The sequence below is a fragment of the Procambarus clarkii genome, chromosome 66, assembly GCF_040958095.1.
Source record: "Procambarus clarkii isolate CNS0578487 chromosome 66, FALCON_Pclarkii_2.0, whole genome shotgun sequence".
In the NCBI taxonomy this organism is placed as follows: domain Eukaryota; kingdom Metazoa; phylum Arthropoda; class Malacostraca; order Decapoda; family Cambaridae; genus Procambarus; species Procambarus clarkii.
This window is the reverse complement of record NC_091215.1, coordinates 10,087,168-10,231,346: the sequence shown is the minus strand read 5'-3', so window position 1 is coordinate 10,231,346 and position 144,179 is coordinate 10,087,168. Positions and strand designations below refer to the sequence as shown.

The window sequence follows — 144,179 nt, the reverse complement described above, 5'->3', positions numbered from 1 at the left end:
TATATTAAATATGACCGAAAAAGTAAGATTAATAATTCTAACACGAATTTTCTCAATCATTCGTACATTTCTTTTCACTGTTGGTGGTAATTCAAAAATCAATTCTCCACAATTCATTTTTATTTCTAGTCTGACGCGACACTTGAGCGCGTTTCGTAAAACTTATTACATTTTCAAAGACTTTAGTTACACATACACAACTGAATAGAACTTACACATCTCCGATATGTTTATATCTACATTTGAGTGAGGTGGATGGGGTGAGGTGGTATTTAATAGGGTATTAATTTTATCAACACAACACAGAACACGAAACAATGGGTATTGAATAGAAGTGATTGTAGAAAGCCTATTGGTCCATATTTCTTGATGCTTCTATATTGGAGCGGAGTCTTGAGGTGGGTAGAATATAGTTGTGCATTAATTGGCTGTTGATTGCTGGTGTTGACTTTTTAATGTGTAGTGCCTCGCAAACGTCAAGCCGTCTGCTATCGCTGTATCTATCGATGATTTCTGTGTTGTTTACTAGGATTTCTCTGGCGATGGTTGTTTGTGGGAAGAGATTATATGTTCCGTAATGGAGCCCTGTTGCTTATGCATTGTTAAACGCCTAGAAAGAGATGTTGTTGTCTTGCCTATATACTGGGTCAATCCCCAAGTGGGCATTTGAAGGCATAGACGACGTTGGTCTCTTTTAAAGCGTTCTGCTTTGTGTCTGGAGAGTTTCTCATGAATAGGCTGGCCGTTTTTCTGGTTTTATTGTAAATCGTCAGTTGTATCCTCTGATTTTTGTCTGTAGGGATAACGTTTCTATTAACAATATCTTTCAGGACCCTTTCCTCCGTTTTATGAGCTGTGGAAAAGAAGTTCCTGTAAAATGGTCTAATAGGGGGTATAGGTGTTGTGTTAGTTGTCTCTTCAGAGGTTGCATGGCGTTTCACTTTCCTTCTTATGATGTCTTCGACGAAACCATTGGAGAAGCCGTTGTTGACTAGGACCTGCCTTACCCTACAGAGTTCTTCGTCGACTTGCTTCCATTCTGAGCTGTGGCTGAGAGCACGGTCGACATATGCGTTAACAACACTCCTCTTGTATCTGTCTCGGCAGTCGCTGTTGGCATTTAGGCACATTCCTATGTTCGTTTCCTTAGTGTAGACTGCAGTGTGGAAACCTCCGCTCTTTTCCATGACTGTTACATCTAGAAAGGGCAGCTTCCCATCCTTTTCCATCTCGTAAGTGAAACGCAGCACGGAACTCTGCTCAAATGCCACCTTCAGCTCCTGCAGATGTCTGACATCAGGTACCTGTGTAAAAATGTCGTCAACATACCTGCAGTATATGGCCGGTTTCAAGTTCATTTCGACTAAGACTTTTTGCTCGATGGTACCCATGTAGAAGTTTGCAAACAGGACACCTAGGGGAGAACCCATGGCGACCCCATCTACTTGCTTATACATGTGCCCATCCGGGCTCAAGAAGGGTGCCTCTTTAGTACAAGCTTGGAGTAGTTTCCTCAGAATGTTTTCTGGTATGTCAAGAGGAGTGCAGGCCGGATCACGATACACTCTGTCGGCTATCATCCCGATTGTCTCGTCCACAGGTCAAGACTCCGTCAAGACTCCGCTCCAATATAGAAGCATCAAGAAATATGGACCAATAGGCTTTCTACAAATCACTTCCATTCAATACCCATTGTTTCGTGTTCTGTCTTGTGTTTAGGAATTTAATACCCTATTAATACCACCTCACCCCATCCACCTCACTCAAATGTAGATATAAACAAATCGAAGATGTGTAAGTTCTATTCAGTTGTGTATGTGTAAGCTAAAGTCTTTGGAAATGTAATAAGTTTGACGAAACGCGCTCAAGTGTCGCGTCAGACTAGAAATAAAAAAGGAATTTTGGAGAATTGATTTTTGAATATAATATATATATATATATATATATATATATATATATATATATATATATATATATATATATATATGGCACAACTCTCCTAAACACGAGAGTTAAGTATACAACTTTAGAACACTTTCCCACCAGGAGACTCGAACCCTAGCCAGCACAGAAGCCTTCCAGCAACTGGCATAACAGGTTCGCCTTAACCCTCTCCACCACCTGCTCAGACCCTTAAAAGAGATGGTAATTTCGGAGTATTTAAATACCCCAAAGATCAACACCTCCCAAGAGCACCAGAGCAAGTGAGGGGTCATTTAGACGTTAATTTCATCGAGTTCGAGTCTCCTGGTGGGAAAGTGTTCTAAAGTTGTATACTTAACTCTCGTGTTTAGGAGAGTTGTGCCTTAAGCAGAGACACTGTGTCTTCCCATATTAACAGGGACTTGATGAAATTAACGTCTAAATGACCCCTCTCTTGCTCTGGTGCTCTTGGGAGGTGTTGATCTTTGGGGTATTTAAATACTCCGAAATTACCATCTCTTTTAAGGGTCTGAGCAGGTGGTGGAGAGGGTTAAGGCGTACCTGTTATGCCAGTTGCTGGAAGGCTTCTGTGCTGGCTAGGGTTCGAGTCTCCTGGTGGGAAAGTGTTCTAAAGTTGTATACTTAACTCTCGTGTTTAGGAGAGATGTGCCTTAAGCAGAGACACTGTGTCTTCCCATATTAACAGGGACTTGATGAAATTAACGTCTAAATGACCCCTCACTTGCTCTGGTGCTCTTGGGAGGTGTTAATCTTTGGGGTATTTAAATACTCCGAAATTACCATCTCTTTTAAGGGTCTGAGCAGGTGGTGGAGAGGGTTAAGGCGTACCTGTTATGCCAGTTGCTGGAAGGCTTCTGTGCTGGCTAGGGTTCGAGTCTCCTGGTGGGAAAGTGTTCTAAAGTTGTATATATATATATATTATATATATATATATATATATATATATATATATATATATATATATATATATATATATATATATATATATTTATATATATATATATATATATATATATATATATATATATATATATATATATATATATATATGTCGTACCTAATAGCCAGAACGCACTTCTCAGCCTACTATGCAAGGCCCGATTTGCCTAATAAGCCAAGTTTTCATGAATTGTTTTTCGACTACCTAACCTACCTAACCTAACCTAACATAACTTTTTCGGCTACCTAACCAAACCTAACCTATAAAGATAGGTTAGGTTAGGTTAGGTAGGGTTGGTTAGGTTCGGTCATATATCTACGTTAATTTTAACTCCAATAAAAAAAAATGACCTCATACATAATGAAATGGGTAGCTTTATCATTTCATAAGAAAAAAATTAGAAAAAATATATTAATTCAGGAAAACTTGGCTTATTAGGCAAATCGGGCCTTGAATAGTAGGCCAAAAAGTGAGTTCTGGTTACTTGGTACGACATATATATATATATATTTATATATATATATATATATATATATGTCGTACCTAATAGCCAGAACGCACTTCTCAGCCTACTATTCAAGGCCCGATTTGCCTAATAAGCCAAGTTTTCATGAATTAATGTTTTTTCGTCTACCTAACCTACCTAACCTAACCTAACCTAGCTTTTTTTGGCTACCTAGCCTAACCTTACCTATAAATATAGGTTAGGTTAGGTTAGGTAGGGTTGGTTAGGTTCGGTCATATATCTACGCTAATTTTAACTCCAATAAAAAAAAATTGACCTCATACATAGAGAAAAAGGTTGCTTTATCATTTCATAAGAAAAAAATTATAGTAAATATATTAATTCAGGAAAACTTGGCTTATTAGGCAAATCGGGCCTTGAATAGTAGGCTGTGAAGTGAGTTCTGGCTATTAGGTACGACATATATATATATATATATATATATATATATATATATATATATATATATATATATATATATATAAAATATATATATATATATATATATATATATAATATGTATATATATATATATATATATATAATATATATATATATATATATATATATATATATATATATATATATATATATATATATATATATATCTGGCTAATGATTGGCCGAAGTGGGTTTCCAGGCTTGTGCGTCTTGACATTTCCATACGCATATCCAGGTTTATATTCCCCAATGATCTTTGGCAGGTGGAGTCCGGATTTCTTGGCGTTCACAGTTTCGATCAGTTTGTTGACCTTTGCTTTTAATTCGGCTGTAGTGTCCTTCGTTACCCTTTGGAACTTAGTTTGGTCAGAGAGTATGATGTTCATTTTCGCCAGATATTCGTCTTTTTTAAGAATGACATATATTGGCGACTTGTCACCTCTCCTGACAACTATCTCCTTGTTCTCACGAAGGCTTTTAGCTGCCGCTTTAAGCTCGGGGGACAGTATGGTGCTTCTGTAGTTGCCTCGATTCTTTCCTCCTTCTGCAATAAGTTCTGCTTGTAAGGTATCTTTGGTAGTGACCTTCTTTTGTGTCTCGAGGTCGAATATGTCGTCCAACAGAATTTCCAACTCTACTTTCCGGGCCATTTCACTCGGTCTGGACATAACATGACAGTTTATGCCCAGATTTAGGAGAGTGACTTGGTCCTCAGTGAGGTTAATTCCTGCAAGGTTCAGGAAGCCATCTCTTGGTCGTGGAATTGCCATAGGTCCTCCATATAATGTTGTTAGTTTCTTGATAATCCTTGTTTCAGTGCTGAGGTGATGTTGGTCTGTGAGGATGTCGAGGTGTTGTTCAATGCGGGTACGGATACTATGGTCGATGTTGCTATTTCTCCACTCGTTTGTAGCATGAAGTAGTTGCGTTTTGTTGTCTTTGATTTCATTCTCTGCCTTGTATATCTGATCACGAATCAGATCCTGGCGATATTTTATCGTGAAGGCTTGATTCCTTGCTGCTGGGTCGTGCACTTTAACATTAGTATATTTTGGTAGCAGTCTTTCCTGTAGACATATATTATTAAATATGACCGAAAAAGTAAGATTAATAATTCTAACACGAATTTTCTCAATCTTTCGTACATTACGCTTCACTGTTGGAGGTAAATCAAAAATCACTTCTCCAAAATTCATTTTTATTTCTAGTCTGACGCGACACGGGCGCGTTTCGTAAAACTTATTACATTTTCAAAGACTTCACAAATACACAACTGACTAGAACTTGCGTTTCCCTGATTTTATATCTACATTTGAGTGAGGTGGGAAGGGTGATGTGGCATTACATTTGAGTGAGGTGGGAAGGGTGATGTGGCATTAACACAAGACAGAACACTAGGGGATATTAATAGGGTATTAAAAGTATCAACACAAGACAGAACAGAAACAATGGGTATTGAATAGAAGTGTTTGTAGAAAGCCTATTGGTCCATATTTCTTGATGCTTCTATATTGGAGCGGAGTCTTGAGGTGGGTAGAATATAGTTGTGCAATAATTGGCTGTTGATTGCTGGTGTTGACTTCTTGATGTGTAGTGCCTCGCAAACGTCAAGCCGCCTGCTATCGCTGTATCTATCGACGATTTCTGTGTTGTTTACTAGGATTTCTCTGGCGATGGTTTGGTTATGGGAAGAGATTATATGTTCCTTAATGGAGCCCTGTTGTTTATGCATCGTTAAACGCCTAGAAAGAGATGTTGTTGTCTTGCCTATATACTGGGTTTTTTGGAGCTTACAGTCCCCAAGTGGGCATTTGAAGGCATAGACGACGTTAGTCTCTTTTAAAGCGTTATGTTTTGTGTCTGGAGAGTTTCTCATGAGTAGGCTGGCCGTTTTTCTGGTTTTATAGTAAATCGTCAGTTGTATCCTCTGATTTTTGTCTGTAGGGATAATGTTTCTATTAACAATATCTTTCAGGACCCTTTCCTCTGTTTTATGAGCTGTGGAAAAGAAGTTCCTGTAAAATAGTCTAATAGGGGGTATAGGTGTTGTGTTAGTTGTCTCTTCGGAGGTTGCATGGCTTTTCACTTTCCTTCTTATGATGTCTTCGATGAAACCATTGGAGAAGCCGTTATTGACTAGGACCTGCCTTACCCTACAGAGTTCTTCGTCGACTTGCTTCCATTCTGAGCTGTGGCTGAGAGCACGGTCGACGTATGCGTTAACAACACTCCTCTTGTACCTGTCAGGGCAATCGCTGTTGGCATTTAGGCACATTCCTATGTTTGTTTCCTTTGTGTAGACTGCAGTGTGGAAACCTCCGCCCTTTTCCATGACTGTTACATCTAGAAAAGGCAGCTTCCCATCCTTTTCCCTCTCGTAAGTGAAACGCAGCACGGAACTCTGCTCAAATGCCTCCTTCAGCTCCTGCAGATGTCTGACATCAGGTACCTGTGTAAAAATGTCGTCAACATACCTGCAGTATATGGCCGGTTTCAAGTTCATGTCGACTAAGACTTTTTGCTCGATGGTACCCATGTAGAAGTTTGCAAACAGGACACCTAGGGGAGAACCCATGGCGACCCCATCTACTTGCTTATACATGTGCCCATCCGGGCTCAAGAAGGGTGCCTCTTTAGTACAAGCTTGGAGTAGTTTCCTCAGAATACTTTCTGGCATGTCAAGAGGAGTACAGGCTGGATCACGATACACTCTGTCGGCTATCATTCCGATTGTCTCGTCCACAGGTACGTTGGTAAACAGCGATTCTACGTCCAACGAGGCTCTTATCCCTGTGGCCCGTGCGCCCCGCAGTAAGTCCACAAATTCCTTTGAAGACTTCAGGCTGAAGGCGCAAGGAACATAAGGAGTCAGCAGGCCGTTGAGTCGCTTCGCCAGTCTGTACGTGGGTGTGGGTATCTGGCTAATGATTGGCCGAAGTGGGTTTCCAGGCTTGTGCGTCTTGACATTTCCATACGCATATCCAGGTTTATGATCTTTGGCAGGTGGAGTCCGGATTTCTTGGCGTTCACAGTTTCGATCAGTTTGTTGAGCTTTGCTTTTAATTCGGCTGTAGTGTCCTTCGTTACCCTTTGGAACTTAGTTTGGTCAGAGAGTATGATGTTCATTTTCGCCAGATATTCGTCTTTTTTAAGAATGACATATATTGGCGACTTGTCACCTCTCCTGACAACTATCTCCTTGTTCTCACGAAGGCTTTTAGCTGCCGCTTTAAGCTCGGGGGACAGTATGGTGCTTCTGTAGTTGCCTCGATTCTTTCCTCCTTCTGCAATAAGTTCTGCTTGTAAGGTATCTTTGGTAGTGACCTTCTTTTGTGTCTCGAGGTCGAATATGTCGTCCAACAGAATTTCCAACTCTACTTTCCGGGCCATTTCACTCGGTCTGGACATAACATGACAGTTTATGCCCAGATTTAGGAGAGTGACTTGGTCCTCAGTGAGGTTAATTCCTGCAAGGTTCAGGAAGCCATCTCTTGGTCGTGGAATTGCCATAGGTCCTCCATATAATGTTGTTAGTTTCTTGATAATCCTTGTTTCAGTGCTGAGGTGATGTTGGTCTGTGAGGATGTCGAGGTGTTGTTCAATGCGGGTACGGATACTATGGTCGATGTTGCTATTTCTCCACTCGTTTGTAGCATGAAGTAGTTGCGTTTTGTTGTCTTTGATTTCATTCTCTGCCTTGTATATCTGATCACGAATCAGATCCTGGCGATATTTTATCGTGAAGGCTTGATTCCTTGCTGCTGGGTCGTGCACTTTAACATTAGTATATTTTGGTAGCAGTCTTTCCTGTAGACATATATTATTAAATATGACCGAAAAAGTAAGATTAATAATTCTAACACGAATTTTCTCAATCTTTCGTACATTACGCTTCACTGTTGGAGGTAAATATAAAATCACTTCTCCAAAATTCATTTTTATTTCTAGTCTGACGCTACACGGGCGCGTTTCGTAAAACTTATTACATTTTCAAAGACTTCACAAATACACAACTGATTAGAACTTGCGTTTCCCTGATTTTATATCTACATTTGAGTGAGGTGGGAAGGGTGATGTAGATATAAAATCAGGGAAACGCAAGTTCTAATCAGTTGTGTATTTGTGAAGTCTTTGAAAATGTAATAAGTTTTACGAAACGCGCCCGTGTCGCGTCAGACTAGAAATAAAAATGAATTTTGGAGAAGTGATTTTTGATTTACCTCCAACAGTGAAGCGTAATGTACGAAAGATTGAGAAAATTCGTGTTAGAATTATTAATCTTACTTTTTCGGTCATATTTAATAATATATGTCTACAGGAAAGACTGCTACCAAAATATACTAATGTTAAAGTGCACGACCCAGCAGCAAGGAATCAAGCCTTCACGATAAAATATCGCCAGGATCTGATTCGTGATCAGATATACAAGGCAGAGAATGAAATCAAAGACAACAAAACGCAACTACTTCATGCTACAAACGAGTGGAGAAATAGCAACATCGACCATAGTATCCGTACCCGCATTGAACAACACCTCGACATCCTCACAGGCCAACATCACCTCAGCACTGAAACAAGGATTATCAAGAAACTAACAACATTATATGGAGGACCTATGGCAATTCCACGACCAAGAGATGGCTTCCTGAACCTTGCAGGAATTAACCTCACTGAGGACCAAGTCACTCTCCTAAATCTGGGCATAAACTGTCATGTTATGTCCAGACCGAGTGAAATGGCCCGGAAAGTAGAGTTGGAAATTCTGTTGGACGACATATTCGACCTCGAGACACAAAAGAAGGTCACTACCAAAGATACCTTACAAGCAGAACTTATTGCAGAAGGAGGAAAGAATCGAGGCAACTACAGAAGCACCATACTGTCCCCCGAGCTTAAAGCGGCAGCTAAAAGCCTTCGTGAGAACAAGGAGATAGTTGTCAGGAGAGGTGACAAGTCGCCAATATATGTCATTCTTAAAAAAGACGAATATCTGGCGAAAATGAACATCATACTCTCTGACCAAACTAAGTTCCAAAGGGTAACGAAGGACACTACAGCCGAATTAAAAGCAAAGGTCAACAAACTGATCGAAACTGTGAACGCCAAGAAATCCGGACTCCACCTGCCAAAGATCATTGGGGAATATAAACCTGGATATGCGTATGGATATATATATATATATATATATATATAATATATATATTATATATTATAATATATATATTATATATGGCAAAGAAACTCAATGAACTCCTAACTCCATACACTCCAAGTAAGTTTAGTCTACAATCATCAGCAGATTTCCTAGAATTGATCAAATCTACCCAGCCCGATGGAATCATCGCTTCCCTGGACGTTGAATCCCTTTTTACCAACGTCCCAGTCGACACAACCATAGGAATGATACTGGACAGAGTATACAGAGACGAGAGCACCCCCAAATTAGACATACCTGAGCCACACTTGAAAAGTCTTCTCGAAGCATGTACAAAGGAAGCCCCTTTCATCAGTCCACAAGGAGACATGTATTTACAAATAGACGGAGTAGCAATGGGCTCCCCCTTAGGAGTTTTATTTGCTAATTTTTATATGGGAACCATCGAAGATAGGGTCTTCAGTAGCAGACAAAAACCAACTGTATACTGCCGTTATGTAGATGACATATTCGTAATAGTAAAAGACTCAGATGAACTAATTGACCTAAAAAGACACCTAGAGAGAGAGTCAGTACTCCGATTTACACATGAAAATAGTGAAAATAACAGTCTGCCATTCTTGGATGTACTAATAACAAAAACAGGAACCTCTTTAAGCACCAACGTATATACCAAGCCCACCAACATAGGATTATGCCTGAACGGTAGAAGTGAGTGCCCCCAAAGATACAAAGCCAGTGTTCTCAATGCTTATATTCGTCGAGCGCTTACCCACTGCTCTGAATGGAGCAACGTGAGTAGAGAGTTTGAAAGAATAACTCAGGTATTGGTGAACAACGGATATAGCAACGCGGAAATAAACGCTGCTATAAGAAGACACTTGGACCGTTGGTATAATTCAGAACCTAGAACAGAAACCACAACACCCCCAATAAAATTATATTACAAATCAACCATGCACAGTGAACATATAAAAGAGGAAAGAATAATGAAAGAAATAATCCGTAAAGGAGTAAAAAGCACTACTCCTAACCAAAACATAAACCTGATAATATTCTACAAAACCAAGAAGACTTCCGAACTCCTTATCAAAAACAGCCCGAAGCCGACAGAGAACCCTCTACAGCAGTCAAGCGTTGTATACATGTACACTTGCCCCCACGAAGGATGTAACCTTCAATGTAAGTACATAGGTATGACGTCGACCAAGCTGACGAGGCGTTTGACATGCCATCTTCAAACTGGTGCCCCTAGGAATCACTTGAGACAAGCCCATGACATTACTCTAACAAGAGAAATGTTGAACAAGAATACTTGCATAATAGACAAAACCCAAGATTCAAGAAGATTACAAATTCTTGAGGCAATTCACATAAGAATAGAGCGACCTACCATGAACACCCAAATCACGGAACTATTTACTCTACCCACCATGAGAGTAAGGACAAGACAAGAACATATCGATGCCAACACAGAAGACAATGTCCAACATAACAGGCCAATTACACTGGATTAATCTTTGTGTTTAGATAGGAGATGCCTCGTATGGGCCAATAAGCCTTCTGCAGCCCCTATGTTTATCCCTTATGTATCCCCCCATGTTTTCATCTTCATTGTATTATCACCTGACCTAATGCGGGTATAAAATCAACTAGTATTGTAAGATCTGTTCACTTGAGAATGAACCATGGAGGTTCGAAACGTCGTGCAAATTATACAAATAAGTGTAATACACTCTATAGTAAATCACTTCTTTTCTTCACCTTAAAAGTACGAAAATGAGTTTTGGAGAACTCCTATTTCAATTAAGCCCTGATGCTAAGAAAATAGTTAGAGGGATAGAAGCCCTAAACCAGAAAATAATATATATATATATATATATATATATATATATATATATATATATATATATATATATATATATATATAAATATAAGTTAAAATTAACGTACATATATGACCGAACCTAACTAACCCTACCTAACCTAACCTAACCTATCTTTATAGGTTAGGTTAGGTTAGGTAGCCGAAAAATTTAGGTTAGGTTAGGTTAGGTAGGTTAGGTAGTCGAAAAACAATTAATTCATGAAAACTTGGCTAATTAGGCAAATCGGCCCTTGCATAATAGGCTGAGAAGTGCGTTCTGGCTACTAGGTACGACATATATATATATATATATATATATATATATATATATATATATATATATATATATATATATATATATATATATATATATATATATATATATATATATATATATGTCGTACCTAGTAGCCAGAACGCACTTCTCAGCCTATTATGCAAGGGCCGATTTGCCTAATTAGCCAAGTTTTCATGAATTAATTGTTTTTCGACTACCTAACCTACCTAACCTAACCTAACCTAAATTTTTCGGCTACCTAACCTAACCTAACCTATAAAGATAGGTTAGGTTAGGTTAGGTAGGGTTAGTTAGGTTCGGTCATATATGTACGTTAATTTTAACTTATATTTATATATATATATATATATATATATATATATATATATGCAAACAAGCCTGAATGGTCCCCAGGACTATATACAACTGAAAACTCACACCCCAGAAGTGACTCGAACCCATACTCCCACAACTGGTATGTACAGGGACGCCTTAATCCGCTTGACCATCACGACCGGACATAAGGAAGTGATAGCCGAGGCTATTTGAACCACTTCCCCGCTGGCACTCGGATGGTAATCTTGGGCATAGCATTTTATCAAATCACCTCATTCTTTGGGGCACACGTGAGGAACACAAATGCAAACAAGCCTGAATGGTCCCCAGGACTATATACAACTGAAAACTCACACCCCAGAAGTGACTCGAACCCATACTCCCACAACTGGTATGTACAGGGACGCCTTAATCCGCTTGACCATCACGACCGGACATAAGGAAGTGATAGCCGAGGCTATTTGAACCACTTCACCGCCGGCACTCGGATGGTAATCTTGGGCATAGCATTTTATCAAATCACCTCATTCTTTGGGGCACACGTGAGGAACACAAATGCAAACAAGCCTGAATGGTCCCCAGGACTATATACAACTGAAAACTCACACCCCAGAAGTGACTCGAACCCATACTCCCACAACTGATATGTACAGGGACGCCTTAATCCGCTTGACCATCACGACCGGACATAAGGAAGTGATAGCCGAGGCTATTTGAACCACTTCCCCGCCGGCACTCGGATGGTAATCTTGGGCATAGCATTTTATCAAATCACCTCATTCTTTGGGGCACACGTGAGGAACACAAATGCAAACAAGCCTGAATGGTCCCCAGGACTATATACAACTGAAAACTCACACCCCAGAAGTGACTCGAACCCATACTCCCACAACTGGTATGTACAGGGACGCCTTAATCCGCTTGACCATCACGACCGGACATAAGGAAGTGATAGCCGAGGCTATTTGAACCACTTCCCCGCCGGCACTCGGATGGTAATCTTGGGCATAGCATTTTATCAAATCACCTCATTCTTTGGGGCACACGTGAGGAACACAAATGCAAACAAGCCTGAATGGTCCCCAGGACTATATACAACTGAAAACTCATACAGTTGTGGGAGTATGGGTTCGAGTCACTTCTGGGGTGTGAGTTTTCACTTGTATATAGTCCTGGGGACCATTCAGGCTTGTTTGCATTTGTGTTCCTCACGTGTGCCCCAAAGAATGAGGTGATTTGATAAAATGCTATGCCCAAGATTACCATCCGAGTGCCGGCGGGGAAGTGGTTCAAATAGCCTCGGCTATCACTTCCTTATGTCCGGTCGTGATGGTCAAGCGGATTAAGGCGTCCCTGTACATACCAGTTGTGGGAGTATGGGTTCGAGTCACTTCTGGGGTGTGAGTTTTCAGTTGTATATAGTCCTGGGGACCATTCAGGCTTGTTTGCATTTGTGTTCCTCACGTGTGCCCCAAAGAATGAGGTGATTTGATAAAATGCTATCCCCAAGATTACCATCCGAGTGCCGGCGGGGAAGTGGTTCAAATAGCCTCGGCTATCACTTCCTTATGTCCGGTCGTGATGGTCAAGCGGATTAAGGCGTCCCTGTACATACCAGTTGTGGGAGTATGGGTTCGAGTCACTTCTGGGGTGTGAGTTTTCAGTTATATATATATATATATATATATATATATATATATATATATATATATATATATATATATATATATATATATATGTCGTACCTAATAGCCAGAACTCACTTCTTGGCCTACTATGCAAGGCCCGATTTGGCTAATAAGCCAAGTTTTCATGAATTAATGTTTTTTTGACTACCTAACCTACCTAACCTAACCTAACCTAACTTTTTCCACTACCTAACTCAACCTAACCTATAAAGATAGGTTAGGTTAGGTTAGGTAGGGTTGGTTAGGTTCGGTCATATATCTACGTTAATTTATCTCTAATGAAAAAAAATTGACCTCATACATAATGAAATGGGTAGCTTTATCATTTCATAAGAAAAAAAATAGAGAAAATATATTAATTCAGGAAAACTTCGCTTATTAGGCAAATCGGGCCATGCATAGTAGGCTGAGAATTGCGTTCTGGCTACTAGGTACGACATATATATATATATATATATATATATATATATATATATATATATATATATATATATATATAATGTCGTACCTAGTAGCCAGAACGCACTTCTCAGCCTACTATGCAAGGCCCGATTTGCCTAATAAGCCAAGTTTTCATGAATTAATTGTTTTTCGACTACCTAACCTACCTAACCTAACCTAACCTAACTTTTTCTGCCAGCTAACCTAACCTAACCTATAAAGATAGGTTAGGTTAGGTTAGGTAGGGTTGGTTAGGTTCGGTCATATGTCTATGTTAATTTTAACTCCAATAAAAAAAAATGACCTCATACATAATGAAATGGGTAGCTTTATCATTTCATAAGAAACAAAATAGAGAAAATATATTAATTCAGGAAAACTTGGCTTATTAGGCAAATCGGGCCTTGCATAGTAGGCTGAGAATTGCGTTCTGGCTACTAGGTACGACATATATATATATATATATATATATATATATATATATATATATATATATATATATATATATATATATATATATATATATATATATATAACTGAAAACTCACACCCCAGAAGTGACTCGAACCCATACTCCCAGAAGCAACGCAACTGGTATGTACAAGACGCCTTAATCCACTTGACCATCACGACCGGACAAAATGAGGTGATAGCCGAGGCTATTTGAACCACCCCACCGCCGGCACTCGGATAGTAATCTTGGGCATAGCATTTTACCAAATCACCTCATTCTTTGGGGCACACGTGAGGAACACAAATGCGAACAAGCCTGAATGGTCCCCAGGACAATATGCAACTGAAAACTCACACCCCAGAAGTGACTCGAACCCATACTCCCAGAAGCAACACAACTGGTATGTACAAGACGCCTTAATCCACTTGACCATCACGACCGGACAAAATGAGGTGATAGCCGAGGCTATTTGAACCACCCCACCGCCGGCACTCGGATAGTAATCTTGGGCATAGCATTTTACCAAATCACCTCATTCTTTGGGGCACACGTGAGGAACACAAATGCGAACAAGCCTGAATGGTCCCCAGGACAATATGCAACTGAAAACTCACACCCCAGAAGTGACTCGAACCCATACTCCCAGAAGCAACGCAACTGGTATGTACAAGACGCCTTAATCCACTTGACCATCACGACCGGACAAAATGAGGTGATAGCCGAGGCTATTTGAACCACCCCACCGCCGGCACTCGGATAGTAATCTTGGGCATAGCATTTTACCAAATCACCTCATTCTTTGGGGCACACGTGAGGAACACAAATGCGAACAAGCCTGAATGGTCCCCAGGACAATATGCAACTGAAAACTCACACCCCAGAAGTGACTCGAACCCATACTCCCAGAAGCAACGCAACTGGTATGTACAAGACGCCTTAATCCACTTGACCATCACGACCGGACAAAATGAGGTGATAGCCGAGGCTATTTGAACCACCCCACCGCCGGCACTCGGATAGTAATCTTGGGCATAGCATTTTACCAAATCACCTCATTCTTTGGGGCACACGTGAGGAACACAAATGCGAACAAGCCTGAATGGTCCCCAGGACAATATGCAACTGAAAACTCACACCCCAGAAGTGACTCGAACCCATACTCCCAGAAGCAACGCAACTGGTATGTACAAGACGCCTTAATCCACTTGACCATCACGACCGGACAAAATGAGGTGATAGCCGAGGCTATTTGAACCACCCCACCGCCGGCACTCGGATAGTAATCTTGGGCATAGCATTTTACCAAATCACCTCATTCTTTGGGGCACACGTGAGGAACACAAATGCGAACAAGCCTGAATGGTCCCCAGGACAATATGCAACTGAAAACTCACACCCCAGAAGTGACTCGAACCCATACTCCCAGGAGCAACGCAACTGGTATGTACAAGACGCCTTAATCCACTTGACCATCAGGACCGGACAAAATGAGGTGATAGCCGAGGCTATTTGAACCACCCCACCGCCGGCACTCGGATAGTAATCTTGGGCATAGCATTTTACCAAATCACCTCATTCTTTGGGGCACACGTGAGGAACACAAATGCGAACAAGCCTGAATGGTCCCCAGGACAATATGCAACTGAAAACTCACACCCCAGAAGTGACTCGAACCCATACTCCCAGAAGCAACGCAACTGGTATGTACAAGACGCCTTAATCCACTTGACCATCACGACCGGACATAATGCCCAAGATTACTATCCGAGTGCCGGCGGTGGGGTGGTTCAAATAGCCTCGGCTATCACCTCATTATGTCCGGTCGTGTTGGTCAAGTGGATTAAGGCGTCTTGTACATACCAGTTGCGTTGCTCCTGGGAGTATGGGTTCGAGTCACTTCTGGGGTGTGAGTTTTCACGTTATGCTTCAAGGATACAAGGGTAAGAGTGTGGGGGATTGAAAATTGTCGTTAGTCTTCCATCTTCTGCTGAGGACGTATGGAATGGGTTGAGCTCTGTGCTTATTCCGATGGAGACATGTCAGTCTTCCTTCAGTTAATGTAACATTTTAAGTCCCCAAACCTAATGGTGCGTTTGTGAACTGAGTCCCTACTCTAGTATTATTATTATTATTTCTGATCCTATGTAAAGGCTTTTGCATAGAACAGCCAGTCTATCCAATCCTCCGTAGGTAATGGCTTTCAACTGAAAGTATTTTAAACTAAAAATTAAGTTCTTCTGTTAACAACACACACCGACTATTCCATTGAGAATTAGTAAGATAAAGATTAGTCACCTGCTGGATCGGGCACTAATGCAGGGATGAAAGAGTGGGGAAGGTGTGACAACTCAGCGATAAGGAGAGATAAGACAGATATGTCATTCATCGTTAGGTTGTTCCTCTGAATAAGTCGAATTGAGATGTGTAGAACCTTTAAAACTAAGGCAACTTGGAAGAAATACTTTTCCCAACTATGGTATGTTTTACATTGAATAAAGAAGCACACAACTCCCTCATTAATGAATATAACTTACATAAAGTGAAAAGCCACTGCATTAAGTTTGCATTGAATAAAAAAACATCAGCAATGTTTTACCTCACTACATTTCTCTCTTTTATATAAGTAAAATAACTGGATGAGATATGAAAATAGAAGTTGCATGTTGTGAGAGTTTTGTGTGGACTCGGAGATATGATCACCACATATAAGTTTCTCAATGAAATGATAAGCTAGGTAAGGACGGGTTATTTGACACAAGACATCCATGCAATAGTGGGATTAACTTTGATGGCATGAAACGTAATTGATGGTTTGTTCACGTGTCAATGAAAATTAAGACGAGCAAACATGTATCGGAGTGCTGTTTTAGTCAAGAAATGATACCAAAATTGTGTTTATTGACTAGTGAGAGGCAGAAAAAGAGACTATGAGTTATGTGCATTGATCACAAAGTTAAAAAAAATATTAGAATTTGTAGGTAGTGATAACATCTCCCCAAACTCTTTTGTTTTCCATCGTGGTGTGGTGCATATTTCACAAAGTCTTTCTTCCTAACTCACCCTTCTTAGTTCATGGACTAGTGGCACACCTTTGTTTAAACTAAATCTACACGCTCGATAAGAAATGTGAAAAACTATATCTGCACTCATTATGATAGATATGTTGAACTGCTTAAAGGAAGCTTATTTGCTAGGAAAAACTTGTAATAGTTTAAATGCCTGTGAAGTATTTACTTTGCTAACAGCGCGCTGCTTGGAATTTGTATGTGGGGAACATGGCTCACCTATGGGAAGAGCGAACGGGGACCTGTAAACCTAGTCGCGGGTGGAATACACTGGCATCTGTGCTTGTTCCACTGGAGTCCTGACAGTCTTCTTTCGGTTAATATAACGGATTGATGTCCATAGGGAATGGAAAGGATGGGGGAGGTAGAGGGATGGGGAGATGAAATTCAGGAAGAGGATGCGGGTGTAGAGAGAGAGGAGGTCTCTCTCTACACCCGCATCCTCTTCCTGAATTTTATCTCCCCATCCCTCTACCTCCCCCATCCTTTCCATTCCCTATGGACATCAATCCGTTATATTAACCGAAAGAAGACTGGTTAGAAGAAGGTTAATATAACGTTTTAAGTCTCCAACCCTAGAACCAGTTTGTGAACTGGTTCAGTACTCAACATAAGATCAGAAATAATACTAAAGGCTTTTTGCACAGAACAACGGGTCTGGGAAGGGTGGAGCGATGGTTGATGGTAAGGGCTGTGGAGGGGTGGGAGGGAAGTTGGGGTGGGGTGGATGGGGGGTGAGGGTATGATCACCTCCAATACCTTCCCCATCTCAGTACACCTCAAACCTCAAACCTCCACCCCAGATGTGTGTAATGGCGAACCACCCAGGGTTAGATCTAAAATTACATATATATTCATTCAGTAGTGGAAACACTTACCCGCAAGTCTCCCAGTGCTGCTGACTCCAGAAGTTGTGTTTCCCACCTTCAGTAAAAATGCCTACTGGCTTTACCTGCTTTACTGCTTTACTGACTGATGCTAAATGCTATTGAAATGCGGGCAATGGTTTCATTTGATAGGAGAAAATTGAAGACTGGTATACGATGAGGCTTGTTACTCTTATGTACTCTTACTCTTTCATTCTTATGTACCCACCTCACCCAATACCCACCTCACCAAAAACTTTTGTGTCACCACACCCAACACGAATATAAAAGCAAGATGTTAGGTTAAATATATAGACACCAACACATCACAGGGCGCAGTGTGGTCACAATGCGACCCAAACGTCTTGAGTCCAAACAAAATTTAAAGATCTATATCTTAGGCTATTGTCATTATTTGTTATGAATATAGAGGCACACATGTAAGCCCCCCCCCCCCCCACATATCCTCGGAGCGGGAAAATAAACAGACTTGAGTGCTAGGTGTAGGGGTTAGGGGATGGGGGGCCTACTGGAGCGTGGGTATGGTGTGCGGTATTGCCTCATTTAGCCCAGTTATGTGTCAAACTCCTTAGAGACGAGCCGTCCCCCGAAGGCTCGCTCCCCGCTCAAATTATATATAAAGGGTTTATGCCTTTAACTACTTATTGACCGATGAAAAACATACAAGACCACAGGCTGACATGTGCCCCTCTCCTACTTACCCACATACATATTGCATTAAAACACAACAGTAAATATTCACCCACGACATAATGTTTAAGTTCTACCTGTTGTGAGATAGGACAGACTATCCTTTCAAAACACAAGACCGATCAAACGGTCAGCCTGCCCAAACGCTACCTATACACCTCTGAGGGGCGTCAAGAGTTGGGAAAGAGGGGGGGGGGCAGGACTGGGAATGGTACCACCTTATGTTGTCATTCACCGCAGTTGCACCTCGACTTTCAAAGAGGAAGTCCGCCATGTCCCATGTGCTCATGTCAGCGATTTGATAAGACATGCTGTTTTATGCTGGGTTGGAATGTATGTATGTAGGACCATAAAAGTAGACTACCTAGATAGCTTGAAAGTGTAAACTTAATAATATTATTGGATTCGTGATAAAAATGTAGATGGACTGACCCAAAACTCTGCTTTATTTTAATTTTGTCTCTGTCCAACCTGTCATATTCCTTGAGAATTTAGTTGGTGGTCTGATATAAGTGGAATCCAGAACGATTCCTTACTCATGTTTCTAAAGGCAGTTCTTATGTTCGCTCAAACCTGGCATCTCCTGTTGATGATATCCTTTTGATGTGGACCTCTGGGGATAGGTTCCGTGTGATATCAACCACATATTATTATTATTATTATTATTATTATTATAGTTGTAAATGTCTTAGTGTATAATAAATGAATAAAATTTATATAAAAATTTGTTTACACCCTTTTACTACTACTAATATTATTCTGAATACATAGATATATGTAGGGTGTTTAGCAAAATTAAAATAACTCTACCTCTGGCTATAGTCATTTATTTGATACGAATACAGTGACATATAAATATATATACAAAGTGTTTACTATTTTTTGGCCTCATTTATGAAGGACTGGGTAAATGTGAAGTGGGGAATTTTCGACTTATTGATAACTTTCACCTGCATGGGAGGGGAGTGAGGGGGACGGGGAAGGTGACACACAACACCTACTTAATGGCAACACAGTCCACTCCGTGTGTCCAGTCCACACACACACACACACACACACACACACACACACACACACACACACACACACACACACACACACACACACACACACACACACAGATGTGTGTAGTGTGAGACGAGCAGATGAGAAAAGGTATGAAAATGATATAGCTAATAAAGCCAAGACCGAACCAAAGCTACTACACAGTCACATCAGGAGGAAGACAACAGTGAAGGAACAGGTGATGAAACTTAGGGTGGGCAAGGACAGGTACACAGAGAATGACAAAGAGGTGTGTGAAGAACTCAACAAAAGGTTCCAGGAGGTCTTTACAATAGAACAGGGAGAAGTCACGGCGCTAGGAGAGGTGGCAGCAAACCAGGTGACCATGGAAAGGTTCGAAATTACAAGATATGAGGTCAAGAAGCACCTATTGGACCTGGATGTGAGAAAAGCTGTTGGGCCGGACGGAATCTCACAATGGGTATTGAAAGAGTGTGCAGGAGCACTTTGCTTGCCACTCTCCATAGGGTATAGAAGGTCACTGGAAACGGGAGACCTACCAGAAATATGGAAGACTGCTAATATAGTACCAATATACAATAAAGGTGACAGACAAGAGGCAATGAACAACAGGCCAGTGTCCTTAACTTGTATACCATGCAAGGTGATGGAGAAGATTGTGAGAAAAAACTAGTAACACATCTGGAGAGAAGAGACTTCGTGACAACCCATCAACATGGTTTCAGGGAGGGTAAATCTTGCCTTACAGGCTTGATAGAATTCCACAATCAGGTGACAAAGATTAAGCAAGAAAGAGAAGAATGGGCGGACTGCATTTTTTTGGACTGTCGGAAAGCCTTCGACACAGTCTCCCATAAAAGGTTGATGCATAAGCTGGAGTAACTGGCAGGGTGCTCCAGTGGATAAGGGAGTACCTAAGCAATAGGAAGCAGAGAGTTACAGTGAGGAGTGAGACCTCAGAATGGCGTGAAGTCACCAGTGGAGTCCCACAGGGCTCTGTGCTTGGACCTATCCTGTTTCTGATATACGTAAATGATCTCCCAGAGGGTGTAGACTCATTCCTCTCAATGTTTGCTGACGACGAAAAAATTATGAGAAGGATTAAGACAGAGGAGGACAGCTTGAGGCTTCAAGAAGACCTGGACAAGCTGCAGGAATGGTCGAACAAATGGCTTTTAGAGTTAAGCCCAAGAAAATGTAATGTAATGAAAATAGGGGTAGGAAGCAGGAGACCAGATACAAGGTATCATTTGGGAGATGAAATACTTCAAGAGTCAGAGAGAGAGAAAGACCTGGGGGTTGATATCACGCCAGACCTGTTCCCTGAAGCTTATATCAAGAGGATAACATCAACAGCATATGCCAGGTTGGCTAACATAAGAACGGCCTTTAGAAACTTGTGTAAGGAATCTTTCAGAATATTATACACCACATATGTCAGACCAATCCTGGAGTATGCGGCTCCAGCATGGAGTGCATATCTAGTCAAGCATAAGACTAAACTGGAAAAGGTTCAAAGGTTTGCCACCAGACTAGTACCTGAGCTGAGAGGTATGAGCTACGAGGAGAGACTACGGGAATTAAACCTCACTTCGTTGGAAGACAGGAGAGTTAGGGGGGACATGATTACCACATTCAAGATTCTCAAGGGAATCGACAGGGTTGATAAAGACAGGCTATTTAACACAAGTGGCACACGCACTAGGGGACACAGGTGGAAACTGAGTGCCCAAATGAGCCACAGAGATATTAGAAAGAACTTTTTTAGTGTCAGAGTGGTTGACAAATGGAACCTTTGTGCCTGCAGAACCTTTCCACAGACTCATCATAGACTGTTTTGGTCCTTTACCCCGGACCAATTCTGGCAACGCCTATATACTAACTATCCTGTGTCCTACCACCAGATTCCCCATAGCAGTTCCAGTAAAGAACATTACGGCTGCTACTGTGGTGAAACAACTAATGAAGATCTTCACCCAGTATGGATTTCCAAGAGAGGTTCAAAGTGACTGTGGCACCAACTTCACCAGTGATCTCTTCAAGAAGACACTGGAAGAGTTCAACTTCACACAGGTACTGTCCAGCCCCTATCATCCTGCTTCACAGGGTTCTCTTGAACGTAGTCATCAGACTATTAAAGCACTGCTAAAGAAATTTTGCAATGAAACCTTGAAGGACTGGGATAAACAACTTGACCTCATTATGTGCATTTTCAGAAGTCTCCCCAATGAGTCTCTAGGAGTATCTCCTTATGAGATACGTACTACGGAGATACGTACTAAGTGCCGTACTCCTCTCAAAGCTTTCAAAGACTCTCTACGTTATGCCACCTTCAGTGACCCTCAGAATGTACCCCAGTTTTTTCAAAACTTAAAACACATTCTAGAGAGAGTACGTAAATTTGCTAATGACAATCTACTGAAAGCTCAGGAGAGGATGAAGACTCATTTTGACCAACGCAGCAAACTAAGGAAATTTAAACCAGGAGACTTCGTGTTGGCATATTTTCCTATCCCAGGTTCTCAATTGCAAAACAAGTTTTCAGGACCCTACCGTATCAAGGAGTGCAGAAACAACCACAACTACGTTCTTGAGACTCCAGATAGGCGGCGGAAAACCCAGTTGTGCCACGTCAACCTCCTGAAGCAGTATCAAGGTACTCCCCCCCACTGTGTTGGTATCATTATCCACCTTTAAAGGTCCATACCTCCACAGTGAGACCTTCCCTGCTTCTCCTCCCGAAAGCACTAACACTGAGTCAGTGCCTTCCAACTCGGAAATCCTTAATGATCTTCATACCTATTTGCAGGACAGTAATAGTGCTCCTCTTATCAGAATCTTCAAGGAACATCAGAAGTTGTTCAGCGATGATCCACAGGAGTGTAATGTGGTTCAGCACGACATCCAGCTACTCCCTGACACCTGGCCGATGCGTCAACCTTTCTACCGAATCAGCCCTAGCAAAAAGGAAGTTATGCGTGCTGAAGTACAGTACCTCCTGGATCATGGGCTGGCCACCCCTTGTGAGTCCCCTTGGGCCTCACCCTGCATCTTGGTGCCGAAACCGCACGGTTAAGTGAGGTTGTGTACCGACTACTGGAAATTGAATCTTGTGACTATCAAGGATGCTTATCCATTACCTAGAATAGATGACATCCTTGACGCCATTGGTAATGCTCGGTATCTATCAAAGCTTACTCAAGGGATACTACCAAGTATGTTTGCCTTCACCACTCCTTTTGGCCTTTACAGATACGAACGCCTTCCATTTGGACTATGTAATGCCCCGGCCACCTTCCAGCGAGCTGTCAACCGCGTCATCCAGGGCTTAGATAACACCTACGCCTACTTGGATGACATCGTTGTGGTAACCAACACCTGGAGCGAACATCTGCTCCAGCTGCAACGATTGTTTGCCAAGCTCCTGACAGCCAGCCTCTCCATCAACTTGGTCAAGTCCACCTTTGCTAAAGGTAAAGTGCGTTATCTTGGTCATGAGATAGCGAGTGGCAGCATAGCTATGTTAAACATTCATACCCAAACCATCCAGCATTACCCACAGCCTACCACCAGGAAGCAACTCCTGCGCTTCCTTGGTCTTGCCTCCTACTACCGTAGGTTTGTGAAGAATTTTATTACGGTGGCGACACCATTGATCACTTTAACCAGCCCCAAGCAACGGTATCATTGGACCATTCAGCAAACCATTGCTTTTGAACAACTTAAATTCATGCTCTGTTCTAATCCTATTCCCGCCTCGTCAGATATCACGAAGCCTTTCATCCTCCATGTCGACGCCAGTGGTACCGGCATCGGAGGTGTCCTGATGCAACAACGAGGCGAGGATGTTCTGCCTGTTAGCTACTACAGCTACAAGTTAAAACCACATCAGAAGAATTACAGCACTCTCGAAAAGGAGCTACTCTCCATCGTCCTGAACTTGCAGCACTCTGAATCATACCTGTAAGGTGCTCGGTCTACCACCATCTACTCAGACCACAATCCCCTACGCTTCTTGCAGCAAACCCAATTCACCAATCAACGACTTCTACGATGGGCTTCATATCTGCAGAATTTCAACCTGGAGATCTTCTACATCAAAGGTTCTGACAACATCATAGCAGACGCCCTCTCCAGTGTCTATGAGGTAGAGACAGCTCCACCTACCACTCTACCACCTGAAGACGTAACTTCACCCGTAAGCGCAGGCTTCGGGGGAGAGTTGTGACGATAATCTCTTTCAAGAGAGATTGAGCCTGCTCTTCTCTACATCAAGTTACGTATATTATACAACAATAAGATGTTACCTTCAAGATATGTCTACCAGTAGCACAAAACGTTTTGACCAGTAGGCAAACGTACCCAAGACTCCCCTCCTACACCACACTCCCTCCACGCCGGCTCGTCATCAACCAGCCAACTACCCTTCCCAGCCTGCCTGCTCCTGATTGGTGACTCGCCTACTGCACACCTGCACTTCTGCACCTCAGTGCCCTCTACCTGAGTCGATGTCTGGGCTTGAACCAGCCATTGAAGTCAGAATATCCTTGTGCAGTGAACTGATATACGCTGTGTATCAGGTGGATGTTTCTCAGCTAGCGCCATATTCTCAGCAACTGATTATTTTTCACTGTGTATTTATATTATTGTAGAGTAACTTCATCCCTGTTCTTCATTTATGTTATAAGTTTTTGACTTGTTAGTTTGCACTGTACATAGCCAAGGGAGTGTCGTTGTTTATAATTTGTTTTCCACATTAATTAAAGTTTCATTGTTCATACTATGTGTTTTGCGTGTCTTCCCTTACTTTACCACAGATAAACAGGCAAGCAGTCTTATCTTTTTTTTTGGTAAGTGTGACTAGGCATTGACACCAGCCATTGGAGGACTGCCGAACATCTACACTCCTACACTTTCCTGTCACAATATATATATATATATATATATATATATATATATATATATATATATATATATATATATAACTTTTTAGACACTCAACCCACCAGGAGACTCGAACACTGGCCAACAAGGTGGCAGTTGCATGCTGTATCCACTACGCTATACTTCAAATCCATAAGAGAGGTAGGAATTCTGGGGTATTTAACCAACCAGAAATTCCAATCCTCTCCCAGGCGATGAGATAGTGTGGGACCTCGGATGCTCTTTCATCGGTTCCTGTTATATGGGAAAACTCAGTGCCAAATGCTTAATGCACAGACTACCCTATTCCAGTAGCTGAAGTTTATAACTTTTTAGACACTCAACCCACCAGGAGACTCGAACACTGGCCAACAAGGTGGCAGTTGCATGCTGTATCCACTACGCTATACTTCAAAGCCATAAGAGAGGTAGGAATTCTGGGGTATTTAACCAACCAGAAATTCCAATCCTCTCCCAGGCGATGAGATAGTGTGGGACCTCGGATGCTCTTTCATCGGTTCCTGTTATATGGGAAAACTCAGTGCCAAATGCTTAATGCACAGACTACCCTATTCCAGTAGCTGAAGTTTATAACTTTTTAGACACACAACCCACCAGGAGACTCGAACACTGGCCAACAAGGTGGCAGTTGCATGCTGTATCCACTACGCTATACTTCAAAGCCATAAGAGAGGTAGGAATTCTGGGGTATTTAACCAACCAGAAATTCCAATCCTCTCCCAGGCGATGAGATAGTGTGGGACCTCGGATGCTCTTTCATCGGTTCCTGTTATACGTCTCTTATGGCTTTGAAGTATAGCGTAGTGGATACAGCATGCAACTGCCACCTTGTTGGCCAGTGTTCGAGTCTCCTGGTGGGTTGAGTGTCTAAAAAGTTATAAACTTCAGCTACTGGAATAGGGTAGTCTGTGCATTAAGCATTTGGCACTGAGTTTTCCCATATAACAGGAACCGATGAAAGAGCATCCGAGGTCCCACACTATCTCATCGCCTGGGAGAGGATTGAAATTTCTGGTTGGTTAAATACCCCAGAATTCCTACCTCTCTTATGGCTTTGAAGTATAGCGTAGTGGATACAGCATGCAACTGCCACCTTGTTGGCCAGTGTTCGAGTCTCCTGGTGGGTTGAGTGTCTAAAAAGTTATAAACTTCAGCTACTGGAATAGGGTAGTCTGTGCATATATATATATATATATATATATATATATATATATATATATATATATATATATATATATATATATATATATATATATACACACTCGCCCGCCCAGCACCCGCCGATGTCGCAGGTCACGACTGACAGCCAGGTTTCTCTCAGTAAAGAAGAGACATCAATCGACGACAGGTATGGCACATGCCAAGTGTTCGACAAAGTGTGGAGACTCAAGCTTAACAGAGATGTGTGCAAGCATGCTCACAACGGAACCGATTGTCCAGGTATGTGGCGCCCTCCCAAGGAGGGTATCAATCGAGGCCCCACTCCAGCAGTCAGGGAAAACACCTCCAACAGCTTCATTTCGACTGAGAATCTACTAAAAGCCATCAAAGCAACATCGGTTGGAACCTTGCAGCACATCCCCAAAGCTGCCCGGCCCCAGGCAGCAGCCAAACTATCCAGCCTCTTGAAAAAGGTCAATGACTCCCCCGAAACTATCCAAGCATGGCTCAACCTTCTCCTGTTTGGAAACATATGCCTAGCTGTCCCTGCAAGGAGAGACAAATCACTAGCTTCGTCGGTCATTATGGCTAACAATAGCTTTCCTAGAGAGGACAACCAGGCACCCCTCCCCAACCATGCCAAAAACACCCCTGGCAGGAAAGGTATCAACAGCAGAACCGAGGCATCCAAAATCAGAGCAACAGTCAGCAAGAAAATAGAAGGCAACACAATAGGGGCGATCAGAGTCATCACCAGTGAAGACACAGTTGCCACCAGGGATGCAGATACAGCACAAGCCCTGAGGGAAAAACACCCACCCAGAGCTCCTCGTGACGACAGTGTTCCCCTACTCGGTGTCACCAGAGCAGAACCCCTGTGTGTGCTCGAATCCATGGTGCATAAAGCAGCTTTATCCTTCCGGGATAAAGGGGCGCCGGTCGGCCGAGCCGACAGCACACTGGACTTGTGATCCTGTGGTCCTGGGTTCGATCCCAGGCACCGGCGAGATACAATGGGCGGAGTTTCTTTCACCCTATGCCCCTGTTACCTAGCAGTAAAATAGGTACCTGTGTGTTAGTCAGCTGTCACGGGCTGCTTCCTGGGGGTGGAGGCCTGGTCGAGGACCGGACCGCGGGGACATTAAAAAGCCCGAAATCATCTCAAGATAATCTCAACAAGATTCCCACCAGGATCAGCAGGTAGGTTCACAGGACTACGACCCAACCACATCAAACAAATGCTCAACCCTGCACTGGGAGACATTGCACAGGGCCTCCTGGTGGAACTAACTAGATTCGCCAACACATGTCTAGCTGGCAACATACCAGAGACCATACGGCCTCTCTTTTTTTGCGCTACTCTCTGTGTCCTGAGGAAAAAAGATGGAGGAATCAGACCGATAGCTCTGGGCAATTCACTCCGGCGTCTCGTCGCTAAGGCTGCTGCTAGAGCAGTTAGTCAGGCAGCAGCCGACATGCTGAAGCCAAAACAGCTTGGGTTTGGCATTCCCCAAGGGTGTGAGGCAGCGGCTCATGCAGCTAGAGCCTACATTGCCAACATTACGAATGAAAAAGCCCTGATAAAGCTGGACTTCAAAAATGCTTTCAATCTGGTTAGAAGGGATGCAGTACTCAGTGCAGTTCATCGCCTTTTCCCTTCCCTCTACCCGTTTGTAAACTCATGCTACAGCAAGAATGTAACTCTGCTTTTTGGGGAACATGAAATTGATTCACAAGAAGGTGTCCAACAGGGTGACCCCCCCTTGCTCCTTTTCTGTTCTGTCTAGTTATCAAGGAAGTCACCGATAACCTGTCCAGTGAGCTCAACATTTGGTTTTTGGATGATGGTACTCTAGCCGGCTCCCTAGCCTCACTCTTCGACGACATAAGAATAATTCAGGAGCAAGGAGAAAGCCTTGGCCTCACCCTGAACCCTTCCAAGTGCGAAATAACCTCCACCAACCAGGACATAATAGAGCAAATAAAGGTTGTTTTGCCTGACATTCATACAACCAACCCTGAAGACAGCGCACTCCTAGGTGCTCCTCTTGGAAGGAATGCCATCGACGGGGTCCTTGGTAAGAAGATCACTGACCTGAAGAGGATGAACGAGAGGATTGAGGACATCGATGCTCATGATGCACTTTACCTCATCACCAGATGCTTGTCCCTCCCCAAGCTGACCTACTTTCTAAGATATTCGCCATCTTTCAACAATATTAAATTAGAAGAGTACGACAGCTTGCTGAAATCAACACTAGAAAAAGCCCTCAATCTTTCCCCTCAGCGACTTATAGTGGAAACAGGCCTCCCTTCCTGTCAGACTCAGGGGCCTTGGCGTGCGCACAGCAACACAAATTGCTGTACCAGCGTTAATGTCCTCTTCAGTGGGGTCTGACAACTTGGTGAAGGAAATCCTACCTGAGCACCTAGTTCAACAGGCAGGAGAATATGATCCCAGCTTTATAGACTGCGCAACCAAATGGGTCTCTCTCGCAGGACCAGCACCCCAACCACCGCCTTCTGAAGCCCATAAGCAATCCAGCTGGGATTGCCCCATTGCCGACCAAGAAGCTGCGACTTTGCTAGAAGCTGCGTCAACACCACATGACACTGCCCGACTTGGAGCTGTCCCAGCAAACACAAATCATCTAGGCAACGTTCGCCTATCTCTTCCCATAGGTGTGGGAATGATTTGCATTGAGAATGGTGCAGGAGAGCCTTTGAGAAACTTTTAATCAAAAAATCCAAACACAAAGGTTTTATTTTAAATTGTTTTTCTACAACTATTTTGTTTCAAATGTAAAACAAATAGTTTTTACATGTTTAAATATAAAATTTATGGTGTTTTTTTGTAAAATTCATTAATAAATTGTGAATGATATATATTGGCTGAGTGAAACCTTTAAAATCCATTTAGTTATAATATGAACAGAAAAAAGTAGTTTTCCAAATTTTCTAAAAATCGCTCTTTTTAACACAATTTGACTCCTTATGCATACCACTAAACACTATATCATGTTTAAATATATAATTTATGTATTATTCCCTAAAATAATTTATATAAATTATAAAAGTTGCTGGAAAGTGGTGTGAAAGAATCTGAAAACTTTTTGTTGTCTTATATATTGGAATGTTCTTATTAACTATGTCTCAAGTTCACAGTTTATCAAACAAGAAGATTAACATTCGTCAACTCTTAAAATCTTATATGTTATCTTGTTGGTGCAAAATGGGTGAATCTTTAGGAACAGCTAGTATCTATATATGACAAATGGTGTTTTTCCTAACTCAAACAATGTAGGGTTTATTATTCTACACATATTTCTAATGACTCTTAGATGTTTACATTCTCTGAAGTATAATTGTGAAGGCTGTGTCCATCACTCTCAACACAGATTCTTAAACTCCTCTCTGCAGGTTCAACTATATAATTAGTTTCCATTCTGAATCTCCATGGACATTTGTATCCAAAATGAAACCAATGTGGTTTCCTTCAGCGCCTTCAGCCAGCACATTTGCTCATTCATTTCCACAGATTCCAACATGGTAGGGGATTTACAGAAATTTGTATATTCATATTGTTATATACTAAAAATATGAATGCAGTTCAATATGATAAGACAAATACATGAGTTTATGATAAATTCGTTTTCTGTGATATACCATTGATATGCTCTTTTTTTCTTTAAACGGCAGACTAAACTAAAGTGCTCACATCAACAGAGTTGATGTATAAATGGTCAACGCTCAACAGAGTTAGTATAAATGTATTAGTATAAATCTTACTTGTCTCATTGTTAATTCACATTCAATGTCAACTTGTGGTTTTGATGTGGCACGTTTGGCCAAATCATCCGCCACCTCGTTGAGCACTATTCCAACATGAGATGGAACAGTTCAATATGAGTTAGTTAGTTTAGTTCATTTATTATGCACCCCATACCCATCTTGTGGGCGGTAGTGGAAAGGGTTACAGAGGCACATAATGGGCTCAGGGACTGAACCCCACAATTCATTTAGCTAAGCAAGTTACAATCTTGATGAGCTAGTTACAAAATTCAATATAAGTCATCACATCAACAATGGGTTCGAGATCGACCTCAAGTACAGGTTCTAAATTAAGCAACTGACATATGTGGAGAGCTAGTATCAAAATTTATATGTTTGTCCTGCACACCGCCCCCCATCCAGTGGGCAGCGGTGGATAGGTTACAATCACTTAGTTGTTATCTACAGTTAGCAAACTGGGGATATTTGGCTAAAATTTCTGGTAGCAGATCATTTTGAATGATATATTGACACATCGCTGGAACATTGGTTATAGAATTGTCTCTAAATTCATGTATCTTTTCGCACTCCATCACATAGTGACGGAGGGTGTGCGAATAATTTTGTTGACACAGTTTACATTTGGTCAGGTCTACATCAGCAGATAATGAGAATTCCCAGAGATACTTGTAACCGAGTCTAAGCCGAGCAGTAGTAACATCTAGAAGTCTGCTGATTTTATTGGATGATCCATAGATGTGTGGCTCCTCTTGCATGATAGTATGATGATAGATGGAATTACTGGTGTCAATTTCACTTTGCCTCAGATCTACAAGATCTTGTTGAAGTTCTCGGTGTACTGCTGCTCTCAGATTGGTCATTGACAATCCAAGGTTACACTCAACGGCTCCTTTAAAGGCAGATTCTTTGGCTAACTTATCAGCTCTATCATGCATTCGGAGCCCAACATGAGATGGAGACCACATGAAATGGACTCTGTTACCATCCTTAATAATTTTGTTGTATTTGTGTCTAGCTTCCGACACAAGCATGTTACAGTTATGTCTTAAAGAGTTGAGAGCATTTAAGGATGATTAGGAGTCACTTACAATTAATGTATCAAGTTTTGAGACTTGTGCACATTTCAGTGCAAGGATCAAGGCAAATAGTTCAGCCTGAAGGGTAGAGGCCCAGTTGTTTATATGGACTCCCCACTCAAAGTATAGGCCATCGCCCATTGTCAGGACAACTGCACTTCCAGCTGCACCCGTGGTGCGGTGTAGGGAACCATCAGTGTATATAATTTGAGAGAGAGAATGCTCTGTGGACAGAGCATCAATATGGCTTAAGGCGTTGAGCTTTGCCTCAAGACGAAGCTTGGGCTGATCTCTAATTTGCTTCTTGGGTGGAAAGGGAGGGATTAAAACTGGAAAGGGTGTAACCTCCTACGGTGCAGGAAAGTGCCGTTGTTGTTTCTCTTGGTACAAATCATGAACCCCATATATTCTGAGTTGAGTTCCAGTTTTTGTTATCCATTTGGAACAATGCTGATCTTCAATAAAGAAATTCTGGAGGGCTTTTGTGCAAGGATTAGGATGAGTTAGCCTAAGCATTTTTATACCAATTTGACAGTTAATTTCAGTAACACGATCAAAAACGCTCAGAATATTAAGTTCCTTTCTCATATTAAGTATCTTTGTGGTACGAGGGCACCCAGGGATTATCCTCAAGGCTTCGTTCTGCAATTTTTCAAGCCCTCCAAACTTTCTTTCAGGCATCAAAACAAGCAGAGGTGCAGCATAATCCACTAAAGATCTGATGTATGCAAAATACATCATTTTGACAATTCTGACATTGGCACCATAGCCTGTAAGACAAATACATGAGTTTATGATAAATTCGTTTTCTGTGATATAACATTGATATGCTCTTTTTTTCTTTAAACGGCAGACTAAACTAAATCACATTATCAATGGGTTCGAGATCAACCAGAATTCCAGTTTCTAGGCAGGCGATGAGTACTCACAATAACCTTAAGTGTCAAAACAAAAATGTGTATACTCTTTTTACTCCTGACCTTAGTTCTTGAGCTATGTATTTCATTTTGGTACCAACGTGTTCGCAATAACATTCTCTAGAAGAACATCAGTAAAAACGGTCACAAAAAGTTATATGGATACCAGCACCAAATAAATACCTACGTAGATGACTCGCCGTGAGTGCCCAAGAGCAACAAAATGTTTTTACTCTTGGGATTGTTATCACTTTCACACTTGTCCTACAGCGATAATTTTAGTATCAATAGACTCGCAATGAAATTCCCAACACGGTGATATGAATATAAACGTAGAATAATGGTCGCTGCCCACCCGCAAGAGTGTGGGAAGTGGCGGAACTGTTACCCAGTATTGGTGACAAGACGACACATGGGCGATACAGTGCTTTGAAAGTTTATAATTATTTCACTGTCCTGACATTATTATTGTATGTACGTCATTCATTTTTGTGCCAATGTTTTCGCAATAGAATGTTCTATGAGCCCGTAGGTAAAAAAGAGCAACAAAGCGTAAGATAGAATAGCACCATATATAAAACAACGCTGGTACATATCAGTGAGCGTCAAACACACACGAAATGTGTGTGTTTGATGGTGGTCAAACGATGTTTGATGTGTTTGATCAGGTGATGTCCTGATCCACATAATTAAAGTATGAATTATGTTGAGAAAAAATAAGAAAAAAGGGAAAAAACAGGGGGGGGAGAAACATGGCAGAAAAAGAGTAAAAATACAATTTGGTCAACAAAACAGCATTGTTTAAAATAAAAGATATGGATTGACATTTTGGTGGTTAGGTAGGTTACATTGAGTTAATTAGGTAGTACTTAGTGTTTATCTGTTATAGATAGGAGCTGCCTGATATGGGCCAATAGGCCTTCTGCAGTTACCTTTGTTTTTATGTTTTTGCCCTGTAACCTAAATGGTTAGAGAGGCACATATATGGGCTTAGGGACTGAACCCCACACTACATTTAGCTAAGCTGATTACAATCTTGATGATATAGTTACAAAATTCAGTATAAGTCATCACATTATCAATGGGTTCGAGATCAACCAGAATTCCAGTTTCTAGGCAGGCGATGAGTACTCACAATAACCTTAAGCGTCAAAACAAAAATGTGTATACTCTTTTTACTCTCCTGACCTTAGTTCTCGAGCTATGTATTTCATTTTGGTACCAACGTGTTCGCAATAACATTCTCTAGAAGAACATCAGTAAAAACGGTCACAAAAAGTTATATGGATACCAGCACCAAATAAATACCTACGAAGATGACTCGCCGTGAGTGCCCAAGAGCAACAAAATGTTTTACTCTTGGGATTGTTATCACTTCCACACTTGTCCTACAGCGTTAATTTTGGTATCAATGTACTCGCAATGAAATTCCCAACACGGTGATATGAATATAAACGTAGAATAATGGTCGCGGCCCACCCGCAAGAGTGTGGGAAGTGGCGGAACTGTTACCCAGTATTGGTGACAGGACGACACATGGGCGATACAGTGCTTTGAAAGTTTATAATTATTTCACTGTCCTGACATTATTATTGTATGTACGTCATTCATTTTTGTGCCAATGTTTTCGCAATAGAATGTTCTATGAGTCCGTAGGTATAAAAGAGCAACAAAGCGTAAGATAGAATAGCACCATATATAAAACAACGCTGGAACATATCAGTGAGCGTCAAACACACACTAAATGTTTTTACTGTTGTTATGTTTGTTATGTTATCTGTTATAGATAGGAGCTGGCTAGTATGGGCCAATAGGCCTTCTGCAGTTACCTTTGTTCTTATGTTTTTGCCCTGTAACGCCCAAAATTCAGTATAAGTCGTCACATTTTCAATGGGTTCGAGATCAACCACAATTTCCTGAATGGATATAACAAAGGGGATATTAATAGGGTATTAAAATTGTCAACACAAGATAGAACACGAAACAATGGGTATAATTTGGATAAGTTTAGATTTTGGAAAGACTTGGGTAAATACTGGGTCAGTAACAGGGTTGTTGATTTGTGGAATTTTTCTTAACTTATAAATTTATCTTTATTTATCTTAAACTGGTTGGGAGAGGTACAGTTTTTAACATAATTGGGAAGGTCATTCCACATTCGAGGTCCCTTGATTTGTAAAGCATTTCTAGTTTGACTAAGTCGTACTCTTGGAATATCAAATAGGTATTTGTTTCTGGTGTGGTGCTCATGGGATCTGTTACAACCTTCTAGGAAGCTTTTAAGGTCAGGATTGACATTACAGTGCAGCGTTTTATATATATAAAATACACATGAGAGTATGTGCAGGGACTTAATATCTAACATATTCAGAGATTTGAGTAAGGGGTCCATATATACTGCCCGGTTGCCTGAAATGCTATGCCTACTATAGTGGCTTTAGGTATTGTATGCACTAGCTATATCTATAAATCCAACATTATGTTTGTAAATCAACTATGTATGTACTTTCCTGAATAAAATTGACTTTACTGTACACTTATATTCTCTGTGGATTTGTTATCCCCTATCGTTTGGGAGAAAAAAAATGACTAATACGTTCGGCGAATGACTTTGACTTCAACTTCACTTTGACTTTGTTCATGTCATCGTATTTTCCGTAATATATAAAGGTTATGACAATGCAATTATATTATTGTGTGCAAATAAGTTTGAAATTTCATGTACCCTAAAAATAGTAAAATAAAGAATAAGAATAATTAAATAAATGTTGTAGTAAATTGTCACACGTTCCTCATACACAAACGAACACACAGTTTGGAGCGTCAGTACAACAAGTCCGCCGCCATTTTAAAACATGGCTTCAAATGTAAGTAATGTTTTTCTCGTACTAACACTGTGTTATACAATAGATTAGGTCTTGAATTCACAAATTTAGTTGTTACATCTGACAGAGTATGTTAGACGGTGTAATGCTGGTCCATGTTGACGTATTTGTGGGCTTGGTTGGTTTAAATGTGATGGCACACAATATGAGCACCCCACAACTGCTGCATATTCTAGCTTTGGACTAACAAAAGTGGTGAACAATTTCTTTAGTATTTCGCCATCCATGTATTTAAAAGCAATTCTGAAGTTGGAATGCATGGCATCGGCTCCTCACACAATGTTCTTTATGTGGTCCTCAGGTGATAGTTTTCTATTTAGAACCACCCCTAGATCTCTTTCTTTATCAGAATTCCTTAAAGATTTCTCATATGGTGGTGGTTGTTATATGTAATGGTGGAGGTGTATGTGGAGGCGAGCCCTGGCTGTGCTAGTGTGTATGTGGAGGCGAGGCCGGGCAGTGCTGGTGTATGTGGAGGCAAGGCCGGGCAGTGCTGGTGTATGTGGAGGCGAGGCCTGGCAGTGCTGGTGTATGTGGAGGCGAGGCCGGGCAGTGCTGGTGTATGTGGAGGCGAGGCCTGGCAGTGCTGGTGTATGTGGAGGCGAGGCCTGGCAGTGCTGGTGTATGTGGAGGCGAGGCCTGGCAGTGCTGGTGTATGTGGAGGCGAGGCCTGGCAGTGCTGGTGTATGTGGAGGCGAGGCCTGGCAGTGCTGGTGTATGTGGAGGCGAGGCCTGGCTGTGCTAGTGTGTATGTGGAGGCGAGGCCTGGCAGTGCTGGTGTATGTGGAGGCGAGGCCTGGCTGTGCTAGTATGTATGTGGAGGCGAGGCCTGGCAGTGCTGGTGTATGTGGAGGCGAGGCCTGGCTGTGCTAGTGTGTATGTGGAGGCGAGGCCTGGCAGTGCTGGTGTATGTGGAGGCGAGGCCGGGCAGTGCTGGTGTATGTGGAGGCAAGGCCTGGCAGTGCTGGTGTATGTGGAGGCGAGGCCTGGCTGTGCTAGTGTGTATGTGGAGGCGAGGCCTGGCAGTGCTGGTGTATATGAAGGCGAGGCCTGGCAATGCTGGTGTATGTGGAGGCGAGGCCTGGCTGTGCTAGTGTGTATGTGGAGGCGAGGCCTGGCAGTGCTGGTGTATGTGGAGGCGAGGCCTGGCTGTGCTAGTGTGTATGTGGAGGCGAGGCCTGGCAGTGCTGGTGTATGTGGAGGCAAGGCCGGGCAGTGCTGGTGTATGTGGAGGCGAGGCCTGGCAGTGCTGGTGTATATGGAGGCGAGGCCTGACAGTGCTGGTGTATGTGGAGGCGAGGCCTGGCTGTGCTAGTGTGTATGTGGAGGCGAGGCCTGGCAGTGCTGGTGTATGTGGAGGCGAGGCCTGGCTGTGCTAGTGTGTATGTGGAGGCGAGGCCTGGCAGTGCTGGTGTATGTGGAGGCGAGGCCGGGCAGTGCTAGTGTATGTGGAGGCGAGGCCTGGCTGTGCTAGTGTGTATGTGGAGGCGAGGCCTGGCAGTGCTGGTGTATGTGGAGGCGAGGCCTGGCTGTGCTAGTGTATGTGGAGGCGAGGCCTGGCTGTGCTAGTGTGTATGTGGAGGCGAGGCCTGGCTGTGCTAGTGTGTATGTGGAGGCGAGGCATGTACAACACTCCCCAATAGGAAGAAAACCCACTGGGTTCTAGGCTAGGTTAGGCTTATCTGTAATAATTGAATTAAGCCTAGCAAAGCCTAGAACCTAGTTCAGTAATTTAAAAAATGTTGTAACTTGAAAAATGCCATTCAATACATTAAATAATTTAAATATTTTCAGGCAATCAACACAACCCTCTCATGTTTTTTTTTTTTTTTTTTGAGATATATACAAGAGTTGTTACATTCTTGTACAGCCACTAGTACACGTAGCGTTTCGGGCAAGTCCTTAATCCTATGGTCCCTGGAATACGACCCCCTGCCGCGAAGAATCGTTTTTTCATCCAAGTACACATTTTACTGTTGCGTTAAACAGAGGCTACAGTTAAGGAATTGCGCCCAGTAAATCCTCCCCGGCCAGGATACGAACCCATGACATAGCGCTCGCGGAACGCCAGGCGAGTGTCTTACCACTACACCACGGAGACTGCTGGCTAACCTAGCGAATGTTGGCTAACCCTCTCTCATGTTGGTCAATAATTTAATTATTTTTTTTATGGAGTAATCTTTGCTGTTGAAATGTAGTCTTTTTGAGACTACATTTCAAATGTATTGTGTGTGGAGGCGTGTATGTTAGGTATTACCTAACATACACAGTCTAATATATCTATCTGTGTGAAATAGATTAAAACCATTTATTTGATATTCAGCTAATAGTTCTGTATTTTCTACATTCATCCATGTTTTGGTAAGTGCAATAATATGTATTGTTTCATTGCAGATTAGAGATTCTAGATAGTTCTAGATTTCCGAAGTACTGAAACGCGCGCCATACAGGCTTGGTGGATCTAGGTGCAAGGTAAAATTATTTACATTTACTTGTTTTTTTTATTTATATGCATATATATATATATATATATATATATATATATATTATATATGTGTGTATATGTATTTGTATATATATAAATTTGTGTGTAAATCACGGAAATTAACATGTGGTGAAAAATGTGAGCGTCAGACCGCGAAAGAAGAATTGGAACAGGAATTTCCGTAAGTACTTTCATATTTAAATAATACATCTTGAATGATTTCTTCTGAAGATGTATTACTGAAATATGAAAGTACTTGAGGAAATTCCTGTTTCAATTCTTCCTCAGTGGTCTGACACTGTCATATGTAATTACCCAAGTTTTGAAAGTGAACAAATTGTTTACAATGGTTTATAATTTTATCAGTGTCAGACACAATTACATCTTACTCATAAATACTGTATTTTATCAAACCCTTATTAGAATAATAGATCTTGTAATAATTTAGCAAAAATAGTGGCATTTACTATTTTTAAAAGATTATTAAAAAATTTACCGATATGGTGCATTCGGAAGACAAACCAAATTTTTTTCACTTTTGACAATTGAGCACCTGCTACATCCAGATTCTAGGGAGGAAAGGAAGGACGATCTTACTGGATCCCATAGCCTCTCCGAGGCACAAACCAGGCTTGTACACAACCCTCCCCCTGCACCCGAGCTATGTCAACAGGCCGTTCTCCCTCTTCGCCCTTACATCATCACACACACAGATCACAATAACGTGATGCATCAAATGAACAAATCCACAAGGGCCGTGATGAGGATTCAAACCTGTGTCCGGGAGCATCCCAGACATTGCCTTAATTATCTGTAATCAACTGATTTTCAGAACTGCTCATTACAAAATACTCTTTAAAAAATTGCTTCTTACCAATAAGAGCATTTCAATATATCCATAATCATCTGTATCAAACCTTATTACAGGTAAAACCAGTAGGCAGTCTACTGTATTTTATCAAACCCTTATTAGAATAATAGATCTTGTAATAATTTTGCAAAAATAGTGGCATTTACTATTTTTAAAAGATTATTAAAAAAATTACCGATATGGTGCATTCGGAAGACAAACCAAATTTTTTCACTTTTGACAATTGAGCACCTGCTACATCCAGATTCTAGGGAGGAAAGGAAGGACGATCTTACTGGATCCCATAGCCTCTCCGAGGCACAAACCAGGCTTGTACACAACCCTCCCCCTGCACCCGAGCTATGTCAACAGGCCGTTCTCCCTCTTCGCCCTTACATCATCACACACACAGATCACAATAACGTGATGCATCAAATGAACAAATCCACAAGGGCCGTGATGAGGATTCAAACCTGTGTCCGGGAGCATCCCAGACATTGCCTTAATTATCTGTAATCAACTGATTTTCAGAACTGCTCATTACAAAATACTCTTTAAAAAATTGCTTCTTACCAATAAGAGCATTTCAATATATCCATAATCATCTGTATCAAACCTTATTACAGGTAAAACCAGTAGGCAGTCTACTGTATTTTATCAAACCCTTATTAGAATAATAGATCTTGTAATAATTTTGCAAAAATAGTGGCATTTACTATTTTTAAAAGATTATTAAAAAAATTACCGATATGGTGCATTCGGAAGACAAACCAAATTTTTTCACTTTTGACAATTGAGCACCTGCTACATCCAGATTCTAGGGAGGAAAGGAAGGACGATCTTACTGGATCCCATAGCCTCTCCGAGGCACAAACCAGGCTTGTACACAACCCTCCCCCTGCACCCGAGCTATGTCAACAGGCCGTTCTCCCTCTTCGCCCTTACATCATCACACACACAGATCACAATAACGTGATGCATCAAATGAACAAATCCACAAGGGCAGTGATGAGGATTTGAACCTGCGTCCGGGAGCATCCCAGACACTGCCTAAATCAACTGAGCTACAACAGGGTAAAAGGATCCAGGAAGTTCAGTAGAAGTTTGGTTTCAACCCTTTTACCCTGTCGTAGCTCAGTCGATTAAGGCAGTGTCTGGGATGCTTCCGTTCATTTGATGTATCACGTTATTGTGATCTGTGTGTGATGATGTAAGGGCGAAGAGGGAGAACGGCCTGTTGACATAGCTCGGGTGCAGGGGGGGGGGGGGGGTTGTGTAAAAGCTTGGTTTGTGCCTCGGAGAGGCTATGGGATCCAGTAAGTTCAGTAGAACTTCGGTTTCAACCCATTTACCCTGTTGTAGCTCAGTCGATTAAGGCAGTGTCTGGGATGCTCCCGGATGCAGGTTCGAATCCTCGTCACGGCCCTTGTGGATTTGTTCATTTGATGCATCACGTTATTGTGATCTGTGTGTGTAATTCTTCACCTGCTACAGCAACAGGAATGTGTGTGTGTGTATTTGTGTTGTTGAATATGACCGAAAGTGTAAGATTAATGATTCTAACACAAATCGTCTGATTATTTGTTTTTCTTCACTGTCGAGAGTAGTTAAAAAAATTTACTCGAGTTTATTTTCACACTTTATTTATGGTCCTTCAGTCCCTCTCCTTCCTGCTGCTGCTGTTTCTCGCATCTTTGCATCGCTTGTATGTTTGGGGGTTTGGCCTCTTGCTATATATTGATTCCATTTGTGTGTGTTTGGGTCTCAGGCCCTCTCGCAATTTCTGTTGAACAAACCCCTTTTCCTAGTTCTGCATCTCTCCTTTGGTACAAATTTTGTTGTGCTTTTATCATATATTTCACAAAACTTGACATACATTTCATTTACTTCATGTCCTATCAGCAAGTGTTTGTCAAATTCTTTAAGGAAAGTTTATCATCCTGATTGCAGATCTCTAGCGCTATTATGTCAACTTCTTGTGGATTCGCAATCATTATTTAATTTACCTTTAGGTGTTCTTTCACCAGCACAGCAACACTGTACCTCTCCCAACCAGTTTAAGATAAAAACTAAGTACTAACTAATTAACTCAATGTAACCTACCTTACCCCCAAAATGTCAACCCATGTCTTCTATTTTAAACAATGCTGTTTTGTTGACCAAATTGTATTTTTGTTTTTTTCTGCAATGTTTCCCCCCCCCCCCACCACTCTACCACCACATTGAGTTTAGTAGCTCTGTGCACGTCAGGTGCTGTTTAATATACAGACCTACTCCTCCATTTGACCTAGTTTCTCTATCACATCTATATAAATTGTAGTTGGGAATCCAGATTTTATTATCCATGTAATCTTTTTTATTTCTTTTTATATATCTAATTGATTTTTTCTAACAGTTAAACAGAAAATAGTTTAATGGTATTTATTTATTACATTAGAAAGTTATAAAATCTAATGTTGAGATTGAAAGACATACATTATACTCTATTGCCTTAAAATTTATGCATTATTGTAACAGGTACAAATGCTGTCCTAGTTGGGAGGTGCATATTGTAATGACACAGTGAGATATATTTACATATCAAGTATTGCTGATATGTTGAAGCATGTACTGAACAAGATTGGTGGAAACAGATACAAGGTTAAGATTGCTGTAGTCTAGTCTAATTCAATCATTTTTAGTAAGCTTTGAGAACATTTATGGTTGAAGTTGCCGGTGCCAGTGGACCACTTTGTGCTTTAGGCCTGGTGGAGCTTGGTCCACCAGGCTGTTGTTTGGAGTGGCCCGCAGATCCACATACAGTCTGCATATGATATATAGTCTGTTGATCAATTGAACTACAGTAGTTAGTTTTTATCATCCGAATGCACCAATATGTCTTCATTCTTCCCAGATGAAGGAACTAGGTAATATTCATCATCTGAATGCACCATCTGAAGCTTTTCCACACTCATGATACACGAGAGGTTTAAAAAACTTTTAAAACTTTTAAAACATTTTGACCTATGTATTTAAAAGCAATTCTAAAGTTAAAAAGTGTAGCATTGGCCCCTCGCAGAATGTTCTTAATATGATCCTCAGATTATAGTTTTCTATCTAAAACCACCCCTAGATCTCTTTCTTGATCAGAATTCTTTATAGATCTCTGTGGCTCGATCATAGAAACTGAGTAAATTCGTTACACTGGACCTTCCAGATCGAATACCATGCTGACAGTCTGATATATCATTCAGTGCGTCTGCATCTGAAATTGAGCAATACCGGATTTATTATTTGGTTTTATAAATTTTATACATATAATCTTAACTTATTTCAGAGACCACGAGTAATCTGGGCTTCGAACTCAACAGAAAAGCCTTCCGTAGACCTGCTTCTTTGCTACATAATAGACAAAATTTAGTAAGTATTGATTTATTATGTGTTTGTTTATTTATTTATTTTTTCTTTATATACAAGAAGGTACATTGGGGGAGAGTACAGTGACTTGAAGTTATACATTCTTGTAAAGCAACTAGCACTCATAGCGTTTCGGGCAGATCTAAGTATAGACCAAGGAACTTACCATCTTTTTTATTTCTGATGTTAACATTGTGTAACTGTAGATGAATTGCATTTGTTGATTTGCTCCCAAGTAAGATGTTGTAGGTCCTTTCTATGTTTAGTGTGAGTTTGTTGGTTGACATTAATAAGTAGACTTTTTTTTAATTTATTGTTTACATCATTATTTAATATGAGTGGGTTGGAGTCTGAGTAGATGAGGTTAGTGTCATCATTATCTCATATCTCAGTGATTTTGTCGTAATGGTCAAGTAGCTGTACTGTACAAGTAGAGGACATGAGAGATAGCTGTAAGAGGTATTTCAATATCTTCCTGCTCTAAATCCATGTTGGCCTGGATTGTGGAGGTCATTGGTCTCTATAAAATTAGTAACCTGACTCCTGATCACTCTCAAATAATTTTATTATGTGGGACGTTAGTGCAACTGGTCTATAATTCTTTGCCAATGCTTTACTACCTCCCTTGTGTAGAGGAGCTATGTCTGCTGCTTTAAGAGCCTCTGGTATCTCCCCCGTGTCCAAGCTCTTCCTCCACACTATACTGAGTGCCTGTGCTACTGGCACTTTGCATTTATTTATAAATATTGAATTCCATGAGTCTGGACCCGAGGCTGAATGCATGGGCACATTGTCAATTTCTCTTTCAAAATCTGTCACACTCGTGTTGATATCAGTTATATTTACAGGGGTTTGGATATCACCCATAAAGAAGTTGTCCGGATCCTCCACTTTCATGCTTTGTATCAGAGTGCTAAACATGTCCTCATACTGCTTTTTTAGGATTTCACTAATTTCTTTGTCATCCTCAGTATATGAACCTTCACTAGTACGAATAGGTCCAATACAATCCAGTGGTTTTTGCTTTTCCTTGTGTAGGATTTTTATTACCTAGAACATTTTCCCAGTGAACGTTTGTAAGTTCCCTGTTTTTTTTCTCCCAGTCTATCCTTTTATTATTAAAATTGAATATATTGAATAGCCCTTCTCGCTTGTTGTTTCTCTTGGACCTACTACCGTTATTGATGTTAGTTTGTTAGTGTCTGAGACAGTAATGTCTCTGATTAGCTCATCATTGTTCGTGAATATGAGGTCGAGTGTGTTCTCGTTCCCAGTCCGTTTTGTTATCTGCTGATTGAGCGAGAATTTGTCACAGAATCTCAGTAGTTCTCTGACCTGTGATTGGTTATTTCCATTTCCATTTTGGGTGTGTTGCTTTGGTAGTGATTCGTCCAGTTCTGGTAGTAGTGCGGTTGTTGTGTGGTGTAGTACTTGTGTGCTTGTTAATGACTTGTATTCCAGTCTTGTGGGTATCTCCTTTCCCCTACGGGCCAACTGCTTTGTTCTTACCTAGCATTTTGCTTTGTTTGGGTATGAATGTTTGTGTGCCGTATATTTTGCAAAATTTGCCATATATCTCATTATTTACTCCTCTGCCTAGCAACAAGTCTGTCTAATTATACTCATTAACTGTTTTTCAAAGTTTCCCATAGTGTCCTTTTTTGAAATCGAGTTCATGAACCGTTTCAATGTTCTTATTTTCTTCTAGATTATATCTTAAAGTATATTTAAATGTTATTGTTATTATTGTTATTAAATGTTATTGTGACATTGCATTGCAATTGAGCTATGTTGTTTACCATACCGTTCATTTCGTGAGTATAAGTATAGATGCCACACTTGTGACAGGTAAAACCATGCCTTTTTTGAAAAACAGCACCGTCTGTTGCACGTAAGAGCAACCCACACTATATTATGTTGCGATATTATTTCAATATTTCCAATTGCATTGATAATTTGAATTTGCATAGATTTCAATTTATTTTCATTTCGATTTAATAATTTTGTGTGACATTACATTGAAATTGAGCTGTGTTGTTTACCATACTGTTCATTTCATGAGTATAGTTTATTTTTTTATTTTTTTCATTTCATTTTTTTAGCTGTTCTTATTTTTCAGTGATGGGAATATCAGATCATTTGATGTTCCCAATTTTCTGATGGAAGCATCAGACCATTATAGAATGCATCGGATGAGGTAGTTTGGAATGGTGGGGAGGACGAGAGGGGGGGATGGTGGGGAAGACGAGGGGACAGAGGAGAGGGTAATGGTGGGGAGGACGAGGGGACTGGGGAGTTGGGGATGGTGGGGACAGGGGAATGCTGGGGAGGACAAAGGGACAGGTGAATGGGAGATGGTGGGGGAGGAAGAAGGGACAGGGGAGGGGAAAATGGTAAGGAGGACGATGGGACAGGGAAGTGGGAATAGTGGGGAGGATGTGGGGACGGGGAAGTGGGAAGGACGAGAGGACTGTGGAATGGGGAATGGCAAAGTGAATTATAATTATATATATTAATTAATTCTTATAAATTTCCAGAAGCCTGTATCAACACCCACACTAATGCAACTGAAAGAAATGTTGAGACAAGTATTGCTGATATGTTGAAGAACGCCCCAAACAAACTCGGTGGAAACAGATACAAGGTAAAGTTTGCCAATTTGCTGTAGTCTAATTCAATTTCTTTTTAGTAATCTTTGAGAACATTTATGCTATGAATAAGATAAAATAATGTAACTGATTTTGACTAAATATGTAGATATATTTAATTTTCTGAGCACTAATAATGAAAGAAAACCAAAATAAGAGGTGGCTACTATCTCTAATAATGGGCTGGAATAATGCAGGATATAATAATATATATATATAAATATATATATATATATATATATATATATATATATATATATATATATATATTTATATATATATTTTTTTATATAAATATATATATATGATATATAGATTCTATATAGAGTCTATTCTATTATTCTATTCTATTCTATTCTATAGTTTTATATAGATTCTTGTTTTAGTTTTTTTTTCTATAATATGGAAAGGGTTTTTAATTAATAAATTAAATATTATATAATAAAATAATGTATTATTGAAAACAATTAGTAACAAACAATATTTCATTACAGGGTGGTGAAGCAAGAAGACATGTGTATCACACAGCAGACTTGGATATGACGAATACTGAAAATGGTGGCGAGCCTGGTGCATGGCGTACCGCTGAATCTTCTCTAATGTCTATATAGAAGAATCTATATGTGTCTGTGTGTATATATATATATATATATATATATATATATGCGAACAAGCCTGAATGGTCCCCAGGACATATGCAACTGAAAACTCACACCCCAGAAGTGACTCGAACCCATACTCCCAGAAGCAACGCAACTGGTATGTACAAGACGCCTTAATCCACTTGACCATCACGACCGGACAAAATGAGGTGATAGCCGAGGCTATATGAACCACCCCACCGCCGGCTCTCGGATAGTTATCTTGGGCATAGCATTTTACCAAATCACCTCATTCTTTGGGGCACACGTGAGGAACACAAATGCGAACAAGCCTGAATGGTCCCCAGGACATATGCAACTGAAAACTCACACCCCAGAAGTGACTCGAACCCATACTCCCAGAAGCAACGCAACTGGTATGTAAAAGACGCCTTAATCCACTTGACCATCACGACCGGACATATATATATATATATATATATATATAACCTATATATATGTGTGTGTATATATATTATAATATATATATATATATATAGGAGGGGTACCACCTCTGGTGCAAATGTAGGGACCCATAGCCTCGGAGAAGAAAATAAAGAGCACTCAGAGAAGACCTTGTGGATCCTCACTGAACACTTTGATATTTTCTTCTCCTACCACCCCTATTCTTTTGTTAAGTGTGTATATTTATCTAACTTTATATATATATATATATATATATATATATATATATATATATATATATATATATATATATATAACCTATATATATATGTGTGTATATATATTATAATATATATATATATATATATATATATATATATATATATATATATATATATATATATATATATATATATAACCTATATATATATGTGTGTATATATATTATAATATATATATATATATATATATATATATATAGATATATATATATATATATATATATATATATATATATATATATATATATATATATATATATATATATATATATATATATATATATATATATATATAGGTTAGATAGGTTAGGTTTGGTAGGGTTGGTTAGTTATCATATATCTACGTATAACTAGCTAGTTTTAACTTTATATAATATTATTTATATATATATATATAAATATATTATATAAAAAGTTTGTGAGGAAGACCTCTGGTGCCAATGTGGGGACCCATAGCCTCGGAGAAGAAAATAAAAAGTATTCAGAGGAGACCTTGTGGTCACTCACTAAACACTAATATTATCTTCTACCACCCCCATTCTTTTGTATGTACTCATATATATTTGCTTTATTTGAACTTTGTTACAAAGAGGGAGTTACATATAGGTTACAAAGATAGTTATCATATATATATTATTTATATATATATTATTTATATATATATTATTTATATATATATATTATTTATATATATATATATTATTTATATATATATTATTTATAAATATATTATTTATATATAAATATATTATTGTTATATAAATATATTATTGTTATATAAATAAATTATTTATATATAAATATATTATTTATATATAAATATATATATATATATTTATATATATATATATATATATATATATATATATATATATATATATATATATATATATATATATATATATATATAGATATATATATATATATGCAATTGACGATCACAAAACACTGATCATTTTATGCAGAAAATCCACAGAGAAATATGAAATGAGATGAACGTTTCGGCTTTGTTAAAGCCTTTGTCAACACCAGACTGACTATTTAAAGCCGAAACGTTCACCTCATTTCATATTTCTCTGTGGATTTTCCGCATAAAATTATCAGTGTTTTGTGATCGTCAATTGCATATATATATATATATATATATATATATATATATATATATATATATATATATATATATATATATATATATATATATATATATATATAAATATTGGTGTATACTGGCAGCAGGTTTTCTTTCAAACATGTTTCATTGAATATGACCGCATATTCTGTATTTATTATTTTCTGGTTTAGGGCTTCTATCCCTCTAACTATTTTCTTAGCATCAGGGCTTAATTGAAATAGGAGTTCTAAAGAACTCCTATTTCAATTAAGCCCTGATGCTAAGAAAATAGTTAGAGGGATAGAAGCCCTAAACCAGAAAATAATAAATACAGAATATGCGGTCATATTCAATGAAACATATAAATATATATATATATATATATATATATATATATATATATATATATATATATATATATATATATATATATATATATATATATATATATATATATATATTGGTGTATACTGGCAGCAGGTTTTCTTTCAAACATGTTTCATTAAATATGACCGCATATTCTGTATTTATTATTTCCTATCCAGCTCAAGCAAACCATCAACAGTGAACTATTTAACCTGAAACAACAACATAAAACTCTTGTAGAAACAAAGACACTCCGTAAGTTAACATCCCTAAACGGTGGACAGCTAAAAATCCCTCGTCCTAAAGATGGCTACTTTAACCTGACTTCTTATGATCTTACCCAGGACCAACGAGACCTCTTAAATCTTGGTCTAAATTGTCAATTCTTATCTAAACCAAAGATGCATCAAAAACGCCTGGAAATCGAAATGCTTCTGGACGATTTCCATAAGCTAGAAGACAACAAAAAAGTCATCACCACTGACACACTTCAAGCTGAACTACTTGCAGAAGCAGGGAAAAAACGAGGAACATATTCATCTACAATCTTAACCCCACGACTCAAAGAAGCAGCGAAACAACTAAAAAATCTGAAAGACGTAACAATAAGAAAAGCCGACAAAACAGCAGCATATGTATTGATTCCTACCCATGAATACATGAACAAAATTAGCGACATCCTAAGTGACGACTCCAAATTTCAACGAATCACGAGGAACCCCGTAGAAGACCTTAAGCGGAAAGTAAACAAAACAATTACAGCAATCAACGCAAAGAAAGGTAGTGTGCATTTCAATAAACTTCAAGGCGACTATGGCTTAGGATATGCCTACGGCAATGTTAAGACGCATAAACCAGGTAACCCACTACGCCCTATAATCAGCCAAATACCAACCGCAACTTATCACCTGGCAAAGAAACTCAATGAACTCCTAACTCCATACACTCCAAGTAAGTTTAGTCTACAATCATCAGCAGATTTCCTAGAATTGATCAAATCTACCCAGCCCGATGGAATCATCGCTTCCCTGGACGTTGAATCCCTTTTTACCAACGTCCCAGTCGACACAACCATAGGAATGATACTGGACAGAGTATACAGAGACGAGAGCACCCCCAAATTAGACATACCTGAGCCACACTTGAAAAGTCTTCTCGAAGCATGTACAAAGGAAGCCCCTTTCATCAGTCCACAAGGAGACATGTATTTACAAATAGACGGAGTAGCAATGGGCTCCCCCTTAGGAGTTTTATTTGCTAATTTTTATATGGGAACCATCGAAGATAGGGTCTTCAGTAGCTATCACTTCCTTTTGACGGCCGTGATGGTCAAGCGGATTAAGGCGCCCTGTAGTTACCAGTTGCGTTGCTTCTGGGAGTATGGGTTCGAGTCACTTCTGGGGTGTGAGTTTTCATTCGCATATAGTCCTGGGGACCATTCAGGCTTGTTTGCATTTGTGTTCCTCACGTGTGCCCCAAAGAATGAGGTGATTTGGTGAAATGCTATGCCCAAGATTACCATCCGAGTTGCCGTCGGGGAAGTGGCTCAAATAGCCTCGGCTATCACTTCCTTTTGACGGCCGTGATGGTCAAGCGGATTAAGGCGCCCTGTAGTTACCAGTTGCGTTGCTTCTGGGAGTATGGGTTCGAGTCACTTCTGGGGTGTGAGTTTTCATTCGCATATAGTCCTGGGGACCATTCAGGCTTGTTTGCATTTGTGTTCCTCACGTGTGCCCCAAAGAATGAGGTGATTTGGTGAAATGCTATGCCCAAGATTACCATCCGAGTTGCCGTCGGGGAAGTGGCTCAAATAGCCTCGGCTATCACTTCCTTTTGACGGCCGTGATGGTCAAGCGGATTAAGGCGCCCTGTAGTTACCAGTTGCGTTGCTTCTGGGAGTATGGGTTCGAGTCACTTCTGGGGTGTGAGTTTTCATTCGCATATAGTCCTGGGGACCATTCAGGCTTGTTTGCATTTGTGTTCCTCACGTGTGCCCCAAAGAATGAGGTGATTTGGTGAAATGCTATGCCCAAGATTACCATCCGAGTTGCCGTCAGGGAAGTGGCTCAAATAGCCTCGGCTATCACTTCCTTTTGACGGCCGTGATGGTCAAGCGGATTAAGGCGCCCTGTAGTTACCAGTTGCGTTGCTTCTGGGAGTATGGGTTCGAGTCACTTCTGGGGTGTGAGTTTTCATTCATATATATATATATATATATATATATATATATATATATATATATATATATATATATATATATATATATATATATATATATATATATATATATTTTACCTAGTAGCCAGAACGCAATACTCGGCCTACTATGCAAAGTCAGATTTGCCTAATAAGCAAAGCTTTCCTGAATTTATATCTTTTTCTAATTTTTTCTTATCAAATGATAATGTGGGAACCGGCCTGTGAGATTTATATATATTTAATTTATATGAATTTATATAGAATTTATATTTACGTTAATTTATATATTTCGATAGCAATTTGTATGATGTCAAGTGGACTGTATTTCTGCAATAATCTCACAAATCGATCTTCTACACATTAGGGGGGGTTTATATTGAATTTATATATATGCAGCCAATCAAACTACAGTATTAAACTACATATATTAGTAAACATTGAGGAGGTTCCTTATCTTATGGTACAGCAGGCCTTAGTCCACCAGGTATAACTAGGATGTAGATACCAAATTATCCTCATTTGAGGCAGCTTCCAACACCCAGTAACTGATAAACCAAGATTGCTTCCTCTTCTTGACCTGTCAAAAGGGCGCTAGCTATGAAGCCAGAAACCAAATATATGACAGCTATATCAGAGAAAATACTTTACAATGAATCAGAAAGACCAAGGTTTAATTACCTTTTTTTAAGAGGCTGTTCGCATTCTAACCGTTACGCCCTATCTACTGACATTAATGGCCAAAAATGATTAGATAAATGGGTTTCGGCAGAACACTTTCCTTTTATTTGTTGACAGCGTGTTGATAATGGCAGACCTCTGGTTTCCATAACACTTCGTCCAAGAGAAATTAACAGGAGCCGAATTTGCTCCCGTGCGCCTCTGGTCTTAAACAATAATAACAATGGCTGACCACACCCTCACCACTACTGACGCCTCCCTCACATTGTAGAGATGTCAGTAGCTGATAGAATGGTCACATTTACTCTATTTTAATATTGAAAATTAAGTTAATTTATATGAGATGGTTTTATGATGGTAAAGTCCAAAGACTAATGTATTTAAGAATAATTCCCACCATAATGGGTGGTGAATTTATAATAGTATGTGGCAATGATATCCCGTTTTCTATAGACGGAAAATTCCACTACAAGTTACATTTTCTATGGGTTAACTTGTGTATACAATGGCAGAAATATTATTTGCCTGCATGTAATATTATTAAATGGTGTCGGATTTTCCAACAGATAATGCTATCCGTTGTTATGGTGCCCTCTCCTATTTCTTTCGTTTGCCTGCTTTAAGAGTCATATCAGCTTTCCCTACTGATTCTCTGAGGTTCAGGGAGTCTATTGATATATGTGGCGACCAGACCGGCTGCCAGTTAAGGGAGAAAGTTACATTATAAGTTGTAAGTAAGGGGAAATTGGCGCCCTGATATAAAACGAAAGAGTATCCCCTAATGCAGATATGACGTTTTGGAAGGGACACTAGCCGATCGCGGATTGGCCAACTTAGGTCGCGGGCGACCAATCGGGGCCCGCCATGACGTCACCGAGTGCCCCGGGCGGCGCCAACATCAGAGTTGACCTGACCGTGAAGGCGAGAGGACACACCTCGGTCAGCTCTCAAGGATTTGAGGCTCTACAAGCCTTTCTTAGTGGATTAGAGCTGGCTATTGCAGCCCATCTTATGTATTGGAGACCCCGCGCTTCTGGGAAGCAAAAAGGAACCAAGTTTATTGAGCAAAAGAGTGCCAAACTTGGAAAATATTCGGCGACGACGCTGGGCGGCGACGCTGGACGTTGAGGGCCTGGAAAGGTGTGGCGGGCAAGCCTAGATGTAACCGGGTCACATCCACTGAGGGTTTTGGAAGGATGTTACGGCCCTCTCGGGTCGCTGCGTAGGCCACTCCACGACTGATACTAGGGTTGCGAACCCTAGGCAGGAGCCTCGTGTGATTACACAGATCACTCTCCTCACCACAACACCCCAGTGGTTAGTGTTCTCCAACAGTCAGCCCCGGGTACGACAATTCCCCAACTGCCACGTCACAGGCAGGCTAACACAACAGTGTTCATCCGGGGGGGGGGGGGGGGGGTGACTCACAACTTCTGCAGCTAATACTTGGAGACTTTACGGCTGCCTTGGGTAGACTGCCCCAACGTTCATTACAGCAATCCCAGGTCGACTCTGTAATCAGACACGTCATCAGTACTAGTTACACTCTGGGGCACCTCACTTACCGGCTTAGACCCAAACGCCCACCTATCCACTCCATAGATGGCGTTGCTGTCCAAGCATCACCTCACCAGAGGTCAGCAGCGGCTGTGTTATGAGCTGATCAGGACGGAAAACTAGCCCTTGTGGCCAGTATTTCTCGTCCTCACTAGATGGCGTCGTCCATTTGGAGGGGGTTTCGGGAGCTGACCCACAGATGGCGTGGTCGTCACTGCTCCGGGCTCGGACGCTGGGCTCGGGTCCGTAATAAAGGACGACACCGTTCCTAGGACAAGGAGCAACGCCTTGTGGAAGGGGCGAGTGTGGGAAAATAGTGATTAGCTCAGCGCCCATCGATGAACCAGGATTGGGGTAGCTGAATCTCAGGGATTGGAATGGCGACGACGCGAAGGCTCCACGACACCTGAGGACCTGTGGAACGTTTCTGGATCGTCAAGGATCGACTCAGGAAGCGTGGGAACCTCACACTATCGAGGGACAGGCGTCGTGAGCCAGGAATGTAAGGTAGATCATTTTCCCTCCCATTACCCCTTGTGTGAGTAGGCTAGTTAGGCCACAATATTTACTTATGTATGTGGCAATGGGACATTAATACTTTAGTAGTAGAATAGGCTGCAAGGTAGCTTGTGTCCAGGACTGTCAGAGGGGACAGTGTGTATGGATGGCAGGACAGTGAAGAAGAGGCGCCGACGTGGTGAAGAGGCCCTGCTGTGAGTGAGTGTGGGACTCCAGTCTTTCTGCCCAGTTGAAGGAGAGTTGGAGGTCGTGGAAGAAGAGGCTGACGATCTCCAGACTTATTATCCTTATTTTCATATTCATGTATTACTTGTGATTGTATGTGTGTTCATGTAATTTGCGTCAGTAAATTCACACATTTTATCATTGTGTTTAAGTGTGCCTCCATTTATAATATTTCTCTATGAGCATACACGAATGTTATCATAGTACCACCTAGGGAACACTACGTTCTCTATAGAAGTTCTTATTGCCTGGAGAGTGGTAAAGACAGCACGGACCTATATAAAAGTGCACCCTTAGCCATCCGATCAGTATCAGTGCCTGAATGGTGGCAACTAGTAACGTAGTGGCTAGAGAGAGGTAAAGCCACACAGACCTTCCTGGGGGATTACCCTGGGCCGACAGTCTAGTAGCAGATCTATGGGAGTAGCAATCTTCTAGCTACAAATAACATATAATACACCCAATGAACTGCATTGCTGGGGTGCAGATATAATAACCCAGCTGGCGACCTTGTTAAGAAGAAGATAGAGAAGACAGGCGGGAAAGGAGTTCCTGCAACCTTTTTGTCTGGCAGGCAAGACTCAGGGAGGTTATTGTTATAAGGTAAGCCTGAGTCTTCCTTCACTCCTCCACGGGTCTAGGCCGGAACTGTTAATAGTAGTTTCCCCGTGTTTGACTGAAGGGCTTCCAGGGTGAATCAGTGGCACCCCTTTTGTGGTGGAAGCAAAGACCTGCGGAGGTGGGCATTGTTGGTCCTCTCCTGTGTGACCAAGGAGACTCCGGTGAATCCTGGGAGTCGGAGGGGCTGAGTATTCGGCCTTTTGAGCCCCTAGCAGCTGAGTGCTAGCAGAGCCCCGGCCCACCCCCCGCGTGACACCGTTTCATTATGTATGAGTTCATTTTGTTTAATTTGAGTTAAAACTAACATAGATATGTGACCGAACCTAACCTACCTTACCCAACCTAACCTATCTATACCTAGCCTAAACCAATATAACTAAGTCAATAATTTACGTTCCTAATGAGATATAATAATAATAATTCATATATACCAATTGGAAACAATTTAAGAAAAAAAGAATTACGAAACGCGTTCAAGTGTCGCGTGAGACAAGAAATAAAAATGAATTTTGGAGAATTGATTTTCCATTTATCATCAACAGTGAAAAGAAATATAAGAAATATGAAGAAAATTTGTGTTAGAGTTAATAATCTTACTTTTTCGGTCATATTTAATAATATATGTCTACAGGAAAGACTGCTACCAAAATATACTAAAATTAAAATGCACGACCCAGCAGCAAGGAATCAAGCCGTCACGATAAAATATCGCCAAGATCTGATTCGTAATCAGATACATAGGGCAGAAAATGAAATCAAAGACAACAAACCACAACTACTTCATGCTACAAACCAATGGAGAAACAGCAACATCGACGAAAGTCTCCGTACTCGCATTGAGCAACACCTCGACATCCTCACAGATCGACCTCACCTCAGCACCGAAACCAGGATAATCAAGAAACTAACAACGTTATTTGGAGGACCTATGGCAATTCCACGACCAAGAGACTGTTCCTGAACCTTGCAGGAATCAACCTCACTGAGGACCAAGTCACTCTCCTAAATCTGGGTATAAACTGTCACGTTATGTCCAGACCAAGTGAGATGACCCGGAAAGTGGAGTTGAAGATCCTGTTGGACGACATATTCGACCTCGAGACACAAAAGGTCACCACCAAAGACACCTTACAAGCCGAACTTATTGCGGAAGGAGGAAAGAATCGAGGCAAATGCAGAAGCACCATACTGTCCCGCGAGCTCAAAGCGGTAGCTAAGAGCCTTCGTGAGAACAAGGAGATAGTCGTCAGGAGAGGTGACAAGTCGCCAATATATGTCATTCTTAAAAAAGACGAATATCTGGCGAAAATGAACCTCATTCTTTCTGACCAAACTAAATTCCAAATGGTAACGATGGACACTACAGCCAAATTGAAAGCAAAGGTCAACAAATTGATTGTAATTGTGAACGCCAAGAAATCCGGACTCCACCTGCCAAAGATTATTGGGGAATATAAGCCTGGATACGCGTATGGAAATGTCAAGACACATAAGCCTGGAAACCCACTTCGGCCAATCATCAGTCAGATACCCACACCCACGTAAATACTAGTGAAGCAACTCAACGGCTTGCTGACTCCTTATGTCCCTTGCACCTTCAGCCTGAAGTCTCCAAAGAAATTTGTTGACTTACTGCGGGGAACACGGGCCACAGGGATACGAGCCTCGTTGGACGTAGAATCACTGTTTTACCAACGTACCTGTGGATGAAACAATCGGGATGATAGCGGACAGAGTGTATCGTGATCCGGCCTGTACTCCTCTTGACATACCAGAAAACATTCTAAGGAAACTACTCCAAGCTTGTACTAAAGAGGCACCCTTCTTGAGCCCGGATGGGCACATGTATAAGCAAGTAGATGGGGTTGCCATGGGTTCTCCTCTAGGTGTCCTGTTTGCGAACTTCTACATGGGTACCATCGAACAAAAGGTGTTAATCAACATGAAAGTGAAACCGGCCATATACTGCAGGTATGTTGACGACATTTTTACACAGGTACCTGATGTCAGACATCTGCAGGAGCTGAAGGAGGCATTTGCGCAGAATTCTGTGTTGCGTTTCACTTACGAGTTGGAGAAGGATGGGATGCTGCCCTTTCTAGATGTAACAGTCATGGAAAGGAGCGGAGGTTTCCACACTGCAGTCTACACTAAGGAAACAAATATTGGAATGTGCCTCAATGCCAACAGTGACTGCCCAGACAGGTACCAGAGGAGTGTCGTTAACGCTTATGTTTACCGTGCTCTCAGCCACAGCTCAGGATGGAAGCAAGTCGATGAAGAACTCTGTAGGGTAAGGCAGGTACTAGTCAACAAAGGCTTCTCCAATGGTTTCGTTGAAGACATCATAAGAAGGAAGGTGAAACGCCATGCAACCTCTGAAGAGACAACTAAGACAACACCTGTACCCCCTATTAGACTATATTACAGGAACTTCTTTTCCACAGCTCATAAAATGGATGAAAGGGTCCTGAAAGATATTGTTAATAGAAACTTTATCCCTACAGACAAAAATCAGAAGATACAATTGACGATCTACTATAAAACCAAGAAAACGGCCAACCTACTCATGAGAAACTCTCCAGACACAAAGCAGAACGCTTTAAAAGAGACCAATGTCGTCTATGCCTTCAAATGCACACTTGGGGACTGTAAGCTTCAAAGAATTCAGTATATAGGTAAGACAACAACATCTCTTTCCAGGCGATTAACGATGCATAAGCAACAGGGCTCCATTAAGGAATATATAATATCTTCCCAAAACCAGACCATCACCAGAAAAGTCTTAACAAAAAACACGGAAATCATCGATAGATACTGCGATAGCAGGCGGCTTGATATCTGCGAGGCACTACACATTAAGAAGTCGACACCAGCAACCAACAGCCAGTAATGCACAACTATATTCTACCCACTTCAAGACTTCGCACCAATATAGAAGCATCAAGAAATATGGTCCAATAGCCCGTTTGCAGTTACTTCCATTCTTCCCTTTAACTTACAAAATTTTAGACCCATTGTTTCGTGTTCTATCTTGTGTTGAAAGTTTGTTTCCACCTCATCCAAAACTGTTGTAACATACCACCTCACCCAAATGCAGGTATAAAATCGAAGCTGTTTAAACTCTGTTTAGTTATAGTTGTGTGTGTGTAAACTAAAGTCTTTGAAAATGTAATAAGTTGTTACGAAACGCGTTCAAGTGTCGCTTCAGACTAGAAATAAAAATGAATTTTGGAGAATTGAATTTTCAGTTACCATCAACAGCGAAAAGAAATATAAGAAATATTGAGAAAATTCGTGTTAGAATTATTAATCTTACTTTTTCGGTCATATTTAATAATATATATATATATATATATATATATATATATATATATATATATATATATATATATATATATATATATATATATATATATATATATATATATATATATATATATATATATATGTCGTACCTAGTAGCCAGAACGCACTTCTCAGCCTACTATGCAAGGCCCGATTTGCCTAATAAGCCAATTTTTCATGAATTATTTGTTTTTCGACTACCTAACCAACCTAACCTAACCTAACTTTTTCAGCTACCTAACCTAACCAATAAAGATAGGTTAGGTTAGGTTATGTAGGGTTGGTTAGGTTCGGTTATATATTTACGTTTATTTTAACTCCAATAAAAAAAATTGACATCATACATAGTGAAATGGGTAGCTTTATCATTTCATAAGAAAAAAAAATTGAGAAAATATATTAATTCAGGAAAACTTGGCTTATTAGGCAAATCGGGCCTTGCATAGCAGGCCGAGTACTACGTTCTGGCTACTAGGTACAACATATATATATATATATATATATATATATATATATATATATATATATATATATATATATATATATATATATATATATATATATATATATATATATATATATATATATATATATATATATATATATATATATATATATATATATATATACTGGACCTGGCTGGTCAGCCAGGTCCTGGCTAACCTGGAGGTCAGCCAGGACTTCCATGAGCAATCGAGGAGGTCCTGGCTGCAAAAATCACTGATCTAAAGAGAATGCTGGACAGGATTGACACGATTGATGCCCATGATGCTCTCTTTCTCCTCACAAGATGCCTGTCTCTCCCTAAGTTGTCCTACTCTCTGAGATGTTCTTCATCCTACAGCAGCCCTAAGTTAAATGTGTATGACACCCTTCTGCGGTCCATGCTGTTAAAATCCTGAACCTGCCATTGGACGACTCTCAGTGGGAGCAAGCAAACCCTTCCTGTAAGACTCGGCGGCCTTGGTGTCCGCACAGCCTCCCAAATTGCTCTACCAGCCTTCCTTTCCTCCTCCCACGCATCGCACGACCTTGTCAGAGATATCTTACCTGCAACCCTGAGAGATTCAGCAGGAATACACGATCCTGCTGTCACTGAATGTTCAAATCAGTGGGATATTCTTGCAGCCCCAGCAACCATTATAGAGCCAACAAAGCAACACAAACAGTCCGGCTGGGACCACCCACTAGTGGAAAAAGTAGCTGATGCCATTCTCAGCGCCGCAACATCAGACAAGGAGAAAGCCCACCTCAGAGCAGTGCGTGCCCCCCATGCAGGAAACTTCCTCCTGGCAGTACCCATGTCAGCAATGGGCATGCGGCTAGATCCAGAATCCCTTCGTGTAGCAGTGGCCCTCCGCCTTGGTGCCCCAATTCACACTGAATACAAGTGTATTTGCAACAGGGTGGAAGCAGACCAATACGGACTGCATGGGTTGCATTGCGGAAGCACAAAGGGCTGGCATTCAAGACACAACGAGGTCAATGACATCATCATGAGAAGCCTCGTCTCAGCTAGGTGCCCAGCGGAGAGCGAACCTCGCATCCTAGGGGTCCAAAACCCGGATTTCCCCACACTTCGCCCTGATGGCATCACCATATACTCATGGAAGGAGGGTAGACAGTTGGTGTGGGACTACACATGTGCATCCACCCTGGCTGACACCTATGTACCCTTCGGAGCTGATCAAGCAGGTGGGGCGGCCAACCACAGGGAAACAGCAAAATCACTCAAGTACAGGCGACTGGAAGGTCAATACCTCTTTGTTCCCATAGCGTCTGAGACACATGGCCCCTGGGGCAAGAGTACCTTGGGATTTCTCAAGGAATTGGGTTCCAAGCTCATTGACGTCACCAGAGACCCAAGGGCTTCCAATTTTTTGTTTCAGCGCCTCAGTGTGGCGATCCAGAGAGGGAAATGCTTGCTGCGTCCTCGGTTCCTGTCCGGAAGCGGAGGAGCTTCAAGAGATCCATAACCTTTAGGCATTTGTCTTGTATGTTTTGTAACCTTGAAATACACAATAAAGCAAAAAAAAAAAAAAAAAAAGAAGGGGGTGGTAGGAGAAAAGCACACAGAAACTGTATTGGAGGGGACCTACATTCCCTCCAATGCGTTATGTGTGGTTTCCTCCGTTTATATATATATATATATATATATATATATATATATATATATATATATATATATATATATATATATATATATATATATATATATATATATATATATATATATATATAATGTAGAGAGAATACATTGGAAAGAGAGAGGACATTGTAAAGAGCATAGAGGGTCTTCTGCCAAATATCCATATAACTAAACCGGAAGACAGCATACTCCTAGGAGCTCCCCGGGGGTTGAAAGCCATCGATGAGGTCCTTGATAAGAAAATCGCCGACATTAAGAGGATGGATGAGAGGATTGAGGATATTGATGCTCATGATGTACTCTATCTCATCACCAGATGTCTGTCCCTCCCCAGGTTAACCTACTTTCTGAGGTGTTCACTATCTTACAGTAGCCAAAAACTAGGTGAGTATGACCGGTTACTGAAATCAATGCTAGAAAAAGCTCTTAACCTCTCTCTTGCTGAGCTACAGTGGAAACAAGCCACTCAAGACTTGGGGGCCTTGGAGTTCGAACAGCAACACAAATCGCTGTACCAGCCTTCCTGTCCTCCTCATCGGCATCCGACGACCTTGTGAAGGAAATTCTACCTGCTTACTTACATCAGCTGGCAAGTGTATATGATCCCAATTTTACACGCTGTGCCACAGAGTGGGTCTCTCGTGCAGGCCTATCACCTCAACCACCATCCCCGAAAGCCCACAAGCAATCCAGCTGGAATGGCCCCATTGTAGACCAAGTTGCTGCAGAGTGCCTGGATGCTGCAACACGACATTGCTCGCCTCACAACAGTAGCAGCCCCACATGCAGGAGATTTTCTGTTAGCAACCCCAATGTCGGCAACTGGCACGCGTCACACACCACACGCCCTCCGAATTGCTGTGGCCCTCCGCCTTGCTGCCCCAATCCACACCAGATATAGGTGTATTTGCGGCGAGGTGGTGGCTGACAGATACGGCCACAATGGCCTGCTCTGCCAAAGCACAGGGAGATGGCACTCGAGGCACAGTGAAGTTAATGACATCATCAGGAGGAGCCTCACCACAGCTGGATGCCCAGCTGAAAGAGAGCCCCGTTACCTAATGCCCCGTAACTCTGATGCTCTTATTGGTCGCCCGGATGGTATCACAGTGAAACCCTGGAAGAACGGCAAGCAGTTGGTATGGGATTACACGTGCGTGTCAACCCTGGCTAACACCTACATTGACCTCAGTGTTGCACAACCAGGTGGCGCTGCCACCCACAGGGAAGCAGCCAAATCCCATAAGTACAGAGAACTGGATCACCACTACAATTTTGTCCCCATTGCTTCCGAGACACCCAGGGCCTGGGGTAAAAGTGCTACCAGTTTTTTGAAGGAACTGGGTTCTAAGCTCATTGAAACAACAAGGGACCCTAGAGCTGCCAGCTTTATTTTCCAGCGCCTCAGCATGGCGATACAGAGGGTAAATGCACACTGCATTCAGGGTTCCTGCCCGCCATCTGAGGAGCTGGAGGAACTCGACAACTTATCATAACCATATTTGTACCCTATATGTAACTCCTTTTTTGTAACAAAGTTCAAATAAAACAAATATATATGTGTACATACAAAAGAATGGGGGAGGAGAAGATAATATTAGTGTTCAGTGAGAAACCACAAGGTCTCCTCTGAATACTTTTGATTTTCTTCTCCGAGGCTATGGGTCCCCACATTGGCACCAGAGGTGGTACCCTCACAAACTAACCTATATATATATATATATATATATATATATATATATATATATATATATATATATATATATATATATATATATATATATATATATATATATATATATATGCAACAATGATCACAAAAACACTGATCCAAGTATGCAGAATAACCACATGTAAAGAATAGAGAATGCTTAACGCGTTTTCGGCTAATTCGCCTTCATCAGAGCAAAGTAGAATGAAGATAAGAAATAATTGCTGATCAGACCTTCATATCCGCCTGGGCAGATCCCCTGACCACCAAGAATAAGTGAAGGAAAGGAATTATAAGAAGGCAACTGCAGAAGGCCTATTGGCCCATACGAGGCAGCTCCTAATAATATCTCCAAGTGCCATACGTGTTAAATAGATGCTATATTATTTTGACGTGCTATATTGAGGCTTAAATAGGGATCCAACTTGTACATACCGGGGCTCACATTAAGGCTGTTGTTACAATGTTTGATCAGAGCAAACTCGACCACGTTTCGTTCAACAAACTCCTTACTTTTAACAATACATTTTGCCCCTGTGAAGTCGATAGAATGATTACATAAACTGGAATGTAAATACAATGCACTGTAGTGCTGGGCTGTACGAATAGCATATGAATGCGGTTTTAAACGCGAGGAAAGAGATTTACCTGTCTGGCCGATGTAAACACATTCACACTCATTTGTTGGAAATTTCCAACACTAACAAACTACTATTGTATTATAATACATCATCATCATTATATACTAACTACAGTAGTTATTAATTTCACTAACGGTAGTGTCAACATAAATTAACAATTTTATCTACGCATTAGTGCTAGAATTCTCACGACATCGAGCAATAAAATTGCATCAGATAATGTCTAGCTAGACACATTTATTACCAATATGTTAGAGAATTGAATGTGGTTCTCTAAAATTATCAGTATTCCGTGTAATAATTACCTACGGATAATATGACTCCCAATAATCCAAAACTGAGAGTTATTAACTGAAAATATTACCTGGTAGCAGTTTATCTGTTACGTACGAATGCTATGGAGAGAATAAACATCTTCTCCATTTCTCGTTTAACACCATTAAACGAGAATATGATAATATTTAAGTCCCTATAATTGCAACCCAGTTCTCATTAGCGTATTACATCAATAATTACGTGGAAAAGAATTATCCGTGATTAGTAATTTCTGTGGTGAATGCGAGAGATGGGTTGAGGGAGGGCGGAGACGCCATTAGACACGAGGCATTCCTGGCGATAAGAGTGGCGAGACGCCTGGTAGTGACTGAGGAGTTTTCCAACAAGAATTGCGTTGTAACTCAATCAATAGTCGACAATTGCTTCTACACGTGTTCTACAGTGCCCTGCCAGTTAATAACGCGTCAACAATTGAAACCACGACCCGTAATTACACGTACACAGCAGTGGACGCCTGTGACTGGCCGACGCGGTTTTGGCAGACTTTACTATTTGATACGCTCATGTTAAGTATACCATTCTCGTTTGATGCATCATTCTAGATTGTATATTTGTGGGTAGTCTGTCGTGACGACGAATGAATACCAAATACACAACGTTAGTTACTTTTCTTCATTTATTTCAATTTTCATGAATACTTGAAATAACTCGTAGCCTATCAAATGCTACTTAAATTTCTCTGATTGCAGCGTGCATACGAGGAGTCAACAAGTTGTTTATCTTCATTCGTGATATTCACTTCAGGTTCTTTCCTTATTGGGATCCTGTGACCACGAGGACGAATGACGAAATGGAGTTACAGAAATCGTCTTACAGCTAAGACACCTATTTCGTATAAATTTATCTAAGATTATTACTGATTTCCATATAATTCATATAGGATCTTTACAATGAATAATTTATTGCCAGAATTTATGATTTGGTAATTAATGTGTTTACTCTTACTGTTGCTCAATAATTCATAATCTTTAATATTTATTATTTGAGGTATCATATCTTTGAATCTATTTTAGTTTAGATTTGCTATGTTTCTAACTCAACAATGAACTAGTGACGAACCACACTGGTTCCTAGATATATATGAACTTCTAGAAATACCCCCCAATGTTGATATTTGAGGCTTTGACTATAATTAATTAATAATACAGTCCATTCATTAATTTCAAGTGATTATTCATTTAATTATTATTCATAGGCACTGGTTCTATAGTGTCAATCTAATAATCACTATTATTCGATTTCCCTTTTCTCAAAAGTGGGTGGTCCTTCGATTTACTTAAATACAATAATCAAATAATTTAATATATGAGTTCAAGCCCCAGAAATCCAACATTATGGTCCTTATCGAACCGGATGTATTACAATTAATACCTTAATTATAACTAATCACCGTGTGAAGTAGTCTAGACTAACCACATTTTATTAATTGTGGTTACCGGCAGTGTACCACATAGGTTAGCCTAATTCACACCAATTTATTGCTGCTTATACCTCATGCATAAAGTAGCACTAGTGGGACACAGTCAATTGCCCACAACACTCAGACCTATACCTCACACTGAGGTAAGATTCTTCAGGTCACCAGGAGCAACAGCACATAACTTACATTCAATTTACAGCCAGACCATACAGGCAAAACCTGGCAAGAGATGGTGTATACCTGTCAGGTGAGTCTAGGTCACATGTAGTTGACAAATTGATCAACACAATCAACCACCATAAAAGGCTGTGGCTAGCAAGCCAACTTAATTGTACATAATTGTATTTTCACCTGTGTGTGCAAGTGCACCTTTATATAAAATATAAAAAAAACAAAAACAGCACAACTATATATTCACATTAATGCACAACAAATTAATCTATGCCAACCTTTATTAGGTAGGAATTTAGGCTGTGATTGTGCTGAGTTTTGCACAAATGCAGACTAAATAAATTAGTAGTTTCTTAGGTAGAAATTCTTACAACTAGTCTTGGACTAGTCAGTAGTGCTTACATTATTCATTCTTGTGCTGACCCTATCAAGGGTGGGATTCAAACTTTATAGTAACTCTGATTAGAGTATATACGTATTAATTATTTGTGTACACATTATTTATGAGTATGCATTTTGAGTGCTGCTGAATGATCACCATTACATCTAATGGTGATAAAGAAGAGCTAGCCGGAAGAAAGTTAATGGTGAAATTGAAGCACTGCTCAAAATCCTTAGCTATTTATTATTAGGTAGGTACATTTAACCTCGAGTGAGGTAGAGTGTAATTTAGCCAGATTAATTTAGGCTATATTCAATATTACTTGTCAACTAATGAGCAAGTAACCAAGTTTCATTAGTAATACTTATTCAAGTCCTATGAAACTTGGACTTAAAGCCACCATGGCTACTCCTGAACAATTAAGGAGAACCTATATTGGCCTTAAAGGTCATTTAACCAGACTAATTAATAAGTCTGATACTTTGTCTAAAACAACTCCCATTGATTACTATCAACTAGAAAGATCATTGAGAGTAACTGATCTCAAATTTGATCAAGTTAGATCTGCCATCCAGTCTTATCTCGACCTATTGAATGCAGCTGAAACTGATCCTGAGGAAATGGATCAAATTCTAGCAGATATTTCTCAGTATGAAGATGAGACTCAACATAAACTTGACATACTATCCAATATAGTAAAGCAAAATAAATCTGATGCAAATAAAACTATGTCTCAATCCAGTAATCAATTACCTGAGGTTCGTCTACCTACTTTAGACTTACCTACATTTGCAGGGCTGGATGAAGAAAATTGGGACACATTTTGGACATCATTTGAAGTTCATATACATAACAGAACTTCTCTTGACAGAGTTTCTAAATTCTCATACCTGATTAGTCTTCTCAAAGGGGAGGCTAAAAAGGTCATAAATAACCTAGCTCTCACTGAGAGTAATTATGAGGAAGCTATAAAACTACTAAAGTTGAACTATTGCAACAAGGAGTGAGTATAGCTAACCTTTATTACCAGTTGCTGGATCTGAATGCACCAAGTAACCGACCAGACTCACTTCAAAGCTTCAGGCTAGAAGTAGAGTCTCTAGTGAAGGCCTTAGGTACTAAAGTTGTTGCACCAGCCTCAGAATGGTCAATCAAGTTACTTTTGCAGAGGAAATTACCTCGAAATATCTTAGCTGAAATCTGCTCAAACTATAAAACCGAGTTTCTCATTCTCGAGCAGATATTCGAGGGACTGAGAATAACGGTTAACAGGTTGAAGACTCATGATAAGATTAAACCTGAGTCTAAACAACCTAACATTGACAACTCAGTCAAACCCAAATCGACTTTGAATAAGTCCAATAAATTCAAACCTAAGACTACTCCATCCACTGGAAAAAGGAGTGGTAGTGTAGGCATTTATTCTGTATCTCCCTCTGACGTTACAACTGATATGTCCACTAAAAGGACAAACTCGGCCAGAGAGAGAAAGTGTCTGTTCTGTGATCAAGAACATGTCATCTACAAATGCACTGTTTATCCTAACTTTAATACCAGGATTAAACGGCTACAAGAATTACACAGATGCACCAAGTGAATGGGTTCTCATGATCCCAGTAAATGTGTAGTGCAGCTACGGTTATGCAGTAGATGCAACAAAGGTGTACATCATAATGCCTTATGTAAAAAAACTTCTACACAACCTATGACACCTGGGGAGAATTCTATGTATTCTACCACAGTACAATATTGCAAGATACATCAAGAAATAAATGTACTTGCTACTAAGTCAGGCAATAATACTACTCTGCCTACGGCTCAACTCAAACTAATTGACAGGAAGTCTAGAGTTAACACTAGAGGTCTCTTTGATCAAGGATCACAGAAAACCTTCATCACACAACAATTAGTCGAGCAGTTAAAATTAAAACCTGCCAAAAGTGTGAGACTGAATATTTCTGGGTTCTTGACTAATAGTGGACCTCGTGAATACCAAGTAGTCAAGGTGTTAGTGAGACTTGGATCTTCCACTAGTCCAATACAAGCGGTAGTAGTAGATAAACTTCCTTCAGACCTGCAGGTCACAGGACTAGCTCGCACTGCGAGATATCTCAAACGTAACTGCATGAGGCTAGCAGATCACAAAATAAATTCTGACTGCCTCACAGATGTTGGTATCCTTATAGGCGCTGACCATTATTATAAATTTATAATGGGATGCACCAGACAACATGGAATGAATTTGTTGTCATCTGCTAGAGGCAAATTGCTTACTGGACCGGTGCTTTTCCAACAAAACCCAGCGTCAACCAACCAACAATCTAACAATACAATACTGGTGTGACTAGGCTTGGAACATTCACCCCTACATTTCAGAGAAATACCTGAAGATAATGAGTCTGATCCACCTGTACATCGTCTGTGGGATTTAGACACTTTAGGTATTGTCTCTGATCAACCAAGCCCTGATGATATGTGGACTTACCAGCAATAACTGGACACAGTTGTCTATAAGGACAAACAATACTGGGTGAGACTACCATGGAAGTTAAATCATCCACAACTTCCAGTTAATTATTTCATGGCAGCCTCTCAATTACAATCTCAATTAATACGGCTGCAGAAACAGCCAGATGAATTGAGCATGTATCATCAATTAATTCAACAACAACTCAATAGTAAATTTATCGAAGTTGTTGATAATGATGACCGAAAAACAGGTCACTATTTACCCCATCACGCTGTGGTGAAAGATTCATTGACAACTCCAATACGTATTGTCTTCAACTGTAGTGCCAAAGTGAAGGCGAACAGCGTGTCCTTGAATGAATGTCTCCAAACGGGACCTAGCCTAACACAAAGGCTACATGATGTATTATTACGATTCCGCACTGGTATTTTCGCTTATACTGCTGATATCAGTAATGCTTTCTGTTATGGTTTTGATCAGACAAACAATCTTCGTCCACATGGTTTTATTCTCCGCCAGTAACAACAACAAAAACATTAACAGGTACATGAAATATTATTAACAAGATCATAAACAAAAGAGCATCTGCTCCAAACATGCTACCTCCAACATTGAGTACTAACAGTCCTGACCTGTTAGTACTCAATCCCAACATTCCTCCCCTTTTAAATAAACTATATCCCTACAGGTTAAGTCTATCAGGCGGTCGTATGACTCTTCCTGATTTTCTCAACTGGGAGTCCTGACCTGTTACTTCTGGGAAACATTCTTCTGAATTACTCCTTGTAGAGTCCATAGGGTTAACTGTATCCCCATTACCCTCGACTGCCCCTTGCTCTGCCTCCCGGTATCCTGCAGGTGCTGCTATCCCTTCATTATTAGGATGGATATCACTAGTTGCCCCACCCCCACCTGAAGGGTCTTCAAAATTCCCTGTGAACCTTGGCATGAGCTGATCGGCATGCCTTTTCCAATTAATGTTCCCAAAACTCTGCACTTGCACAGTGAAGTTCCTGCGGCCCAGGACCTCCCGAATTTTCCCTTCCACCCAGGGCTTTCCACTTCCAAAATTCCTTGCATATACTGCATCCCACTCATTAAAAAACAATTCCTCTTCCTAAGCCAACTGACTGGCCAAGCTAGTTACCGATTTCTCTTTATTAGAATCTGTCTTTACTGCTTCTATGTGCACTTTAAAGTGTCTATTAAACAGTAATTCAGAAGGAAATTTACCAGTAGTAGAATGAACAGTTTTCCTTTGATTATATAAAAATCTACAAAGCCTTGTATTAATAGTACCTTCCGTAAACCGCTTTAACCCTTCTTTCAAGAATCTCACTGCTCTCTCTGCTAGACCATTTGAAGAAGGATTATAGGGGGCAGGTGTTACATGTTTAATACCATTTTTCCGAAAAAAATCCTCCATTTCCACAGAAACAAAATAAGGAGCATTGTCTGAGACAATTATGTCTGGCAATCCAAAATTACAAAATGTTTTCCTTAGTAATTCACAAGTTACAGATGATGTGGTGGAATTACACACATGCACATCCAGAAATTTGGTGTATGAATCCACCACCACTAGGTAATATTTATTATCCATAGGTCCCGCATAATCTACATGAAGTCTAGACCAGGGTTTTCCAGTGCATGGCCAAGTAAGTACTGGGGCCTGGGGTTTCTGATAATTCTTAAAGCAAATATGACAATTTTTTGTTACCTCAGCAATATCCTGGTCTATTTTTGGCCACCAAACCCAACTTCTAGCTTCTGCTTTCATAGCATTTATGCCATTATGGCCTACATGCAGCTGTTCCAAAATCTTACATCTCAGTTCCCCAGGCACCACCACTCTATTCCTATACAAGAGTACATCCTGGTGAATACTAAGGTCAGCCTTCACTGCAGCATGCTCTGACAATAACAAATTATCATTCCAACCATATTTGACATTTTTCAACAACAGACTAAATTTAGGATCTCTACCAGTTGCCTTCCTAATAGTCTGGAATGAAATATCCTCAAAAGACACAGATTCCACCAGGTTAACATACTCCACTGGAATTTAATTCTTCTGTCACAGGCAATCTACTTAATGCATCAGCTACTACATTATCCTTGCCTGGCTTAAACTCTAAATCATACTCAAACTGAGAGAGAGTAGTAATGCCCATCTTTGAATTCTAGCATTGGCATTAACTGGAATCTGCTTACCTCTGCCAAACAATCCTAGCAGGGGTTTATGATCTGTTCTAGCAAGAAATTTCCTCCCCAGCAGAAAATACCTCAGTTTTTTTACAGCATATACCAAAGCTAAGGCTTCTTTATCTAACTGAGAATAATTCTGTTCCACAGGAGATAATTTCTTGCTAGCAAAATATACTACTTTATCCTGACCATCTACTTCCTGTAATAATACACAACCCACTCCTACTGGGGAAGCATCTACCTCCAGTTTTAACGGGAGTCTACCTGTAAAATTAGTGTGCACTGGAGAATTGATCAATTCCTGCTTAATATTCCTGAATGCATTTTCCTCTCTTGCTGCCCACTTAAATCTAGCCCCTTTTTTCAACAATTCATACAAGGGTGCTAATTTTGTTGAAAAGTTCTTCACGAACTTACAAAAATATGTAACCATCCCAACAAAAGACTGTACTTCCCCAACTGATGTTGGGGCTGGGGCATCTATTATAGCAGCTACATTTTTGTGAGAAGGAGTAAAGCCCTTACCTGAAATATGGTACCCCAGATATTCAATGGCCTTGGTCTTCAACGTTGTTTTTCCCTTATTAATCTTCACATTGTGCTTTTGCAAAAGATTCAAAATTTGTTCTAATCTAGCATCATGCACTTCGTCATTCTCCCCACATACAATAATGTCATCTAAAAAACTAGCCACACCTTCAATGTTAACTAACAACTGGGACATGAATCTCTGAAAAATTGCTGGAGACGAGGAGAGTCCAAAAGGAAGTCTTTTATACTTAAATAACCCCTTGTGGGTATTAATCACTAACAATTTCTGGCTCTCCTCCTCTACAGGAATTTGCAAGTAAGCATCTTTCAGGTCAATCTTAGAAAAAATTGCTCCCTTGCAGACCACTGACAACAACTCATCTATCTTAGGTAAAGGGTACTTCTCACAGTGTATGCGGTTGTTCAGTTCTTTGAAGTCTGCACAGATTCTCAGGGATTTCCGCTCTGCCTTCAACACTAGTATAATTGGGGCTGCCCACTCACTATGAGTAATTGGCTCTAAGATGCCTTCTGCCACATGCTTTTCCAGGGCTGATTCTACCAATTGCTTGTAATGAAACGGCACTGTTCTTGCCTTGAAAAATTTAGGTGAAGCCCCACTTTTCAGGTGAATTTTTGCCACCATGCTATTAATTGGCTTATCTGCCTTCACTGAATATTTGTCTAACATTTGTTCGGCACTTTTAATTGTTTTAACTATCGACAATTCATCTAGGCCCGCCAAGAAAATTCCCACTTTTTCCATGAGATCCTTACCACATAGGCTAGGATTATGTGAATCCACTACATAAAAATCCTGGACAATTTCTTTTCCATTATAACCTACTTTTGCCGACACCTTGCCATAGACCTTAATCGGTACATTATCATAAGCACTTAAAGATTTTTTACCTGGTTTTACATTCAATTGCAAGGTATCTGCCCAATCTCTAGACAAAGTTGACACTGCAGCACCAGTGTCCAGTTCCAAGGGAACTAACTTCCCATTAATTACAAAATTCACCACTTGTGACTTCACTGAACATACCTTTTCTTTCACCGAATATAGTCGGTTTTCCTCACTTGCAGCTTCTTCAGACTGGTTACCTTCCTCTACTGTCTTGACCACAGTACCACTACCTCTTCTTCCTGCATTCCCTGGTCGTCTCCTCTCCCAGGCCTTGTTGTTCCTGTTCAGATATTCCCTACACACTCTCTGCAAGTGTCCCTCCTTGTTACAAAAGTTGCATATATATGCACGAACTTGCACTTGCTTGCATGTGCTTGTATCCACAGTGTGTACATCTGGTCTGGCTCTGTACGACCATAATTTCCTGAGAAGAAGTCTTACTTCCAAAAGCCCTTTCCAGGTTCAATATCTTCTCGAGCACTGTCCATGAAGTCATCGATTGTAGATCCAAATTTTCTGCCACCAGGTTAGGGAAATAATTCTCCTTTTCCACTGCCATGAACAACTGGTCCCTAAACCTGCCGTCCAACTGTGCTCCGAAGTTGCAGTGGTTAGCCAAAGCCTTCAATTCCGCAAATAAATCCTGTACGGATTCCTGATGCTTTTTCGTTCTCTTCTGGAAATCCATCAAACTCCTGTGATATGATGGTTTCACCACATACTGACGTTTAAGCAAAGCAATCAAGTCTACATAGTTCATTGTGTGCGGTAGCTCAGGTGCACACAAATTTCCGAGAACACTATATGCTTCAGAACCCAGTGAAACTAAGAGTACCGCTTTCTTGGTGGCGTCCTCCTTAATCTCCCGGTACTGAAAGTTTGCTTCCAGCAGGCTGAGCCACAGGTCCAACGAGATCTTGGCAGTGTTTAACGGCTCGATTGACATGGTAGCCATGGCCACGGTGTAGCACACTCCACTGTTATATGCGAAGCGTCCACTCGTCCACACGACGTACCCTGCACTGTCTTGATCCTCGCACCACGTCTCGTACCCAGGCTCTCTGCCAGCGATGTTTAATTCTCGTCGCCACTGTTATGGTTTTGGTCAGACAAACAATCTTCGTCCATATGGTTTTATTCTCCACCAGTAACAACAACAAAAACATTATCAGGTACATGAAATATTATTAACAAGATCATAAACAAAAGAGCATCTGCTCCAAACATGCTACCTCCAACATCTGTAGTACTCAATCCCAACACTTTCCTTAGAGTAGGCTTGCAAGAGGATGATCGTAATTACACCAAGTATCACTGGATTAAGGACCCACTGGATCCTGACAGTGATGTCATAACCTACCGGTTTGCCTCTGTGCTATTTGGTGCGACCTCTTCTCCGTTTCTACTTCAAGTCACATTAGATACACATTTGAAGAAGTCAAATAGCCCTTATAAAACGGAGATCAGTGACAACTTGTATGTCGATAATTTCCAGGGAACTACAAATGACAAATCCAAATTGGTAGAAATTTACCATGAGGCTAACCGTGAGTTATTAGGAGTCAATATGCCACTACAATCATGGGCCTCAAACAATAAATCATTAAACCAGATAATCGAGAAAGAATTTCCAGGTTATCAGGTGCCTAATCAATTAAAAGTTTTGGGCGTGGAATGGAACACTGGTACGGATGAGATGAATGTCAAGTCAGTACAAACCAATAATTCATCCCTTACCATGAGAAAATTACTCTCGGATGTCAGTCAACCATTTGACCCTTTAGGCTTACTTAGTCCTATATTAATAAGGGGCAAACTCCTCATGCAGGAATGCTGGCAGAAACATATGGGATGGGATGATCCGTTGCCAATTGAGTTGCAAGATAAATGGCAGATACTCACAACGGATTTCAATCAATTAGGTGTTTTGAAATTTCCTCGTAATGCTTCAGGACAAAACTTACCCACAAATTTGCACGTTTTTTGCGATGCCTCTGGCAAAGTGTATGGCGCTGCAGCCTACTTAGTCAATAGTACACAATCAATTTTACTCACATCTAAAGCAAGAGTTGCTCTAATCAAGAAGAGATTTTTACCTCAAATGGAGTTAACTGCATTGCTGGTAGGAGTACGATTGGCTCATTGCCTGATCAAGACACTCATTAATATCCACTTTGGTGAAATCGTAGTGTGGTCAGGCAATGAGGCAGTCTTACAATGGGTAAGAAATAACAACAACAAAACTCCCTACGTTAGTAATTGCGTTAGGGAAATTCATGAATTATCTGCTGGATATAAATTCAGACATGTCCCCACTAAGAACAATCCTGCAGATTATTTATCACGAGGTTTAACATTAAAACAACTAATCAAGTCTTCGATGTGGTTTAATGGACCTTCATGGCTTGTTAGTGGTAAGTGGCCCAAACAGAAACCACAAGTCATAGTGACCAGTATCGCTACTCCCATGAAAGACCCAGAACCTCATCGAATCTCAGCTATTAATCCTCACAATTATTCTAACTTGAGTAAGTTATTAAGAGTGACAGCACATGTGTTTGACTTTCTTGCTAAGATAGGAATCAGGCATAAGTTTCCCAATCCTATCCTCTATTGGATCAAACGTGCACAACAAGAGACGTATGGAAGTGAATATGAAAATCTTCCAGATAAATTAACCAAGTCTCTAGGCATCTGGTATGATACCAACACTCATAATATATTAAGGTGTGGAGGACGTTTGCTTCATGCAAAAATTGATTTGGATACAAAGAATCCGATCCTTCTACCACGTCACCACATTATTACAAAACTTATAGTTTTACATCATCATCAATATGGTACTTTACATGGTGGAGTGTTAAACACTCTCACCGACCTAAGACTGAAATATTGGCTTCCTCAAGGTCGTCAAACTGTCAAATCAATCATTAAGTTCTGTGTAAACTGCAAAAGATACGACGCTCGAGTGTGTCCTTACCCAGGACTCCACCAGTCCCTAAGGAGAGAGTAATCCATCTTCGTCCTTTTGAGACCACTGGTGTGGATTACACAGGAGCCTTGCTTCTCACTGGCACTCCAGATAAGATACCAGTGAAAGTTTATATTTGCCTCTTCACATGTGCAACCACACGAGGCGTACATCTAGAAGTGACTTCTGACATGAGTGCCGAAGCCTTCATCCAAGCTTGTCGTAGATTTGCAGCTCGCAGATCCTGTCCCAAACTAGTGATATCTGATAATGGTTCAAATTTTGTGGCAGGAGAAGCCTGCCTACGAGAGATATGGAATCATCCAGAAGTGCAGTCTGTCATGCAGAGACGACAATGCCACTGGAAATTTATTGCTCCTAGAGCCCCCTGGCAAGGTGGGTTCTACGAACGTATGATAGGGACTGTCAAGAAATGTTTAAGGAAGACCTTGCATCGACAGAAAATTAGTTTCTCTGAACTCCGAACACTCGTTATGGAAATTGAGGCACAAGTCAACAATCGCCCATTAACTTACCTATTAGATGACTTCTCACAAAGAGAGCCCCTGAGTCCCTCACATTTAATACATGGAGGCCTGCTGAGCCCTCTGATACCTTTAGCAGAAGAGGACCCCGTCGACCCTTCCCATGTAACCAGGAGTGACTTAGTGGAAAGTTACCAACATCTCTCGAGAGTAATTGAAAGGTGGAATGAGGTGTGGACTCGAGAGTACCTCACAGCTCTACGAGAATACCACTATGGAGCTTCGAGCCCCTATAATAAAGTTCAAGTCAAACCAGGAGACCTAGTATTGGTTAACAGTGATGGACCAAGGTCAGAATGGCCTATAGGCAAAATTGTCTCTATCCACCCAGATCACCAAGACATCCTGAGAGTAGTACGGGTTTTGTGCCGAGGCACTACTACCCTAAAAACATTAGAGAAGTTGGTACCTCTCGAATTAGCAGAACGAGAGTGTTTAACAGAACCAGCTTCACCTACAGTTTCCGAGGACAACAATTCTGATCCACCGAGCACCCGCCCACCTAGAGCAGCTGCTCAACAATGTAAACGGAAACTACAAGCCTATTATAGCTCTGACTTAGAGCAAATAATTTCCCATCCAATTTGAGTAATCATGATGATGCTGTGTTGTGATGTCAAATAACAAATCAGTTACAAGTCACAATGACCCAAGACATTCACCTCACAGTGGACTCTCAGTTACTTTAAATTATATGATTTAATCATCAATTTGTTTGTGTAGGCTATCAACTATAACATTATTCCATCTAGAGCATTTATGAGTTTGCAAAACTTTAAGATTTAGTAACATAACCGTTACATGTCATCGCGACACTAGTCAAGGAGTACATTGCAAGCTTTAGTAGTCATTAACTTTAGATGATTCACAATTCCATGTTTTCCATTTAAAATGAGTTCCTTTACAAGACTTAAAGTCTTGTATGTCCTTGACAATTACGGGACACCCGTTATGTGTGTACAAACGTACTAACATACTAACATTAATACTAACTTCGGGATAGGTACGTTAGTACTCCACATTGAACTGCGACCCGAATTTTCTCCTCCCGGGGTTATGTTGGAAATTGCCAACACTAACAAACTACTATTGTATTATAATACATCATCATCATTATATACTAACTACAGTAGTTATTAATTTCACTAACGGTAGTGTCAACATAAATTAACAATTTTATCTACGCATTAGTGCTAGAATTCTCACGGCATCGAGCAATAAAATTGCGTCAGATAATGTCTAGCTAGACACGTTTATTACCAATATGTTAGAGAATTGAATGTGGTTCTCTAAAATTATCAGTATTCCGTGTAATAATTACCTACGGATAGTATGACTCCCAATAATCCAAAACCCAGAGTTATTAACTGAAAATATTATCTGGTAGCAGTTTATCTGTTACGTACGAATGCTATGGAGAGAATAAACATCTCCATTTCTCATTTAACACCATTAAACGCGAATATGATAATATTTAAGTCCCTATAATTGCAACCCAGTTCTCATTAGCGTATTACATCAATAACCTAGTAGCCAGAATGCACTTCTCAGCCTACTATGCAAGGCCCGATTTGCCTAATAAGCCAAGTTTTCATGAATTTATGGTTTTTCGACTACCTAACCTACCTAACCTAACCTAACCTAACTTTTTCTGCTACCTAACCTAACCTAACCTATAGAGATAAGTTAGGTTAGGTTAGGTAGGGTTGGTTAGGTTCGGTCATATATCTACGTTAATTTTAACTCCAGTAAAAAAAAATTGACCTCAAACATAATGAAATAGGTAACTTTATCATTTCATAAGAAAAAAAATTGAGAAAATATATTAATTCAGGAAAACTTGGCTTATTAGGCAAATCGGGCCTTGCAAAGTAGGCTGAGAAGTGCGTTCTGGCTACTAGGTACGACATATATATATATATATATATATATATATATATATATATATATATATATATATGTCGTACCTAATAGCCAGAACGCACTTCTCAGCCTACTATTCAAGGCCCGATTTGCCTAATAAGCCAAGTTTTCATGAATTAATGTTTTTTCGTCTACCTAACCTACCTAACCTAACCTAACCTAGCTTTTTTTGGCTACCTAACCTAACCTTACCTATAAATATAGGTTAGGTTAGGTTAGGTAGGGTTGGTTAGGTTCGGTCATTTATCTACGTTAATGTTAACTTCAATAAAAAAAAATTGACCTCATACATAGAGAAAAGGGTTGCTTTATCATTTCATAAGAAAAAAATTATAGTAAATATATTAATTCAGGAAAACTTGGCTTATTAGGCAAATCGGGCCTTGAATAGTAGGCTGAGAAGTGAGTTCTGGCTACTAGGTACGACATATATATATATATATATATATATATATATATATATATATATATATATATATATATATATATATGTCGTACCTAGTAGCCAGAACACACTTCTGGGCCTTCTATGCAAGGCCCGATTTGCCTAATAAGCCAAGTTTTCCTGAATTAATATATTTTCTCTAATTTTTTTCTTATGAAATGATAAAGCTACCCATTTCATTATGTATGAGGTAATTTTTTTTTTATTGGAGTTAAAATTAACGTAGATATATGACCGAACCTAACCAACCCTACCTAACCTAACCTAACCTATCTTTATAGGTTAGGTTGGGTTAGGTAGCCAAAAAAGTTTAGTTAGGTTAGGTTAGGTAGTCGAAAAACAACTAATTCATGAAAACTTGGCTTATTAGGCAAATTGGGCCTTGCATAGTAGGCTGAGAAGTGCGTTCTGGCTACTAGGTACGACATATATATATATATATATATATATATATATATATATATATATATATATATATATATATATATATATATATATATATATATATATATATATATATATATAACTGAAAACTCACACCCCAGAAGTGACTCGAACCCATACTCCCAGAAGCAACGCAACTGGGATGTACAAGACGCCTTAATCCACTTGACCATCACGACCGGACATAATGAGGTGATAGCCTAAGCTATTTGAACCACCCCACCGCCGGCACTCGGATAGTAATCTTGGGCATAGCATTTTACCAAAAATGTTCGCATTTGTGTTCCTCACGTGTGCCCCAAAGAATGAGGTGATTTGGTAAAATGCTATGCCCAAGATTACTATCCGAGTGCCGGCGGTGGGGTGGTTCAAATAGCTTAGGCTATCACCTCATTATGTCCGGTCGTGATGGTCAAGTGGATTAAGGCGTCTTGTACATACCAGTTGCGTTGCTTCTGGGAGTATGGGTTCGAGTCACTTCTGGGGTGTGAGTTTTCAGTTGCATATTGTCCTGGGGACCATTCAGGCTTGTTCGCATTTGTGTTCCTCACGTGTGCCCCAATGAATGAGGTGATTTGGTAAAATGCTATGCCCAAGATTACTATCCGAGTGCCGGCGGTGGGGTGGTTCAAATAGCTTAGGCTATCACCTCATTATGTCCGGTCGTGATGGTCAAGTGGATTAAGGCGTCTTGTACATACCAGTTGCATTGCTTCTGGGAGTATGGGTTCGAGTCACTTCTGGGGTGTGAGTTTTCAGTTGCATATTGTCCTGGGGACCATTCAGGCTTGTTCGCATTTGTGTTCCTCACGTGTGCCCCAAAGAATGAGGTGATTTGGTAAAATGCTATGCCCAAGATTACTATCCGAGTGCCGGCGGTGGGGTGGTTCAAATAGCTTAGGCTATCACCTCATTATGTCCGGTCGTGATGGTCAAGTGGATTAAGGCGTCTTGTACATACCAGTTGCGTTGCTTCTGGGAGTATGGGTTCGAGTCACTTCTGGGGTGTGAGTTTTCAGTTGCATATTGTCCTGGGGACCATTCAGGCTTGTTCGCATTTGTGTTCCTCACGTGTGCCCCAAAGAATGAGGTGATTTGGTAAAATGCTATGCCCAAGATTACTATCCGAGTGCCGGCGGTGGGGTGGTTCAAATAGCTTAGGCTATCACCTCATTATGTCCGGTCGTGATGGTCAAGTGGATTAAGGCGTCTTGTACATACCAGTTGCGTTGCTTCTGGGAGTATGGGTTCGAGTCTCTTCTGGGGTGTGAGTTTTCAGTTGCATATTGTCCTGGGGACCATTCAGGCTTGTTCGCATTTGTGTTCCTCACGTGTGCCCCAAGGAATGAGGTGATTTGGTAAAATGCTATGCCCAAGATTACTATCCGAGTGCCGGCGGTGGGGTGGTTCAAATAGCTTAGGCTATCACCTCATTATGTCCGGTCGTGATGGTCAAGTGGATTAAGGCGTCTTGTACATACCAGTTGCGTTGCTTCTGGGAGTATGGGTTCGAGTCACTTCTGGGGTGTGAGTTTTCAGTTGCATATTGTCCTGGGGACCATTCAGGCTTGTTTGCATATATATATATATATATATATATATATATATATATATATATATATATATATATATATATATATATATATATATATATATATATATGTCGTTTTACTGGCTGTAAAATCTGGGGATATCAACACTGGGGCCTCTGTCAACAGGTTCTTCGTCTTTTCGAAAGACTCCTGGCAGGCCTCTCCCCACCTCAATCGTGTATTCTTAGAGAGTAACTCTTTCAGAGGATGCGCTATCGTGGAAAAGTTCTTGCAGAAAACACGATAGTATCCAATCATCCCAAGATACCTCAGCAACTCCTTCCGTGTCCTGGGTATTGGGTACTCTCTAATAGCTTACACCTTGTGGTCCACAGGGGTAACCTCTTCTTGGCCGATGACGAAGCCTAGATACTCTGGATGGGGCTTCCCAAACTCACTCTTGGCTAGTTCACGGTCAGGTTAGCATCTTCCAGCCTCCCAATCGTCGGAGTACACTACTATATAATCAATGTATACAGTGCATCCCTCGGCTCCCCTCACCAACTCGTTCATCATGCATTGGAAACAACTCACGCTGTTCTTCATCCCGAAGGGCAACACTTTATACTGATACACCCCGTCCGGTGTCACAAAAGCTGATATCTTTCTGGCCTCGGGAGTTAACGAGATTTGGTAATACCCCTTGAGCAGGTCGACCTTGGACACATATCTGGCACTACCCACCTGATCGATGCAATTACTCACCCTGGGCATGGGGTGGGAATCCGCCAGAGTGATGGAGTTCACCTTCCTGTAGGCCGTGCAAAAGCAGAATGTCCGTTGCTTTTCTTCACTAGCAAACACGGGGAACTCCACTCGCTGTTGCTAGGCTCGGCAAGATCATTCTCAAGGAGGTACTCTACCTCCTTCCTCATCAACTCTCGCTTCTCAGGGCTGACCCTATAAGCTCTCTGTTTAATGGGCCTGGCGTCCCTCACCTCTACCTCGTGTGTCACGCTCTTGTGGCGTCGGGGCACGTCGGTAAAGAGAGACGCGTTCTTTCTCAACAGGTCCGACAGATCCGCTCTCTGTCTTCCTTCCAGGTGTTGAAGCTTGTCTTCGATATTCTCCAAACTCTCCGCATTGGAGAGATGGGTGCCGTCCGCCCTGGACCACTTTCCTTCCTCTGCTGGAATCTCTTAATTCACCTGCACGCATAGGACCACTTTCTGCTGTAGTTCTCGCGGCATCGCTCCATCCTGCACGGCGGCTCCTCCTTCTGCAAGGGAAGAAAGGCTTCAGACGGTCAATATGACACACTTGTGTTTTGCGGGGTCTGTCCGGCTTACTGACTTCATAGTTAACTGAACCCAACTGTCTTAGCACCTTATACGGTCCCTCAAATCGCGAGTCGGTCACACGGCTTTTCCCTGGCAGTAACACCATAACCTGGGACTCAACCTGGAACTCTCTTGGCGTAGCTTTCTTGTCATACCACTCTGACATCCTTTGCTGCGCCTCTTTCAAATGCTTTCCTGTCAGTTCTTTCGCCAAAGCAAGACGCTCCTTAAACTTTTGTACATATTCGTTGACCGTTCCCACGGTCACTCCTGGCGTCCATTGCTCTCTCAGCATGGATAGAGGACTCCGTACCTCATGTCCATATACCAGCTGGAACGGGGAGAAACCCAACGACTCCACCATAGCGTTCCTTATGGCAAACAACGCAGGGTACACTGCCTCATCCCACTCGGCTCCTTGTTCTACACAGAACACTCTCAAAATGGTTTTCAGAGTGGAGTGAAACCTTTCGATCGCCCCTTGCGACTGCGGTTGGTAGGGTGACGACCGAATCTGAGTTACTCCCCAATTCGACACAGTTTGTCTAAACCACTTGGACTGGAATACGCTCACACAGTCCATCTGGATTTCCCTGGCATTCCCACCCAAGAGAAAAAACGCTGCAACTGCTCGGCTACACCTTTCGACGTCAAACATCGCATTGGGACTGCTTCCGGAAACCTTGTCACCGCACACATGATGGTCATCAGGTAGGTATTTCCCTTTCTCGTCTGTGGCAACAGTCCTACCCCGTCGACCAACAGACGCTCAAACGCAGGCCCAAATGCAGGAACAGGGACTAACGGGGCCTTCGGTATCGCGGGTACACTCTTTCCTGCTCTCTGGCAAGGTAAGCAAGTCTTACGGTGACGCCTCACATCGGCGTCCATACCCGGTCAGTAGAAATGGTCCTTAATCATGCGTAGAGTCTTGGTCACTCCCAGGTGACCTGCAGAATCCACAGAGTGCGACAGATCCAGCACTGCCGCTCTGCACTGGGCCGGCAACACTACCTGGTGCCTTATACCTAGTGATTCTTCTCCGGCCTCAATTCTCACAGGTCTCCATTGTCTCATCAGCATCCCATCCTGCAGATAAAAATGAGTGGCCCTCTTGGCACCAACACGTCCTCCTTTGGCCTCCCGAATTAACTCTGGGAACTCCACCTGCTGTAACTCCCCCAGACGAGCGCGGCCCACCCCAAGAGAACTGGCGAGGGTCACCTGTAGCTCACCATCCGGGTTGCCTTCGCCCTCCATTTGTTCTCCGGGTTCCACAAAGAGGTGATCGACTCCCAGGCTGTCAGACGTCTCCTCTTCAGCCCCATCAGAAGCACTCACTCCGTGCTCGTCGCACCGCCTTGGGATCACAACACATACAGGGAAGGCCACCTCGGCGATTTCCTTCTCGTTCCCACAGGCGTCTAATACTCCGCCTTTCTCTCTGTAGTGCTCCAAGCACTCTTTGCTTTTCATGAGATTAGGAAGGACACATCCTCCACAGGCGTCATTCCCAAGGATGACTTGCGCCTCCATCTTGGGCATAGCGGCACAGACCCCCACCACTGGGGTCTGGCAGCCATGATCAGAATCCAAAGTTACTTTGTGCAGGGGCATCCTCACTGGGCCTCCCACAGTGGTCACAACAGCCACCCCCACACTGGTATTCTCGTGACCCTCGGGGAACAGGATTCTACTCACCAGGGTAAAATCAGCCCCGGAGTCCCTCAATATCTTCACAGGAATGGGGTCTGCCTCCCCCATCCTTACCGTCCCCTTACACACGAACGGGTGAATTCTCTTCTCCACACCTGGTACGGGCTCACCCCGCATGTCCTCGGCCACTTGGTCCTCCACCTGAACGAAAGCAACGTTCCACTGCTGCTTAGGGTGCTTGCAATCCCGCGCGAAGTGTCCATATTCTCCACAGTTGTAGCAGCGGATCCTTCCGGGCGGTGACCTTCCACCACTGATCGCCCTGGCGACGCTTCCAGAGGCCGTCGTTCTGTGGGTCTTCCTCGCACCTTCCATCGTCTTCTTCGTAGCGTCTCTTTCCATGTCTCTCGCCGTCTCTGCATACGATTTACCTGGCGAACGGGTACATTCTCGGAACCTTTTCCTATAACACTCTGGAGTCAGCTTAAACGAGTGAAGCACTGCTCTCTTCACAGCATCATAAATGGAGCATTCCTTGAGGTCAAGCATATTGTAAGCCTCGCGAGCTTCACCGGTGAGCCTACCCTGGACCAGCTCCGCCCACTCTGCTCTTGGTCTCTTCTTCAAGGTAGCGACCCTCTCGAAATGGTCAAAGAAGCCCTCAGCTTTATTAGGCACAAAGACCGGTAAATCGCGTTCTCGCACCCGGCAGTCTTCCTGCTGTGGGGGTACGGGTGGGGCTAGCCCTAGTTCAGCCCGCTTCAGCTCTACCTCTCTGTTAGCTTCAATCTCTTGCTGCTTCAGCTTGGCTTCCAGCTCGCACTCCTTCAGTCTCAGCTGTGCTTCTTCACCCTTCAGCTGTGCTTCTGCTTCTCTTTCTTCACGTTTCAGCTGTGCTTCTCGTTCTTCATGCTTCAGCCGTGCTTCTGCTTCTCGCTCTTCACACTTCAGCTGTGCTTCTCTTTCTTCACGCCTCAGCTGTGCTTCTCGTTCTTCACGCCTAAGCTGTGCTTCTCGTTCTTCACGCTTCAGCTGTGCCTCTCGTTCTTCACGCTTCAGCTGTGCTTCCAGCTACAGCTTCATCATCTCCAGCTTAACGCTTCGCCTGCTGCTGCTGGATCCCCTACTGCTTCCACCAATGCTTAAATTCTCCCCTGCACTGGCAGGTGTCTGTGGCCATTCCTCCCTCAAAGCCTCATCTCGGGCCTTGAGCTGTGCCACAGTCTCAAGCCTCCTCTCTCCCACTTTGGAGGATCTCAACGGGATTCCAAAGTGGTCAGCTATCAACTGCAGCTGTGCCTTGGTGCAATCCTCCAGCACCTGTTCATCGCTGGTGTCAATAAACTTTGCTACCTTCTCGTCCTCCATACTTGTGCTATGAGTGAATATCTGTTACCTGTACCTAATACCTATGGCCACTATTAAACACCACAATCTTAATCGTTATCCTGATCGTTATCCTGGCAAGGTCGCCAATGTCGGGGTGTCTGGGATTTGCTATCCTGGCAAGGTCGCCAATGTCGGGGTGTCTGGGATTTGATATCTTGGCAAGGTTGCCAATGTCGGGGTTTCTGCCCCTCTGGCCAATCACCACCAAGTATTACTAGTGATGAACGTGACTTGCCGTAGCCCCACGGGTCTTCACTCAATCCTCATGGTGCCACTGTTCACCCGGAGAGTCTCCCAATCTATCTCCAGCCGGCCTCATAGCCGAAGACGAGTGAGAACACGATCTCTTCACTTGATCATGTGCCCGACCCGACAGAGGGCTCTACCGCTCACTAAAGGTCGCCAACTGGTGTTTACCGTGACCAGTAACACCTCAGTGGAATAGTAATATGGTAGTAATAGAACAATAAGAAATTTGGTATCAGGTAAGTATTTGTTTAAATAACTCTCTCTCTTATGTAGTCTCAATAGCAACAAAGTAATGGAGGGGGAACACAAACACGAAGGTGGTTTTGTAGTTTACTTAAAAGATTAAAGGATCATATCTCTGGATCAACAACAGTGTAAAGGAACAAACGCCGCCCCCTCTTCTCCTCTTCACAATTCTGGCACACACCAGAATGGCAACACTTCCTGCCGTCGCGCAATTCCCATGCTCCAAACGCAGTGTTATCGAACGTTTCTCAACTCGTGAGATGCCACGCCCCCTCACAATATTTACTGTATTGTTACTGCTCACTATACCCTCAAATATTGGGCGTGAGGCGCCTATTATCCCTTCATGATCACAGTATCTCACTACACTGGCAATTAACACAATAAATCACCAATTATATGAACACACTATTCAATAACTTCAGTATATATATATATATATATATATATATATATATATATATATATATATATATATATATATATATATATATATATATATATTTTATTAAATATGACCGAAAAAGTAAGATTAATAATTCTAACACGAATTTTCTCAATCTTTCGTACATTATGCTTCACTATTGGAGGTAAATAAAAAATCACTTCTCCAAAATTCATTTTTATTTCTAGTCTGACGCGACACGGGCGCGTTTCGTAAAACTTATTACATTTTCAAAGACTTCACAAATACACAACTGATTAGAACTTGCGTTTCCCTGGTTTTATATCTACATTTGAGTGAGGTGGGAAGGGTGATGTGGCATTACATTTGAGTAAGGTGGGAAGGATGATGTGGCATTAGAGGATATTAATAGGGTATTAAAAGTATCAACACAAGACAGAACACGAAACAATGGATATTGAATAGAAGTGTTTGTAGAAAGCCTATTGGTCCAAATTTCTTGATGCTTCTATATTGGAGCGGAGTCTTGAGGTGGGTAGAATATAGTTGTGCAATAATTGGCTGTTGATTGCTGGTGTTGACTTCTTGATGTGTAGTGCCTCGCAAACGTCGAGCCGCCTGCTATCGCTGTATCTATCGATGATTTCTGTGTTGTTTACTAGGATTTCTCTGGCGATGGTTTGGTTATGGGAAGAGATTATATGTTCCTTAATGGAGCCCTGTTGTTTATGCATCGTTAAACGCCTAGAAAGAGATGTTGTTGTCTTGCCTATATACTGGGTTTTTTGGAGCTTACAGTCCCCAAGTGGGCATTTGAAGGCATAGACGACGTTAGTCTCTTTTAAAGCGTTCTGTTTCGTGTCTGGAGAGTTTCTCATGAGTAGGCTGGCCGTTTTTCTGGTTTTATAGTAAATCGTCAGTTGTATCCTCTGATTTTTGTCTGTAGGGATAACGTTTCTATTAACAATATCTTTCAGGACCCTTTCCTCTGTTTTATGAGCTGTGGAAAAGAAGTTCCTGTAAAATAGTCTAATAGGGGGTATAGGTGTTGTGTTAGTTGTCTCTTCGGAGGTTGCATGGCTTTTCACTTTCCTTCTTATGATGTCTTCGATGAAACCATTGGAGAAGCCGTTATTGACTAGAACCTGCCTTACCCTACAGAGTTCTTCGTCGACTTGCTTCCATTCTGAGCTGTGGCTGAGAGCACGGTCGACGTATGCGTTAACAACACTCCTCTTGTACCTGTCAGGGCAGTCGCTGTTGGCATTTAGGCACATTCCTATGTTTGTTTCCTTTGTGTAGACTGCAGTGTGGAAACCTCCGCCCTTTTCCATGACTGTTACATCTAGAAAAGGCAGCTTCCCATCCTTTTCCGTCTCGTAAGTGAAACGCAGCACGGAACTCTGCTCAAATGCCTCCTTCAGCTCCTGCAGATGTCTAACATCAGGTACCTGTGTAAAAATGTCGTCAACATACCTGCAGTATATGGCCGGTTTCAAGTTCATGTCGACTAAGACTTTTTGCTCGATGGTACCCATGTAGAAGTTTGCAAACAGGACACCTAGGGGAGAACCCATAGCGACCCCATCTACTTGCTTATACATGTGCCCATCCGGGCTCAAGAAGGGTGCCTCTTTAGTACAAGCTTGGAGTAGTTTCCTCAGAATACTTTCTGGCATGTCAAGAGGAGTACAGGCTGGATCACGATACACTCTGTCGGCTATCATTCCGATTGTCTCGTCCACAGGTACGTTGGTAAACAGCGATTCTACGTCCAACGAGGCTCTTATCCCTGTGGCCCGTGCGCCCCGCAGTAAGTCCACAAATTCCTTTGGAGACTTCAGGCTGAAGGCGCAAGGAACATAAGGAGTCAGCAGGCCGTTGAGTCGCTTCGCCAATCTGTACGTGGGTGTGGGTATCTGGCTAATGATTGGCCGAAGTGGGTTTCCAGGCTTGTGCGTCTTGACATTTCCATACGCATATCCAGGTTTATATTCCCCAATGATCTTTGGCAGGTGGAGTCCGGATTTCTTGGCGTTCACAGTTTCGATCAGTTTGTTGACCTTTGCTTTTAATTCGGCTGTAGTGTCCTTCGTTACCCTTTGGAACTTAGTTTGGTCAGAGAGTATGATGTTCATTTTCGCCAGATATTCGTCTTTTTTAAGAATGACATATATTGGCGACTTGTCACCTCTCCTGACAACTATCTCCTTGTTCTCACGAAGGCTTTTAGCTGCCGCTCTAAGCTCGGGGGACAGTATGGTGCTTCTGTAGTTGCCTCGATTCTTTCCTCCTTCTGCAATAAGTTCTGCTTGTAAGGTATCTTTGGTAGTGACCTTCTTTTGTGTCTCGAGGTCGAATATGTCGTCCAACAGAATTTCCAACTCCACTTTCCGGGCCATTTCACTCGGTCTGGACATAACATGACAGTTTATGCCCAGATTTAGGAGAGTGACTTGGTCCTCAGTGAGGTTAATTCCTGCAAGGTTCAGGAAGCCATCTCTTGGTCGTGGAATTGCCATAGGTCCTCCATATAATGTTGTTAGTTTCTTGATAATCCTTGTTTCAGTGCTGAGGTGATGTTGGTCTGTGAGGATGTCGAGGTGTTGTTCAATGCGGGTACGGATACTATGGTCGATGTTGCTATTTCTCCACTCGTTTGTAGCATGAAGTAGTTGCGTTTTTTTGTCTTTGATTTCATTCTCTGCCTTGTATATCTGATCACGAATCAGATCCTGGCGATATTTTATCGTGAAGGCTTGATTCCTTGCTGCTGGGTCGTGCACTTTAACATTAGAAAGAGACACTACACACATTGAATAGTGTGTAGTGTGCCAACAGCGACTGCCCTGACAGGTACAAGAGGAGTGTTGTTAACGCATACGTCGACCGTGCTTTCAGCCACAGCTCAGAATGGAAGCAAGTCGACGAAGAACTCTGTAGGGTAAGGCAGGTTCTAGTCAATAACGGCTTCTCCAATGGTTTCATCGAAGACATCATAAGAAGGAAAGTGAAAAGCCATGCAACCTCCGAAGAGACAACTAACACAACACCTATACCCCCTATTAGACTATTTTACAGGAACTTCTTTTCCACAGCTCATAAAACAGAGGAAAGGGTCCTGAAAGATATTGTTAATAGAAACGTTATCCCTACAGACAAAAATCAGAGGATACAACTGACGATTTACTATAAAACCAGAAAAACGGCCAGCCTACTCATGAGAAACTCTCCAGACACGAAACAGAACGCTTTAAAAGAGACTAACGTCGTCTATGCCTTCAAATGCCCACTTGGGGACTGTAAGCTCCAAAAAACCCAGTATATAGGCAAGACAACAACATCTCTTTCTAGGCGTTTAACGATGCATAAACAACAGGGCTCCATTAAGGAACATATAATCTCTTCCCATAACCAAACCATCGCCAGAGAAATCCTAGTAAACAACACAGAAATCATCGATAGATACAGCGATAGCAGGCGGCTCGACGTTTGCGAGGCACTACACATCAAGAAGTCAACACCAGCAATCAACAGCCAATTATTGCACAACTATATTCTACCCACCTCAAGACTCCGCTCCAATATAGAAGCATCAAGAAATTTGGACCAATAGGCTTTCTACAAACACTTCTATTCAATATCCATTGTTTCGTGTTCTGTCTTGTGTTGATACTTTTAATACCCTATTAATATCCTCTAATGCCACATCATCCTTCCCACCTTACTCAAATGTAATGCCACATCACCCTTCCCACCTCACTCAAATGTAGATATAAAACCAGGGAAACGCAAGTTCTAATCAGTTGTGTATTTGTGAAGTCTTTGAAAATGTAATAAGTTTTACGAAACGCGCCCGTGTCGCGTCAGACTAGAAATAAAAATGAATTTTGGAGAAGTGATTTTTGATTTACCTCCAATAGTGAAGCATAATGTACGAAAGATTGAGAAAATTCGTGTTAGAATTATTAATCTTACTTTTTCGGTCATATTTAATAAAATATGTCTACAGGAAAGACTGCTACCAAAATATACTAATATATATATATATATATATATATATATATATATATATATATATATATATATATATATATATATATATGTCGTACCTAGTAGCCAGAACTCACTTCTCAGCCTACTATGCAAGGCCCGATTTGCCTAATAAGCCAAGTTTTCCTGAAGTAATAGATTTTCTCTAATTTTTTTCTTATGAAATGATAAAGCTACCCATTTCATTATGTATGAGGTCATTTTTTTTTATTTGAGTTAAAATTAACGTAGATATATGACCGAACCTAACCAACCCTACCTAACCTAACCTAACCTATCTTTATAGGTTAGGTTAGGTTAGGTAGCCGAAAAAGTTAGGTTAGGTTAGGTTAGGTAGGTTAGGTAGTCGAAAAACAATTAATTCATGAAAACTAGGCTTATTAGGCAAATCGGGCCTTGCATAGTAGGCTGAAAAGTGAGTTCTGGCTACTAGGTACGACATATATATATATATATATATATATATATATATATATATATATATATATATGTCGTACCTAGTAGCCAGAACGCACTTGTCAGCCTACTATGCAAGGCCCGATTTGCCTAATAAGACAATTTTTCATGAATTAATTGTTTTTTGACAACCTAACCTACCTAACCTAACCTAACCTAACTTTTTCGGCTACCTAACCTAACCTAACCAATAGAGATAGGTTAGGTTAGGTTAGGTAGGGTTGGTTAGGTTCGGTCATATATCTACGTTAATTTTAACTCCAATAAAAAAAATTGACCTCATACATAATGAAATGGGTAGCTTTTTCGTTTCATAAGAAAAAAATTAGATAAAATATATTATTTCATGAAAACTTGGCTTATTAGGCAAATCGGGCCTTGCATAGTAGGCTGACAAGTGCATTCTGGCTACTAGCTACGACATATATATATATATATATATATATATATATATATATATATATATATATATATATATTATATATATATATATATATATATATATTATTAAATATGACCGAAAAAGTAAGATTAATAATTCTAACACGAATTTTCTCAATCTTTCGTACATTACGCTTCACTGTTGGAGGTAAATCAAAAATCACTTCTCCAAAATTCATTTTTATTTCTAGTCTGACGCGACACGGGCGCGTTTCATAAAACTTATTACATTTTCAAAGACTTCACAAATACACAACTGATTAGAACTTACGTATCTCTGATTTTATATCTACATTTGAGTGAGGTGGGAGGGGTGATGTGGCATTAACACAAGACAGAACAAGAGGGGATATTAATAGGGTATTAAAAGTATCAACACAAGACAGAACAGAAACAATGGGTATTGAATAGAAGTGTTTGTAGAAAGCCTATTGGTCCATATTTCTTGATGCTTCTATATTGGAGCGGAGTCTTGAGGTGGGTAGAATATAGTTATGCAATAATTGGCTGTTGATTGCTGGTGTTGACTTCTTGATGTGTAGTGCCTCGCAAACGTCAAGCCGCCTGCTATCGCTGTATCTATCGATGATTTCTGTGTTGTTTACTAGGATTTCTCTGGCGATGGTTTGGTTATGGGAAGAGATTATATGTTCCTTAATGGAGCCCAGTTGCTTATGCATCGTTAAACGCCTAGAAAGAGATGTTGTTGTCTTGCCTATATACTGGGTTTTTTGGAGCTTACAGTCCCCAAGTGGGCATTTGAAGGCATAGACGACGTTAGTCTCTTTTAAAGCGTTCTGTTTTGTGTCTGGAGAGTTTCTCATGAGTAGGCTGGCCGTTTTTCTGGTTTTATAGTAAATCGTCAGTTGTATCCTCTGATTTTTGTCTGTAGGGATAACGTTTCTATTAACAATATCTTTCGGGACCCTTTCCTCCGTTTTATGAGCTGTGGAAAAGAAGTTCCTGTAAAATAGTCTAATAGGGGGTATAGATGTTGTGTTAGTTGTCTCTTCAGAGGTTGCATGGCTTTTCACTTTCCTTCTTATGATGTCTTCGATGAAACCATTGGAGAAGCCGTTATTGACTAGGACCTGCCTTACCCTACAGAGTTCTTCGTCGACTTGCTTCCATTCTGAGCTGTGGCTGAGAGCACGGTCGACGCATGCGTTAACAACACTCCTCTTGTACCTGTCAGGGCAGTCGCTGTTGGCATTTAGGCACATTCCTATGTTTGTTTCCTTAGTGTAGACTGCAGTGTGGAAACCTCCGGTCTTTTCCATGACTGTTACATCTAGAAAAGGCAGCTTCCCATCCTTTTCCGTCTCGTAAGTGAAACGCAGCACGGAACTCTGCTCAAATGTCTCCTTCAGCTCCTGCAGATGTCTGACATCAGGTACCTGTGTAAAAATGTCGTCAACATACCTGCAGTATATGGCCGGTTTCAAGTTCATGTCGACTAAGACTTTTTGCTCGATGGTACCCATGTAGAAGTTTGCAAACAGGACACCTAGGGGAGAACCCATGGCGACCCCATCTACTTGCTTATACATGTGCCCATCCGGGCTCAAGAAGGGTGCCTCTTTAGTACAAGCTTGGAGTAGTTTCCTCAGAATACTTTCTGGCATGTCAAGAGGAGTACAGGCTGGATCACGATACACTCTGTCGGCTATCATTCCGATTGTCTCGTCCACAGGTACGTTGGTAAACAGCGATTCTACGTCCAACGAGGCTCTTATCCCTGTGGCCCGTGTGCCCCGCAGTAAGTCAACAAATTCCTTTGGAGACTTCAGGCTGAAGGCGCAAGGAACATAAAGAGTCAGCAGGCCGTTGAGTCGCTTCGCCAGTCTGTACGTGGGTGTGGGTATCTGGCTAATGATTGGCCGAAGTGGGTTTCCAGGCTTGTGCGTCTTGACATTTCCATACGCATATCCAGGTTTATATTCCCCAATGATCTTTGGCAGGTGGAGTCCGGATTTCTTCAGAAAGTATTCTGAGGAAACTACTCCAAGCTTGTACTAAAGAGGCACCCTTCTTGAGCCCGGATGGGCACATGTATAAGCAAGTAGATGGGGTCGCCATGGGTTCTCCCCTAGGTGTCCTGTTTGCAAACTTCTACAAGGGTACCATCGAGCAAAAAGTCTTAGTCGACATGAACTTGAAACCGGCCATATAGTGCAGGTATGTTGACGACATTTTTACACAGGTACCTGATGTCAGACATCTGCAGGAGCTGAAGGAGGCATTTGAGCAGAGTTCCGTGCTGCGTTTCACTTACGAGACGGAAAAGGATGGGAAGCTGCCTTTTCTAGATGTAACAGTCATGGAAAAGGGCGGAGGTTTCCACACTGCAGTCTACACTAAGGAAACAAACATAGGAATGTGCCTAAATGCCAACAACGACTGCCCTGACAGGTACAAGAGGAGTGTTGTTAACGCATACGTCGACCGTGCTCTCAGCCACAGCTCAGAATGGAAGCAAGTCGACGAAGAACTCTGTAGGGTAAGGCAGGTCCTAGTCAATAACGGCTTCTCCAATGGTTTCATCGAAGACATCATAAGAAGGAAAGTGAAAAGCCATGCAACCTCTGAAGAGACAACTAACACAACACCTATACCCCCAATTAGATTATTTTACAGGAACTTCTTTTCCACAGCTCATAAAACGGAGGAAAGGGTCCTGAAAGATATTGTTAATAGAAACGTTATCCCTACAGACAAAAATCAGAGGATACAACTGACGATTTACTATAAAACCAGAAAAACGGCCAGCCTACTCATGAGAAACTCTCCAGACACAAAACAGAACGCTTTAAAAGAGACTAACGTCGTCTATGCCTTCAAATGCCCACTTGGGGACTGTAAGCTCCAAAAAACCCAGTATATAGGCAAGACAACAACATCTCTTTCTAGGCGTTTAACGATGCATAAGCAACAGGGCTCCATTAAGGAACATATAATCTCTTCCCATAACCAAACCATCGCCAGAGAAATCCTAGTAAACAACACAGAAATCATCGATAGATACAGCGATAGCAGGCGGCTTGACGTTTGCGAGGCACTACACATCAAGAAGTCAACACCAGCAATCAACAGCCAATTATTGCACAACTATATTCTACCCACCTCAAGACTCCGCTCCAATATAGAAGCATCAAGAAATATGGACCAATAGGCTTTCTACAAACACTTCTATTCAATACCCATTGTTTCTGTTCTGTCTTGTGTTGATACTTTTAATACCCTATTAATATCCCCTCTTGTTCTGTCTTGTGTTAATGCCACATCACCCCTCCCACCTCACTCAAATGTAGATATAAAATCAGAGATACGTAAGTTCTAATCAGTTGTGTATTTGTGAAGTCTTTGAAAATGTAATAAGTTTTACGAAACGCGCCCGTGTCGCGTCAGACTAGAAATAAAAATGAATTTTGGAGAAGTGATTTTTGATTTACCTCGAACAGTGAAGCGTAATGTACTAAAGATTGAGAAAATTCTTGTTAGAATTATTAATCTTACTTTTTCGGTCATATTTAATAATATATGTCTACAGGAAAGACTGCTACCAAAATATACTAATATATATATATATATATATATATATATATATATATATATATATATATATATATATATATATATATATATATATATATATATATATATATATATATATATATAGATCTCTTCATCAATATTTGATATAATATGGTAATACTAGGCACACAGCCTCACACTACTAAGTTGTACATTTATATATATATCCTCTGGCACAAAATTATAATATAAATGACATGAATATAAATGTCCTCATCACAGAAATCTCTTCATTAAACCACAGGTGCAATCACACACCGTATATATATACCTCTCTCGTGAGAGCTCTATAGCCTCTCCTCACAACTGTGTTTCACTAGAAACATAGACATTGGTGAGCCCTGCTCACGACATAGAAGATACTCTGGTCACAGTAATCTCTTCACCAAAACCACAGGTGCAATCACACACCATACATATATATTACGAGAGCTCTATAGCATCTCCCCACAACTATGTCTCACCAGAAACATAGATATTGATGAGCCCTGCTCACGACATAGAAGATACTCCGGCTAATAGCTAACTAAAGGGGAATGGGAGGGAAAACTGAATTACCTACTTCCACCATCAATGATGTGGACTCGCCCTCTGTTGAGAGTTGAATTGAAGCTCTTGGTCCCGTCTCTCGACTCGTTGTAGGGAACGCCCCTACACACACACTGATGCTCTTCCCAGGAACTCAACCATCATCCAAAAACACGTCTTCTCCGTACTCTTCCCTCTGTAGGTTCCGTGCTACTCCACAACCTCTTGAAGGGTTGGAGTCGGTCTCCTGGCCGTCGCCTCCTCCTCACAGCTATGTCTGCAGTCCTCACTCACGGCTGCAGTCGTTCGTATTCCCAGCTAGCTCGTTCTTCTCCTTCCTCACAGTGGAATGGCCCAGCCACTACGTCATCACCTAACTGGTGAAACTGTACAGTCGAAGCCGGACGTCACTGCTCAGACTTCACTTCTTGCAAAGCACCTGTCACTGGAGCACTTGTTGCTCGTTTCTCGGCCATTCCTTCTTCTGTCCGACACATGGAGTTTAGGAAGACCTCACAGGGTACTTGCAGACCACAGGTGATGCGTAAATCCACCAGAGAGGGGTGAAAACTGTCAGACTGACAGGACCCCCGATCGCACGTCCGACCCCCTCGACGTGTCGTGTCTAACTTCTTGGCGCCACGGGACGCTCCGTTTGGACCCACTGCACTTGTGACGTCATACTTGCCAAGGGCGTTACTCATTGGCTCCCTGTGCCACGTCACCGTTCTTGACCAATCTGGTGCCACTGACCTCATAACGTCTTGGCGGGAAAACGTAGGGGCCGGCGCCATATTGGCGTCCTAATGGGCCTAAGCCACTGGCCAAAACACTCTTCTTTGGCTAATTTCTCGCCAATGCGAGAACACCTCATGCTCCCACATATGTCAAATTGTTCTCTGGAAGGTAGAGAACGTTCGGGCAAAGTAGATATGACTCTTACAGCTGGAGTGGGAGAAATATAAGGGGGGGAACACCGTCACAATTTATATATATAAATATATATATATATATATATATATATATATATATATATATATATATATATATATATATATATATATATATATATATATATATATATATATATATATATATATATATATATATATATATATATATATATATATATATATATATATATGTTTCATTGAATATGACCGCATATTCTGTATTTATTATTTTCTGGTTTAGGGCTTCTATCCCTCTAACTATTTTCTTATTCATTGTATTATCACCTGACCTAATGCGGGTATAAAATCAACTAGTATTGTAAGATCTGTTCACTTGAGAATGAACCATGGAGGTTCGAAACGTTGTGCAAATTATACAAATAAGTGTAATACACTCTATAGTAAATCACTTCTTTTCTTCACCTTAAAAGTACGAAAATGAGTTTTGGAGAACTCCTATTTCAATTAAGCCCTGATGCTAAGAAAATAGAGGGATAGAAGCCCTAAACCAGAAAATAATAAATACAGAATATGCGGTTATATTCAATGAAACATGTTTGAAAGAAAACCTGCTGCCAGTATACACCAATATATATATATATATATATATATATATATATATATATATATATATATATATATATATATATATATATATATATATATATATATATATATATATATATATATATATATATATATATATATATATATATATATATATATATATATATATGTCGTACCTAGTAGCCAGAACGCACTTCTCAGCCTACTATGCAAGGCCCGATTTGCCTAATAAGCCAAGTTTTCATTAATTAATTGCTTTTCGACTACCTAACCTACCAAACCTAACCTAACCTAACTTTTTCGGCTACCTAACCTAACCTAACCTATAAAGATAGGTTAGGTTAGGTTAGGTAGGGTTGGTTGGGTTCGGTCAAATATCTACGTAAATTTTAACTCCAATAAAGAAAAATTGACCTCATACATAATGAAAAGGGTAGATTTATCATTTCATAAGAAAAAAATTAGAGAATACTTATTAATTCAGGAACACTTGGCTTATTAGGCAAATCGGGCCTTGAATAGTAGGCCAAAAAGTGCGTTCTGGCTACTAGGTACGACATATATATATATGTATATATATATATATATATATATATATATATATATATATATATATATATATATATATATATATATATATATATACATATATATACATATATATTTATATATATATATATATATATATATATATATATATATATATATATATATATATATATAGTATTTTTTGGTAGCAGTCTTTCTTGTAAACATATGTTGTTGAATGTGGCCGAAAAGGTAAGAATAATAATTCTAACACAAATTTTCTCAGTATTTCTTATGTTTTTCTTCACTGTCGATGGTAATAAAAATATCAATTGTCAAAAATTCCTTTTTTTATTGTCTGACGCCTGAACGCGTTTCGTAATGCTTATTACATTTTCAAAGACTTAATTTACACACAGATTCATCGAACTGATACTCATATCGAGGTGGCGGCATCCCCCACCTCTGATGACCTCAATACTTATTAGTATCTTACTTTCACTCCATAATTACTGGGTACATTTGGTGGGTACTACTGGCGCCAAAACACCTACTTATGGCTAGTGTGTATATTCTCTGTACTGTATTAATTCTCACCAACAATCCCGGATTAACACTTTTAGAAGATCTATGTACTGAAAAATTATGGTACCCCCATATGCCATATATGTTATTCAAAATAAAACCATAGTAAACCGTCAAATAGATATGTCCCATTAAATAAATGCCGTTATTTGTATAAAACAAAATACCTATTATTCCATTGCTTTCTTGTTTTAGAGCTACAATGCATTTTAACTTACACGAATCAATGATGCAAAATAAAGTTTGCTTCTGCTTAGTTATAACTTTAGTTATATTGCAGAAAGTTTAATCGTGTTTTTTTAAATTGCAAAGTCTTTGCTCATATCCTCAAAATTAATCTGATGTAACAAATCTACTTCAATATTTAGCAGATATGAGACATCCAGCTTGTCTTGTCGAATAGCTGTTCTTTTTAAAAAATTTATATAATTCAACTGAGAAAGTGAACGTTGAGCTGTGAAGCTTGTGACCAATTAATGTTAAAAATATGCGGAAGCAAACGTCTCCATTTTGAAAGGCACAAAATATTTTCTTCTACAATTATTTTGTAAAGTTCAGCATGACAATTTTTTTTTTAATTTTGGTTGCACTAAACTTATGTCGCACAAGTGAGTGAAGCTGCTGAAGCTCAGCTGAGAAGTCAGTGGTCAAGTCTTCTGAGTAAACATCAATCATATTTTGACAACACTCAGAGTATCTTTCAACTTCAGTTGATGATGAAAGGGACATTTTTTGTACATCACAGAAAAAGAAACTCTACCTGCCATTTCTTTGTACAATTCTCTCCTTCTTTCTCTTATCTCAGTTATAACTTTGTCAATAATTGAATAAAAGTTGGTGATGCAAAATTTATCTCGAGCATTATGGTCTTCCTCTGGTGCTTCTCCATCACTGGGTACCTTCTTCCCGTTGTCGAGTTTGAGCTTCTTTGTAATCAACGTCTGGTAGCATTTTCTTTGCAATTGCTTAGTGTCTTTCAAGGTTATCCCTTGAATTATGCAGTTTGTCAGGTAATGAACCATACAGATATGACCATCTTGAGATCTTGAGGTTATCTTGAGATGATTTCGGGGCTTAGTGTCCCCGCGGCGCCCCGGTCCTCGACCAGGCCTCCACCCCCAGGAAGCAGCCCGTGACAGCTGACTAACACCCAGGTACCTATTTTACTGCTAGGTAACAGGGGCATAGGGTGAAAGAAACTTTGCCCATTGTTTCTCGCCGGCGCCTGGGATCGAACCCAGGACCACAGGATCACAAGTTCAGTGTGCTGTCCGCTCGGCCGACCGGCTCCCATGCTTTAAAGTTCACATCATAACTTTTTTGAACTTTACTTCCTCTACGAGAATTATGCTGGATCTTACCCTTGAACATGAACATAAAATGAAAGTCTACCTCTTGCATCTTATTTGCAATATTGTTTGCTTCTCTTCTAGTGTCTCTTTTGTGACTTGTGGCTTCTTGTGACTTTTGTTTTCAGCTATAAATTCAAAAGCTTCCAAAATCTTATGGAAACACTTTCTGGGTGATGTTGGGTGCTCAGATTTGGGCCAGTGTGAGCTGTGATGGAACTTGCAATGTACGGATGCGTGGTGAGCCACTGAGCACCGCATGTCCGCTACGCTAACAAGTGTTGCTTGACATGTACTGTCGTACCGAACACATTTTAAAGCGAGCTGAGGTTGCTCCGTTGACCATATGGCAATGGCCAGATTAGAATTTTGTTGTATTTCATTGAATAAAGTATCATTAGTCTTGTTAGTACTATAATTATATTAATATTAATATTTTTTTCATTTATAGTGGAGCCACCATTTAATGGGTCAAGGTTCAGCTGCAATACTACGCCATGGTCCAATGCAAATTTGACATTGGAAAAAGCTCTATGGAACCCGCTCTTTACTTGAGGCCATAAGCACATGCTTTTTTACTTAATGGTCAATCCAGGGCTGTTAACTAAGATATGATAGTTGTATTTAATCTTGAGCAGAGCTACAGCAAATGTTCAAATAAGTGGACCAGAGAGCCCACAATAAAACACCATGAAAGGTAATCATGCACTCTTACCCAGGCCTGAGGTCTGTCTTTCCCAGTGCATCACGATGGTAAACAAAAGATGCAATGCCATTCTACCCTCACTTGCATGTCATACAAACTATACTCAACAATATCCAATGAATGAGCATTTATTAAAATTACACCATAGGGAAACAATCTCTGACCTTGTTAGAAACTAGGGTTCGATAGTTTTAATTCTTTGAACTGAAACATAATTATATTGAGTTGTGTTTATCTCTTATACTAAAAAAAAAAATTCCTAAAGGTACAATAACAAATAAGTATTTTCCATAGGAGGTGTTGAAGGTGCCTTAATCTGACTTTTTCTTTCTGCCATCACCACTAAAAAGTATAGTAGTGACAATTCTAAAGATGCGATGTAGGATGAAAAGGAGAAGGGAGAGAGCCAGAAGGAGGAGGAGCAGGATGTCGAGCATAAGGAACTCCACCCAGGAGAGCTGTGCCGCCGGGGACCTCAGCTGGGGGGCCCCACGGTGGCGGATGACGTACTCCGTCCAGAACACTGCCCGTTCCCTGGGCGACGTCAGCTGGTCTCTCATCCTCACTGACTTCCTGATCACGTTTTCCTTATACCTGACCACCAGGGATGTAAGAAGGAAAAACGCAATCACAGTCACAAATAATTATATTGAGTTTTTATTTAAAATACCAGATGAAGAAGTGTACCTATATAATTAGAAATTTAAATGGTTTAGATATCACATAAAAGTATTACTTATATTTAACCCAAGAACAATCCACCTTTTAAAATCATAACGTTTATACGAGCTTGCTGGGGTTCTGGGAGTTCTTCTACTCTCCAAGCCCTGCCCAAGGCCAGGCTTGACTTGTGGGAGCCTTATCCTACAGGCTGTTGATTGGAGCGGCCCGCAGTCCCACATACCCACCATAGCCCGGTTGGTCGGCAGTTCTTGATGAAAATTATCTAGTTTAATCTTGAAGATATCCACCGTTGTTCCGGCAATATTTCTTATACTCGCTGGAAGGATGTTGAACAACTGTAGACCTCCGACGTTTATACAATGTTCTCTGATAGTGCCTATGGCACCCCCTGCTCTTCAATGAATCTGTTCTGCTCTTGTATACTGAACTTTGTCACATCCAACTCTAGCAAAAGCTTTCTTACATCCCCACTGGTAATCTCAAACTCCTCTAGTGGTGCCTGGTTAACTATTCCTTCTCTTATTTCTGGAACTTTCCCTTGCTCCAATGTGAAGACTTCCTGGAATTTCCTATTGAGATCCTTGCACACTTCTTTGTCGTTTGTAGTGAATCTGTCTGGCCTTATCGTCAGTTTCATTACCTGTTCCTTCACTGTTGACCTTCTCCTGATGTGGCTGTGTAGCAATTTGGGTTGAGTCTTAGCCTTGCTAGCTATGTCATTTTCATATTGCCCTTCTGCCTCTCTTCTCACCCTGAGGTATTCATTCCTGGCTCTCTGGTATCCTCCTCTGCTCTCAGGTGTCCTGTTATATCTGTAGTTTCTCCATGCTCTTTTACTTACTTGCTTAGTTACCTTTCATCACTGATTAAACCATGGGTTTCTCATCTGTACTTAATTTTTTACCTTTTGTTCCGGGAAAAACTTTTCTGCTGCCTCCTTACATTTCTGTGTGATGTATTCCATCATGTCTTGGGCCGTCTTTTTTCCTTAGCTCTGTTTCCCATGTTATATCCGTTAGGAAATTTCTCATCTCCTCATAGTTTTCCTTACTGAATGCTAGCCTTTTGCTTTCAGTTCTCTTTCTCCAGTTCTTTAATCCTTCTTCGAGCAGATACTCAAATATCAGTACACTGTGATCGCTCATTCCTACTGGGGCCTCGAAGTCAATTTCCCTCACGTCGAATTCAATCAGAGTGAATACTAGGTCGAGTCTCGCTTGTTCATCGTTTCCCCTCACTCTTGTGGGTTCTCTGATATGCAGGCTTAATAAGTTTCTTGTTGCCACCTCCAGTAGTTTAGCTCTCCATGTCTCCTTTCCTCTATGCGGATCTTTGTTCTCACTTCCGTGATTGAAATCACCTATGATATGCAGATGGAATCGAATTCTACAGGCAGCAGAGGCTGCCCTCTCAATTATATTGTTAACTGCCATGTTGTTTCTATCATACTCTTGCCTGGGACTTCTGTCGTTTGGTGGAGGGTTATATATCACTGCTACTACTACTCTTGGTCCTCCTATCGTCATGGTGCCTGTTATGTAGTTTCTAGACCCTTCAAAGCCTTGAATAACCATCTCCTTGAAACTCCATTTCTTTCTCATGAGTAGGACCACTCCACCTCCTCCTGAATGTGTGTACTCACCTAGTTGTGTTTGCGGGGGTTGAGCTCTGGCTCTTTGGTCCCGCCTCTCAACTATCAATCAACTGGTGTACAAATTCCTGAGCCTATTGGGCTGTATCATATCTACATTTGAAACTGTGTTTGAAGTCTGCCTCCACAACAACACTACTTAATGCATTCGATTTGTTAACTACCCTGACACTGAAAAAATTATTTCTAACATCTAACGTCTAACGTATGTGTGTGGTGTGTGTGTGTGTGTGTGTGTGTGTGTGTGTGTGTGTGTGTGTGTGTGTGTGTGTGTGTGTGTGTGTGTGTGTGTGTGTGTGTGTGTGTGTATGTGTGTGTGTGTGTGTGTGTGTGTGTGTGTGTGTGTGTGTGTGTGTGTGTGTGTGTGTGTGTGTGTGTGTGTGTGTGTGTGTGTGTGTGTGTGTGAAGAAAAATAATAGTTAGTAGTTTATAACCGTTGACTGATTGACAATTGACAGACAGTCCGAAAGAGCAAAGCTAAACCCCTGCAAGCACAACTAGGTGAATACACATGCTCCAGAACAGGGACTCAAACTTTTTCCACCACAGAGAGTCACACTTGTTCCACAACAGGGAGTCATACTTATTCCTCAAAAGGGAGTCACACTTGCTCCACCACAGAGAATCACACTTGTTCCACTGCAGGGAGTCAAACTTATTCCTTTGCAGGCGTCACACTTTTTCCGCCACACGGATTCACACCTGCTCATCAACAGGGATTCACACTTGTTCATCAACAGGGATTCACACTTGCTCCTACATAAGGAGATACACTTCTTCCACCACAGGAAGTTACACTTGTTGGACCACAGGGAGTCACACTTGTTCCTCTGGAGGGAGTCACACTTGTTCCCCGCAGAAGTCACAATTGTTCCCTGCAGGAGTCACAATTGTTCCACTACAGGTAGTCAAACTTGTTCCTTCTCAGGAAGTCACACGTGTTCATCAGAAAAGAATCAAATTTGTTCCTCCACAAGAAGTCACGCTTGTTCCTCAGTAGAGAGTCAAATTTGTTCCTCGAAAGGGAGCCACATTTGTTTCTCTGCAGGTAGTCACACTTGTTCCTTCACAAGGCATCACACTTTTTCCTCCAAAGAGAGTAACACTTATTCCTACACAAGGAGTCAGAATTATTCATTCACAGTGAGTCACATTTATTATCTCACAGGGATTCACACTGACTCCTCCACAGAGAATCACACCTGTTCCATCACATGGAGTCAAACTTGTTCCTTGTTCAAACTTGTTCAAAAGCAAGGCAAGTGAACTAAGGGAAAGAGCACAAGAAGTGAACCCGGATGTAATCGGACTCACAGAAATAAAACTCTCAGGAATCATAACAAATGTGGTGTTTCTCCAGGACTACACAGTAATAAGGAAAGAGAAGGAAGGTAGGGGAGGAGGCAGTGGCCCTACTAATGAGAAAGGAATGGAGTTTCAAAGTGATAGCTATCCCGGGCTGTAAAGGATTCCGAGACTACATAACAGGCATAAGGATAATGGGAGGACCAAGAATAGTAGTAGCAGTGACATATAACCCTCCATCAAATGACAGAAGATTCAGTGAAGAGTATGACAACAACAACATGGCAGTTAACACTATAATTGAGAGGGCAGCCTCTGCTGCCTGTAGAAATAGATCCCATCTGCTCGTCATGGGGGGACTTCACTCACGGAATGATAGATTGGGAGAACAACGAACTGCATGAAGGTGAGGATACGTGGAGAGCCAAACTATTGATGTAGCGACAAGAAACTTTCTAAGCCCGCATGTCAGGGAACCCCTAAGGATGAGAGGACACGATGAACCAGAGAGGCTCCACCTAGTCATCACTCTGAAGGACTCCGACATAAAGGAAATTGGTTTCGAGACCCCAGAAGGAATGAGCGACCACAGTGTACTGGCGTTTGAGTATCTGGTTGAAGAAGGGTTATGGAACTCGAGGAGGGGAACCGAAAACAAAAGGCAGGCATTCCTAAAGTGAAACTATGAGGAGATAAGAAAATTCCTAACAGATATAACATGGGAAACAGAGCTCAGGGGAAAGACGGCCCAAGACATGATGGAGTACATCACTCAGAAGTATAGCAGGGAATGGAGAAACTATATCAATAACAGGACACTTGAGAGCAGAGAAAGATACCAGAGTGCCAGGAATAAATATATCAAGTTGAAAAGAGAGGCAGAAGGGCAGTATGAAAATGACATCGCAAGCAAGGCAAAGATTCAACCTAAATTGCTGCACAGCCACAACAGAAAAAGGAGAAAAACAACAGCAAAGGAATAGGTAATGAAATTAAGGATAGGGGCAGACGGATTCACTACAAACAACAAGGAAGTGTGTGAGGAACTGAATAAGAAATTCCAGGAAGTCTTCACTTTAGAGCAAGAAGAAGCTCAAAAGATAAGAGAGGGAATAGTTAACCAGGATCCACTAGAAGAGTTTGAGATTACCAGTGGGGAAGTAAGGAACCTTTTCCTAGAATTGGTTGTAACAAAGACTTTAGGTCCAGATGGAATCTACCCTTGGATACTGGAGGAAGGAGCGGAAGCACTGTGCCTGCCACTCTTCATAGTTTATAACAAATCACTGGCAAAAGTGAAGGTGCCAAGAATTTGGAAAACGGCTAATGTAGTCCCAAAATACAAGAAGGGGGGATTTACAGGAGGCTCTGAATTTCAGGCCTGTGTCTATAACTTGCATACCATGCAAGCTGATGGAGAAGATTGTGAGAAAAATATAGTGGAACATCTGGAGCGAAAGAACTTTGTAACACAGCATCAACATGGGTTCAGGGATGGCAAGTTCTGCCCCACAGGATTAATTGAATTCTACGACCTGGCAAACAAAAATCAGACAAGAAAGTGAAGGGTGGGTAGACTTTATATTCTTGGATTGCCCGAAAGCCTTTGACACAATATTACACAAGAGGCTAGTGAAAAAGCCGGTGATGCAGGCAGGAGTGAAAGGGAAGGTACTCCATTGGATAAGGGAGTACCTAAGCAACAGAAAACAGCGAGTCACTGAGAGGGGCAAGATCTCAGATTAGCGAGACGTCGTCAGTAGAGTCCCGCAGGTGTAAGTCCTTGGACCTGTACTGCATCTTATAAATGTAAATGATCGCCCAGAGGGTTTAGAATCATTCCTCTCACTGTTTGCTGATGGTGCAAAAATTATGAGGAGGATTAAAACAGAGTATGACAGTAGGAGATAGACTAGGATGTCTTAGTCGCCGTGGTGTAGTGGTAAGACACTCGCCTGGCGTTCCGCGAGCGCTTTGTCATGGGTTTGTAACTTGACCGAGGAAGATTTACTGGGTGCAAATCCTTAACTGTAGCCTCTGTTTAACTCAACAACTAAAATGGGTACTTGGTTGTAAAAACGATTCTTCGTGGGGGTCGTATTCCAGGGACCTGCCCGAAACGCTATGCGTACTAGTGGCTGTACAAGAATGAAACAACTCTTGTATATATATATCTAAAAAAAAAGATGACCTAGACAGACTGAATGAATGGTCCAACAAATGGCTGCTAAAGTTTAACCCGAGTAAATGCAAAGTAATGAAACTCAGTGGGTGGAAACAGGAGGCCAGACACAGGATACTGAATAAGAGATGAAGTACTTCAAGAAACAGAGAGAAAGATCTAAGAGTTGATATCCAGCCCGTCCTCCCGATATCACACCAAACCGGTCTCCTGAAGCCCACATAAAAAGAATTACATCTGCAGCATATGCGAGGCTGGCTAACATCAGAACAGCCTTTAGGAACCTGTGTAAGGAATCATTCAGAACCTTGTATTCCACATATGTAAGACCAATCTTGGAGTATGCGGCCCCAGCATGGAGCCCATACCTTGTTAAGCACAAGACGAAGCTGGAAAAAGTTCAGAGATATGCCAGTAGGCTAGTCCCAGAATTAAGAGGCATGAGTTACGAGGAAAGGTTGGGGAAATGCACCTTGTGATACAGGAAGACAGAAGAGTTAAGGGAGACATGATAACTATCTACAAAATTCCCAGGGGAATTGACTGGGTAGATAAGGATAAACTGTTTAACACGGGTAGTATGCGAACAAAGGGGACACAGGTGGAAACTGAGTACCAAAATGAGCCGCAAGGACGTAAGAAGGAACTTTTTCAGTGTCAGAGTAGTTAACAGATGGAATGCATTAGGCAGTAATGTGGTGGAGGCTTACTCCATATACAGTTTCAAAGGTAGATGTGATAGAGCCCATTGGGTTCAGGAATCTGTATACTAGTTGACTGACGGTTGAGAAGCGGGACCAAAGAATCATAGCTCCCCGCAAGCACAAATAGGTGAGTACACAGGAAGCAGCCCGTAACAGCTGTCTAACTCCCAGGTACCTATTTACTACTAGGTAACAGGGGCATGAGGGCGAAATAAACTCTGCCCATTTGTCTCTGCCGGCGCCGGGAATCGAACCCGGGCCACAGGATTACGGGTCCTTCGCGCTGTCCACTCAGCTACTAGACCCCTTTACTTCAACTTAAATGTGGGACTTCATATGGTGGAAAACGTTTGACTCCTTGTTTCGAAACAAGTGTGACTCCCTCTGGAAAAACAAGTGTGACTCCTCCGTTTGGAGAAACAATTGTGACTCCCTGTGGTGTCACAAGTGAGTGACCCCCTTTTGGAGGAACAAGTGTGACTACCGTTGAAGGAACAAATGTCACTCCCTGCAGAGAAACAAGTGTGATTCCCTGTGGTGGCACAGGTGTGACTACTTGCACAGGAACAAGTGTGGCCCCTTTTGGAGAAATAAATGTGACTTCCTGGAGAGGAACAAGTCTGACTTCCTGCAGAGGGACAATTGGGATACGTGTAGAGGAACAAGTGTGACTTCCTGTGGAAGAAGAAGTATGACTCCCTGTGGTGGAACAAGTGTGACTCCTGCAGAGGAACACGTTTTACTCCCTGCAGAGGAACACGTTTTACTCCCTACAGAGGAACACGTTTTACTCCCTGCAGAGGAACACGTTTTACTCCCTGCAGAGGAACAAGTGTGATCCACTATGGTAGAACAAGTGTGATTCCCTTTTGAGGAACAAGTGTGATTCCCTTTTGAGGAACAAGTGTGACTCCCATTAGTGGAACAAGGATGGCCCCCTTTTTGAGGAACAAGGATGACCCCTTTTTGCGGAACAAGTGTGATTCCTTGCAGAGAAACAAGTGTGACTCCCTTTGAGGAAACAAGTGTGACTTCCTGTAGAGTGTAGCGGCAAGGGTCATTCAGGGAAGGTTCTGCCCTTAATCAGACTCTGTATCATTGACTCAACCTAACGGCTGAGCTCTTGTCGACTCGCTTTCCCTGAAGAGTGACGGCGAGTTAGGCAGTAATACGAGTTTAATAGATGTCCGGTCATTTGTCATGGATCAATTATTGAAGTGTTGTAACCTCTACCAATACCAGTACCATTTTATATTCAATTGGGTCTGGAAGGATGTTTAAGAAGAGGATGTCTTGATATATTTATTATTATGTTCATGTCACGAACTACGAAGTACTTAGGGTAATTATTTTAATCCTATCTGGATCATGGAGTATGCTGGCTGATCCACCAATGGTATACATGCCCTTTCATTTAATTGTCTGGTTTAATTCATTGTCAAACCATCCATCGTACCCCCCAGCCGTAGACAACTGTTAGTACACCATGGAAGTGTTCAGTACATATTCGGGGTTCTAAGGACTAGGCGAGTTAAGGTGTCTTCCTACTCTTCTAACCCTCCGCTAGAACATCTGGCACTTTTAAAAGCAAGTCCTTCAGCTTACTGGATAATACCATAATAAGTCCACAAGTATAATTTTATAACTACGTACTTGGGGTCGTTGATGATATCGGTGAGAGCGTCGACGATCAAGTCCACAGTGAGCTCCTCCCACACCAGCATGAGACCCAGACCAGCGTCCCTCATTAACTTGGCATTCCTGGGCTGGTCGGAGTAAATGGGTAGGGCGAGGAGGGGCGTGGCGTGGTAGATGGCCTCCTGCAGGCTGAGGAAGCCACAGTGCGAGATGAACACCTTCACGTTGTGGTGGGCTGCAGTCCACAGGGTGTTAGTCTTTATATTGGATTGTAATTATTAAAATACATATGACTATAAAAGACAAAATGTCTATTTAATAATTTTATGCATTTTCTAGTGGTTGATCAAATTCATAATAGTATTTCTTACAGATATCATTAAATTGAAGCTCACATCCTTAATGGGGGCAGGGGTACATATATGCCACATTGCCAACTGCATAGGGTTCTCGATTGGCTCCTGGCTGTTTTAAAGAGGAGGTCGCAATTTTTTTTATAGTATATGTTGATGTCTATGTTTTGGTTAAGGGTTGTGGTTTTGACTTCTTGATTTTTCTTTTATTATTCTTTCCTCTTCTCCAAAACATGGACATCAGGATTATTATGGGCAGAGGAGTGGCATGGTAGACGGCCCCCTGAAGGCTGAGGAGGCCTCAGCGCGTGATGAACACCTTCATGTTGTGGTGGGCAGCAGATGATAGGGTTTTAATCATTAAAGTGAATTAGTGGTATTAAAATGCAGATGATGATAAAAAAACTAATTTGTCAAACTAATAATCTCTTGTATTTCTCTATTAGTGGATCAGTTTGTAACTATGTTGCCTGAAGGCAGTATGTGTGCTAACAGTGATACTTTTATTTTTGTATTTCTTATTCTGACTTTTTGATAAAGCATAGGCATATGTTACACAGACATTTTGGTCTAACGTCCACCGTTCACTTTTTTTTTTTTGTGATATATACAAGAGTTGTTACATTCTTGTACAGCCACTAGTACGCGTAGCGTTTCCGGCAGGTCCCTGGAATACGATCCCCTGCCGCGAAGAATCGTTTTTTCATCCAAGTACACATTTTACTGTTGCGTTAAACAGAGGCTACAGTTAAGGAATTGCGCCCAGTAAATCCTCCCCGGCCAGGATACGAACCCATGACATATATAAATAACCTCTTATAAATAACCTTATAAATAACCTCACCAAGAATATCCTGCTGGGGAAGCCACTTGTTGATCATCACGTTGTCAGGGAGGTTCTCCAGCTCCTCCTCATGTTTCCAGAGGACACGCTGGGGCAGCCTGCGGAAAGCCTCGATTAAGAAGTCGCGATACTTGACTGGCACGGAGGTTCCACGCGCAACCGAGCCCAAGCTAAAGTAGACAACGCCAGCAGACCCCGCTCCTATGATCCACGATTCCAGATCCTGTAAAGTGGGTATGTACACATCTTACTCACTAACGTATTGTTAGGTTAGAATGTTTTAGCTTCGGTTAGACTGTGATAGGCTCAGTTGATTGGTTTGAGCTAGGCTAAGATTAGTTGGGCATGGCTAGCAAGATTGATAAATCATCCTGTGTGCAGATTTGTATCCTTGTAAAGAGCTGCGTGACTAACTAACAACGTGAACAACTATCTGGTGGTTATTTAACGGAATTAAATTTGTGAATATACACATATATCTATATGTGAATATTCACAAAACCCTAGATACACACCAGGTCCACACCAATAGCTTGTCGTCCTGTACTTGTAACAGTTTTCCTCCACACTACATCTTGACAACCTATTTTCTTAGCATGGGATACTGAGTGATATCAAGTCCTCCCCATGGGTTAGTTTTCATCCTCTATCTTCTCATGAGAGTTCCCGAGTCACGAGTGTTGACTTGCGGGTCGACAGTGAATTCCACCCACCTCCACCAGTGAAGGCAGGACAACTCACCTGGGACAGAGGGCTGGTGGGTCGACAGTGAATTCCGACCATCCCCACCAGTGAGGGCAGGACAGCTCACCTGGGGCAGAGGGCTGGCGGGTCGACAGTGAATTCCGACCATCCCCACCAGTGAGGGCAGGACAACTCACCTGGAGCAGAGGGCTGGCGGGTCGACAGTGAATTCCGACCATCCCCACCAGTGAGGGCAGGACAACTCACCTGAGGCAGAGGGCTGGCGGGTCGACAGTGCATGCCGCCCACCTCCACCTGTGAGGGCAGGAGGGGCAGTGGTATACCAGTACTAAAGTGGCCGTTGATCAACGTCAGACTCATGTTCCTCTCCAGGTCCAACAGCGGTGGCAACTCCGGGAACTGCGCAGAGATCTGAGGAATGGTTCCGACACTCACCAAAGAGTCATGAAATTCCTTTTATGTAGGCTATCTGGCAACTCTGCAGTGCACTCAGTTATAAACCTGCTATGTGTTAATAAATTTGATTGCACAATTAAAAAATCAACGGAAAATAGTTTTTTGACAGTAAGTATGCATTATCCTTCAAGTATATCTCTGATTATTTTCAACTTTGCTCCATCACTAATATTTGTTGAGATACCATTTGCCACTGAAACTGACTCACTTCTTTCTGCACTGTCGGCACTATGGACCAGATCCGCCAAAAAAAAGGATATGATATGTGATGAACTGTGTTGAGGAGCCGCTGCCAGACCGATGCAGGGAAGTGAAAGTTATCCATGAAGGGGACGTAGGCTGGGTTGAGGACGTTGCCCAGGACGGCGCTGACGCGATGGTTTGTCGCCGATGTGAAGAGAGTGATGAATGGGACGTTGTGCACAAATGGGTAGGCCACCTGTAGGAAGACAAAAAGCAGAGAATCATAAGAAAGCGCTAAGTCATTACGATTATAGAGAGCTTATAAGAATATGACGACAAGGATCTGAGATAGGACTGAGGGAAGGAATGATGCCCAACCATTCAGTTCGTTAGAGATTGAGCGCCGATGTACAAGAATGTCGCTGTATCAACTAGTTAAAGTGGTTGAACAACTGCAGGGAGAGTAAACCAATAGTCATTTATGATTTCAGTATTCACTGATTAATATACATCGATAAACGGTACACACCGAAGGTGTATACCGTTTCTCGGTGTATGTACAATAATAATTTACTTTAGTCCTGTACTGTTTTCAAGAATGAAGTCTACGGTAACTGTTGGTCATTCAATAAGCTGATTGTTGGTCTTAATAACCTTCATGGTCGATAGAGCTTAAGCAAAACAGCAAGCTAAAACAAGAGTTTTCTATATATTTTAATTAACCTATGCTTCATTAAATTGTACTATTATGTGTATTATCCTGGAGCCTCAGGAAATACTATTATGCATACCATTTTTATAAGTCAATATTAAATATGACAAATGTCATGGAACATCAAGTTCCAGGAACGAGCTCTCACCTCGTTGAACATAGCATCTACGACCATGAGATCGAATTCCTTCCTTCTCTGGTAGAACTCCTTCACAGCCGGCACGTGATACATTTCCCTGGCCACGAACGACAACTTTGTAAATATATTCATAACGTTACTTGCAGCTCCGAACATGTTAATGTTCTCAAACTTGAAGTATGGAAGGTCGTGGGTTATCTCGGTTATGATGGGGTGTTTGGATGATTTGGGAAAGTTGGTCAGCATCACTATCTGGAGGAAGAGGATTTGCTACTCATAAATTTGCCGTGCTTGATAATTGTTAAAATCATAATGGGTTGTTTGACTTATCATAAACATATTCCAAAAAACACAGAACAATAAGACCCAAAAATATTATATGTATATATCTATATAAATAAAAATGTAAATATTCGTTTGTTCAAAATCACTAATCTCCCAAAGTTCTTCACTGATTGCATTGAAATTTTCACACAACGTTCCATTCGCATACGAGCAGGTTTTTACATACATACTATATAGATACAACCTGTTCTCGCACTTGCGTACAGTCAATATTGGCTTATTTAATAAGAGCATATGTCACATACTAATTGATTGTAAATATTTTAGTTTATCTTGAAAAGCTTCATAGAAAACCCCGACCTCACCTAACCTTCTTAGTACGTTAAGATAAGCATCTAATTGCTTCTTATTTACAATTATTACTTAATCAACGGTATAGGTTAAGTGATAATTGTAATTAAGAAGCAATAAGATGCTTACCTTAACATACTAAGAAGGTTAGGTGAGGTCAGAGTTTTCTATGAAGCATTTCAAGGAAAACTAAAATATTTACAATCAATTAGTATGTCACATATGCACTTATTAAATAAGCCAATATTGACTAAACGCAAGTGCGAGAACGGGTTGATAGATGTCATGTCTGTGACATGACAACTCACATGACATGATTTTTTAATAGTTTTTCATGTGAGGGGAAATCTTTGAAACCTCTTTACAGATTGCTTTGGAATTTTGACACAATGTTGCATTCGAATTGGTGCGTGTTTTTATATACCTACTATATACATGCCTCACCTCTGACATTGTATATATACACATATATATATAATTAATTCATGAAAACTTGGCTTATTAGGCAAATTGGGCCTTGCATAGTAGGCCGAGAAGTGCGTTCTGGCTACTAGGTACGGCATATATATATATATATATATATATATATATATATATATATATATATATATATATATATATATATATATATATATATATATATATTAAATATGACCGAAAAAGTAAGATTAATAATTCTAACACGAATTTTCTCAATCTTTCGTACATTTCTTTTCACTGTTGGAGGTAAATCAAAAATCAATTCTCCAAAATTCATTTTTATTTCTAGTCTGACGCAACACGAGCACGTTTCGTAAAACTTATTACATTTTCAAAGACTTTAGTTTACAAATACACAACTGAATAGAACTTACGCATCTCCGATTTTATATCTATATCTACATTTTAGTGAGGTGGATGGGGTGAGGTGGCATTAATAGGGTATTAATTTCATCAACACAAGACAGATGAGTGAGGGGTCAGTCTGCATTTTTCGTCAAGCCACTGTCAATGTGAGAGAACTCGTGTCCAGCTTATAAGCCTATACTTGCATAAACCACAAGTGAAGATTAACAATCTTTGGACAACACCCACCAGTGGGACTCGAACCCAGAAAGCACAACTACCTTCCAGTAGCCGGCATAACTAGTATGCTTTAACCCACTACACCATCAGACCTTACAAAAGAAGTAGATAGTTCGAGATATATATCTCAAACATCTCCACTTCCCGAAGGCACCAGATGAGTGAGGGGTCAGTCTGCATTTTTCGTCAAGCCACTGTCAATGTGAGAGAACTCGTGTCCAGCTTATAAGCCTATACCTGCATAAACCACAAGTGAAGATTAACAATCTTTGGACAACACCCACCAGTGGGACTCGAACCCAGAAAGCACAACTACCTTCCAGTAGCCGGCATAACTAGTATGCTTTAACCCACTACACCATCAGACCTTGCAAAAGAAGTAGATAGTTCGAGATATATATCTCAAACATCTCCACTTCCCGAAGGCACCAGATGAGTGAGGGGTCAGTCTGCATTTTTCGTCAAGCCACTGTCAATGTGAGAGAACTCGTGTCCAGCTTATAAGCCTATACTTGCATAAACCACAAGTGAAGATTAACATTCTTTGGACAACACCCACCAGTGGGACTCGAACCCAGAAAGCACAACTACCTTCCAGTAGCCGGCATAACTAGTATGCTTTAACCCACTACACCATCAGACCTTACAAAAGAAGTAGATAGTTCGAGATATATATCTCAAAATTCTCCACTTCCCGAAGGCACCAGATGAGTGAGGGGTCAGTCTGCATTTTTCGTCAAGCCACTGTCAATGTGAGAGAACTCGTGTCCAGCTTATAAGCCTATACTTGCATAAACCACAAGTGAAGATTAACAATCTTTGGACAACACCCACCAGTAGGACTCGAACCCAGAAAGCACAACTACCTTCCAGTAGCCGGCATAACTAGTATGCTTTAACCCACTACACCATCAGACCTTACAAAAGAAGTAGATAGTTCGAGATATATATCTCAAACATCTCCACTTCCCGAAAGCACCAGATGAGTGAGGGGTCAGTCTGCATTTTTCGTCAAGCCATTGTCAATGTGAGAGAACTCGTGTCCAGCTTATAAGCCTATACTTGCATAAACCACAAGTGAAGATTAACAATCTTTGGACAACACCCACCAGTGGGACTCGAACCCAGAAAGCACAACTACCTTCCAGTAGCCGGCATAACTAGTATGCTTTAACCCACTACACCACCAGACCTTACAAAAGAAGTAGATAGTTCGAGATATATATCTCAAACATCTCCACTTCCCGAAGGCACCAGATGAGTGAGGGGTCAGTCTGCATTTTTCGTCAAGCCACTGTCAATGTGAGAGAACTCGTGTCCAGCTTATAAGCTTATACTTGCATAAACCACAAGTGAAGATTAACAATCTTTGGACAACACCCACCAGTGGGACTCGAACCCAGAAAGCACAACTACCTTCCAGTAGCCGGCATAACTAGTATGCTTTAACCCACTACACCATCAGACCTTACAAAAGAAGTAGATAGTTCGAGATATATATCTCAAACATCTCCACTTCCCGAAGGCACCAGATGAGTGAGGGGTCAGTCTGCATTTTTCGTCAAGCCACTGTCAATGTGAGAGAACTCGTGTCCAGTTTATAAGCCTATACTTGCATAAACCACAAGTGAAGATTAACAATCTTTGGACAACACCCACCAGTGGGACTCGAACCCAGAAAGCACAACTACCTTCCAGTAGCCGGCATAACTAGTATGCTTTAACCCACTACACCATCAGACCTTACAAAAGAAGTAGATAGTTCGAGATATATATCTCAAACATCTCCACTTCCCGAAGGCACCAGATGAGTGAGGGGTCAGTCTGCATTTTTCGTCAAGCCACTGTCAATGTGAGAGAACTCGTGTCCAGCTTATAAGCCTATACTTGCATAAACCACAAGTGAAGATTAACAATCTTTGGACAACACCCACCAGTGGGACTCGAACCCAGAAAGCACAACTACCTTCCAGTAGCCGGCATAACTAGTATGCTTTAACCCACTACACCATCAGACCTTACAAAAGAAGTAGATAGTTCGAGATATATATCTCAAACATCTCCACTTCCCGAAGGCACCAGATGAGTGAGGGGTCAGTCTGCATTTTTCGTCAAGCCACTGTCAATGTGAGAGAACTCGTGTCCAGCTTATAAGCCTATACTTGCATAAACCACAAGCGAAGACTAACAATCATTGGACAACACCCACCAGTGGGACTCGAACCCAGAAAGCACAACTACCTTCCAGTAGCCGGCATAACTAGTATGCTTTAACCCACTACACCATCAGACCTTACAAAAGAAGTAGATAGTTCGAGATATATATCTCAAACATCTCCACTTCCCGAAGGCACCAGATGAGTGAGGGGTCAGTCTGCATTTTTCATCAAGCCACTGTCAATGTGAGAGAACTCGTGTCCAGCCTATAAGCCTATACTTGCATAAACCACAAGTGAAGATTAACATTCTTTGGACAACACCCACCAGTGGGACTCGAACCCAGAAAGCACAACTACCTTCCAGTAGCCGGCATAACTAGTATGCTTTAACCCACTACACCATCAGACCTTACAAAAGAAGTAGATAGTTCGAGATATATATCTCAAACATCTCCACTTCCAGACGGCTCCAGATGAGTGAGGGGTCAGTCTGCATTTTTCGTCAAGCCACTGTCAATGTGAGAGAACTCGTGTCCAGCTTATAAGCCTATACTTGCATAAACCACAAGTGAAGATTAACATTCTTTGGACAACACCCACCAGTGGGACTCGAACCCAGAAAGCACAACTACCTTCCAGTAGCCGGCATAACTAGTATGCTTTAACCCACTACACCATCAGACCTTACAAAAGAAGTAGATAGTTCGAGATATATATCTCAAAATTCTCCACTTCCCGAAGGCACCAGATGAGTGAGGGGTCAGTCTGCATTTTTCGTCAAGCCACTGTCAATGTGAGAGAACTCGTGTCCAGCTTAAAAGCCTATACTTGCATAAACCACAAGTGAAGATTAACAATCTTTGGACAACACCCACCAGTGGGACTCGAACCCAGAAAGCTCAACTACCTTCCAGTAGCCGGCATAACTAGTATGCTTTAACCCACTACACCATCAGACCTTACAAAAGAAGTAGATAGTTCGAGATATATATCTCAAACATCTCCACTTCCCGAAGGCACCAGATGAGTGAGGGGTCAGTCTGCATTTTTCGTCAAGCCACTGTCAATGTGAGAGAACTCGTGTCCAGCTTATAAGCCTATACTTGCATAAACCACAAGTGAAGATTATCAATCTTTGGACAGCACCCACCAGTGGGACTCGAACCCAGAAAGCACAACTACCTTCCAGTAGCCGGCATAACTAGTATGCTTTAACCCACTACACCATCAGACCTTGCAAAAGAAGTAGATAGTTCGAGATATATATCTCAAACATCTCCACTTCCCGAAGGCACCAGATGAGTGAGGGGTCAGTCTGCATTTTTCGTCAAGCCACTGTCAATGTGAGAGAACTCGTGTCCAGCTTATAAGCCTATACTTGCATAAACCACAAGTGAAGATTAACATTCTTTGGACAACACCCACCAGTGGGACTCGAACCCAGAAAGCACAACTACCTTCCAGTAGCCGGCATAACTAGTATGCTTTAACCCACTACACCATCAGACCTTACAAAAGAAGTAGATAGTTCGAGATATATATCTCAAACATCTCCACTTCCCGAAGGCACCAGATGAGTGAGGGGTCAGTCTGCATTTTTCGTCAAGCCACTGTCAATGTGAGAGAACTCGTGTCCAGCTTATAAGCCTATACTTGCATAAACCACAAGTGAAGATTAACATTCTTTGGACAACACCTACCAGTGGGACTCGAACCCAGAAAGCACAACTACCTTCCAGTAGCTGGCATAACTAGTATGCTTTAACCCACTACACCATCAGACCTTACAAAAGAAGTAGATAGTTCGAGATATATATCTCAAAATTCTCCACTTCCCGAAGGCACCAGATGAGTGAGGGGGTCAGTCTGCATTTTTCGTCAAGCCACTGTCAATGTGAGAGAACTCGTGTCCAGCTTATAAGCCTATACTTGCATAAACCACAAGTGAAGATTAACAATCTTTGGACAACACCCACCAGTAGGACTCGAACCCAGAAAGCACAACTACCTTCCAGTAGCCGGCATAACTAGTATGCTTTAACCCACTACACCATCAGACCTTACAAAAGAAGTAGATAGTTCGAGATATATATCTCAAACATCTCCACTTCCCGAAAGCACCAGATGAGTGAGGGGTCAGTCTGCATTTTTCGTCAAGCCACTGTCAATGTGAGAGAACTCGTGTCCAGCTTATAAGCCTATACTTGCATAAACCACAAGTGAAGATTAACAATCTTTGGACAACACCCACCAGTGGGACTCGAACCCAGAAAGCACAACTACCTTCCAGTAGCCGGCATAACTAGTATGCTTTAACCCACTACACCATCAGACCTTACAAAAGAAGTAGATAGTTCGAGATATATATCTCAAACATCTCCACTTCCCGAAGGCACCAGATGAGTGAGGGGTCAGTCTGCATTTTTCGTCAAGCCACTGTCAATGTGAGAGAACTCGTGTCCAGCTTATAAGCCTATACTTGCATAAACCACAAGTGAAGATTAACAATCTTTGGACAACACCCACCAGTGGGACTCGAATCCAGAAAGCACAACTACCTTCCAGTAGCCGGCATAACTAGTATGCTTTAACCCACTACACCATCAGACCTTACAAAAGAAGTAGATAGTTCGAGATATATATCTCAAACATCTCCACTTCCCGAAGGCACCAGATGAGTGAGGGGTCAGTCTGCATTTTTCGTCACGCCACTGTCAATGTGAGAGAACTCGTGTCCAGCTTATAAGCCTATACTTGCATAAACCACAAGTGAAGATTAACAATCTTTGGACAACACCCACCAGTGGGACTCGAACCCAGAAAGCACAACTACCTTCCAGTAGCCGGCATAACTAGTATGCTTTAACCCACTACACCATCAGACCTTACAAAAGAAGTAGATAGTTCGAGATATATATCTCAAACATCTCCACTTCCCGAAGGCACCAGATGAGTGAGGGGTCAGTCTGCATTTTTCGTCAAGCCACTGTCAATGTGAGAGAACTCGTGTCCAGCTTATAAGCCTATACTTGCATAAACCACAAGCGAAGACTAACAATCATTGGACAACACCCACCAGTGGGACTCGAACCCAGAAAGCACAACTACCTTCCAGTAGCCGGCATAACTAGTATGCTTTAACCCACTACACCATCAGACCTTACAAAAGAAGTAGATAGTTCGAGATATATATCTCAAACATCTCCACTTCCCGAAGGCACCAGATGAGTGAGGGGTCAGTCTGCATTTTTCATCAAGCCACTGTCAATGTGAGAGAACTCGTGTCCAGAGTATAAGCCTATACTTGCATAAACCACAAGTGAAGATTACCATTCTTTGGACAACACCCACCAGTGGGACTCGAACCCAGAAAGCACAACTACCTTCCAGTAGCCGGCATAACTAGTATGCTTTAACCCACTACACCATCAGACCTTACAAAAGAAGTAGATAGTTCGAGATATATATCTCAAACATCTCCACTTCCAGACGGCTCCAGATGAGTGAGGGGTCAGTCTGCATTTTTCGTCAAGCCACTGTCAATGTGAGAGAACTCGTGTCCAGCTTATAAGCCTGTACTTGCATAAACCACAAGTGAAGATTAACATTCTTTGGACAACACCCACCAGTGGGACTCGAACCCAGAAAGCACAACTACCTTCCAGTAGCCGGCATAACTAGTATGCTTTAACCCACTACACCATCAGACCTTACAAAAGAAGTAGATAGTTCGAGATATATATCTCAAAATTCTCCACTTCCCGAAGGCACCAGATGAGTGAGGGGTCAGTCTGCATTTTTCGTCAAGCCACTGTCAATATGAGAGAACTCGTGTCCAGCTTATAAGCCTATACTTGCATAAACCACAAGTGAAGATTAACAATCTTTGGACAACACCCACCAGTGGGACTCGAACCCAGAAAGCACAACTACCTTCCAGTAGCCGGCATAACTAGTATGCTTTAACCCACTACACCATCAGACCTTACAAAAGAAGTAGATAGTTCGAGATATATATCTCAAACATCTCCACTTCCCGAAGGCACCAGATGAGTGAGGGGTCAGTCTGCATTTTTCGTCAAGCCACTGTCAATGTGAGAGAACTCGTGTCCAGCTTATAAGCCTATACTTGCATAAACCACAAGTGAAGATTAACAATCTTTGGACAACACCCACCAGTGGGACTCGAACCCAGAAAGCACAACTACCTTCCAGTAGCCGGCATAACTAGTATGCTTTAACCCACTACACCATCAGACCTTACATAAGAAGTAGATAGTTCGAGATATATATCTCAAACATCTCCACTTCCCGAAGGCACCAGATGAGTGAGGGGTCAGTCTGCATTTTTCGTCAAGCCACTGTCAATGTGAGAGAACTCGTGTCCAGCTTATAAGCCTATACTTGCATAAACCACAAGTGAAGATTAACAATCTTTGGACAACACCCACCAGTGGGACTCGAACCCAGAAAGCACAACTACCTTCCAGTAGCCGGCATAACTAGTATGCTTTAACCCACTACACCATCAGACCTTACAAAAGAAGTAGATAGTTCGAGATATATATCTCAAACATCTCCACTTCCCGAAGGCACCAGATGAGTGAGGGGTCAGTCTGCATTTTTCGTCAAGCCACTGTCAATGTGAGAGAACTCGTGTCCAGCTTATAAGCCTATACTTGCATAAACCACAAGTGAAGATTAACAATCTTTGGACAACACCCACCAGTGGGACTCGAACCCAGAAAGCACAACTACCTTCCAGTAGCCGGCATAACTAGTATGCTTTAACCCACTACACCATCAGACCTTACAAAAGAAGTAGATAGTTCGAGATATATATCTCAAACATCTCCACTTCCCGAAGGCACCAGATGAGTGAGGGGTCAGTCTGCATTTTTCGTCAAGCCACTGTCAATGTGAGAGAACTCGTGTCCAGCTTATAAGCCTATACTTGCATAAACCACAAGTGAAGATTAACATTCTTTGGACAACACCCACCAGTGGGACTCGAACCCAGAAAGCACAACTACCTTCCAGTAGCCGGCATAACTAGTATGCTTTAACCCACTACACCATCAGACCTTACAAAAGAAGTAGATAGTTCGAGATATATATCTCAAACATCTCCACTTCCCGAAGGCACCAGATGAGTGAGGGGTCAGTCTGCATTTTTCGTCAAGCCACTGTCAATGTGAGAGAACTCGTGTCCAGCTTATAAGCCTATACTTGCATAAACCACAAGTGAAGATTAACAATCTTTGGACAACACCCACCAGTGGGACTCGAACCCAGAAAGCACAACTACCTTCCAGTAGCCGGCATAACTAGTATGCTTTAACCCACTACACCATCAGACCTTACATAAGAAGTAGATAGTTCGAGATATATATCTCAAACATCTCCACTTCCCGAAGGCACCAGATGAGTGAGGGGTCAGTCTGCATTTTTCGTCAAGCCACTGTCAATGTGAGAGAACTCGTGTCCAGCTTATAAGCCTATACTTGCATAAACCACAAGTGAAGATTAACAATCTTTGGACAACACCCACCAGTGGGACTCGAACCCAGAAAGCACAACTACCTTCCAGTAGCCGGCATAACTAGTATGCTTTAACCCACTACACCATCAGACCTTACAAAAGAAGTAGATAGTTCGAGATATATATCTCAAACATCTCCACTTCCCGAAGGCACCAGATGAGTGAGGGGTCAGTCTGCATTTTTCGTCAAGCCACTGTCAATGTGAGAGAACTCGTGTCCAGCTTATAAGCCTATACTTGCATAAACCACAAGTGAAGATTAACAATCTTTGGACAACACCCACCAGTGGGACTCGAACCCAGAAAGCACAACTACCTTCCAGTAGCCGGCATAACTAGTATGCTTTAACCCACTACACCATCAGACCTTACAAAAGAAGTAGATAGTTCGAGATATATATCTCAAACATCTCCACTTCCCGAAGGCACCAGATGAGTGAGGGGTCAGTCTGCATTTTTCGTCAAGCCACTGTCAATGTGAGAGAACTCGTGTCCAGCTTATAAGCCTATACTTGCATAAACCACAAGTGAAGATTAACATTCTTTGGACAACACCCACCAGTGGGACTCGAACCCAGAAAGCACAACTACCTTCCAGTAGCCGGCATAACTAGTATGCTTTAACCCACTACACCATCAGACCTTACAAAAGAAGTAGATAGTTCGAGATATATATCTCAAACATCTCCACTTCCCGAAGGCACCAGATGAGTGAGGGGTCAGTCTGCATTTTTCGTCAAGCCACTGTCAATGTGAGAGAACTCGTGTCCAGCTTATAAGCCTATACTTGCATAAACCACAAGTGAAGATTAACATTCTTTGGACAACACCCACCAGTGGGACTCGAACCCAGAAAGCACAACTACCTTCCAGTAGCCGGCATAACTAGTATGCTTTAACCCACTACACCATCAGACCTTACAAAAGAAGTAGATAGTTCGAGATATATATCTCAAAATTCTCCACTTCCCGAAGGCACCAGATGAGTGTGGGGTTAGTCTGCATTTTTCGTCAAGCCACTGTCAATGTGAGAGAACTCGTGTCCAGCTTATAAGCCTATACTTGCATAAACCACAAGTGAAGATTAATAATCTTTGGACAACACCCACCAGTGGGACTCGAACCCAGAAAGCACAACTACCTTCCAGTAGCTGCCATAACTAGTATGCTTTAACCCACTACACCATCAGACCCTACAAAAGAAGTAGAGAGTTCGAGATATATATACATCCCAAACATCTCCACTTCCCGAGGGCACCAGATGAGTGTGGGGTTAGTCTGCATTTTTCGTCAAGCCACTGTCAATGTGAGAGAACTCGTGTCCAGCTTATAAGCCTATACTTGCATAAACCACAAGTGAAGATTAATAATCTTTGGACAACACCCACCAGTGGGACTCGAACCCAGAAAGCACAACTACCTTCCAGTAGCTGCCATAACTAGTATGCTTTAACCCACTACACCATCAGACCCTACAAAAGAAGTAGAGAGTTCGAGATATATATACATCCCAAACATCTCCACTTCCCGAGGGCACCAGATGAGTGTGGGGTTAGTCTGCATTTTTCGTCAAACCACTGTCAATGTGAGAGAACTCGTGTCCAGCTTATAAGCCTATACTTGCATAAACCACAAGTGAAGATTAATAATCTTTGGACAACACCCACCAGTGGGACTCGAACCCACTGGAAGTGGAGATGTTTGGGATGTATATATATCTCGAACTCTCTACTTCTTTTGTAGGGTCTGATGGTGTAGTGGGTGGGTTAGTTACCAGTTGCGTTGCTCCTGGGAGTATGGGTTCGAGTCACTTCTGGGGTGTGAGTTTTCATTTATATATATATATATATATATATATATATATATATATATATATATATATATATATATATATATATATATATATATATATGTATATATATATATATATATATATATATATATATATATATATATATATATATATATATATATATATATATATATATATATATATATATATATATATATATGTCGTACCTAGTAGCCAGAACGCCTTTCTCAGCTTACTATGCAAGGCCCGATTTGCCTAATAAGCCAAGTTTTCCTGAATAAATAATATTTTCACTAATTTTTTTCTTATGAAATGATAAAGCTACCTATTTCATTATATATGAGGTCAATTTTTTTTATTGGAGTTAAAATTAACGTAGATATATGACCGAACCTAACCAAACCTACCTAACCTAACCTAACCTATCTTTATAGGTTAGGTTAGGTTAGGTAGCCCAAAGCATTAGGTTAGGTTAGGTAGGTTAGGTAGTCAAAAAACAATTAATTCATGAAAACTTGGCTTATTAGGCAAATCGGGCCTTCCATAGTATGCTGAGAAGTGCGTTCTGGCTACTAGGTACGATATATATATATATATATATATATATATATATATATATATATATATATATATATATATATATATATATATATATATCTGGGGTGTGAGTTTTCAGTTATATATATATATATTTTCACTATATAGAACACTAATATTATCTTCTCCTACCACCCCCATTCTTTTGTATGTACACATATATATTTGCTTTATTTGAACTTTGTTACAAAAAAGGAGTTACATATAGGTTACAAAGATGGTTATCATAGGTTGTCGAGTTCCTCCAGCTCCTCAGATGGCGGGCAGGAACCCTGGATGCAGTGCGCATTTCCCCTCTGTATCACCACGCTGAGGCGCTGAAAAAGAAAGCTGGCAGCTCTAGGGTCCCTTGTTGCTTCAATGAGCCTAGGACCCGGTTCCTTCAAAAAACTGGTTGCACTTTTACCCCAGGCGCCAAGCGTCTCAGAAGCAATGGGAACAAAATTGTAGTGGTGATCCAGTTCTCTATACTTACGGGATTTGGCTTCTTCCCTGTGGGTGGCAGCGCCACCTGGTTGTGCAACACTGAGGTCAATGTAGGTGTTAGCCAGGGTTGATACGCACGTGTAGTCCCATACCAACTGTTTGCCATTCTTCCAGGGGTTCACTGTGATACCATCCGGGTGACCAATAAGAGCATCAGAGTTACGGGGCATTAGGTATCGGGGCTCTCTTTCAGCTGGGCATTCAGCTGTGGTGAGGCTCCTCTTGATGATGTCGTTAACTTCACTGTGCCTCGAGTGCCATCCCCCTGTGCTTTGGCAGAGTAGGCCATGGTGGCCGTACCTGTCAGCCACTACCTCGCCGCAAATACACCTATATCTGGTGTGGATTGGGGCAGCAAGGCAGAGGGCCACAGCAATTCAGAGGGCATGTGGTGTGAGACGCGTGCCAGTTGCCGACATTGGGGTTGCTAACAGGAAATCCCCTGCATGTGGGGCTGCTACTGCTGTGAGGCGAGCAATGTCGTGTTGTGTTGTTGCAGCACCCAGGCACTCTGCAGCAACTTGGTCTACAATGGGGCCATCCCAGCTGGATTGCTTGTGGGCTTTCGGTGATTGTGGTTGAGGTGATGGGCCTGCACGAGAGGCCCACTCTGTGGCACAGTGTGTAAAATTGGGATCATGTACACCTGCCAGCTGATGTAAGTGGGCAGGTAGAATTTCCTTCACAAGGTCGTCGGATGCTGATAAGGAGGACAGGAAGGCTGGAACAGCGATTTGCGTTGCTGTTCGAACTCCAAGGCCCCCCAAGTCTTACGGGAAGAGAGGCTTGATTCCACTGTAGGTCATCAAACGAGAGGTTAAGGGCTTATTCTAGCATTGATTTCAGTAACCGGTCATACTCACTTAGTTTTTGGCTACTGTAAGACGGTGAACACCTCAGAAAGTAGGTTAACCTAGGGAGGGACAGACATCTGGTGATGAGGTAGAGTGCATCATGAGCATCAATATCCTCAATCCTCCCATCCATCCTCTTAAGGTCGGCGATTTTCTTATCAAGGACCTCATCGATGGCTTTCAACCCCAGGGGAACTCCTAGGAGTGTGCTGTCTTCAGGTTTAGTTTTATGGATATTTGGCAGAAGACCCTCTATTCTCTCTATGATGCCCTGGTTGGAACATTATTTCACATTTAGAAGGGTTCAGGGTGAGGCCTAAAAATGCACCTTGCTCCTGGACTTTTCTGATGTTCTCCAGGAGGGAGTCTTGGGAACCAGCTAGGGTACCATCATCCAAGAACCAGATGTTAAGCTCGCTGGACAGGACCTATGTGACTTGTTTGATGACTAAACAGAAAAGGAGAGGAGCAAGGGGGTCACCTTGTTGGACGCCTTCTCGCGAGTCAATTTCATGTTCGCCAAAAAGTAGCTTAAGGTCCATACTGTAGCATGAATGTACTAAAGGGTAGAGGGAAGGAAAATGACTATGAACCGCACAGAGTACAGCATCCCTCCGCACCAAATTGAAGGCATTTTTTAAATCTAGCTTGATAAGGGCCTTTTCGTTTGTGATGTTGGCGATGAAGGCTCGAGCTGCATGGGCTGCCGCCTCACACCCTAGTGGAATGCCGAACCCGAGCTGTTTTGGCTTCAGCATGTTGACCGCTGCATCACTAACTGTTCTTGCAGCTGCTTTTGCGACGAGACGCCGGAGAGAATTGCCCACAGCTATTGGCCTGATCCCTCCATCCTTTTTCTTTAGAGCACAGAGAGACGCTCCAAAAAAGATAGGTCTTATGGTCGCTGGTATGTTGCCAGCTAAACATGTGTTGGTGAATCTGGTTAGTTCCACCAAGAGGTTCTTTGCAATGTCACCCAGTGCAGGGTTGAGCATTTGCTTAAGGTGGTTGGGTTTTAGTCCTGTGAACCTGCTGGGAAGGACAAGGCTGCTTTATAGACCACAGATTCAGCCACCCAGAGAAGTTCTTCTCCGGTAGCCCCCACTTGTACAATGTCGTCCTCACGCGGAGCCCTGGGTGGGTGTTTCTCCCTTAGGGCTTGAGCTGTTGCGGCATCTCTGTCAGCAATTGAGTCCTCACTGGTGATGAATCTTATTGCGCCAATAGTGTTTCCTTCTATTTTCTTGGTGACTGATGTTCTGATTTTTGATGTCTCGGATATGCCACTGTTGCTCTTCCTGCCGTGGGTGTTTCTCGCGCGAGTAGGAAGGCGCACCTGGTTGTCCTCCCTGGGAAAATCATTTATAGCTTTGATGACTGAGGCAGCTAAGGTTTTGTCTATCCTTGCAGGGGTGGCTAGACATATGTTGCCAAACATTAGGTGGTTGTGCCATGCTTGGGTCGTTCCAGGAGAGTCGTTGACCTTTCTCAGGAGGGCGGATAATTTGGCTGCTGCATGGGGGCGGGCTGCTTTAGGGATGTGTTGCAAGGTTCTGGCTGATGTTGCTTTGATAGCTTCTAATAAATTTTCTGTGGGAATGAAGGTCTGGGAGGTGTTTTGCCTTACGGGCGGTGTGGGCTGTTGATTGGTGTTCTCCCCGGGAGGGCGCCCAGAACCCAAACACCTGGCTCCGTTGTGGTAATGAATGCGCACATTATCGTCCCTCGACCAGATATAGCATACCTTGTCACACGTCTGACATCTGCCTTGTCTACCCCTGCTTGATGGATCATCTTGGCTTGGAGAAGCCTGGCTGTATGTTGAGAGCTGCGACATGGGCGGGCGCTGGGCGGGCGCTGGGCGGGAGGGTGGACGGCGGGTGGAGACTGGAGGGTGGACGGCGGATGGAGGCTGGAGGGATAGTCAGCTGGCCGTGGCACTTACTACTCAGATGAGTGGTAATACATATACCACCTCTATACAATGTGTGGGTATACACCCACTACACAATATGTGGGTATACATTGGGTAAGTGGGTGGCGTAGACACACATGGGAGCCTCCCGGGTTCAATGGGCGGGTGGCAAGGTGGCCTCGTGGGTGGGGAGTCGACGTGGTGGGGTTGGGAAGGAGGGGGAGAACTGGTACTTCCCAGCCTGGGCGCTGGGTGGGGGCGGGGGTCAGGGCGACAAAAACACTAGTATAATTCCAACCCATCCTCCGAATTGACAGTACGATTTAATACTAAGTGTAATAAGTACACTTTCTTACTGTCATAAGCAGTGCATAATTGCACTTATGGGGCTGTTACATTGACCCAACTCCCTCCCCCGATTTAATTTTTCTCGTTTTCTGTTAAGACACTCAGAATTTTAGGATGACGGTTTCAACTTCAATTAGCAATACACAAGTTTTAAATATCAGGAATTTCGTTTTCAGATTTATTAAATAATATAGATTTTATACAAAATTTTAAAATATCCTGAGTTACTTTACAATTTATTGATATATTTTAGTTTTGTTTTATTAGTTTAATAAAACTGTAATATCAATATAGCTATAGGTTAAGTACTAATTGTAATTAAGAAGTAATAAAATTATTATCTTCAAAAACTAAGACGGTTAGGTGAGGTTGTGGTTTTCTATTCAGTTTTTCGGGTAAACTCAAATATTCACAATATATTTGACAGTACGATTTAATACTGAGTGAAAATAAGTACAATTCCTAACTGCTATGAATAGTACATAATTGCACTTATTTGCCTCCTTACATTTACCACCCCATTTTTGGAGGACGGGCTGTATAATTCCCCGTATATCACTGCACAATGATGAATGATCACACACTTGTAATCTGACTCACTGCTCGTGTGTTATACTCACAATATGATAGATATGTTGCGCCAATTATCGCTGACAACGTAACTTGTTCAACAAAACTTTGAAAAAAGAAAAATACAAAAGACTATTTGGCACACACGTAACCCCCACCTCTCTCTCCTGACTACACAGCACCCCTCACTCACCCCCCACCTCCCCTCACTATGGGAGGCCTGCTGGGTCCATCCTGGCCCCTCACTCCACCCTCCATGACTCTACACTGCCAACCAACCTGTTTTGATAAGCTTTCACATAGATGGTACACCGAAGGCACTTCCGGCCACTTCCACGTCTGCTTGACGTATTCACGGTGAATATGGTTGAGTCTTGGTAAGGTGAGGCCAAGATGTCTCAGGGTAATGGCTGAGAAGGCAGCAGCTCCTCCACTACACGTCCGTCCCCTAGGCCTCTCTCTCTCTCTACATATATATATATATATTATATATATATTGGTAGCAGTCTTTCCATTAGACATATATTATTAAATATGACCGAAAAGTAAGATTAATAATTCTAACACGAATTTTCTCAATATTTCTTATATTTCTTTTCACTGTTGAAAGATCAATTCTCCAAAATTGATCTTTATCTCTAGTCGGACGCGACACTTGAACGCGTTTCGTAATAACTTATTACATATTCAAAGACTTTAGTTTACACACACAAAACTATAACTTGCAAACACTAAACAGAGTTCAAACAGCTTTGATTTTATACCTGCATTTGGGTGAGGTGATATGTTACAACAGTTTTGGATGAGGTGAAAACAAATTTTCAACACAAGACAGAACACGAAACAATGGGTATAATATTTTGTAAGTTAAAGGGAAGAATGGAAGTAACTGCAAAGGGCCTATTGGCCCATATTTCTTGATGCTTCTATAATGGTGCGGAGTCTTCAAGTGGGTAGAATATAGTTGTGCATTAATTGGCTGTTGATTGCTGGTGTCGACTTCTTAATGTGTAGTGCCTCGCAGATATCAAGCCGCCTGCTATCACTGTATCTATCGATGATTTCCGTGTTTTTTGTTAAGACTTCTCTGGTGATGGTCTGGTTGTGGGAAGAGATTATATGTTCCTTAATGGAGCCCTGTTGTTTATGCATCGTTAATCGCCTGGAAAGAGATGTTGTTGTCTTGCCTATATACTGAACTCTTTGAGGCTTACAGTCCCCAAGTTGGCATTTGAAGGCATAGACGACATTGGTCTCTTTTAAAGCGTTCTGTTTTGTGTCTGGAGAGTTTCTCATGAGTAGGTTGGCCGTTTTCTTGGTTTTATAGTAAATCGTCAATCGTATCTTCTGATTTTTGTCTGTAGGGATAACGTTTCTATTAACAATATCTTTCAGGACCCTTTCCTCCGTTTTATGAGCTGTGGAAAAGAAGTTCCTGTAAAATAGTCTAATAGGGGGTTCAGGTGTTGTGTTAGTTGTCTCTTCAGAGGTTGCATGGTGTTTCACCTTCCTTCTTATGATGCCTTCAACGAAACCATTGGAGAAGCCTTTGTTGACTAGGACTTGCCTTACCCTGCAGAGTTCTTCATCGACTTGCTTCCATCCTGAGCTGTGGCTGAGAACACAGTCGACATGAGCATTAACGACACTCCTCATGTACCTGTCTGGGCAGTCACTGTTGGCATTGAGGCACATTCCTATGTTTGTTTCCTTAGTGTAGACTGTAGTGTGGAAACCTCCACTCCTTTCCATGACTGTTACATCTAGATAGGGCAGCTTCCCATCCTTCTCCAACTCGTAAGTGAAACGCAACACAGAATTCGGCTCAGAATTTAGATTCGATTCTTCCCATGGTGGAGGCTGCCGAAAGTGTTGATATGGTCTATCTTCCCCTTTGTTTTTAATTGTCTATTTCAGGTCCACTTTCTCTAGAATCTTGACTAGATTATCAATCCATGTGCTTGTTCTATATTGAAGGTTTTTCTGAAAGGATATCTGTATGCTGTTGTTACGGACCCGGATCCAGCGTCCGAGCCTGGAGCAGTGACGAACACGCCATCTGTGGCTCAGCTCCCGAAACCCCCTCCAAATTGACGACGACACCTGGTGAGGACGAGGTGTACTGGTAACGAGGGCCAGTTTCCAGTCCTGTTCAGCTCACAACACAGCCGCTGCTGACCTCTGGTGAGGTGGTGCTCAGACGACAACGCCATCTATGGAGTGGATAGGTGGGCGTTTGGGTCTGAGCCTGTAAGTGAGGTGCTTTAGTGAGTCCCTGTTATTGATGACGTGTCTGCTTACAGAGTCGACCTGGGACTGCTGTAAGGGAAGTTGAGTCAGTCTACCCAAGGCAGCCGTCTCGACACCAAGTGTTTTGCTGCAGCAGCTGTGAGTCGCCTCCCGGATGAACACTGTGGTGTTACCCTGCCTGTGAAGCGGCAGTTGAAGGATTGTCATACCCGGGACTGGCTGGTGGAGACGCTTAACCACTGGGGTATTGCGGAAAGGAGAGTGATCTGTGGTATCACACGAGGCTCCTGACTAGGGCGCTACCCTAGTATCGCTCGTGGAGTGGCCTAATCAGCGTTGCTGATTCGGAACCTGCCAGCCATCTGCTGGACTTGTGGTTGACGGCCTCCACGGCGGTGCCCCCAGTGGAACTGTGTTTTGGCTGACCTGTGGCTGGGGTAGACTCAGCTTCTCGAAGGATTCGTCGTGAGGCCATGAGAGCACCGAGAGGATCCAGGGTCTTCAGAAGAAGACGACAGTGTATTATAGTGTTTATACCCCCCCCCCCCCGGGTAATCGTTTATATATATTTATTGGTGACGGTGATCATTATATTATATTAAGTTTTTGACTTTATTTCCCTTCCCCTTTTAATTTACTTGCGTTACGGATCACATCCCTTGAAAGCCACTACTGGCTTGGGGCCGGATACCCTTCCTCTAACAACATCAGAGTAAGAACCCAGTTGCGACCCAAGAGGGCCGTAACAGCTGTCTTTGACTGACAGTCTGGCGGTGGTTCCAATACGTTTTGTTGTTATGGTGGCTATCCTTTGTTTCATCCTGTTTTCTAATGTTGGTAAATTGGTTTCCATTCTAAGGTTCTCTCTACGTGTCCATATAGGAGTCTGGTGTCTAAGTGTCTGGCATCCAACTTTGGACAGACATTCTCTTTTAAAATATAGAATCTTCATAAGCTTTCTTGAGACTTGGTAATAAACAGCACAGAGGAAATGTAAGTCAAGAAGGTGAATTGAGCAATATAATAACACGAGTGAACCACTGTGTCTCTTACCTCGTGTCCACGGTCGGCCAGAGCCTCAGCGAGAGGAAAGAAGACGTTCCCGTGGCTCTTGGTAGCAACGGGGAGGAGCATGAGGATCTTGTAGGACCTTTCAGGGGGACCCAACAATCCGGAAGAACCTCTCGTCAGAACCACCAAAATCAAGCACAACTTCGTCAACTTCATCTGTCAAAATAGTTATAGTGATTAAACACTTTAAACCTCACAGTGTTGACCACATAGGTCTAAACCTGTGGGAGAGATCTTATCCAAAGTCACAGAAAATGCATCATGTCCGAAACACTTTGCATTGTAGTGGTTTTAATAAATATGCACCATTGTATAGCAAACAGGAAATCACCCAGTCAAGTTCTCCTTCCATATATTTTTTAAATCAAAATTATTATTGGGGTACAACCTATAGAGGATCTACAGCCTCGGTGAAGGAAATAGGGAGAAACTTTCGACAATTGTCTCTGATTTCGTGAGTTTCTGCTTCTCATTCTATTGAGTATTTTTAATTTAATACCTTATTGTTCATTATATCATGTTATTCCTTGCATGAACTCTTCTCACTATGATTATTACAAAAAAGTTACAATGGTGGTTTTTTGGCAATAAGCAGTAATCTCATTGCTTAAAAGTGCAATGAAATCATAATTTCTTGATATATCTATAAGAGAACTGATGCAGAATGGGGATCGTTCCAGCGTTCTGGGTAACCCTAGACGCAAACCTTAACCAATGAATCATGATATGCTAAATATTATACAACCTTTGATCTGCCCGAATCCTCTCTGAGTCTGGAGGCACCGAACTGGTAGCCAATCCAAGTTTTACACATAACCCCCATGCACTCTGGTGAAGGTAATGGAATTCCCCACCAAATGCTCCCTTCGCATGTGTAGATATATGAAAATAAACAAGGACCAGGATGCTGGTTCGATCCCTGTCCTGCTCCAATGATTTCCTCATTGATCTATTACGCTCTTGTTATTTCATTGTGTATTTGAAGGGAGCGTTTGATAGAGAACTCCATTATCTTCACCACAGTGTATGTGGGTTATGTGTAAAACTTGGAAGGGGTACCCGGTCGGTGTCTCGAGACTCCTAGAGGCTCTGAGCAGATCCCAGGTTGTAGATGGGTTAAGGTGCGTGTCTGGGAATTTCCAAGACGCTGGTGTGTTACTGTGGCGAATTAAGTGCCTCCTGGATGTAGCAACCGTAGGAATCATGGTCCCATTATGCCAAAGTGTGGGGTGTTTCTATCATTAAAAAAAATCGGGATACTCGAGTATTTCCCAAATTGCTATGAAGAGATTACTATATATCTTGCACCTGAAGGCTAATATTCGTGTAAACTCCTGCCAAGAAGTGAGAAAATTCAGTCAGCTGTCTATTTTCTGGTGCACACACACTGTTGCCGGTTATGACCGTCCCTCAACTGCTACCTCTTGCCATCAGTGTCTCCCACCAATATCTCCTCTTCCTCTCAAAATTATATTGTCAGATTAATATTAGAATCTCGCTCTGGGTAGCTAGATCATCAGAACCTTAATCAGACAAACCTCTTCCCCAAGTTCACCATGGAAGAAGTAATGATGGCTTACGTATGTTTAACAGCATTTACTAAGATAAATAATCATATGGTATATTTCAAAATCTCAAAACTGAATCTCACAATATATATGTATGACTGAAATATGAGCTCTACTTGATATGAATTTTGCATAACGTATTCCATATTGATTCTTGGTAGCTTTATCTATAATGTTTGAATACAAATTTCTCTCAATTAATCCTTTTTGTCGGAAATATCACCCAACAGCCCGTCTCTGCCAACACATCACTTCATTCCACAAATATATAAAATTATAGTAGAGATAATATGTCATCAGGGTTATATAAAGTTTTTTGTTATACTTACCTATATTATTGTTACACTTATCTTTATTGTTGTTACATTTACATATATATTGTTGCTACACTTACCTATATTGTTGTTACATTTATGTGTAATTTTGTTGCATTTACATATATTGTTGTTATATTTATTTATATAGTCACTTACCTACATTCTGGTTACACTTATGTATATTATACACATTTACCTAAACTAATGATATGCTTAAATATATGCCAGTCACAATTACTCATATTCCTGATACTTCCTCTAAACATTTTACACCTATCTATTAACATCTCACACACTTACCTGTAAACCTGGTAAACCTGCCAATATCCTTGTCATTTGCATATGTTTTTGTTATAATTACTTATACTAACGTAACACTTGCGCTCCCTTTACGATTTTCCATTACACGATTTCACTTACCTACAGACCACTTTAGAAAAAAATATGACAAACGTTAGTCATCTCAAAGAAATATAAACATATAAACATATATGCAACTGAAAACTCACACCCCCAGAAGTGACTCGAACCCATACTGCCAGAAGCACTCTGCAGCTGATATACATGATATGCTTGTTCGCATATACACATATATGTTAATTCAGAGGTATAAATGAAATACAGACTGATGAAACAAATTGTATGATGAATAACGTGTATAAATGAACAATAACTAAATTCCTCTAACTCTTAAGTGTAAATAAAACAGAATTGAGGACAAACTGTTATGATAATGAGGACGGGGCAAGCGAGCAACGTGCTTCCCTCTGGCTCCCACACACGACTGACCAGTAAGGCTGGCTGCTGTAAGCAACAGGTGCCGCCTAGTGTTAAAGTGAAATATTATGTTGTGCTGAGCTGTGATGATATAAAAAATCTGCTGATTCTCATCATATCTTATTTTTGGTTTATTTAAGCTTGGTTATTTAGCTCCAGTTTTAATACTACTTTTGTTACCTTACTTCATTTGAGGAAAAATATAAACATTTCAATCAATGGTATATTCTCCTATGTCGTTTCATGAGAATGAACCTTTGGTAATAGCCATCCTGTGCAATTTGTCCTCAGGACATATTCATTCCCTCCACTGGTCGACCTCAAAGACGCATTCATAAATTTTAATATACTACTCATTCAAAACAGGAATTTTCTCAAATACAACTTAATATTATAATATTTTAGCCTATTGTGCATATATATTGGCAATTGTTAGGTTACTTTATGATGGGTGTTTAGGTTCCGGTGGTGATTAGTTTTATTTGTAGTACGTGGGTGAAGCATTAACAGCGTTCTGGTTCGAACAAAAGTTGTCAGCAAAGTTGAACAAGTTGAAAAAGTTGAACATTGGCCTTTGTTTATGAAGACAGACTGTTCTCTGTGTTATTTTTCAATCGGTAGAGACGAAGCCTTTAGCCTTTGCTACTAGTTATTTATAGGTTTAGCTATTATTCCACCATTTTACTCACATATCAAAATTCATTAGTTTTATACACAAGATGAAGAATAATGAGAATATATTCATATTCATACTGGTGAAATGGTTGTAATTTGATAAGCAGTCATGTTCCTGGGAACCTTGGCACATATTTGTTAATTTATTTCACTCTCCAATTGTTCATCTATGATGGTTGGTGTCTATATTCCCTGAGCATTATTACTTCTTCACCAAGGATTGAGAAAAGTATTTAATCCTGAGTGAAACTATAGCAAAACTATATAACTATAGCATATGCCAAGCACTGAGTGAAACTATAGTTTCACTATATGAGTGAAACTATTTAATCCTGAGTGAAACTCTGGCCCACTTCCACCAAGTGGGCCAGAGAGCTCACAATCACGAAGGCGCCGGGAAAGGTAACCATGCAGACTTTTACACATGCCTGAAGTCTAAGCTAGTAACAATGGTAAAAAATACAGTGGTATACCACTCTTATTTGTAAACAATTTTAACTATCTATCCAGCTGGACGACAGGCTTTTATAATTTTAATTACCAATATTCTGGCTATCTTTATTCTTATATACTAACACATCAATAGAAATATAATCATGATTTTGCTAGCTACACTAAGTTTCTATAGGATGTGTGGAAGGTGCCCTAAATTCCCTTCTTCTTCCTGTCGTTAACGCCGAAAACTTTATCAGTGACGACCATGAAGATCCGACGTAGGATGAAGAGGAGAAGGAAGAGAGCCAGAAGGAGGAGGAGGATCAGAACGTCGAGCATGAGGAACTTCACCCAGGAGAGATGTGCCGGCAAGAACCTCGGTTGGGGTGCCCCACGGTAGTCCAGAACACAGCCCGGTCCCTGGGCGACGTCAGCTGGTCCCTCATCACCACTGACATCCTGTGTTGTTGTTGTTTCAGATTTAGCTACTCAGAACGAAGTGTCCATGTAGCACGAGCTAGGGTGAGCACGTAATTGAGTTCGGTTATTCGCGATAACCTTGTTTCTGGGATATTTGGGTCTAAGTTTAAAATGGAGGAGGGGATTCCTCTTTTTTTCCCTGTTTATTTATCGCTTGTGTTTTAGTTTTGTTTTATTAACATTATCTTGGTGGCAGATGTAGATGCAGAATGCTCACTAGTGAGTCCCATTCCTCAACGGCTTTTCTAATCATTGTAGTCGCAGTGGAATGTGCATCTAATGCAGCTGCTGTCGTTGGATTAATGTTGAGTTTGATGCGCAGGCCTTCAGTAGCTTCACATTCCAGTAAGTAGTGCAATAGTGGCGCCTCTGCTTCTGTTTCACAGATGTGACACTCTTTAACTATTGGGTTCATTACCTCCCAGCAGCACTTGTAACCAAGCCTGAGTCTGTGTATGGCTACTGCAATGTCTCTGGATATCTTTTTGTCAGGCTTGAAAGAGGAGTAACCAGTAGCTTGTTCGTACCATATCGCGGTGGATCTTCCTTCCACTACTTTGGCTCTGTGCCGACTTTTGATAGTTGAGAATATTTTCTTCTTGATTTGCTCCTTAATCTGTGAGAAACTTGGAGGTATTTGAACCTGTACAACAGGTAGAGCATTGGCAGTTTTTGCTAGTGAGTCTGCCTTTTCATTAGCATCTATGCCAATGTGACTTGGTATCCAATTCAGGCACACTGACATCCGTATCACGTTTTCTTTATACCTAACTACCAGGAAGATTAGGAGAAAGATGCACGCTAACTTTCACAAATTATTTATTTTAGTTTTCACGAAAAAAACAAGAGGAAGAAGGCATACGATTGATTTTTTAAGTGTTTAGATATAAATTAAAAAACATTACTTCCTTTTATTGTAAGATAAGCACATTTACCCAACATAATCATAGTGAATTCATTGTTTGTAAACTGCTGCATGAGATAACAATCCATGTTTGGGACATTTGATAATTGTTATCCTCTGTGGGAAATTCCCACAACAATCATAAATTTTAATTCAATGTGTGTAAATGCTGCTGTTTTGTATTGATTTAAGTGAATAAATTAGTTTAAGTTTGAATAAATATTTTAGTTATTCATGGGACTTAGATTCACGAAGTTCCATGTATTTCTTCGTAAGTAGGTTTTCTACGAAGGTTCCTAAGACAAAGATTTCTAAATAGTTCACTTACGTCTCGCTAGATATCACTAGGCTTTAATTTGGCCAATCAGAGAGAAGGTATCATTTTTCATCTTACAGCTGTAGCCAATCACGACGCTCGGATATCGGAGCTTATCCGTGACCAGTTGCGACTTATTTACATCGAATTTTCTTATACAATTTGTACATTTCGAATTAAAACTATGTTTTTTCAACTTGTACACTCAGCACCGACATTGTAGTATACAAATATGTTACATTTTTTGTTTACCTACGTAATTCTAAGAGATAGTGTATGGCTTCCATTGTCGCTCCCAAGATTTGAGAAGCGATGGTATTTTTTTTTTTTTTTTTTTTTTTTTTTTTTTTGAGATATATACAAGAGTTGTTACATTCTTGTACATCCACTAGTACGCGTAGCGTTTCGGGCAGGTCCCTGGAATACGATCCCCTGCCGCGAAGAATCGTTTTATCATCCAAGTACACATTTTACTGTTGCGTTAAACAGAGGCTACAGTTAAGGAATTGCGCCCAGTAAATCCTCCCCGGCCAGGATACGAACCCATGACATAGCGCTCGCGGAACGCCAGGCGAGTGTCTTACCACTACACCACAGAGACTATTTATTTACGTATATATTTACCTAAATTTACCCAAAGGCCACTAACTATCTTGGGCGGCTCAACGAGGACAGAAAGCCGGTTGCTTGTTAAAGGGCCTACCAATTGTCTTAATGATATTGTTTAGCTGGGTTTTGGCAGTTACGGCTTCAGCAGGTAGGCGGTTCTATGGGTTTATAACCCTCTGGGTGAAAAAACGTCCGTTTTCAGTCCTACTTGAGAGGACATTACAGTATAACTGTAATGTCCTCTCCGACATATCTCCAACAGTATATCTGTGATTGCCCTTTTATTAGTGACTTCATACTAAATGGTATGAGGTACTTTGAGCTCTGTAATTATTTCATACACTCAGGAATATTGGAAGATATTCTTGTGCTGCACCCAGATTTTGCCAGTGGAGGCTAATAGATCAGCCTTAAATATTTTGTTCTCTCCTGATTCCCTGTATGACTGGCCATCCTATGAGTTGCGGATGTTGGATGAGCTTGCAGCTGGTTTTTCATCTACCCTGTGTGGTCCTTCATACAGAATAGGGAAGCAGCACATTGCTGTGTATACCTAAGCATGTTAACAAAAAATCCATTGTTTGAGAGGAGTCTTGTAGAAACTGGTAAGAGTAATTATAACATAATGTTTCCATGATTCAGTGCTTACCTCTTGTGAAAATCGTGAAGTTGTTGTTTAGTCAGAGTTGATTGTTTTTTTGTATGGAGGCTGGTATTTTCTCCCTTGATTTCATGTATGCCTAACCATCCTGTGAAATGGGAGTATTAGATGAACTTATAGCTAGTTTTTTTTTATCTGCACTGTGTAATCTTCCATATAGAATAAGGTAGCAGCACATTGCTGTGTATACCGAAGTTTCTTAATAAAAAAATCAGTAATAAAGATGTTAAATTATCCTTATATTATTACCTGTATTATCTTTATTAAATAATGTTAACCATGGATCATTAAGATCTCATGTTGATATGTAATAGTCATATTTCTTTTGAATTATTCATTAAATTGTGCATTATGTCTTAATTTTTTCACTTCTTCGGATACACTGTACAGTACAAAATGATTGTCATGGGTTCGTATCCTGGCCGGGGAGGATTTACTGGGCACAAATCCTTAACTGTAGCCTCTTTTTAACTCAACAGTAAAATGAGTACTTGGTTGTAAAAACGATTCTTCGCGGTGGGGATCGTATTCCAGGGACCTGCCCGAAACGCTACGCGTACTAGTGGCTGTACAAGAATGTAACAACTCTTGTATATATCTACAAAAAAAAGAGTAAAAATAAACCAGTAATATTTCTTTCATTTTATTTTTTATTTAAATAACTGCGTCAATATTTTTACAGCTTTGATATCCCCAGAGTCAAACTTAATCTGTGTTAACACTATGCAAATAAAGGGACCTAGTCTATGGAACTCACTTCCTAATGAGTGTAAAAGCTGTCCAACTTTTGCCTCATTCAAAAACAAAACCATAAAGTTCCTAATTTTATCTTCATAGTTTCGTACCTTGTGCTTTATTCAAAATTCTATATTTGCCTCATTTTTATTCCTATATTTGCCTTCCTATATTTGACTATATTTATTCTATATTTGCCTCCTTAAAACAAAACCAAAAAGGGCCTAATTTCATCTTCATAGTTTCCTACCTTGTGCTTTAAAATTGCACTGTATCTAGTGCTACCCAATCCTCCAATTTTTATGTACCTAATCCAAACAACTTTACCATTGTGATCATTGTTGTCGTCTTATATGTGCTATCAAAAATACAGTGCCTAATAGGCACTGTATTGTGCCTATTAATCATTGTTAAATTACAAATCAAGCTGTCAATACAATCAATCACAGCTACTGATGTGCTTTAATATACCTACTTATCTCTCTTTCTTACCATGTACCTGTTAACGTTTTATAAATTTTGCTAGAATTTACCTTCATAAAAATATCTGTTAGGTTAAGGACCTGCCCGAAACGCTGCGCGTACTAGTGGCTTTGCAAGAATGTAAAGACCATGCTATGCATCCTCACAAAGCCAATGTACCTTCTTTTATATATATAAGCAACTCTGATGAGCCTGTCGGTCGCCCAGACGGAATCACAGTGAACCCCTGGAAGAATGGTAGACAGTTGGTGTGGGACTATACTTGCGTTTCAACTTTAGCCAATACCTATGTTGACTTCAGTCCTACACAAGCAGGAGGAGCGGCCAATCACCGGGAAGCGGCCAAGTCACGTAAATACAGAGACCTTGAGCACCACTACAATTTTGTCCCCATTGCCTCAGAGACACTTGGTGCCTGGGGTAAAAGTGCTGCTAGCTTTTTGAAGGAGTTGGGGTCTAAGCTAATCGAAACAACTAGAGACCCTAGAGCTGCCAGTTTTCTTTTTCAGCGCCTTAGTGTGGCAATCCAGAGAGGAAATGCTCACTGCATCCATGGTTCCTGCCCGCCATCTGAGGAGCTGGAAGAGCTGTACAACTTGTGACAAGCAGCCTTGCACCCTGCTTGTAATCAATATTGTAACTTTTTTTGTGTAATGACATTTTCAAATAAAGTTAGATAAAGATATATATACATATATATATATATATATATATATATATATATATATATATATATATATATATATATATATATATATATATATATATATATATATATATATATAACTTATTGTAACACAGCCAAATTGTGTAGTAGAAAGAGGTCGTGGACCCCCCACTTGGTAAAATTGAGTTATATCCATTTTACGTAAAGCTATGAGTGGTCGACATCACACTTCGCTGATGGAGCAAACTTACAAAGGTTTTCCTTCTTAGTGTGGCTACCTGAATACCAACATAGCCACTACGAAGGCGCTAAGAAGAAAAACATTCGTAAGTATCATCGTGAATCTGGCCTCTAGAGTCTCTTCAGATTCACTACCGACTTCGACGAGAATGGACTGCGAAGACGAGGACCAAGACAAAAGTACTTGCCATGTGCTCTTCATTCTGCCCAGCGAGTTCATTTGCAATGAACACACTACACGGAAACTGGCACCACAAATGTATCAAGATAATCAGCAAGAACAAATACCCACACATCATGTATGTCCACACCAACACCATGAACTCCTATGCCTACATCACCATACTGAAGAAAGAATTTCTTAAATTCATCAAGAAATCAAGAAACTAACAACGTTATATGGAGGACCTATGGCAATTCCACGACCATGAGATAGCTTCCTGAACCTTGCAGGAATCAACCTCACTGAGGACCAAGTCACTCTCCTAAATCTGGGTATAAACTGTCACGTTATGTCCAGACCGAGTGAGATGGCCCGGAAAGTGGAGTTGGAGATTCTGTTGGACGACATATTCGACCTCGAAGCACGAAAGAAGGTCACCACCAAAGATACCTTACAAGCAGAACTTATTGCGGAATGAGGAAAGAATCGAGGCAACTACAGAAGCACCATACTGTCCCCCGAGCTCAAAGCGGCAGCTAAGAGCCTTTGGTTTACGTTTTGGTTAGGAATTGTGCTTTTTACTCTTTTACGGATTATTTCTTTCATTATTCTTTCCTCTTTTAGGAAAGATATATGCGGTCATATTCAATGAAACATGTTTGAAAGAAAACCTGCTGCCAATATACACCAATATATATATATATATATATATATATATATATATATATATATATATATATATATATATATATAAATATATATATATATATATATATATATATATATATATATATATATATATATATATATATATATATATATATATAAGCCTATACTTGCATAAACCACAAGTGAAGATTAATAATCTTTGGACAACACCCACCAGTGGGACTCGAACCCAGAAAGCACAACTACCTTCCAGTAGCTGGCATAACTAGTATGCTTTAACCCACTACACCATCAGACCTTACAAAAGAAGTAGATAGTTCGAGATATATATCCCAAACATCTCCACTTCCCGAAGGCACCAGATGAGTGTGGGGTCAGTCTGCATTTTCCATCAAGCCACTGTCAATGTGAGAGAACTCGTGTCCAGCTTGTAAGCCTATACTTGCATAAACCACAAGTGAAGATTAATAATCTTTGGACAACACCCACCAGTGGGACTCGAACCCAGAAAGCACAACTACCTTCCAGTAGCTGGCATAACTAGTATGCTTTAACCCACTACACCATCAGACCTTACAAAAGAAGTCGATAGTTCGAGATATATATCCCAAACATCTCCACTTCCCGAAGGCACCAGATGAGTGTGGGGTCAGTCTGCATTTTCCATCAAGCCACTGTCAATTTGAGAGAACTCGTGTCCAGCTTATAAGCCTATACTTGCATAAACCACAAGTGAAGATTAATAATCTTTGGACAACACCCACCAGTGGGACTCGAACCCAGAAAGCACAACTACCTTCCAGTAGCTGGCATAACTAGTATGCTTTAACCCACTACACCATCAGACCTTACAAAAGAAGTAGATAGTTCGAGATATATATCCCAAACATCTCCACTTCCCGAAGGCACCAGATGAGTGTGGGGTCAGTCTGCATTTTCCATCAAGCCACTGTCAATGTGAGAGAACTCGTGTCCAGCTTGTAAGCCTATACTTGCATAAACCACAAGTGAAGATTAATAATCTTTGGACAACACCCACCAGTGGGACTCGAACCCAGAAAGCACAACTACCTTCCAGTAGCTGGCATAACTAGTATGCTTTAACCCACTACACCATCAGACCTTACAAAAGAAGTAGATAGTTCGAGATATATATCCCAAACATCTCCACTTCCCGAAGGCACCAGATGAGTGTGGGGTCAGTCTGCATTTTCCATCAAGCCACTGTCAATTTGAGAGAACTCGTGTCCAGCTTATAAGCCTATACTTGCATAAACCACAAGTGAAGATTAATAATCTTTGGACAACACCCACCAGTGGGACTCGAACCCAGAAAGCACAACTACCTTCCAGTAGCTGGCATAACTAGTATGCTTTAACCCACTACACCATCAGACCTTACAAAAGAAGTAGATAGTTCGAGATATATATCCCAAACATCTCCACTTCCCGAAGGCACCAGATGAGTGTGGGGTCAGTCTGCATTTTCCATCAAGCCACTGTCAATGTGAGAGAACTCGTGTCCAGCTTATAAGCCTATACTTGCATAAACCACAAGTGAAGATTAATAATCTTTGGACAACACCCACCAGTGGGACTCGAACCCAGAAAGCACAACTACCTTCCAGTAGCTGGCATAACTAGTATGCTTTAACCCACTACACCATCAGACCTTACAAAAGAAGTAGATAGTTCGAGATATATATCCCAAACATCTCCACTTCCCGAAGGCACCAGATGAGTGTGGGGTCAGTCTGCATTTCCCATCAAGCCACTGTCAATGTGAGAGAACTCGTGTCCAGCTTATAAGCCTATACTTGCATAAACCACAAGTGAAGATTAATAATCTTTGGACAACACCCACCAGTGGGACTCGAACCCAGAAAGCACAACTACTTTCCAGTAGCTGGCATAACTAGTATGCTTTAACCCACTACGCCATCAGACCTTACAAAAGAAGTAGATAGTTCGAGATATATATCCCAAACATCTCCACTTCCCGAAGGCACCAGATGAGTGTGGGGTCAGTCTGCATTTTCCATCAAGCCACTGTCAATGTGAGAGAACTCGTGTCCAGCTTATAAGCCTATACTTGCATAAACCACAAGTGAAGATTAATAATCTTTGGACAACACCCACCAGTGGGACTCGAACCCAGAAAGCACAACTACCTTCCAGTAGCTGGCATAACTAGTATGCTTTAACCCACTACACCATCAGACCTTACAAAAGAAGTAGATAGTTCGAGATATATATCCCAAACATCTCCACTTCCCGAAGGCACCAGATGAGTGTGGGGTCAGTCTGCATTTTCCATCAAGCCACTGTCAATGTGAGAGAACTCGTGTCCAGCTTATAAGCCTATACTTGCATAAACCACAAGTGAAGATTAATAATCTTTGGACAACACCCTCTAGTGGGACTCGAACCCAGAAAGCACAACTACCTTCCAGTAGCTGGCATAACTAGTATGCTTTAACCCACTACACCATCAGACCTTACAAAAGAAGTAGATAGTTCGAGATATATATCCCAAACATCTCCACTTCCCGAAGGCACCAGATGAGTGTGGGGTCAGTCAGCATTTTCCATCAAGCCACTGTCAATGTGAGAGAACTCGTGTCCAGCTTATAAGCCTATACTTGCATAAACCACAAGTGAAGATTAATAATCTTTGGACAACACCCACCAGTGGGACTCGAACCCAGAAAGCACAACTACCTTCCAGTAGCTGGCATAACTAGTATGCTTTAACCCACTACACCATCAGACCTTACAAAAGAAGTAGATAGTTCGAGATATATATCCCAAACATCTCCACTTCCCGAAGGCACCAGATGAGTGTGGGCTCAGTCTGCATTTTCCATCAAGCCACTATCAATGTGAGAGAACTCGTGTCCAGCTTATAAGCCTATACTTGCATAAACCACAAGTGAAGAATAATAATCTTTGGACAACACCCACCAGTGGGACTCGAACCCAGAAAGCACAACTACCTTCCAGTAGCTGGCATAACTAGTATGCTTTAACCCACTACACCATCAGACCTTACAAAAGAAGTAGATAGTTCGAGATATATATCCCAAACATCTCCACTTCCCGAAGGCACCAGATGAGTGTGGGGTCAGTCTGCATTTTCCATCAAGCCACTGTCAATGTGAGAGAACTCGTGTCCAGCTTATAAGCCTATACTTGCATAAACCACAAGTGAAGATTAATAATCTTTGGACAACACCCACCAGTGGGACTCGAACCCAGAAAGCACAACTACCTTCCAGTAGCTGGCATAACTAGTATGCTTTAACCCATTACACCATCAGACCTTACAAAAGAAGTAGATAGTTCGAGATATATATCCCAAACATCTCCACTTCCCGAAGGCACCAGATGAGTGTGGGGTCAGTCTGCATTTTCCATCAAGCCACTGTCAATGTGAGAGAACTCGTGTCCAGCTTATAAGCCTATACTTGCATAAACCACAAGTGAAGATTAATAATCTTTGGACAACACCCACCAGTGGGACTCGAACCCAGAAAGCACAACTACCTTCCAGTAGCTGGCATAACTAGTATGCTTTAACCCACTATACCATCAGACCTTACAAAAGAAGTAGATAGTTCGAGATATATATCCCAAATATCACCACTTCCCGAAAGCACCAGATGAGTGTGGGGTCAGTCTGCATTTTTCATCAAGCCACTGTCAATGTGAGAGAACTCGTGTCCAGCTTATAAGCCTATACTTGCATAAACCACAAGAGAAGATTAATAATCTTTGGACAACACCCACCAGTGGGACTCGAACCCAGAAAGCACAACTACCTTCCAGTAGCTGGCATAACTAGTATGCTTTAACCCACTACACCATCAGACCTTACAAAAGTAGATAGTTCGAGATATATATCCCAAACAACTCCACTTCCCGAAGGCACCTGATGAGTGTGGGCTCAGTCTGCATTTTCCATCAAGCCACTGTCAATGTGAGAGAACTCGTGTCCAGCTTATAAGCCTATACTTGCATAAACCACAAGTGAAGATTAATAATCTTTGGACAACACCCACCAGTGGGACTCGAACCCAGAAAGCACAACTACCTTCCAGTAGCTGGCATAACTAGTATGCTTTAACCCACTACACCATCAGACCTTACAAAAGAAGTAGATAGTTCTAGATATATATCCCAAACATCTCCACTTCCCGAAGGCACCAGATGAGTGTGGGGTCAGTCTGCATTTTCCATCAAGCCACTGTCAATGTGAGAGAACTCGTGTCCAGCTTATAAGCCTATACTTGCATAAACCACAAGTGAAGATTAATAATCTTTGGACAACACCCACCAGTGGGACTCGAACCCAGAAAGCACAACTACCTTCCAGTAGCTGGCATAACTAGTATGCTTTAACCCACTACACCATCAGACATTACAAAAGAAGTAGATAGTTCGAGATATATATCACAAACATCTCCACTTCCCGAAGGCACCAGATGAGTGTGGGGTCAGTCTGCATTTTCCATCAAGCCACTGTCAATGTGAGAGAACTCGTGTCCAGCTTATAAGCCTATACTTGCATAAACCACAAGTGAAGATTAATAATCTTTGGACAACACCCACCAGTGGGACTCGAACCCAGAAAGCACAACTACCTTCCAGTAGCTGGCATAACTAGTATGCTTTAACCCACTACACCATCAGACCTTACAAAAGAAGTAGATAGTTCGAGATATATATCCCAAACATCTCCACTTCCCGAAGGCACCAGATGAGTGTGGGGTCAGTCTGCATTTTCCATCAAGCCACTGTCAATGTGAGAGAACTCGTGTCCAGCTTATAAGCCTATACTTGCATAAACCACAAGTGAAGATTAATAATCTTTGGACAACACCCACCAGTGGGACTCGAACCCAGAAAGCACAACTACCTTCCAGTAGCTGGCATAACTAGTATGCTTTAACCCACTACACCATCAGACCTTACAAAAGAAGTAGATAGTTCGAGATATATATCCCAAACATCTCCACTTCCCGAAGGCACCAGATGAGTGTGGGGTCAGTCTGCATTTTCCATCAAGCCACAGTCAATGTGAGAGAACTCGTGTCCAGCTTATAAGCCTATACTTGCATAAACCACAAGTGACGATTAATAATCTTTGGACAACACCCACCAGTGGGACTCGAACCCAGAAAGCACAACTACCTTCCAGTAGCTGGCATAACTAGTATGCTTTAACCCACTACACCATCAGACCTTACAAAAGAAGTAGATAGTTCGAGATATATATCCCAAACATCTCCACTTCCCGAAGGCACCAGATGAGTGTGGGGTCAGTCTGCATTTCATATATATATATATATATATATATATATATATATATATATATATATATATATATATATATATATATATATATATATATATATATATGTCGTACCTAGTAGCCAGAACGCACTTCTCGGCCTACTATTCAAGGCCCGATTTGCCTAATAAGCCAAGTTTTCCTGAATTAATATATTTTCTCTAATTTTTTTCTTATGAAATGATAAAGCTACCCATTTCATTATGTATGAGGTCAATTTTTTTTTATTGGGGTAAAATTAACGTAGATATATGACCGAACCTAACCAACCCTACCTAACCTAACCTAACCTATCTTTATAGGTTAGGTTGGGTTAGGTAGCCGAAAAAGTTAGGTTAGGTTAGGTTAGGTAGGTTAGATAGTCGAAAAACAATTAATTCATGAAAACTTAGCTTATTAGGCAAATCGGGCCTTGCATAGTAGGCTGAGAAGTGAGTTCTGGCTACTAGGTACGACATATATATATATATATATATAATTGCCTATCAAATAAAGGAAAATGCTTAAAAAACAAAAACACTTAAGCGCACTAAAGTGATCAATACAAATAAAACTTATTAACTATCACATATATTAAAACTAATTTAAAAACCATTAGACTACAAAATGAAATTTATAACTACTAAAACAAACCATTCTATTAAACTTATGCGAAGTGATCAGAAGTAAAACTTGATACCTAACACATAGATACTAAACACTATAACAAATATTTATATAATGACCACAAATTTACAAAAAATGTAGGTAAAATACAAATAGAATAAACGACAATTATAAAGTACTAACCAAAATCTTATAAAAATCTCAAATATTAAATAAAATTAAGTACCAAAAAATGTATTATATATCCTAAATAAAAGATTATATTAATGTACAATGTTAAGATTTGAAATAAGTAAGAAAGGGAAAAGACATGGTAAACTAAACAAAATTAAACTACCAAAATAAACTAAAAATCAAATTACAGGGCCTTCTGTGCACTATACAGTGTACAATTGAACAGCTGAAAGGTTGCTATTTAACAGAGGCCGCAGCTCCTTTATATATAAGGATTCCATTACTCTCAAATCTGACTGGCCATTCATACAAGTGTCCAGAATTTTAAAATCAGATTCCAGCAGAGAATGATCAAACTCATAACAATGGTTTCTAATCTCCGAAAATGTTGGTTTAGACAATGGTAATCCAGTCCTAAAAGATAATCCCCGGTGCTCAAGTATCCTAATCTTAAAGTTCCGAATGGAACTCCCGACATATCCAGCATTACAGCTGGAACAATTATACATATATACGACATTTGAGCACAAGGGGGTAGGCACTTTATCTTTAAATTTAAAATAAGAGCCTATGGTATTTGTGTTGACAAAAATAAATCTAAAGTCTACTTGAGGATAACACTGCTCCAACAGTCTCCTCAAACGACTCCTTACAGAAAAGCTAATACTGCCATAAAATGGTAATTTAATATATTTAAGAACCCTTTCCACTGTAGTAATCTTACACGATGGGTGAAACTTGTTATTTAAGAAATTCCTTATAAAAGTATAAACCATATGCAAAGGATAACCATTATTTGAAAAAAAATTCACAAGAAAATTAATTTCCTGATCAAAGTTATTCCAATTAGAACATAAAACAAAGAATCTTTACTTTAAAAAACATGTTTTTTAAAGTAAAGATTCTGATACAAGATGTTCAGTATATCCCTGGTTTTCCTATTCATCTTAAAATTAAGATTCCCGAAGGGAACATCGATCATAAATATTTTATTAAAACGATATGGAAGACCTACAGTTACGTTATACAGAAGAATATAGAAAGTGGATTTCGCAGTTAAGAAGGCTCACTTGGATTTGGAATTTCTACAAACCTGTAAGGCGCATCGTTTGGTCCCAAGATTCCTCAGGTTTAAAGTGTATTCCGACAAATTTGCGTTGACTAGTGAATATAATTCTTGGTTATTAAGATTGTTGGACTTTGAAATATCTGAAAAGCAGAAGCGGGTAAATAAGCTGAAAAGTGAATTGCACGTGTACTTGGAGAAATTCAAGATCTTGGTTTCCTGGGTTGATTTTGCATCTTTAAAATGTAAATATGAAAATTATAATGAAAAAAGGTTTTGAAAAATGTAGACTTATTCACGAGAAGAAATTACGTAACTTGGGTATACCTTCATTTAATTCGGTGGACCCTGATAAGGTGGTTTTCAATTTTTCAAAGAGAGTTCTGTCTCCCATTGAGAAAGAACTTCTCTCTCTAGGGTTAGACTTTGGATTGACGTGTAAAAAACCTAAATTTGTTAATCATTTTTTAGGTTTTGAGCGGTTATGCAACACATTGAAAACTTGTACCCTAAGGACTGGTACAAATTATAGTTGGACCAATATCATCAGTACTGTTTCCTCCTTAGCACATGAAGTCTTTAACGACTTTGGTAAATATAGATCTACATTCCCTCCTTTTGACAAAAGGAAATTGGAGTGTATTAATGGCTTAAAGAATGATAGGAGTATTTGCATTACCAGGCCAGATAAAGGTAGGGGTATAGTGGTTTTGGACAAGTTAGAGTATGTTAATAAGGTGGAAAGGTTGTTAGAAGACCCATC

General features: G+C 41.1%; 1 protein-coding gene across 2 annotated transcripts; it reads right to left on the bottom strand.

The window, feature by feature from the left end:
* Positions 1-40,233: 40,233 nt before the first annotated feature.
* LOC123747873 (UDP-glycosyltransferase UGT5) lies at positions 40,234-129,196 on the bottom strand. Of its 2 annotated transcripts, none has more exons than XM_069309816.1 (8): positions 129,127-129,196; positions 126,501-126,674; positions 107,222-107,464; positions 106,387-106,617; positions 105,969-106,133; positions 105,018-105,240; positions 103,836-104,055; positions 40,234-41,070 (listed from the first exon to the last, which is right to left on the bottom strand). In XM_069309816.1, exons 2-8 carry the CDS (start codon positions 126,672-126,674, stop codon positions 41,052-41,054), a joined length of 1,275 nt encoding a protein of 424 aa, XP_069165917.1. In that variant the 5' UTR covers positions 129,127-129,196; the 3' UTR covers positions 40,234-41,051. The 2 variants fall into 2 exon arrangements, with proteins under 2 accessions (XP_069165917.1, XP_069165915.1); XM_069309814.1 differs by lacking the exon at positions 40,234-41,070 and adding an exon at positions 93,349-96,250.
* Positions 129,197-144,179: the final 14,983 nt, after the last annotated feature.

Coding starts and splice junctions, on each gene's coding strand:
- LOC123747873 (XM_069309814.1), bottom strand. CDS start 126,674: ATGAAGTTGACGAAGTTGTGCTTGATTTTGGTGGTTCTGACGAGAGGT. Junction 106,618..107,221: donor TAGATGCTATGTTCAACGAG/GTGAGAGCTCGT, acceptor GTCTTCCTACAG/GTGGCCTACCCATTTGTGCA. Junction 105,241..105,968: donor CCGCCAGCCCTCTGCCTCAG/GTGAGTTGTCCT, acceptor CCCACTTTACAG/GATCTGGAATCGTGGATCAT.